Below are 109169 nucleotides of genomic sequence, written 5' to 3'. Positions count from 1 at the left end.
ATCATGAAAAAACATGTATGTGTGTATGTCCAAAATCATGAAAAAACATGTATGTATGTATGTCCAAGATTATAAAATATATATATTAAAAACATGTATATATGTCCAAAGTCATGAAAAACCATGTGTCTGTCCAAAATCATAAAAATCAGGTATGTATGTATGTCCAAAATCATGAGGAAACATGTATGTATGTATGTCCAAGATTATAAAATATATATATTAAAAACATGTATATATGTCCAAAATCATGAAAAACCATGTATGTATGTGTCTATGTCTAAAATTAAAAAAAAAACATGCATGCATGTATGTCTGTCCAAAATCATGAAAAAAATGTATGTATGTCCGAAATCATGAAAAATGTATGTCTGTCCAAAATCCAAAAGAAAGTATGTATGTCCAAGATTATGAAATATATATATTAAAAACATGTATATATGTCCAAAATCATGAAAAACCATGTGTCTGTCCAAAATCATAAAAATCAGGTATGTATGTATGTCCAAAATCATGAAGAAACATGTATGTATGTATGTCCAAGATTATAAAATATATATATTAAAAACATGTATATATGTCCAAAATCATGAAAAACCATGTGTCTGTCCAAAATCATGAAAAACCATGTGTCTGTCCAAAATCATAAAAATCAGGTATGTATGTATGTCCAAAATCATGAAGAAACATGTATGTATGTATGTCCAAGATTATAAAATATATATATTAAAAACATGTATATATGTCCAAAATCATGAAAAACCATGTGTCTGTCCAAAATCATAAAAATCATGTATGTATGTGTGTATGTCTAAAATAAAAAAAAAACATGCATGCATGTATGTCTGTCCAAAATCATGAACAAAATGTATGTATGTCCGAAATCATGAAAAATGTATGTATCTCTGAAATCATAAAAAAAACATGTATTTATATTTGTCCAAAATCATGAAAAAACATGATTGTATGTTTGTCCAAAATCATGAAAAACCATGTATGTGTGTCCAAAATCCCAAAAAAAAGTATGTATGTATTTCTGTCCAAAATCATGAAAAACCATTTATGTATGTATGTATGTCCAAGATCATAAAAAATGTATGTATGTATGTCCAAAATCATGAAAAACCATGTGTCTGTCCAAAATCATAAAAATCATGTATGTATGTATGTCCAAAATCATGAAAAAACATGTATGTATGTATGTCCAAAATCATGAAAAAACATGTATGTATGTATGTATGTCCAAAATCATTAAAAACATGTATTTATGTATGTATGTCCAAAATCATGAAAAAACATGTATGTATGTCCAAAATCGTTAAAAACATGTATATATGTCCAAAATCATGAAAAAACATGTCTGTCCAAAATCATAAAAATCATGTATGTATGTATGTCCAAAATCATGAAAAAACATGTATGTATGTGTCTATGTCTAAAATTAAAAAAAAACATGCATGCATGTATGTCTTTCCAAAATCATGAAAAAAATGTATGTATGTCCGAAATCATGAAAAATGTATGTCTGTCCAAAATCCAAAAGAAAGTATGTATGTCCAAGATCATGAAAAATGTATGTATGTATGTCCAAAATCATTAAAATCATGTATGTGTGTATGTATGTCCAAAATAAAAAAAAACATGCATGTATGTATGTTTGTCCAAAATCATAAAAATCATGTATGTGTGTATGTGTGTCCAAAAAAAAACAAAAACATGCATGTATGTATGTTTGTCCAAAATCATAAAACACATGTATGTATGTATGTCCGAAATCATTAAAAACATGTATTTATGTATGTCCAAAATCATGAAAAACCATGTGTCTGTCCAAAATCATAAAAATCAGGTATGTATGTATGTCCAAAATCATGACAAAAATGTATGTATGTCCGAAATCATGAAAAATGTATGTATCTCCGAAATCGTGTATTTATGTTTGTCCAAAATCATAAAAAAGTATGTATATATGTCCAAAATCATGAAAAACCATGTATGTCTGTCCAAAATCCAAAAAAAAAGTATGTATGTATTTCTGTCCAAAATCATGAAAAACCATTTGTATTTCCAAGATCATAAAACATCATGTATCTATGTATTTATGTCCAAAATCATGAAAAAACATGTATGTGTGTATGTCCAAAATCATGAAAAAACATGTATGCATGTATGTCCAAGATTATAAAATATATATATTAAAAACATGTATATATGTCCAAAGTCATGAAAAACCATGTGTCTGTCCAAAATCATAAAAATCAGGTATGTATGTATGTCCAAAATCATGAAGAAACATGTATGTATGTATGTCCAAGATTATAAAATATATATATTAAAAACATGTATATATGTCCAAAATCATGAAAAACCATGTATGTATGTGTCTATGTCTAAAATTAAAAAAAAACATGCATGCATGTATGTCTGTCCAAAATCATGAAAAAAATGTATGTATGTCCGAAATCATGAAAAATGTATGTCTGTCCAAAATCCAAAAGAAAGTATGTATGTCCAAGATTATGAAATATATATATATTAAAAACATGTATATATGTCCAAAATCATGAAAAACCTTGTGTCTGTCCAAAATCATAAAAATCAGGTATGTATGTATGTCCAAAATCATGAAGAAACATGTATGTATGTATGTCCAAGATTATAAAATATATATATTAAAAACATGTATATATGTCCAAAATCATGAAAAACCATGTGTCTGTCCAAAATCATGAAAAACCATGTGTCTGTCCAAAATCATAAAAAAAAATTATTATAAACTCACCTGCAACAACGGGATCTGTGCGCGGCCATGACCAGGTATAATCCTTAAATGCAGGTGTGACGATAGGCAAGACAGTGTCCTCAACAGGATGTTTCCTTCGAGCTGTGTTTGTTTTGAGTCCACCAGCTTGGCCGGCATTTCCATTCAGCTTTATATTAGGATCTAGTTACTAACAGGCTCTTGTTTTATTTTCATACTGCTTCTTCTGGCTTCATGACTCAATCAAAGACATTTCACGTTTTATATTTAGCATATTCCCAGTGGGTAGTACATTTAAAGTTAAAAAGTTAAAGTTAATTTACACTAATTGAAAAGTCTTCATAATATGATTAAATGTACTTTTACTCAATGCTAAAAACACATTAGCTTAAGCTCAGTTTACCCAAACAAACAAGTGTTTTTTGACTTTGTTAGCTCCTGGAAACAAGGCAGCAAACTAATTAATCAATCAATATCAATCAATATTATTTGGAGATAAGCAAATACTAGCAGCTGTGTAGTTTTATCTTTGAAAGGCTAAAGGAGGTGCTAACTAGACTAGGTGAGAAGATAGCCAGGTTTTAGCTAGGTAAACAATGTAAAACCAATAAGTTGTATCAGGTTTTTCGCCGTGTACTGAATCCTGTCGTGACAAACAGAAGTCCTAGTTGAGAAATGGAGCTAGCTGTTTATGTCGAAGTGATAATGACGTCAAACATGGCGGCCAGAGGTCACCAAGATCCCCTCTTTAAGTATCAGACTCCATAGAAACATTATCATTTGAACCCCACTGTTGTGATCCTCTGCCACGCCCGGACTTTCCAGTGGCCCGGCTGGGGAACGCAGTTTAGACAGTAACCCAAGCCAGAACAAACTGAGGAGCTAAAAATATCAACAGTCAACAGGCTGCTGTGGGGCTGAGACAGGGGATATGGGAGGGTCTTTACATGGGGTTTAGACAGGCTGGCATGGGGGGTAAAGGGATGGACAGCTGGGGGAAGAGACGCTGTAAGAGCTGGAACAGAAGACGGAGTGAAAACACGATTAAAAACACCAGCAACGCAGACATCTTTTAAGGGTAGAATGGTAGAAAAAGTCCTCTGATGAATACAGACCTGTAAGGATATTGAATTCAAGAAGAAAGAGCTAGAAGACCCCCCAACCACCTTGTGTTTCGCTGCTTGTTATCCTCTGCTGTCTTTGACATTTTACCCACCGCCCCTGGAGGTGATGAACTTTGCTCCCGGCTTCAAGCCTCCATCAGCAGGCAGTTCTGGGCCCGGTGCCGGCAGAGGAGCCACCATGGAAAACCTGGAGAAGCAGCTGATCTGCCCGGTCTGCCTGGAGATGTTCTCCAAACCCGTGGTCATCCTGCCCTGCCAGCACAACCTCTGCCGCAAATGTGCCAACGACATCTTCCAGGTGAGATTGTGTCTCACGGGGTTACAGGATTCTTTAGAACAAATTTAAAGCACCCGTCATTATTTCAAATTTTGGTTGTATTTCAATTAGATTTAAATCTTTTGAGAATCAAACACTCGTGTAAAGATGGCAGCTTTCTCCTTTGCTATGTGTGTGGCACGTGTAATGTTATAACTTGTAGTTAGCGTGGCAATCCAAGCTAAATACAAGTTACAGTGGATTCCCACAGGAATCTAAGAGGAAAATGTCTATAGAAACTAGATCCATTTCCAAGCTCTCATTCCAAATGCTCAGTGTGTTCCAACAAACATGGCTAAAAAACACACCATAACAAAGACGATGATGCACAATTGTTTCGTGTCTTTTGGATGTTTTTAAGACGTAAGACATGAACATGTATGACGTGTGTGAAAACAATGAGGTCTATTTATTGTCGCTTTATTTGTCGTCAGCATCACATCCGCACCCACCGAAGAGAAGCAACCAAATATCAAAGGAATTTTGCAAAATCTCACTTTAATCTGGGATTAGACTGCACAATAGCTGTGAACGTGGCTAAACAGAAGAGTATTGCTGTTGGGGCTGTCCCTGACACCTCCTTCACAGCCTATGTGCATCACATAAGTTGTGAAAAGAGACGACATATTATTAATCCAGGTCCGTGAGTGAGTAAAGGGTACTTCCTTTGATCATTTGTTTTTCTTGAATAGACCTAAGTAATACTACTTTTTAATTCCCTCCTCTCTGTACCCAGTCTATTAACCCTCTGTGGCAGTCCCGCGGCCCCTCCAGCATGGCCGCCAGTGGCAGCCGGTTTCGCTGTCCGTCGTGCCGCCATGAGGTGGTGCTGGACCGCCACGGGGTCTACGGTCTGCAGAGGAACCTGCTAGTGGAGAACATCATAGACCTCTACAGACAGCAGTCCTCCGGGTGAGTGTGTGTGCAGGAGGGGGGGAGGTATAGGGTAAATCAATAATAAGAAAAGGCGAAAAACTTGACTTTAATCCCCCTTATTTACCATTTATAAGCTCTATATAAACATTTAATACATGTTTATAACACACTATAATGTGTTTATTAATGTACAGTATTTGTCAACAATTAGCAAAAACCACAAGATGAAAAAATACACTGCGCCTGATGATTGACATTTTAAATGTATTAAATAAATGACAGATTTATTCTTCTTCCCAGCTGTTGTCAGTAATTATATTAAGTCTTTATATAGAATCTGCATGTTGTTGTAATGGCGAGTGACTACCAGTAGAGAGCAGCATTGTATTCCATTACTGCCTCCAGGTTTCTTACTTTCTTTGACAGTAATGCAGAGTTGATCCAGCCGTCCTTCTGCTCTTGTTTTAAGGAGTTTAACATGTTGAGGCTGATAGAAAAATCACAGTAATCATTACTTCATAGTAAGTAGTGACAAACCGATACTTTACATCACGTATACAGTCGTTTTAAATCACAACACGCTGGGGGTCATTTGCCCCTCAGACGATGAATGCCATTTTTCATATTTGCATTTTGATGCATTGGTTGTTGACCACAAGCTACAGACATGATGTGTGTGCATGGACAACACATGAGAAAGGTGAGGAATGTCAAAGAAGCAGAAGAAGAAAAACATGGAATGAATTAATTTATACATATCATTCAAAAGTGTAAAAGGACTTGTTGATAACATGACAGATAACTACTGTCAGCGGCAGAGATGGACACAAATTTAATTGAACATAATTTAACATCTCTATCTCATCTCAGATGTTAAAGCTCACAACCTCTAAATGATAATGTTTGCCTGCATCTCGAGGTGGGAGCTTACCTTCTGTTCACTTTTTGGTGTTTTGCTGAGTTGTGACTGCAGGGAGTTGCGATTTCACAGGCTTTGTGAACCGACCTATTGCATATTTAATAACTTCAACAGTTCATTTAAGCAAGCGTTACATAAAATTGACCTGAATTTGGTCATAGCTTTGTTCATTATTATGCTTTAAAATGCATTTTGTTGTCTGTTGCTACTTACAAATTAGTATAAAAAGTGAAATGTTAGAAGCCTCTTCAGTCCATCTGCCTCTGTTTTATAAGCGTACACGCTTACTACAACTCTACACTGATATTTAAGTCGTCCTCAGTGTAGATTTGGCTCTCCAAAATAGAAGCTAAATGAGTCACCGGTAAAGAAGAGAGATGTTGGCGTTCATTAGAGACAGAAGGACAGGAGTCCCCTCATTATCTGTGTGGGCTAAAATAGATGTGATTGTTTTGTAACTTGTGTTTTCTCATCATTATTTTATGTGTGGAAAAAAAAAATCTCATTACTTAATCATCATTTATGTCAGAGACACCTACATCAGAGTACAAAGGAGCATTTCTTGCATAAATGTTTGCTTCCGTTAAATAAGCTTTGCTTTTTAGGATGCGCCATTGTTCCAGTGCCATCTCTGTCCCATCTGCCTGCAATGTACCACTGTGACTTCCATGTGAGGTCCTTAAAGGCAGCCTTGGGAAGTGGTGTGTGTTTATCTGGCTGTTCATTTCAGCTTGTACGTTAAGTACATGTTTGGCATTGGAAGAGTAATATGCATTGCAGAGTGGCAGTGACAAATCTGGGAGGAAAATGGAGTAAAACCACAAGAAAACACAAATATAAATGAATTGGACGTATTCTACTGTATGGGTCTACTCTTGTGAGTAGTGACACCCTCTTGGATCCCAGGTGGCAAAGAGACAACAGTGATCTCAGCCAAAGCTCTTCGTGTAGTTCTTCCATCAACCGCTGACGTCGAAACACGTCAGCAATAACAGAAATAAACTAATCTGGTTTAACCATGTTGCCAAGTCTTGTGGACACTATGCCACAAATGCATCCTTTAAGGGCATTTTAAGCACATTATAAGTGCATTAAAATGATGGCTAGAAGCAAACAAGACTGTGCTTCTTGCATTCTTTTTGCAAAAGAATAAATAAGCTACATCTAGATTATCTTGTAAGTAAAACTTCTGGGTGAAAAATGCACGAGTTTTTCTTCCTCATGTGAACTTTCCAGGTGCTTCAAGGTACTTCATTCTGGTTCACTTCACTTTTCCACCCTCTCTCCATCTTGCTGTACACGCATATCCGTTTAGTTTTAAAATAAAAGGACTGAAAATCACCTGCATCAGTTAAACTTTGGTCCGAACAAGAGCTTCAAAACAGGATTGTAAGGGAAGAGCTGTAAAATGCCACGTTTGCTGTATGTTGCTTTGTGGGATGAGCCTGAACAAGTTTCAAAAATTAAAGAAGAAAAACGAAGCTGTGCGTGAACCTTTGATGCTCCACTTATACGTTTTGTCTCCTCCAGGCTCGTGAACATGAAGCCAGAGCAGCAGCAGCAGCAGCTGATGTGTGAAGAACACGAAGAGGAGAAGATCAATATCTACTGTCTGTCCTGTGAGACGCCGACCTGCTCCATGTGCAAAGTGTTCGGGAAACACAAAGACTGCGAGGTGGCACCGCTCAGCAGCGTCTATATGACACAGAAGGTAAAGAATCAATGTTATCAACTTCACTTCACACAAAACAAGAACCAAGAGACTCAGCCGCATTATTGCTGCTGTGCGTTGGAAGTGAGCTGGCAGGATTTTGAGCAGCGGAGCTCGTTTAAAGGTCAAAGGACCATCAGAGAGGGTATACGATAGTCTAAACACTAACATTTCCCCAAAAAGTGCATGTGCATGTGGTGGCCTTTATCTATCTTACTATCTATTTTTAAATCTTCCTTTTCTGTTTGTGTCCCGGTGAAACAAGATGCACACTGACCTCCCAACCAGCGCAAATGCATACTATACGAATAAATACTGCGTGTAACCACAGAAATCAGGACACACCTACGCATATCTGGTCAGTGGCGGAAGAAGTATTAAGATCTTTTACTAAAGTAGAAATGAAACAATTTAGAAAAATAATCTGTTACAAGTAAAACGCCTGCAGTCAAAATCAAACTTCAGTAAAAGTATTAGCAAGAAAATGTACTGAAAATAAGTAAAAGTACTCACTATGCAGCACATTATTATTATTATTATTATATATTATACTATATGCTTATTACAGAGTAATTAGTAACAACAGGTCAAATGTAGTTCAGTACAGTTTTCCCTCTGAAATGTAGTGGAGTTGAAGTATAAACTAGCATAAAATTTAAACACAACGGTACAAGTATCTCAGAATTGTACTTAAGTACAGTACTTGAGTAAATACTTAGTTACTTTCCACCACTGCGCCTGGTTATCTGGTCATCCAGTTAAGGTTTTAATGCATAGTCAAATATGTCACATGAATATTAGCTCATTTGTGACACACAAAGTCATGCAAAGACGAAGCGCGGCGGTTTTGTCATGCAGATGGCGGCGGCAGCGTCCGGCATGTTATTGAGCAGTTGGCTTTGTTGACATTTCAGCGCCGGCCTCTCCATCTCTCACTCTCGTCTCTGATTCACTCATCTGAAATTTAGATGAGGTTGAGGAAAGTTGTTGATCCTCCGTCTTCATGCAAAGGTTAATCTGAAAAACAAAAGCCGGAGATTTGATTTGGGCCTACGTACTATAGAGGTGAGAATGTCTGATACACTAATAACTAATAAATGACACTAAAACTGAACAGAAGCTGTGACAAACTATAATAACTGTGCATGATGTCATATGATACTCTAAACAGAAGCATGCTGGTGACTCATGTTGTTGTGCTTTAGGTGGTGACGGGCTTACTAACTAGAAAGTTCTCAGAGTGCATTCTTCCACCAACACTGCACAATCCTCTAAATGTGTCTTTGCAATGACAGAAAATGTTTAAATCCTGTATAATAATCCTATATTTACAGATGAACGTTGATTGGTTAAAAGCTGTCATGGTTTTTAGGGATAAAACCAAAATCTTCTCTGTGATATTTGGACTTTCAGACATACGTCCACTAACTTAAGGCCATTTAAATTCATCATGTTGCTGTAGCGCCATCTATAGGTGAGTCTGATGTGGGCCTTTTACACAATGCATTCAAACGATTTGGTAAATATTACACGCATGTACACGTTACATATTCGTTTTTTAGTTTATGTTGTGCAACAAATCTGTATGATACACTTCTATATTTTTAGTTTATTATTGAGTGTTGCAGAGATACGTTTCATTATTGTTATTTCACTCAGAGGATGAGCCGTATACGTCACAAGTAGACAACAAGACTAAAAAAAAAACTCAATTCACACTTTCACAGAATTTAAAGGAACATTAATGAACTAATTTCCTTAAATTTCAATCGTTTTCAGAGGAACGTCGGCGCCTGAATTAATGTCAGTGGTGTTGTGAATGTTTGCAGACGGAGCTGAGCGACGGCATCGCCATCTTGGTCGCCAGTAACGACCACATCCAGGCAGTCATCTCTCAGATGGAAGAAATCTGCCGCACTACAGAGGTTAGACACACACACACACACACACACACACTGATCTATCATGGAAAAACTGCTCGAGGTGAGATCTGATGTCTGAATCCAGCTGCTTTAATACAAACATTGTCATTCGCATTCTTCTCCTCTGCTTCATTTTGTTGTTTTCATATATCAAGACACCTTGTTGTGTATTATTGTTTATGTATCAGCCAATAAAGAGTCCTTATGTGATATTTCTCTACATAAGAGGTGTACAGTGAGCGCCCTAAAGTGGCTCTACATTGAAATGAGTGAGTGAGCAGGTGTTTTAAATACTCTATTTTAAATACTGTAACTTTGTTGAGATGAAGAATCGTCTTTGTCACCTCAGGAGAACGGTAAGCGACAGAAAGAACAGCTGGCCAACCATTTTGACAGCCTGGTGGCCATCTTGGAGGAGCGGAAGCAGGAGCTGGTGGGGCTCATTACCAAACACCAGGACGATAAACTCAAGCGCGTTCGAGCTCTCATCAGGCGGCACAGCGACGACCTGGAGGCCGCGGTGACGCTGGTGGAGTCGGCCATTCAGTCGATGGAGGAGCCACACATGGCTTTGTTCATACAGGTGGGGGACACTTCAGATCAGGTGCAATTAGAGGATTGGACAGGTGGGTTTTACCTGGACATGGTTGGTATCTTAAATGTTTTTTAGACTCTGTATCTTTAAACATGATTATTTTAAGACCAAGAAAAATACACCGAAATAAGAATTCAGTATTTTCCCCCACATAACTTTATTAGTGTGCAGAAAGCTCTTATGAAACAGCAATTAATATATTAACTTGATGATTATTTTCCCCCTCCAGTACGTTTGATTGTAACTGATCGGGTCATGATGTGCATGACATGTATTTTATGATCATTTCCCAAACTTTTGAATGTTTTTTAGAAACCCAAAGAGGTAAAAATGTGTTTAATTCACAAGATTAGAACCTGAAAATTAAACGCAAATATAAGTGGAAAGTCTGGGGAAAACTACTATCAGGTTTATCTTGGAACACCTGTTAAGGGGTCCCGACCCCCTGTTTGGGAACCACAGCTTTATAAATGTCAGGCTCCCCAATTGTTTTTTAATTAAACAAACTCACACATGCTCAGTAGTCCTTTGGTCGTATCTGCTGCTGCTATTGATGAGCTGCAGGAGGGAAACAGGAGCAGCGATCCTAGCGCGATGCCTCCGGGTCGGGCGCTCTGCTTCCACAAACCCCCCCAGAGGACAGCTTGGGCCTCTGGTCATGCATACTTTAAGACACAGGCAGTATCGTCACGCACAAACGCCAGTGTACTGTATCGATCAACCAATTGATCACATGCACATACATGTACAAACACGTGTTCTGATGGAGAAAACGTGCGCACACACACGTTCCACCGTGTCAACAACTGTAGACTCATTTTAAACTGAAACATCAGCTTGTTTATGTAGCTGGCCAATCAGATTATTAGTTAGTGGAGACTTTTATTAACCACCACTGAAGTTTATTTGGGACTTTTTGTTTCTGTGCTACGAATAGAGGCACATCCGAAATCACGGAGACATGAAAATTACTTTTTACAGCAACTAATACTGCAAATCGTAAGTCCACCTGTGAACTGTGTACAGCGTGTGCAGTGTCTCCTTTTTTAAAGCCACTACACAGGTGTGGTACAGCTGTATACGCGAGATGTTTTCAGTTATTTTGGCTGATTGGACCGGCTCGGGTTGGAGTCGGCAGAGCTACGTCACCAAACTGCACGAGCTAATTAAAAGGGGGAAGTTGTCCTGTTCTAACGAGCGCATATTTATCAGCGTGGCGCGACAAAAAGCATGCGGGACAGGAAACAGCGTGGGCAGGGTTGTAAACAAACTGTGCGAGCTAGCAGGCTAACAGCAGCAGTCCATAAAGTTGTGAATTATGCAGCGTTTCATCGAATACTTTACTGTCATTTATCTCTAGCATTGTCATTGTGTTTATAAAAACATCTTCGCCTACAACTGTTGCTTTTTACCTCCGAGTGACAGAGTGGCGGCGTGAGGTGATGAAGACAAACACCACAGTCACATCACAAGGGTTTGAATTTATCTGAGTTTGGCTCAGAATGATGTCCAAGCATCTTTGAACTCGTTTTATTTCGTCTTTACCCTCTTGAACCTGAAGATGTGAGGCTGATGGCATTGTAGTGATTACTCAATCAACAGAAAATTAACAGACAAAGGTCACCGATTTGTCATTTAAGCCATGTATTAAGCAAAACTTCCAATCATCCACGGGGTCAAGCTTCTCATATGTTAGGATTAGCTGCTTTTCTCTATGTATAAAGTTGTAGAAATCTTTTTTGGGGAGTTTTGACAGTTGGTCGAACAAAACAAGGGATTGAAAAATGTCACGTTGAGCTCTAATTTGTGTTTTCAGGACACGAAAATTACTCAGAAATGCCACAATTAGTGACAGGTAATATACATGTCCCGGGATACATTTAATAAAAACAAGCTTTTGATGTCGAGCGAAACGTGACAGAAGTTAAAAAGTTAGTCAAACTTGAGAGCAGACGGCTGGATGGTCCAACCTCAGTTCAGTCCCGCTCGTCTCTGCAGAGACAAGCAGGTTGTTACTAAATTCAGCATCCTTACTGCTGATGCAACGTGTCTGCGTCACTCCGTCTGCACTGAGGAAAGACAGTGTGTGTGTGTGTGTGTGTGAAAGAGACAAAGTATGAGCCTCAGGTGTCTTGTGTTTTATGTTCAGCCACATCTTCTGCCAAAGCAGGTGTTAAAGAAGATAGAGTCAGTGGAAGAAGGTGGTAAACACCGTGAGGCCATTCTGGCAGCTGGCAGTATTTCTTGAAATCGTGTTTTTTTTTATTTTACACGGTGACGCGTCTGACAAATACTTCAGACAGATGTGGTTGGCACAGAGAACTGAAGCACAATGTGATTAATTTAGTGTCTTTCCTCCTTTCTGTCTGTCGCTCACAGAACGCCAAAGTCATACTGGAAAAGTAAGTCGAGTGTTGTTTGTGGTGAAACTCACGTTTGGCATGAAGTGAATGTGGTCAGATTTAATAATTACTAACTGTGTGGTAATTGTACTTTAGTACAATCCTGAGGTACTTGATTATGTCCATTATTGCTACATTTCAGAGGGAAATATTTTGTACGTTTTACTCTTTTACATTTATTTGACAAGTTATTTTTGCAGATTTTAAAGACCTACGTTAAAAGTAGCTCCACCTAAACATTAAAACATCAGCGATAATAATCCACTGATACAGCTGTCTGAGGCCGTGCAGTATTATGAACACTTTTACTTTTCAAACTTAAAAGAGTAAAGACAGCGATAACTCCGGAAACACTGGATCCAACATTTCCCATGATGCAATATGATTGCATCCTTTGTTAGTCTTCTTTCAAACTCCATCCTCCCGGTTTGTAACGTAGGCTCTCTGTTAGAAACTTTAACATTTTCTCAAAGCTTCTCCAGAGACACACGAGACATCATACAGCTGTTTTCAAAGGACTAGTAAACTTATTTTAATGTGTAAATGCTATGCAGCTCTCCTTTAATGTTGGCCATTAGTCCTTAATATCGTAGACAAAGTTTATTACTATAATATAATGGTGCAATTAAACCAAAAATAATTTAGAATATTTATGGATTTTCCACATTTTGCTTATATATCACAGATCAATTGAGGGCCACAAATGCAAATATTCTAATTAAAATGTTTCATAAAAGACTGGAAACTGCATTTTCACAGATGAAAATGTCATTGTCTATTTAATTTAATTATACTGAAATACAAAGTAATCCAGATATTAAGATATTAACCTGCTTCTTGAACGATGCCCCCAGGACACACCTGGAATAAAAGTGTTTGCCATAACTAATAATGACACCTGTAACATAAAAAGTCCTAAAATGAATTTCTAACCTTGAGCGCGAATCATTAGAGCACTGTTTACGTTGAGGACAGTGTGGTGTGTGGCACCGTGTTGCCTCGCGCTAACAGTCATCACTATACATCATGTAGCAGATGATCAACATGTTGCCAAGAGATTGAAAAACCAAACAAATCTGCTGTGAACGCTGTCGTCACCGAGCGGCCGCATGGGGATGAGATGGATCACTGAGTGTGTGTGTGTGTGTGTGTCTGCTGATGGATCGAGCCAATATTGGCCTTTTATTTAAAATCAACATCAATGGACGTTTGCCTGATTAAATATTTATTGTTGGACGTATCAATACTACACAGGTTGCCGAATAGGAGCCTTTAACCTAAAATGACTCCAGTATGCATGTTGTGCTTTTTAATGTGTCACATTGTCTAAATGTTGTTTAAAAGACAAACAACTGCTTTTAATTTTAGAGCAAACCGTCAGAAGATGTCTAACTCAGTATGCTTAACTAAAGAGTCTGAATGTAGCTGAATGTTTTCATTTATGAATTTGTGAGAATGTAGAATGAAAGTGCACCTTGTTTATATCGGCAATCCTCGTCTTTGCTATGTGAAGAAATGTTCCCACAAACTTCCTGCGAGTTAGCGAAGTTAAACAAACACAACTTCAAAATGTCCAAAGTTGGAATACTGTACAAATGACAGCATTCACTTTTTTTTTGACTGGATGCAAACTTTTATACTGTGACAGGTTCACTTAAATGCTTGAGTCTTATTTTGAAAATCCGTATATGTGTGTGTTGACAGAATGGCAGCGACAGCCAGAGCCTCTAACAAGGAGCGTCTGGAGCTCGGTTACGAGAGCATGAGCCACCTCGTCATCGACACCGACGGCCTCGCGGCCAAGCTGATGAACATCGACTTCTGCTCCGGTAAAGTGTTACCACGTCAACGCGAGGTAGAGGAGGAAGATGAACGCGTCAAACAGTGGGAAATATCACAATCAATAAGATGATGGACTGCTTTTCAGAAATGTTTCATCAGCAGGGGAAAAACTTTGGATGTAATAAGTGATGGACGCAGCTTGAGGACGTCTCTTTGGGTTTTCGTGTCTTGTGATTGTGACATTGTTTGACTTCTTAATTAATCGATTAGTTAAGAAGGTGACGGATGAGATCAGTTGATAATGGGGTTGATTATTATTTGCAGCTCTACTTCCCTCCTCCTGATTAAGTAGAGTAACATACATGTACTGTACTCATACTGACTTTTCCCCCGTGCGTGAATATTTAGTCATTTTTTTCCCACTTTTTGAATTTATTTTGTGTTATATTTCTTCTTCTTTTGATTTTATGATTTCTTTGGGTGGTATATATTAAAACAACGGGGAGACAAATGTCAGATGTAATAGCCTACTCTTCTAGGATTAGAAAAAACATGTTTAAATGAATAGTCTTGGGAGTAAAAACTACACGTGATACATATATATACATATATACATATATATAAATAAGCAATAAACACCCCTCAGCTACACAAAGACCTGCAGGACGATTAGACACAATTTCCTTCTGTCTCCATTCACACAGGTTTAAATAGCTTTGTTTACTGTTTAAACAAAAGGGTGTGTGCTGGTTTTCATGTCATTGTGGGGACTCAAAAAGCAGGTCCCCGCAAGGTAAACAATTACATTTTAGAGTTGAGAGTTTGTTTTTGGTCATGGTTAGGGAAAGTGACCACTGATTCATCATAAAACAAGTGTATGTACTATATGTGTGTCTTTAGGTGTGGGAGATGATGGAGAAGAAGATCCTGAAGAAGGTGGAGAAGAGTCAGAACTTGACTTCTGCTCCAGATATTAAGACCAAAACAGAGGTAGCTGTTGTTTTCAGTGACTCAAGTGCAGATTTGGACCTTTTTAAAAGGTTAAAAAATCGAGTAAAAAAGGATTTGATATTCTCTGAGAGACTAACAGAAGGGGATACATGGTGTTTGTTTTTGTTCCGAATGTCCCTGTTGACCTTTTATTGATTCATTGATCAGGGTTTTGCTTGTCCAAGGCTTTGTGGTGTGTTTGATTTTGGTTTGGAAAGTGTCAGATTCCTCACATTAGTTATTCAGCGTCCAGTGCTCAGTCATCAGCTGGAGAGGAGGTATAGAGCCCGGTGTCCTCTGGTAAAATGAGGGACTAATAACAGAAGATTTTATTGGATAATTTAGTCCTGAATTATAGATCTAAATGATATCTTAAAATATCAAGGTCCACTTACTAGCCTTTCCTGGAGATTTCAAGTGCCTCTCAAGGTCCTCATCGGCAGATGGAGTTGGCTCAGTTGTCATGGCGGCCATTCACATCTCCCACCAAAGGCCTTCTTGGAACAGAGACTGAGATTACAGCAATTTAAAATCACATTTCCTCATTTTCTAATATCAACTTAAAAGCTGATTATATGTCAATGTTGTCTTCACAACTTGTTTCTGCTGCCCCCAAGTGGCCAAAAAAATAAATCAGTTATTGCAGGTTTAAGTGGATCGTGTCACACGACTTAACATACTGTATATAAACAATATATAAAGCGTCACTTTTAATGTGTTTTAAGCGTGAACTTCATAAAATGTTACACATTTTAAGTGTTTCAACGAACATCCTGCAGACGCACAAGTTTGTAAAAATGCAAAAGAAAGCGCTGCGCTAACGGCTCCCAAACTGCAAACTGAAGCAGTGCAAATGTGTCAGAGCCCGTTTATAGATGTTCTTGTCGCTCTGCTGATTAATTGCAATATTTGGAAATGTGCACGGTCTGAAGTCAGCAGCAGCAGCAGCAGCAGCAGCTCACTGTGTATCGTACAGAGGGGATGTGTGAAGTCCTCTCGAACAAGACCACTTACGTAAAGAGAGCTGCAGAGAGGGAAGGATTCCCCCTCATCCACCCAGGAAGGAGACGGCATCAGTGTATTCATGCTGACTCAGTCAAAAGGCGGCAAACAACAACAGCATCCTCCTCCGCGCTGTATTTGTGTGGAGTGGGTACATTAGGCCGAGCAGCTGGAGAGTCACTGGTGATTGTTTAGACGTGGGATGATGACACTGATCTCATGATATTTCATCTTTTGTTCTCTACTCGAGGTCCTTACACTGCGGTCCTGAGGAAATGTAAAAACGGAAGTAGAGGTTTACCATAATCCTCTGGAAGGAATCCACACGGTATTGGAGAGAGAACTCAGCCACAACGGACACGAAACAACAAAGAAAAAAAAAAAAGCACGTAAATGATTTAGATCACACTTATATACATTATCCATCAGTTTCCCACATGTGGGGAAACTGACTTGGACTGATTTTTTTTTTTTTTGCCTCCCACATTGTTGTCTTTTGTTCAGGAAAAAAAAAAAAAAAACAGTGTATTGTGTGTAAATATATCTCTCTATGTATATCTCACAGGAAATGTATGCAGTAGATTTAACACTGTATTCTGTGTTGTGGGAGGGAAAGTAAAAAGATTTCGTTCAGGATTTAAAGCCCTTATATAGCTTTCTGTCACAATACTTTCTGAAGACGTCCGTAAAGACTACAGTTTTTTTTGTATTTTGTCAGTTTTATAATTCCTTTCAGATGTTATGCAAAAAAAAACAAGACAGTGTGGGGATTAAAGTCAATAAGATAGAAATGGTTTCTGTGAGAGTTGAGTCAAACTGTATTTTGTCCTTTTTATTTTTCAAAATTTCAAATTATGGATAACAGAGTTTTTAAGAAAAATGCATGAATGCAGGAGAATGACAATACCAGTGAGCAGGATGTACAACCTAAGGAGTGGGCAGATAAGCTCATTACTGTAGCTAGTACTGCAAATGACTTGCTTTTTTTAGGGGGGGGGGTTTCTCGAGGACTGCTTGATGAATTTTGGGCTGTTGCGTATGTGAGTATGTGTGACTAAAGCCATAAGAACATTTTCTGATCTGCCTCCTCTGTAGTTATGGTGACCTGACGCTACTTGGTTAAAGAGTTGATGTTGTTGTCAACGCATACCATGAAAAGACCAAAACCAACAATGAATAGATCCGTCTTCTCTCTGTGTATCCGAAGCCTGATATATCTCATTCTTCTGTGTGTCATAGAAACCATAAACTATTAAAAAAACACATCAGTGAGCAACGCTGCTGTAAAGAACCTCTAGAGCACCAAGTCTGTATTAATCCACGTCTGAAAATAGTCCCTCACAAATGCACAATTTACTCCCTTTTGAGTAACGTTTGCTTTAAAGATGTTGATCCGGACAGAAATATCTCAACAACTATTAGATGGATTAGATTTGTTATAAACAGAACCAAATACCTGCAAGACTAATGACATTCCCATCAACCTCAGCTGGACGTTGTGTTTAGTGCTAATTACCAAGTGTTAGCATGCTAAACTAAGATGGTAAACATAGTTGGACTAACATTGTTGGTTTGGGTCTTTTTAATGGGATTTGTTGACAATAAGAGAATGTAGAATAATGCCCGGCATGTCCTTTAAGGTTAAGGATTAAAAGAAACCAAGACTGTTTGTAGGAGAACCAACAGAACCATAAGTAGGTTGAAGCTTCTGAACAAACAGCTAATGTTGTCATTTTTATGGGGAGGACAGTTTGAACCATGAGGTATGAAAGGAGGTTTTTATTCCCTCTGATTGCATGTTCTCTTCCTTTTTTTTAACTTTATGTTATTATTATTATTATGAAGCCAGCTGCACAGGTGTTTTGCTTCATGTGACAGTTTCATGTAGTTTGTGGGTTTTGTGATCTGTCAGTATATTCTGTCGATTTGTCCTCTTGTGCACAGACATATCGTCTCTTCCTGAAACTTGTTCATGTTACAGTGGGCTGCTCTTTTGATTGTGGCTGTGGCCGCTGAGTTGCATATAAAGAACTAAATAATAGATCAACTTTATCAAATAAAGCACAAATATATGCTAAATCCACTGTCAAGTGTTTGTTTGACTCAGTTAAAATGTATTAATTTTAAATGTAATTCGTCATTATTATTATTATTATTATAGAGGTCCAACGTGGTTCTCTTCGGTGTTAGAAAGTCTTTTACATCCTGGCATTCTACGTGAATGTCAATCTCTAAATTACACTTTATCTTCATGCAGGAAAAAGGTAATCTCCGCCTCAAGGTGTTGCAGTATTTGACTTTGCGTCAGGTTAAATGTTTTGCACTGAGAATCTTTCTGATTTTCTTTCTGAATTCTGCAGATTAACACACACACACGTCTGTCATTGCTTTGATCTACAAAGTGAAGGCATTTGTAAAGCACAATGAGGGAGATGACACTGAACACACACACAGAAACAAACAGAGGGTGATAAGGCAGAAGAATCGCCAACACACCCACAGTTTGGACTGAGTCATAGAAACAAAGGACACAGAGGCCATTTTGACTTCTGTGTTTGTTTCTTCTTTCTCTCGCAGTTTCAACAACTTGAACACAATTAGTGGTCACTTCCATCATGTCTGAGCCTTCAAACTTAAAGGAACCTTCTAAAATGCTTCTGTTGCAGCGACAGTTTAAAGCGACGACAAATTAATAAATGACGAGTTTATAAATATTATCAGTCTTCTACAGTTCAGCGGCTGGTCTAATTAAGCAGTTTTATTTCATTTCTTTCCTGTATCACATACGAAATACCTTAACAAGCAACATTAAGTGATTATATTTTGGAATATATCAACCCATTCCTCTGCAGAAGATCCCCAAACATCGCTTCCATGCATTGGTCTAAAACTGGCAATAATACCTGAATGTAGGTGTAAGGTTTGTCCTGTGGGTGGCGTTAGAGGGAAGTCCGTGGAGGTCATTAAATAAAAAGTGTTGAGACGTTTAACATGTTGACCAATGTAAATAGTTTGAGCCCAACTGGGAACCATTGCTGTTGAACCAAGTCATCCCAGAAAGACAGAAAATGACTTCAACTTCAAAAAGTGTTCATCTCCCTGGAAACATGAATATGATCTAACTTGTTCTGAGGAGAGTTCATGGAGAGTCCAAAATATATAGTATATCAAAGTTTATTCTTTGCAGAGCATCAATCTGTTCAGTAGATTTCTACGAATTCAGACATTTTGATGTTTATTGGGAATATTTTGACGGCTGGTGGCGCCGAAGAAGGTCGTCGGGTCAAGTAAAAACATTAGGATTCAAAATTTGTTTGTGAGATAGTTTGTCATGAACCAAAGTGTTGATCAAGTGCAAAGTTTGACCTGATGGTGGCGCTAGACAGGAGGTCAGTGGGAAATCTGGCCGGTAGGTGTTGAGATTTTGTTCTGAAAGTGTTCTCAGATTAAAATCCTTCGAGCTGGACAAAAGTCGCCCGTTGTCGTCTTTGTGAAGAATCCCAGTACAAATGGAAAAACATCGGATGACACTTAAACCACATAGCAGTCACAAACAGTTGTATTTTATAATCGATGAATACATTTATAATCAGCACAACAACAGAATGAACAGAATCAAAAGCGATGATTTTTGTTTTTACTTCAAACTTTTTTATTACAAAATATAAATGGCAAAAAAGCTTTTTTTTTTTTCTTCTTTTGCGAAAACAAAGAATGTGATCAGTGTCAGACATTAATGTTCACGGTGAAATTATAAAGCTTTTTTTTTATTTTTTTTCTTTTGTTGTTGTTGTTGTTGTTGTTGTCGATTAGCATGCTACAGTCGATACAGTACAGGTGATAGTGCTCCCGCTCAAACTGAAGGACAGAGAAGAGGATGACGGGAAGGTTTGGATGGAAAACAACTCAACATAAAGTGTGTTTTGTGTTTCGTTCCACCTCAGCTCCTTTGTCAAACAAATCCCATCAATCCCAATACATTAAATTTGATCAATCCGTGGATTTAAAACAACAGAGAATCAGAGGAGCGTTTGATATCAACATCTTTTTTTTTTTTTTTTAAGGTTCATTATGGGCTAATTGTGGCCGAATGCCACCTTAATTTGGACACTTATGTATAAAACCAAGTATTGAACCATTATCGGTGCCATCATGAAGCCTTTACTGAGCAGAGTACCTTAATTACCCCTTTAGCAGTAGTCGTTTATATCAACCGATCACACAAAACAACAAGAAAACAAAATGAACAGCTCACCGTCTTTGTAGTCCGACTTAAATCATTGTAAGATTCATTTGAAGGATCAACCTAAAGGAGGTTATATTATCATTGTGACCATGAACTGGAGGTTAGAGTTGCCCCTTGTTTGTATTTCCCACTACATTACACAGAGAGAACCAGAAAACACTCACAGTGAGTCATTACATCTGAAGGTTGATTCGTTTTAGGATTGCGGATGAAGACGGTTCTAATATCTTAGAAGGTTTCTGCACAGCATCAGTTCAGTTACAAACATCACCATCATGCACCTCCCATTAGACTTCTGTAGCTGCTGGGGCTGACAGCTACCAGCCTATAGAAGGGGGTGAATATCACGTTATCATCATTCCAACAAACATTAAGACTTTGTACATTTGTACATGTTTAGGTCAACCCACTGTGACTTATTTGTTTTTGTCATTTTCACTCCAAGCATTTGATCAGAGAGACAAATGACAAAGAACAGCGCTGCTCAAATCCAGCGAAACCCGACAGTTTCCAAAAGTCCAGTGCTGAGAGGAGTGTGTGTGTGTGTGTGTGTGTGTGTGTGTGTGTGTGTGTGTGTGACGAAGGTGAGGGTGAGAAGTCCGTTTCCATATTTTCCAACAAAGTCTTTAAATAACACTTAAGATTTTACGTTTTGCTCGCGGATGCTGTGACGCGTAAATTGGCACCATCTGTGCGTAAAATGATGATGATGAGGAGAAGAAGAAGAAGAAGAAGGCAGGCGCACAAACAACGACTAATGTCAGAGGTCTGGGATACTCAGACAGCGGCTGGGCTGCTTTAATGAGGCATTTAAAAAAAAAAGAAGAAGAAGAAGAAATGGAGCTTTACTTCCCGACCTCGTCGAGGACTTTGCGGTTGAGCTGAGCCTGCTCCCTCTGGCTCTCCATCTTGGCCATCTGGATCATATTCCTCAGCAGGTGGAAGGTCAGGTCGATGGACAGCGGCGGCTCTTCGCTCCGTTTCAGCAGCTGCGCCGCCGTCCTCACCGCCTCATCCTCGCTCTCCTCCTCTGGTGGGAGCAGGCGCAGAGGGTCCGGGTTCCTCCTTTGGAGAAGCCTCAGGATGTTGTCGCCCAGTAGATCCGAGGCGGTGCTGTCCCCGGCGGCGGCCGCCCTGAGGAGCACTTCGTCCAGTTGCTGCGTCTGGAGGCGGCCGCTGCCATCCAGCCAGCCGGGGAGGATGCGCGGTCTGCCGGCGGCGGGGCGGAGGTGCGATGAGAGGAGGACCGAGGAGAGGAGCAGGAGCAGGGGGACCGGCTTCATGTCCTGCAGCCAGAGGTATTTATTAAGAGGACAGTTCATCACAGAACTCACATTAAAGACTGTCGGCGAAGCCTGGAAGTCCTTCACTAATTCAGGCCATTTCTCACTTTCCCGGAAGAAAAAAAAGAAGCAAATAAGCAAATATTTTGGAGATTAAACTTGAGTGAAAACAATAGAAGAGGAGAAGAAGAGGATATATGAATGATCTGCCCGACGTGTTCTCACTGGCACGAATACGTCCAATTCAACAAAACTTGACCCTGAAACAAAAAGAATAAAGCAAAGCTGCTTACTTACTTTATCGTCTCCAGACGCTGCAGCTGAACTTTGTGGTCGGTGCCGGTGAGAGTTCAGGTCGGAGCCGAGTCTGGAAAGTCCCTGTGAGCGTCTACCGGAGAGGACGGAGGGTTTTATACATCCAGCCTGCTCCTTTGACGTCAATGCAAGCACAGAGACCGGTTTGGAAACTGGACAACTATCGAGACGACAAGGCAATATAGTCCTGAGGGACAGCTGGGGATGCTGTGACCGACAGAAAATAAAGGTTGCATTTGTTTTCAGGTTTATTTCCTATGAGGGTGGGATGTGGGACCTCCCAGGGGTACAAGAGGAGGACACAGGGGGCCTTGAGGGGTGGGGGTCTCTGAGGTTGGGGATTCCTTGAGAAAGTTGGAAGGGTTCTATTATAGACTTATTGGGGCTTCTTGGTGTTGGATACCCTCAGCCAGCTTTTTATTTCTTTCTAAATTTGACTAATAAGGTATTTTTTAATGCACGTGATCAAACTGGACACGAGGGTTTAAGGTTGAATTAAAGTGGAAAATTAAGGATTAACAGGTTCTGTAGATCCTTTAAAGCCAAAGTGATGCAACAAGATGGGAAAACACAATAAATTAAGTGTTAATCTTCTTTTCACATCAATAGGAGTTAGTTGAACACTTTATTTTATTATCAGCTGAACAAAAAGATGAAAAATCTCTTCAAACTTGCAGTGAATGAAGCTGGGAGCTGTCTGTGGTGCTGAACTGGCTGCAACTCTACATCGTTATTAGATTATATATTATATTCTGACCAGACCGGAGTTTCTGAAGTGTTTACAAACAATTACACACCGCGAAATAAATCCACGTTAGACAAATAACCTGCCAGGAAGCCAGACGAGTGACAGACTCTGTCTCTCGGCTCTCTGTTTATTCTCTAATGGGGAAACTTACTGGAGTCTCAGACCTCAACTACTCCAGGAACATCCTCAAGGACTTGTCAAACACGTCCACCCACTAATATAAGTTTATTTAAATGCATTAAAAACCAATTTTCTCAACGAGCGTCTAGTTATGAAGCGTTGGTTCTGACGTGGTCTCAACATTTTCTGCCTTTTTGGTCATTTCACACGAGACTTTTCTGTGTGTTTGTTTCTAGTCTGCAGCTCTCAGTTGGGATAACAACAAAGGGGGGTGTCATGTACTTCTGAGCACCAGTGTGTTTAATTAATTTGATTGACAGTGGCCTTGCAAAATAAGCAAATGACCCCAAACTGTCACCAACTCACTCAATCAAACCACACACACACACACTGATGCTGTCAAAGTCATAATAAATATAAACAAAGGATATATTTTTTCAAAACATTTGACACTATAGAGAAAGTTTCTGGGGTCCTTCAGACCAGACGCAAACTAAAAATACAAATTAATGTCCAATAAAGGCCTCAAAACTGATAAAACAAACAGGAGGTTTATGACTTTAGTTTAAGTCTGTGCATATTTGGATGTACAAATTCTACATCAGCCATCAACAGCCACCAGTAGTCTCTCATAGAAGACATCAGTATCGTTACTGGTGCTCACTGGTGCCATTTAAACCCCACATTCAGTCTCTGTGACGTTAACTGAACGTTTTAAACACGTCAGCTCCATCGCGCTTCATGTGCAGGTTAGAGAGCTAACAAGACCGTGTACCGCATTTTCATTTAATTACCTTGGTTTGAACTTAAAACACAGCGAGCTTTGGTGCTGAATCAAAAATGGATTCCAGCTTTCTGGGGAGAGGCTCACATCCCTCGGGGTGGGGGGGGGGGGGGGGGGGGGGCCCTATTTGGCGGATTTTCAATGGATTCGTCAGACGTTTTTTTCGCTCGCTGCTCCCTGATATAGCCCAAGTGTGCTTGTGTGGGGGGGAAAAAAAAAAATGTGTGCAGTTAACTTGGTTGACAGCCCGGCTCAGCAGCCTCCACATCTCCCTCCAAACAAACCCCACCCAGCCAGAGATAAGTTGGCCACAAAAGTGAGCGAGGTCAAACGCACCATTGACATCGCCTCATGTAAAACTTTATTAGCTTATACGCCAGAGAGGGCCTTTGTTATTACAAACGTACACGTTCAGAGTATAAAGATCTCATTAACATGGAAAAATCAACACGTCAACAGTGATTGTCGATGCTCGAATGGATTGTTGTTTCCAGAAACAAGTGTACAATGAAATGACACTGACTGTTCAACTCTTCGGGAGATTCACTTGATTTCTTGTTGAGAGTTAGATGACAAGATCAACACCGCTCTCGTGTCTGTACAGTGAACATGAAGCTAGACGCAGCAGCCAGTTAGCTTAGCTTAGCTTAGCGTAGCACAAAGACGGGAAACGGGGGGGGGGGGGGGGGGGGCAGCTAGCCTGGCTGTGTCCAAAGGTAACACAATCCACTGACCAGCACCTCTCAAGCTCACTAGTTAACACTTTATATATCTTGTTTGTTTAATCTGTGCAAAAAACAAGGTGTAAAATGACCATTTCTTGGGCAGGCACAGTTGCCAGGCAACCAGCAGAGACGCCCATCAGTGAACAGTCCAGCACATGACCCCTGTTAAAACCACAACTTGTCATGTTTACAACAAACAAGATACATAACGTGTCAACTAGTGAGCTTCAGGAGGCACTGGGAGGTGGATTTTGTTACACCCCCCCCCCCCCCCCCCCCCGTTTCCAGTCTTTGTGCTAAGCTAAGCTAAGCTAATCAGCAGCATGCCGTACAGACGTTCATCATCGTGACATCATCTAACTCTCAGCAGGAGAGCAAATGAAAGTATTTCCAAAAATGTCAAACTACTCTTTCATCATCGGGTTTTGTTGTCAGCATCGAAGAACAAGCGCATCTTTCCAGAGTCATGATTTATTTCAAAAAAAAAGCGGATGCTATACTTCACCCACAGAAGCCTCAACAGACCAGAATGCATTGCATCCTGCACCTGATAAGACTTTACTGATGAGGCATTAAAGATTGTGGCTGTCTTCTCACTAACTTAATGTACATTTATATATAAATCCAAAAACAGGAAACTTGTACACTTGAGGAGGATCTGAGGGGGAAGTTTCCTTCATGATGAGACAAAACATAGAACTATTAACGAATGATTTCAAGTGATTAACAATACATTAAACGGATTACAAAGTTTCATGTGCAGACAGTAGGTGTTAATGTGTGTGTGTGTGTGTGTGTGTGTGTGTGTGTGTGTGTGTGTGCGTATGTGTGGCTGCACTGCGGCACAACTGCCAAATCCCATTTCCATAAATAACAAACTTTCACAGACATTTCTGCAAATGCAAGTTTGACTTTCAAGTGTGAATTTGTCATTCAGAGTAGACGAGCACTTTCTCCCGACCTTTATGAGTGACTCAGTCACAGTTTTACACATTGGAAATATCAGAAGACTAAGTAGCCTAAAGTAAGTTGGACCAGAACGTCCCGTGTCACACAGACACTACAAATGAGTGTCTACTCATCATCGTCATCATCATCGTCAGCATCGTCATCAACAACTCAGGCCGGACTTGTGATCGCCGTTCACATCTTGTTGGCCTTCCAGGTCAAGTAGGAGTTCCAACCGACAGCAACAATCTGGACGACAGCCAACCTGCAAGCAGGACGACGTCACATATTTAACCAATTTAATTGAATCATTAATTTATAATTACGGTTCTGATGATTTCCAGAATCAGAAACAGGTTCATTGCCGAGGAATTTGCCAAATAAACAAAGTAAAAGAAGTCAAGAGTCACGAATGTAAAATAGAAATTTACAATTAAAATACGTAAAATATATTTATTCTAAAATGAAGAGCGGAGATATTAGAAAACTGGCTTTCAGATATAATAATTTGAGCCAATATAGATTCTCCGTCTTTGCACTTCACGCAACCTTCACACGTGTTGACGCAGCTGTTTGCGTGTTCGTAAAGTCAATTCGTACCTGTGGTGCAGAGGAATGAAGTAGAAGTTGGCGATCTGGACTGGAGGCCACAGCTGAAACACACACGGACGACATTCAGGGAACAATTCAGACGATGCAGATCACGTCTGAAAATGTATTTCAACTCAAGTGGTTCATTTTAACACAATAAGACAGATATTTACTTTACAAAGTAAACCATACAGGGCGAACTTACATAGTAATTCGAGATCAGGGCATCCGTGTAGTCCTGCGAACAAAGATTAAAAAATTGAAATTTAATTTTAAAAAAGTTGGCATCATAATGAGCGCTGCATCACTTTTAACCAGGAGCGAAGTGTTTGGTCCAAGTGTTTTAGCAATAAAACGAGTTGCTAAGTCGGAGAGAAGTTAGAGGAAGTCTCCAAAACCTGCTCAGAAAGTCATTAATCAACTCAATAATCCACAACTTCCATTCATCCATCTGTCAACCAGCGGACGTAGTGAGTGAAGTCATTCACTCCCAGCAGAGAAGTGAAAACGTCTTCAGAGGAAACTCTTTTTGAGGAATTATACAAACACATAAATTATAGAGAAGTCGCTGATGGTTGAGATTATTTTTTTTTAACATCTGTAAAGAAACTTTAAGACTTCTGGCCTCCTGCTCGGGTATCTGGTCCAGCCCTCCGACCCCCTCCGACCCCTACCGGCTGTTTCCACTGTTCAGCGATGGAAAATGCTGATGTGAGAAATGGTGATGTGTTGAAACTCCAGTTGGTGGAGAGTTTCAGTCCAAAACAATGCAGGAAGGAAGTCTCAGCGCCAAATAATAATCAGCAGACGGCCAAGAAATGGTTGAATAATTAGTAATGATCGACATCTCTATCGACCCCCTGTAGATGCAGCACATTCTAGTCATGGCACAGCATTAATATATAATATTCAGTATTATAATATATAAATATTCATGCCAAGGAAACAATATTGCATTTAAAAGTGAGCATACATACATAACGTATGCACTTTTGCACTTCTGGTTAGATGAAGTTGCATCTAATCTAATGTGTGTAAACGTGAACAAGGAACAGTTTTCAGATGCAGCTTCTGTCCATTGTTCTGAAACACTAAAACCTTGTCCGTCCTAATAGCCAGTATTTACTAATACTACTACAACAAATGTATGACTTTATGTACACAGCACTCTTCAACAAGTCAACAAAGTTACAAAGCGCTTGACGCGGTTGAACCAGAATCTATTCGGACGTATTAAATACGCTGTGAAAATAATCAGAAATGAACTGAAAATGAGTGTAATCTCGTTAAAGAAACAGTTTTGCTAAATGCTAAAACAAAGGGTGGTGGATGCAGACTTTTAGACTCCACAGTAAATATAAAAAGGTGAAAACACACACACACACACACACACACACACACTCCCTATGTCATCGACTTAAAGGTCACCTCAACATGTCTCGACATATAAAAACATCGAGCCAATATTCCAGTTACAATCTCTTTTCTGGTTGATTTTCTTTTCGGGGTGAAACTGTTTTCTAATTACGGACAAACAAGCTGCTTTTCCACCTGAGGTGAAATTACTGCCGCCGATCGCCGCGTCACACACACACACACACACACACACACACACACACACACGTCAAAATCTGAGGGGGCCTTTTCTCGGCTCCTCCAGGGGTCTCTGAGCTGTTTTCACAGTTAGCATACAAGACAGATAAGACCAGATAATCAATTAATGATCAATTAATCAGAGATTTCAGCAAACTGCTGCCACTTAAACTCAGAGGAAGTTAAATGTTTTTACAGTTTCACCAAAATCTAAAGCTGTGTCCCGATATCCCTAAATGTAGTGCGTTCTAGGGCTAAATAACAATTCATCTAATTGCTGTTTATTTTCTCGATTAGCTGGTTATTAACTATTAAATGTCAAAAAAAAAAAATAGGTAGAGTGCCATCATGATTTCCTATAACTGAAATCAAACTGTGGAACTGGATTCCATCACAATCTGACAAGAAATGTCATTAAATCAAAAACTTAAGAGATTCAGTCACAAAGAAAATCAGAAAATCTTCAGTTTTAACATTACAACAACATGCTAATTGGTAAATGTTAGCATGCTAAACTAAGACACTTTGGTCCATCGGGGGGGGGGGGGCAAAGTCTTTATTGGATGCGTGTCCGGCTTCAACAATCAGAGCGGCTGTTTGGTCAGCGGCTCCATTAATTTTCCTCTCACATTTCCTCAGTGCCAGGCCTCGTTGTAATGAGCACATTTGTCATTTATTTTCTGTCCTTTCTGACATTTACCAGTTTGGCCTTTCAGCTCCACGCGCCTCCTTTTGTAAATAATTGATGGTGACCAGCCGCATGTTGGGTAAGCAAGGCGGTGACGGACGTTTGAGCAGCTGGCACAAGATGACAGTTAGCTCTGACCTGGCATACAAATACACACACACACACACACACACACACACACACACACACACACACACACACACACACATATATGAAGATATGAGTCACTGCAGCTATTTCCACAGCCCCTCCCCCCTCGCCTCTTTCCTCCTTCACAGGAAATAGTTTCTAATAATAATGAGAGGTGAGTGTTGGAGGTCAGATATTGTACTCACAATGAAAACCAAACTTCCTCTCCGTGTACTCTCATTTTCCCGGGCTCTGTTCATACAGAAGAAATACTGTTTCTCAAGTCTCAAGTATAAATATAGAACGGCAGGTCGAGTCAAATCAGAGCCGAGAGGAGTCCAGTACCAAGTTTAAATATCTGACAACAACAGCAGGCAAGTAAAAGTAAAAACTGTGATACCACTCTCTGACAATGTGTGTATTCTGCTTATTTCAGGGTGTAGGGACACTGGAACCTTTCCCAGCATGCACTGGTGGAAGGCAGGAGACGGGTAAACACATAATGTATGTAATTAACAGTGTCCAGTCCATCTATCTGCTGCAGAGACTTTGGAGAGGATGGTAACCACAAGCTTCCTGCTGTGAGGACCACAGAGGGAGCAACGCTGCCGGAGATACGCCGCGACATAACGCGAACTCACCCTCTTCAGCTTGCCGACGTTCTCGTCCACCGTCAGTCCGTTCAGAGCGCCGGAGAGGCAGAGGAACGCTCCCAGGAAACCCGGAGCAAAACACAACTACAGGCGCACAGAAAGAGGAAGAGGAAGTCAACTTCAAGTGGGTTTGGATGCGAAAAAATCGTGGAAAACTAATTAAGATCACATTAGTTTAATCATTTCTACCTGGTGTTAAAGTGTTAATGTATACAGTTCAACAGACTGTGTAGAGAAGGGGGGGGTGGGGGGGGGGGGGTCACAGAAAACGGCCACGCTGTTCAGGCCGCTTTGTTCCAAACTCTTGACAGAATTTGACAGTTTCCTCCCGTCAGCCTGATGTGAGGAAACCGTCTCTCTGTGGTCGGGACTCATTAATTGTGGCCGAGTGGAGGCCAGAAACAGACCCTCGCACACAGTCGTACGGGCGCCTCACTGAGCTCGTTTCCACTTTGCTTCTTGGTTTGTCTTTAACCAACAAGAAGAAGAAGAAGAAGAAGAAGTGTTTCTCTCACCTGGTCAACCAGCATCTTCTTCATGGCAGCACTTTTAGTTCCTCCGACCACCAGCCTGTCCAACACTTTGTACCAGCTGCCGATCACTGGCCCCTTTTGTTGTAAAACAAACAAAAAAGTTATGATTCTTTTCTTATAAATGTGCTTTTTTTTTTAAATGAACTGAGGTGCCAAAAGAATAAAATGATGGAAAACAAAACACTGAAACTTCTTCTGAAAAGTTAAATATACATTTTCTGTTTGCTTCACTCCTTGAACATCAGAATCTATATAAGATGTAAACTACCAAACTTAATATATCATTAATGTGAGGAGGGACGATACATGATGCATGAGTCATGAAACAGCGACAGATAAACGTCTACACGTCTCCCTCTCTATAATTCATAATGACGATGGAGCAGATTGGAGGAACATAAGACGATTATGGAAATATAAATAAGCTTCGAGTACGTCGAGGTGACGTCAGAAAAGAAATGCGCCGCTCGAAAGGTGAATTGTGCAGCTGCCACGGGACTACACACAAGAGGCAGAAAGAAACCGTATGTAACACTTATAGATTTGCAGATGTGGTTTTTGATGCTGTTGAATGCTTAAAGACAATGTTTTAACTTTTGTGAATATTTGTGCGTTAACTTACCACGAAGAAGAAACCGATACTCATCATCTTGGCCGTCCGGCGCACGTCGTGATGAGCCAATCCTCTTCTCTCGATCAGCTGTTGGGAGATGACATCACCAGCACCCACTAGAGACCCTGGAGGACAAACAGGAGACGGACACAGTGTCTCCGACCACTGAGCATGACGATACAGGGGATGTTTATTCCTCTGTGGACGATTTATTTTCACTGCAGCTTCAGGAGAATTACGTGTTCCATATTTACATCTGTGAATCCCACAGTCGATCAAAAAACTATAAAAAAACAACAACAAACTGGAGCTAAAATGGCTCCGAAGGCTCCATCATGTATTACAGTGGATAGCACTAACGCAAGGGAGAAATAACGAGTCCAAAAGGTCCACTCCAGCAGCATACTGGGTAAAAAAAACGTGGCTTCATTTCAGTAATCGTACATTTAAATGATCTCCATTCAGCTCGTTCACATCTAGTGAGGCACTGCTGTGGAGTCACTTTCATAGCTGCAATAACAGACAGCACTGATTCAACGTCGCTGAGCGTGTTAGCAAACATCCATTTTACGAACCCAGCATTCATTTGTCCTCACTCTCCTTTTAGCTGTGGTTTGGATCAACTCCTGAGGGAAATATCTGCCTCTTTAGCTGCTCCACTATGTCTGTGTTGAGCAGGTAGAGTACAGACTGGCTGTTAGAGCTCGAAACTCTAACAACCAAACTGTTAATGTGCTTTAAAACCAAATCTCAAGTCTCGAGTCCACATGCTGCGCTAATAATACCATTTATTTTTTGTCTTAACTCACAAAAAGACACATAAAAGACGCGTTCAGCAGGTGGAAAAAGCTTTTTAAACCCCACTGACATGATGTCACCCACTGCAGCCCACATACCACAGTAAAAACTGGCAGCACAGCATAATAACACAGAACAAGAGGTAACCTTTCCTTAAAATGTCATGGGAGAACTAATAAAGGTAGTTAGGGTGACAAGGTGGACACACACCGACTCTCACACACACACTCGCCGAACAGAAAATGTCAATTGTACACCTTAATAGTAATAAATACAAGCACTTCCTTTGTCACTTTGACTCAGACGCCTTGATGGGCAGTAAAGTAAAGTAAAGAGAGGACCGAGCGGACTTAAAGCTCCAGAGCTTCAGACTGTCGCTCAATACAAACACAGACTCAGAGGTCACAGAGGTCACGGAGGGGTGGACGCAAAGAAATACTCTAACATCAAATTTAACACCTCAAATCGCACATGCATCAAAGAGGAGTAACGGATGTTTGTAACTCACATCTCAGGCAGCGTTTGATTCAGAGTCAGATTTGAATGACTTTAAGTCGCCCAATCAGAGCCTCAAACCTGTCTGATCGTCATAAATGTAGGCAAATATGAATGCACCTATACCACAATAATGAAAACATTAGCTCCACAAGGTTGATTTGATAACTTTACATTCAACGTAAGGTTTGATAACTCACTCATGTGAAGCTTTTATAAAGGAGGCTTTCATCAGAGTTGACTGAATAATAATTGGACAAAGGTAATAAACAAAAATACAATTTGGTTTTGTTGTACTGAACTCATTGAACAATATGACACCCAAAAACGTCTTTACCCCCCAAAAAATACAAAACAAACTCGTCTTTCTCGTCTCTGAATGCTGACTATTAAAGTGAAACTGCATTTAAACCTGCTTTAATTCTGAAATTAATTTAAATATAAGCTGCAGGGACTAATAATTAGTGGAGGAAAATGTACTCAGATCCTTTACTTACTTCCTTAACTAAGTAAAATCTAAAAATACTTCATTAAAAGTCCTGAACTCAAAATGTTACTTCAGTAGAAGTACACAAGTATTATCAGCAAAATGTACTTAAAATATTAAAAGCAAAAGTACTGATTATGCAGAATGGCATCATATCATACGTTTTTTATGTAAAAAGTAACTGTAAGTAAGTAAGTAAGTAAGTGTAAGTAAGTGTCAGATAAATGTAGTGGAGTAAAAAGTACACATTTTTCCTCTGAAATGTAGTGCAGTAAAAATATAAAGTAGCATAAAATGGAAAGACTTGAGTAAAGTACAAGTATGTCAAAATCGTACTTGAGTAAATGTCTTACAGTTTGTACATTCTTCAGAAAAAGGACCTTCTGTCAGTTTTGGCTGCTGCTGTGCGTCAAACATCTGGTGAGCGTCGCCTCCATCTAGTGGTGATTAAACTGAACTACACTGGCAGACTAGATTACTTTAAACATATGAACAATAAACAATTTGCTCAGATATTTGGACACAGGAAGAGTTATATTTTGCAGTGATAGCTTGTTCACATGTGGTCAGATCATAGATACACAACAGCTCCGATATGTTCCCCTCAGTTGTTGAGCTTTAGGCTTCCCCTTGTCACGTTTTAGTAAATTAGAGGCTTAATTGTTTTCTTCATTATAGAAGCATCTTTTCAAATCATTCTGAAGTTACCGTCTTATAATTCCTTATTTTGACTGAGGGACAGTCTAAAGATCCAAAAGGTTTTACATTACTTTATATGGAGGAGCAGAAAAGACAGGAAATCCTATACCGTAATCAGCAATTCATGTTTTATCTTCTTAACAGCCACTTTACATTCACGTTGATTATGTTCATCTGTTGCATGTTTAGTCTTTATCGTCTCAAAAGGAGCAGACAACAAAAAAAAAAAGCGCAGTTCAAAGACCTTTCCTTTTTGTTGATTCTGAAACTGAGGTACCCTGTAAACTGGAGCAAAGGTCATGAAATGTTAAGCCCTTTTGTTTTTCTAATCACTCACACTTACTTTGTCTTAACCAAGAAAAGAACATTTCCGCACCTCTTAATTTCCTAATTAAGATGCCTTAGTTTGGGTGATGACATTTCTCTGCTGTCTTTTCTTCAATGGAGGCCTGCAGTTGTTGGATAAATGCAGTGTGTAAGAAATAATAATAATAATAATAATAATAATCCTACCAGCGGTCACTATCTGCATTGTCCAGGGGTATTTGTTCATCAAGATTTGGTATGATCTCCACAGGCCTGCCATTCTCCCTCCTGGGAAGAAAATCAATCAATCAATCAATCAATCAGTCACAAAGTGATCACAAAAAAGGTGATTTCTCCTCTTTTACCCCGCCCGCCGGCAGGCAATGTGACTCAAATCAAGCGACCCTGCTAATCAGTTCCGTTATATTGTCTATTACTTGTCGATTAGTTTAACTAGTTAGTCTGCTTCTTTTAGGCTAAGTTGGAGGTGGCTAGTAACTTAGGTTATTTTGTTAAAAAACAATGTTTCCTGCACGGAGATCTGTCGTTTTAGCCTTTAGTTAACAAATACCTTTATACAGACCACGTTTTCTGACCAATTAAGCAACACTTGAGTGAATTTTAAACATTTTACAGACAGAACCGACTAGCTAATGCCCTCCACTGGATGAAATGACTATAATGTAAAGTTGAAATTTTAGTCATTCTCTGTGAATTCTGTCAACGCCGAATTGAAGAGTGGCTTCAAATAAGTTAGACACCAATATGAATCAGGTTCTGATAAATATGTAAGAGTTACAAACAATCAAGGAATATTTAAATTGCTAAGCTTTTCAATGCAGTTCGGCGCGACGTTCGGTCTCTTTCTGGCTAGGCTAACGTTACGAGTAAATCTCTGCAGTACATTTACAGTGTTGCGTTATCAGCGTTGAACTACGTCGATTTAAGCAAACATCTGGAAGTCTGTAAAAACTTGTGCATCAAAATAACTTCTAACGTTATAACGTTTCTTTCAGGTACATAACTTCAGATTCAGGTACATGACTGTAAGACAAGTGAGCTGCTTCAAACTCTAACTATCACTGCATGCATCTCAACTTTTATGGTTATTAATACTCACTATAGGACAATCAATTTGAATTACATGTGTACATGCCTGTTAGTGAGCCCGGCTCCACTGAGCGAGCTGCTGGTGATGCCTTCACGTGTCCGCATCAGCTCCGAATTATGCAATTCTGAAAAAAAGGTTTCACATTTCATCCGGGCACATTCGCTTCTTTATAAGTTATAACAGCACTTACCCATGTAAAGGTTTTGGGAGGATCTTGACGCATTTTAGAAATTAAGTTGCTTGTGTTGAAGCCCGATATAAACGTTATTCTGGTGCAATTTCAACATTTATGAAGTCATGGCAAAAGTGATACCCAAAGAACTAAATCATGTCGTATGAGTTTCCCGTTGTAGTAAATGGCAAGAACAAATCAGAGATGTTGCATCAACATCTGCTTGGTCAGGTAATGTCAATAATATATTTTATTTGGTTAAAAACAACAGTGACAAGTGCAGGCTAAACAGAGTATATTAGCATTTTTCTTTTCTACAAAGCAGCAAGAAAGAAAAATATTATTGTTCTCTATTGATACTACTTCGTAATTATTTTACAATAATTGTTCGAAGTCCTTTTTTATCTTAAAATGTGAGAAATGCACACTTACCTTGTCACCTAACTGAACAGCACACAAGGAAAGTATTATTTCCCACAGTCCCGGAAGGCAGCATAAGAACAGCAGCGTGCGTCACTTCCGCTGTAAACGGAGCAGTTTGCTGCCCTCCGGCGGGAGACCCCGGTACAGCATCCAAACTGCATTTAATGTTTTCACTCAACAAAAAGTTATTTTCAGTTAATATTTTTATTCGGTACAAGTGAGGTGAAACTTACAAAAACAAAACGGGAAACCAACAGATTTTTCTCACAAAAGGACATGTTGACTTGCCAAAAAACACACACACACACACACACACACACACACAGGTGTAACAAGTAAAATGAATCATGGCTGCATTCCATTCGGGTATAGTGGTGTTATTAGTTACACCTGTTTTTCCTTCTTAAAATGAATATATTAAGAACATCGTTGAGCAAAACAGTTTCTTGTAAATCACTGAATGTGAGGTAACCAGCTTCCACATAAAAGGGAGTAAACGGTTGCGTCATACAGTACAGATAAAAGTTTATTTTTAAGGTATTGTTGCTGTAATGTGCCGTCAATAACGTGTATTTTGCATACAGTTAGGCTAGACAGCTGGACGTAAACATGGTGGACTAGAACACAGGTGTAACTAATAACATTGATAATAGATCTGTTCCTTTTTAGGTGTGTCAGTGAAGGCAGCATGCACACTAGCAAGGACCTAAAAAGGAACGCTGCCATTATTAATGATAGTTAAACCTGTGTTTGACAAACTGTCCAGTGAATGAGACCTGCTGTTACACTGATATGATCTGGACAGTGAATGTGTCTGTAGACCTTAAGTGCAATAATAACAGTAATATATTGGTTATGTAACTTGGATGTGATGTAAAACAAATACGTTAAGATGTAGAATCCCTGCAAACAATACAAATAAATAAATAAAAACGGCCACAAGCAGCAGCAAACGAGGTTACCACAACAAGCAATCGTCCTCATGTGGGTCAGTTTCTGCGTTGCATCCAGTTCACACATGAACTGCTACTGAGACTTTAAGTACATTTGAATATGCCCATCTTATGCCAACTCAAGTGCTGCAGTTTTGTTGTAAATCGTGACATTTGACCCCTAGAAATAACACCAGCTGTCATTTGGTCTCCTGGTCTTTAAGCTTATTATAATCGCGTCACAAAGCTCAGATGTGAACATAAAACAGCCGTTTGTACAATAAGTTTGACACGCAATGCAACACAACGCACGTGCTAGCTATGCGTCGCCTTAAGCCAAAGCTAAATTAAATATTGTTTCGCAATGTAGTGATGATTCGAAGGTTTTTTAACTCGTGAAAAGAAAATTTAAACTTGAAAGAATGGACAACGTGGCTCTGTGTTGTTGCCGTGGTAACCTACTGGTGTACAAATCTAAGAAAAGTTTAGCAATGAGATAAAAAAACAAAAACAATTTAACATAAAACAAAAATAAACAATATTTGACCGTCAGACTTCTTGTTCAAGTATGAATCCTTGTTGTTCCTTTCAGAGAAAGTTGCCTGAGATAATGTTACAGTACGGACAGCTGCAGCTTCATCAGCAGAGCAAAGCTGCGAAACACTAATAATTCTTACAAAAACAATCACAGTACACTGCTAACTAGACGAGACATATTACCACAAACTCCCCTAAACATCCAATACTTGTGATGGAGACTTGTCCTAAAAGATGAGGCGTTATTTTCTGTTCATGTCTTTGTGCAAAACAAATGATTCGATTATTACTGATCAGACAGGAGGGTCGATCGATTGAACACTATCAAGTGCATCTTTTAATAACTAAGGATTAAAGCCGAGCATAGCTCTAGCCAAATCTTCCCAGCTTAACTCTCCAGCTGGGATGTTTTTCCAACGATGATTTATTATTACAATATCCAGGTTTATGAAGGTTTAAGAGACTTGCTGAGTAAAATCCTGAAAGAGACTCTTCCAGTAAACCGACAACACGCGAACACATCGACAGCCTGCAGCTTCAGCGACAAAAACACATTACTGGCAACATTATTTACATTATAGTCAAGCATTTTTCTCAATAAGTAGCTTAAGCTGGCAGACACACCCTTTTGACATTGCAGTGGAATAAATACGACTGTCCCACATCCTGCAGGACCCCTTTAAACGTTTCTGTAAACTTGAACGGCAAATGGACTAAATCCTGCCTGGCACAAATGGAAATCTCCACTTAACTCTCACTAGGCGTTTTCGGACCGGAGGAACTTTTTTCTAAGAACAGTTGGACGACCCCGCCCCTTTTTTATTGTGTTTGCACTGTAAGGACCGGGAACGCTCTTGGTTCTTAGAACGCCGTTTCGAGGGACTTCTACAGGTCCTACTACTTCGGGGGAGTTCCCCTCAGGGGATCCCCGGAGCCGTTCGGTCCGAAAACGCCTACTGACGTCATCCGTAATCGCACTGACCTAACAGTGAACTCCACTCGACTCATTTGAACAGGAAGCAGTTTATACAGCATCACCTCTCCGGTCAGGAGGACGTCGATGGAGCGGATCAGAGCAGTGAGGAGATGAAGGAGGGTCTTTTCACCGGTTTCATGGCTGTAAGTGCTTTACTGTAACAGCCCTAACCATCCCTGAGAGGTCCTCTCTTCAGAAGTCCATCCCTTCATCGCTCTCACACCAGTCTGACGGAGCATCGGTGCCAAAGTAACGATCTCCAAAATTACCTTTGGGGACGAAAAGAAAAGCAGGTAAAATGAGGGACAGACTAGACCTCCTGTTAAGTCTGCCGCCCTCGCCTGCAGCAGCACAGCTTATACAAGAAAAGAGCAGAGCCAGAACCTGCAGGGCACAAACATAATTCCAGTTTAAACCCACAGTGAGCAGCGCAGCAGCAGTTTTCTTCCCCCGTGTGGTTCAGTGTTGATTTACCACGTATCACCTCTAACTGGTGGATCCATAAATCACATTCTCTCACCGTCTTCCACTGCCTGCTGATAAAACATAGGCTGGCTCTGGCTCTGAGGTGATGGTGATGGTGCCTTTATGTTCAGGACAGACGCCCCCCCACATATAGTTTCATTCTTTTAGGGTAGTTTGTGTCTACATTTGTTTTTATGTGTGTTCTTGTATTCAACTTACGTTTAAAAGATGAATGAAGGCAAACTAACGTGTGTGAAACTGCTTCTAGCATACTGCTAAACCTCCTCACCGATGCCTGGTATGATGTGGAACTGGTCGTTGACCTCCTTGTCCACGGCGGTGGTGATGATGCGGACTTTAGGGAAGGCGTAGGCCACCGAGTGGACGCCCATCTCTGCCATTAGCAGGGACAACAGGAAGATCTTATCCTCTGCTACATCATGGTCCTTCAGAGACAGAGAGAGAGAGACTGAAAAACCTCATGGATTTGAACCCATCACGCAATCTCAGTTAGCTGACATTCGTAGGTCTGTGTTTTTAAAAGAAGACCTACGAGCAGCACTCTGACGGCCATGAGAGCTGCCGCTCCGGTGGACACGGTGCTGTCCATCAGGATGACGTAGTCTTCACTGATGTCTTTGGGCAGACGAAGGTAGTGAAGCTAGAGGAAGGAGACGAAGACAGCACATAAAATTTTAACTGTGCAGATATTCTGATATTCACTACGTGTGTCGATCAGTTACGAGCTAAAGTTACAATGGGATTATCAATTATCCATGATGTAATCGTGACACTAACAGTGAGGCAAACCCGGTACTTTAGAAAGAGAAACAGGGGTCGTGCTGCTGTTGGTGTTGGAGACTCACGTACCTCTGGTTCTCCTGTGTCATGGTTGGTCTGGATGAGGATCTTTCCCAGTCTGATGTCTTTACACACAGCCATCAGAGCCTGCTCCATCGTCTCTCCCGCTCTCAGGATGGAAACACCTGTGATCTACAACAACAACAACAACAACACACAGCAGGAATTTAAACTTTTTGTTGATGTTTACTGCAGCTTTTCTGGATCAGGACAAAGTGATGATCTAACATATCTGCACGATCCAGTCTTTCTAGTTCATGATGTTTAAATGTTGTATAATAACGTATACATGTTGTTGTTTAAACTTATTTTATTTGTCCTCCCTCTGTTTGTCTCTGAGATGTAAAGGAGGCTAAACACGGACTTGAGCTTAGCGACCACAAAGATAATTTAATGTTACCTTAATAACGAGCAGGTGAACTGAAGAATAAAAGCAGACTTACTCTTTTGCCGCTCAGCCTCTTGCCGTCGTAGACGCCACCCTGAGGCGTCTCCACAGATACTGGCTGGAGAGGGACAAAAAGGACAGTTGGAAACCATTTTGTTAACTTGCCACCGAGATACTTAATTCAAAAAATGAATCTGCCACTTTAACAATGATACAGCTGGATGTTTAGAGCAGAACGGTAAATCGTGGAGGGTTACCCGACCTTAAAATGTTAACAGCAGGTCAGTTAATAATCTTCACACTAACAAACTCACCTTGAGAGGCAGGAAGGAGAGGGCATGTTCTATCAGAAGCCTCATTAATCTCTTGGAGTAGAAGATAAACTCGTCTCTGTTAGTCTCCTTGTTCCTACACAAACACACAGAGGTCACACGCCAAGAGGGTGAAAAAGAAAAAAGAAAGTCAGGACACCTCGACTCGATTTTGACTCTTCTTCAACTCCAACTTTGGGCGCGACAATAAATCGCTGGACTGCCCTTCAAGTATGAATGTTCTCCTTTACAGAGAGCCTCTTCTGTTGTGTGTGAAGTGTGTGTACGAGTGTGTATTCTGACCTGATGATGGTGTGCATGCCGCGGACCTGCGGCGTGCTCTCCATCACGCTGAGGGTTTTGGGTAAAGGCTGACCCTGGTGAGCTGAGGCCAGGGCCGATCTGTGAATATCAAACATATACATACGTAAATAAATAAATAAATAAATAAATACAGAGCGACTGACATGCAGAAGGATAAAGTAACATACTGTAGCAGCAGACTAAAGATTGTCTCAATCAAATATTATCCTAAAATATAAACAGTCCATTAGTTATCGTTCCCGTGAAAGGTTTTTCATTTAGAACTAAACTAATATTTCTAATAGTAATAAAACGAGTGTTTGAATATGTTTTTAATTCAAGGGCAGGGAGGCAGGGATACCTGACTGCCTTTCAAGTATATTATAGAGTAATCGAATGCTGATAGTTTAACTTACTACGGCCCACTACATGCAGTATGTTGCTTCTAATACGCATGCTGTCCACTTGTTATAAAAAGCAGATGTTTACAATATGTTGCTGGTTTCACAGAGATAAAAGTTTGACTTCAAGCTAAAATCCATCACCTGCACAGATCTCACTTCAAGCAGCACTGATAAGACTGTCCTAATACCACTACAACTCGTCCTGCGACACTGTTAAACTACAAATTGTTGACAAGAAGCCTCCAACACGAGCAACCCAAGGTGTTGGTGCTTCACCTGCAAGCTTTCTATATTAAATAATTTAATTCAGGTGACGTTTGCCCGTCATTCTTGTTCTGGCCAGACAAACCCTTTGGAATAAAGGCTAACAGTGTGTGCTATCACCTTCAGCCGACAAAATGCAAAACAAGAAATGCATTTCTGTAAAATTAGCACATGTGGGGTATAAACTTTCAAACACATGCTTAATGTTAAAGAGCGATGAAACAATTAGTCTGCTGCATGCTGCGTCCCTACGCTGAAAGACATAAAGCATGCTTCTGCTTAAAAACCCAGAATTGCGAATGAGTTTCACAACTTTCAAATGTCATCATCATCAATTTTAGCCATGTAAAGCATCAAAGAGAACAAACAAGCATGTTGGCTTTTCTATGGTGAAGGCATTCATTCAGGTAAATATGCACAGCCTATTTTAAGCAAGTTAAAAAGGCCAGAGTGCATCAAAACTACAAAACTACGACATTAAAAGAGGGTGCACGAGGTGAGCCTCACATATCCCAGCGGAGCTTCCTCTGAAGAAGGTGACAGATATTCATTTGTTGAGATTAAGTGATAAAAAAGTGGGGGGGAAGAAAGAAAGAAAAAGTACAGGAAGAAAAATATAAAAAAAAGGACAAGAGGAGACAAAAATATAGAAGGAGAAAAGAAGAGAAAGAACAGTATTAGAGCAGTGAAACAGCTCCACTACATCACTGCTGCGCAACACTGAACAAATACTTTGTGGTTCAGGGCTGAAGAGCAGCAAGCTCAATTCAATTTGTCTTAAAGTGGGTTCATTGTAGGTGACTCAATCCATTCACACTCCAAGTAGTTACTTTAGGAGCTGAAAATAGAGATCAGTCCTTTACTGCCCAGGACGGAGGCTTACGAGCAGCTCTCAAAGCACTGAGAGCTGCCGCTATTCCAACCAACCGACTGACCTGAGAATTCATACTTTTAGGTTTAACCCGTTAAGCGTGTCCACTGGGCATGTTTTTCAGAGCACCAGCAGCTTTTTCCAACTGGTCCCATGTTACACATTTCACCCAGAGCCTGTCAGCACATGTGAGCCTTTTATTCAGATGTTTGATGGGCAGAAAGGCGTTCAGCGAATCTGCGAACAGAGTGCCTCAATAGCTGATCTTTGGCCTGCTGCTTCAGGAGGTGGTGTACAACAGTTGTAACTATTTAAATGCAAACGCTATATATGTATAAGAATCTCTTCTTGACTTTAGGCCAAAATAGTGGGTAAAAAGTCCCACTTTACCCAGCTGTAGGTTGGTGTGGTCATGTGAACATGGCCTGTGGACAGTCATCCAATGTTAAAGCAGTATTAACTGATTATTTTGACCATTATTTGTCATTTTATAAAGCTGATTTGGTGAAAGTGACGGCAAACAGATGTGTGATTAGTAACATTTTGGAGTCGCCACTTGACAAATGTAAGTTTAGCTCAAGAGATCTCCACCAGCTCCTGAGGGAAACATCTGTCCTTTGTGTACTTCCAGAGGTTAACCAGGCTGACTGATTGACTGGTTTGTTCATCAGTACAAAAAAACAAAAAAACACCTTTTTTATTTTGTCTTTGTTTTCAAATGAAGTATGGTTGAAAAAAGCAGGAAAGGAACAGGAGGAGGGAGAAGATGTAGTAATAAAATAAAAGCAGCAGTCATACCTCACAGTGATCTCACGCTGGAATGGTTACACAGCATTCAGCCAGGCAAGAGGAGTCGTGCACGCACAAGGAGACAAACACACACACACACACACACACACACACACACACACACACACACACACACACACACACACACACACACACAGTGAGACAAGGAAAAAAAAACAAAAACAAACATGAGAAAACCAATCTGCAACATAAAACAAACATTTAAAGCAAAACAAATGTTTGTTTGTGAAATTGTAGCATTGACGACGTCCCATCCTTCAAGTTGACAGTATTAACATATATCGATCGTAACCATGTTGAAGTAATGATTTCAAGCTCGTTGTAATTAAGAGTCTCCGGTCACGCTAGCAGCTCTGTGAGGCTGACCTGATATATTGATGTTTGAAACTTTCTTATCGATATCGAATATTGATTTCGACAACGTCACCGGCCCTCAGTTCATGAAGCTTTGTCCCACCTCAACACTGACTTGATGCTCCCAAACAGATTCACTCAGTACAGCTACGACGTGCCAACATTTATTCACTATATAAACTCGAAATGTCGAAGCCGTACAGCGTGCAGGAATCTGTTTCTTGGTATGTTTCCAGGAAGTTGCCTTTGTTTGTTTCTATATACAAAATAATGTTCTCTTATCGGAAAATATCGGGATGTGCATGTACTACCTTGTGGCAGTAGTTTAAAACCAAGGACATGAATTCTTCTTCTTCTCTTTGTCTAAACAAACTAGGGTTGATTTTATAGCAAGAAATGCGCGGTTGAAATCTGAATATTTGTCACAGAAACACATGGCAGTTTTGTCAAGGGTGCATATAATTAAGGTAAATAAGCTTTGTAATATAAGAAAAAGCTCTGATAGAAATGTACAGATCATAAATGACCCCACTATGAACATGAATGTGAATAAACTCATCCATGTTACGTACTGCAGGTGTCGTGAGTGTGAAAGATGTTCTATGTGTTCTACTACTACAGATGATAGTTTGGTACAGGTCATAAAGTGTCTGACAGTACAGTGAGGTGAGGAAAGATGGAGGACGCCTCTCCTGGCTTTATGTGGTCATTAATCTCAGGTACCTGGACCTCCGTCTCAAAGGGGGATAATGGGACCAAAAGTTTATTTATTTCATTTATGTCATTTTATCATTTTGAAGGATAACTAAAGCCCACTGTGCTTGATTTCCTCCTGAATTGTGAGCCTAATAAGACAGGAAGTTAAGCAGATAGTGAAAGCCGAATGGTTTAATCCCGTTTTTCACTTGTTCAACCAGCAGAGGGGGGAAGTGTTCAGAGACCCTGATCCTTTGGCACCTGAATTGGCACCAGTAGCCACCTGACTCAATGCCAGTCGAAGGCTGGAATAAAACCATATATTTTCTAATGGAACTTCTGAGGGAGGGCTGCAAACTAGTCATAATGTCATGAGGATGATTGATGTCCAATTGAATAATCATATCCTGGTCTGGTTTCCACTGTGTGACAAATATTGTTGATTTCACCTATATTGCAACTACCATTATAATAAGTTGCACACAGAAAATATACAGTAACTATCAGGAAGCTCCACACATTTCAAAGCTGGGTCTACATAAAAAAGTACTTTGAGCTGCTGTTTTCTGGTGGATGTTAGAGCCCAGACTTATGTGTTAATATTACATATTCCTGTAACAGGTTTACAGAGAACCACAGGCCATATTCGCACCATTTCACACCTCCATGCCTTCACTAAATAACCACTTTAAGTTAGTAAAGGATAACTGCATGGTAGACTGAACGTGGCTGCTCTTAGGCAGCACAACAGACCTTCTAAACTTGTGGAAACTTCAGCTTTTTAGAAGTGAAGTTGTAATGAAAACTGCGAATTTAGCAGCCAAACGTGTAGCAGAAGTTATTATTTTGATCATTATGAAGCCCACTAGCTATGTTATAGAGGTTATAGCTGTGTTTAAAATACTCTTCCCTCATAGCAGCAGCAACTGCAGATAAAAGAAAATAAACAGTGAAGCCCTTTATCAGCACAACATGCAGTTGAGGCAGCACTTTTATCTCTGAAACAAATCCCTAAAAGATTTACAATCTATAAGGTTGGAAATAAGCAAGATAAACCAAATAAAACTCCAACTCCCGCGCAGAAACAGAAACAAGTTGAGGAATCTTACCTTCTCCAGCTGACTGTGAACGTGCTGAACAATCAAATCCAGAGCGACAAAGTTTTCTCCACCTGTAAATAAAATGAGACGCAAAGGACAAGAATTTACAGATAATACTAAATTAAGTTATTCAGTGATCGTCTTGTGTGATTTGATATTTTTCAGAGCCTGTTTCAATGCAGATAACACTACAACGCCTTACTTTGGTGAGTTTAATCAAATGTCTTAGCCTGAACTGCAGTACTAAGATGTGCTGCTGACGAGTGCAAAGAAGCTTAATTACGGCACAATGGTGGATGTAGTTTGGTACAGTAAAATCTTAGCAGCATCAGTATCAAGCAGCATGTTAAGTGTAGACGTATTGAAAAGTTGTACATTTCTATTTCGTAAACCGTAAAACTTCCGCTGACCTCTGGGCACCACGATGTCAGCGGACTGCACCGTGGGCTCGATGTACTGCTCGAACGCTGGCTTTACAAACTTATTGTACTGTTTGATGATGCCGCTGATGTCCCGTCCACGCTGTGAAATGTCCCTCTTCAGCCTCCGTATCAGGCGGATGTCAGAATCTGTGTCCACAAACACCTTCATGTCCAGCAGCTGGCAGACAGAAGGGGAAGAAATGAGTCTAATTAATCTTATTTTCTTTACTGCATTTCTATGTCTTATGATTTCCTGTTCCCCAGAATGCCATTGGGTATTTACAGCATGTAGATATACTGTATTGGCGCAAACACCTTTTTCTGAGATGCTGATAGAGGCATATTTTACTGATAACTTCAGACTGTCAAGTAAAAAAAATAAAAACACGTTGGACAAACAATAGAATAACCCAATGAGATCTGAATATTTGATTTGAAAAAGTTTAATACTGCCGGTTATTTTCTTGTTGTTTAGCCGATAAAATATCCAGATTTACTCATATTTGGTCTGTTAATGATAATTACAATTTCCCACAGTCCAAGTACGTGTCATGTACAAACAGTATAAATGTATTTTAAAACAAAAAGGAAGCAGGAACAAACTGCAGGCTTCATCTTTTAGTATTGTCAAGAAGAAGAAGCATTTTGAGTTGTTTCCGTGATTTGACATTTTTACAGCTGGAATGTGACGTTGGGGTCAGGACACGTTGAGGAGTCAGAGGTCTGTTACCATTGTCACTTCACAGAGTAAGTCAGCCGGTGATCTGTCCAATAAGATCCATTAAACTGAACCTCAACTCAGCAAAACCAGGAAAAATCAATGAGCATCACAACAGAAGAGGAACAACAAAGAGGCAACAGCCTCGCTCACCAAAAGAACTATCGACGACTACAGAAATAAAGTTTGTCAGTGATTTAGATGAGGATGACGGGGGGCGGGGGGTGGGGGGTTGGTGCAGGTATAACTCAGCTGCACAACAAGCCTCTCTGCTGTAAATCTGACGAGCTGACCAACCAGAAGACGGCATGTTGCTGGATAAGCACGGCTGTCAGCCTATAGGAGCAGGTGAATGAAGGAGTGGACTGTTCCCAAAAGGTTAGAGAGCAAAGCTGCAGCTGTAGATCATTTACTAACCTGCTCAAACAGGGAAGCACTCCGCTTCTTTCTGCCACAACGGTGAAACAGGAAAACAACATCTCACAAGTAATCTATGAGTTATCAGCCTCTGAAGGCCCGCCGAGAGTTTGACAAACAGCCTTTAAAGATCCTGAGAACATGACAAAACCAGTCTGAATTTGCCACTTTGGTATTAAGAGTGTTATTATCTTCTCTCAGTATATAACTTCATATCACTTATCCACCATGTGGTCTGCGTGCAGCATCTCAGTTTCTCAAACCAAACCTCTGCAGAAGCATATCAGCATTTACTGCTATAATTGACTTCAATTACAAGAACGAACGCACAAAACGCGATTAATCACCGCCGACGTTGGCTGTTATTAACTGAATCAGAGGGTAATCAACTACACGGCTCAGGGGAGGCTGCGTGCCTTATCACCACGGTCCAGCACACACACACGCACACACACGCACACACACGCACACACACACACACACACACACACCTCGTTACAAAAGGCTGACGAGAACGATGCGTAGCAGCTCTGCTATAAAGATCTTAAATTCATATGGATTTCCTCTGCAGGATGCTTCACATGCACACAAACATGGTGACCAACTGTTCATATTAAATTTAACCAATTGGACTGAATTTGGATTTTTCCGTGAATATTTATTTATTCTTTATTAAAACCAAACCTCATTTAGTTTTCACTTTTATGTTCAAAAATGTAAAAAAAAAAAAAAAAAGAAATATACATAATTATACAGTAGTTCTTCCAAAATGTAATTAACCATAAATCTATAAAACATAATTACCCATTTAATACTCCAAGCATTAAATAGGATTTTGGCTTCATGTCAGCTTATTTAGACATTTCCATAGTTATGGTCAGAGAGGAGAACCGACTGACTGATATTTGATATTTAATAAAAAGTAAAATATGAAATATTTTACCACACAGATAAATGAGCAGTTAGCAGATTTAATGTCCCTCCTCACAATCAGATGCTTTAGTTCACTATTAATCAGCCTGTTGGTCGTCTCTGAGCTGACAGAGCCATTAATCAGGTCTGACACGGAGAACAGAGAATGAACAAAACAAGAAAAAACACATTTTAAAACGCAGGGCCTGATTTTTAGGAGTCTGCTTGCAGTAAAGGACGTGAAGGTATTTAAAAAAACCTAAGTGCTGCATTTACTGCCCACTGTATGTTGTTATTAATGGGGCGCGTGTATGAGTTAAAAACAGTACGACGCGGCAAACGAAGAGTGGAAACTTTAGTAGATTATTCTCACCTTCAGCAGCTCCTTGTTGGCAAAGGCCAGGATGCCCTCAAAGATGACAACGTTGGCCCCGTACACCGTTTTCTGTCAAGAGGAACAAAGTAAAGGCTCACGTGCACGTACATATGTTGACGGCGTTAATGATCGCTGTAATCATTCCTCCAAACGAATAAGGTCTGCAGATACATCACAGACATGTCAGTTAAACATGAAATTCTGCAGACACACAAACGCAACACGCTCTTTAGTTATCTGATAAACCTCATAGTGAACCCGCTTTACCACCGAGGAGAGCAAGCGTGAGAGAGAGAGAGAGATTAATCACCACCTCAATCAAAGACAAAATGGTGCTGAGTATGTCACAATCCTATTACCTTCCTCTGACCAGCTTCATGCTAAAGTCAATGGACTGAACACTTCAGTATTGATTTTGAGCGAGAGAGAGAAGAGACAAAGAGAGAGAGAGAGAGAAACAGAGAGCATCCAGGCGAAGTTGTGCGTGAAAAGCAGAAAGTGACTTCTAAAGAAACAGATGAGCGTTTATCGATTTGTTCATTTCCTTGTTCTTTGCTAAGAGATGATTTAGTGGGTCTTTAACATGTTTAAGAGTTGGTGCAAAAGAGAGAGAGAGAGAGAAGGTGACCTCGGTTCTTACCGGAGAAGACTCAACTGTGCCCTCTCCTTCATCCATATAACTGAACTAAAACACACACAGTTTATGAGTTTATGCAGCCCGGAGCTAGCTGGGCCTTGCAGTCCTCAGCACCCTCGGGGCCTGAGGCTTAATTACATCCACCCCAGTACAAAAGGCCCATAAAATGATTTCAGAGTCGCAAGTCATGCTATGCGATTTCCCGTGCGGTGTTGTGCCTTTCAGCCATGAAATTACATCGCAAAGAAATAGAGAGGAGTTGTCAGAGTGCTACACAGCCAGATTGATTCCTCACAACGCCTTCGGGAGGGGGATTTGTGCTCTTTGCTTTGGGTTAATGTCCTGTACACTAAATCCTTAATAATTAGCAAATTAGCGAGCTCTTAATTGGCATCAGCTCAAACGACTTATACATCCCCGGGGGGGTGTTCAGTGATTTGTAACAGCAACGGTAATTTCATCCTGTAAATTACAAAAAAAAAAAGACGAAAAAAATCCAGTTCACTGGTTTTTATTTTGGTGAAGATAGATTATCCTCTACAAACCGAAGTGAAGTGGGTGATACTGCTGACGGTTATGTCCCAGTCCTTTGACTACGATGACAGCATCGGAAATATTTCAATATTATTACTTTTTATAATATTAAGACGTATAATACTACTCTGCTCTGAAGACGTTCAATTTAATTTAAATTTACCACCAACATACAAGATATTTTTAGTCGTATCGGTTAGAGAGGTGTCCAAATTTAAGTGTGAAAAGTAAAAACAGCAGAACGCACAGGTAGACTACAATCAGAGTCAGGTGTCCCACAAACATTTGCAGTTTGCAGTTTGCAGGGAAAACAAGGGAAACAAACACTATGGACCCTCCTGATATTTATAAGGGTGAGGTGAGTCATACTCTCTCATTCACAACACGTTGCACTATGTCTCCATTTGCCTGCCATTGTTGGTCGAATTGTTTTTATTAGTATTCCTCCTGGTCACAGCTATGACACGGAAAGTCACAATTGTTGATTAACAATGATTCTGGAGAAACAAATCTAAAATGGAGTAACACAGTAAGTTACCACAGAGCTGGTTCAGTTAGGGAGGAGGTCTCTTACCCATTCTTTGCGTCTGCAGTGAGACGTGAAGTCGTACACCGGGACTTTGATGCTTTTTCCTTTCTTCAGCTTCCTGAGGACGGTGACCAGCAGCTCAAAGTCAAAGGCATCAGGGTGGTCAAAGTTATACTCATTTTTGGCAGCGAGCTCCTGCTCTTCTTTATTCAACACCTGACAGACGAAACACACGCTAAGCACACAAGGTTCAGGACTAAAGATATACATCTTTTTATTTAATTTATATTTAGACACTGGCTGCTTGAGATGGGAGCTCACGTCTATGTCGTCAAAAGCTTAGACAATAAATTGGGTGTTTCCAGTCGAGTTGAGAGCGCAGACCATTTACACCGAGCACCTTCCTGTTTTGTGGCAGTTCTGGTATCAGAAAATCCAAAAGTTTATATCTCCTACGACGCTGCCACAGACCTTTTGTGGCGTTTCATCTCCACTCTCCTATCTACTTTTGTCCCGTTGCCTTTCACTCTCATAGTCTAAAGTACACAACATCAGAAATGGACATAATCCAACACTTTAAAGCATCAGAGTGGAGGTTTCACCAGCGTTCAATTGACAAAGACAACAACTGGGTCCAATCCACAGAGACATGCAGACATAATGGGCTCTGTGGGATTCTGTGAGTAAAGCAAACTGAAGAGACAATTGACGCCTCGTCCCAGAGGAGAGCGCGGTATAATGGAAATGAACTATTGTGCTCAATCGGTTATCGGTCCGGAGCTTTTACTTATTATGCAGAAATCAGCACTAATAACCTGGTGTCCACGAGGGCATTGTTTTAAAATCAAAAGCTAATTAATCATCGTGTAAGCACTGGGCTTAAAATGCTGATTCATAAACAAAAGACTGCTTACGACTGTTGTAAGTAGATGCTTATGTGCTGTAACGTACTATTAATCAAAGCTCTTATTCATATTCTAAATTACACTTTATATTAAGTGCTGTTAACTGGATTTTGTACCTTGTAGAAGGAGTCCATGGAGAGCAGAACCACCCAGGGAACGTCCAGCGCTTCAATGATCTTATTGGCTACTGTGGTTTTACCAGAAGCACTTCCTCCACACAGACCTTCAGGAGGAACACAGAGAGAACCACAACACTGTTAGCAATAAAGACAGTATTTGTCATCAGCTTGGGCTCCAGGAATCGATGATGGGCATCTGTGTTTAGACCAAAGGCTTAGTTGATTAATTGAGAAAATAACTGGCAGATTAATCGTGGTTTTCATTGGACCCTTTTAAACTTTGCATCGTCCCTGTTTAACACAGGTTTATTGTTTAAAATGCGGAGTCTCCTAGCCTGAGCGAATATAACGTTATTTTCTACAGAAAACATTATAGAACTGTTTTCAACACTGGTGTGTAAATTCAATGGAGTTCCCCTTTATTGCTGGTAGATATCCCGATACACACATATATGCTACAAGCTAATATAGGGCTGGTATGCCCCTGTTGTCAAGTGTTATTGCATTTCTGTTTACAGGATACAGGGGGTGACACTTTAACTCACAAATGAACTATATTTGATCCACCAGGTATTTAAATTGATCGACTAGATTCTAGCTGATCTTGTTGACATTTTAGTGTTTTATGCCTCGTGTGTTCTAGTGGGTTTGCCCTCCGTCCCCCACACTGCCATGACTCACATAAATTTGGTCAGACAGCGCAGATTACGAGCTGCAGGCTGGTCGTGACAGACCCAGTGTGCAGCTCAGGTACCCACCTGACTGACTGCTCTTATAGAAGGAAGTGCGTCTACACAAGCACCATATACCTGCAGCCGTCAGTCCTGTCATTTCTGATGAAGTACTGCAGGCACTCTGGGGTCACTTCAGTTCTGCCACCTTAATGAACTCCCACATATAAAAAACACACAGGCTGAATGAACTTTCATTTAAATTTCCTCTTGAAAATGGACCATGTGTGGAGTTTTATTGTTTTGTATCACCGTGTTTTGTGTGTATTTTCTTATCGAGTTATGTGTATTTGTACAAAGGACCTTACTTACGCTATAAATGATGCGTTATGTATTGGCTCATGCTATATACAGTACTTGTCCCTATTAAAATGATAATCACTCACAGAAATATATTTTGTCTTTCACATATTATGTAGTATTGTAAATCTCATGCGGACAAAATCACATATCAAATCATACAATCAAATAATCTGAAATCAGTCAAAAATACATCTGACTAGAGCCGCAAACACTGATTATTATTACCTATCAATCTGTTGATTATTTTTATTAATTTATTAATCGTTTGGTCTACAGGATGTCAAAAAATAGTGACATCACAACTCTTAACAACCCAGTTTGTGAAGTTCAAAAGTCCAAAACCTAAAATATTCAGTTTACTTTATTATAAAACAGAGAAACCATAAAGCAGCAATTCCTGGAACCAGAGACTGGCTGGTATTTTTGGTATCAAAAAATGTCAATTAATTAACTTTCTGTTGATTTACTTTCAACAAAAAGTGATTGACAAAAGACAAAAAGGCATTAAGAAGAGATATAAAACGAAACACATAAATGGGAGTAAAACTAAATCAAACTAAAGCCAAAATATAATAATAAGACATTACATTTACAGTGCAGCTACACCTGGTGTAGTTGACAATCTTTATCTATATCCTTGTTTAGCAGTTATTTGTATGTGTCAAATAGTGAGAAGGGCAGTAAGAACTAAATGTAAAAAACAGAAATAGTGGCATCAGTGCCACCGACGAGTCTGGAGCTTCACCTCACTTGACCTCCTGGGTTAAAGACCACAACAGCAATCCTTCAGGACAACAATCCTGGGAACCACATGCTGCCTGGCTGACTAACTGGCAAGGAGGTGAAAAACAGGATGCATTCGCTGTGAGCTGTAGTGTGTGTGTGTGTGTGTGTGTGTGTGGGAACAAAAATAGCCTACGGAGCTACTTCTGTGTGATAAACAACTCTCAGTGAAGTGTTGGAATGGGCTTTTTGCTCAGATAAGACCCCATCAAGGTCAGAACTGCTGACTGGGAGTCTGAAAACACTGCAGTGCTCCTCATTTCTATTTATGATTACAGCTTCGGAGAGATTATAGAAATACTGGTTCTGACTTGCAAATGGATGTATCAAAAAGAAAAAGAAAAAACCCTATTTATTGTGTTCCTGTAGATTCAGCATAGACATTGAGTGAAGCCTGGACGCTGAAACGACCCGTTATAGCAGATAAAACTGGCTTTTCTATTAGCAATAAAACGAGAGAAGAGATAGAAAAACAACCTCTGGTATCGAAGGAGCTTCACAGTGACTTTCTGTCCTCACCTTCCCTCCTCTTTTAGTTCATCCATCCATCTCTTCTCACCATCCCTGCATCTTATATCTCCCCTCAAGCTTCTCTTTTAAGCCTTGCATCCCTCCATGTTTTCTCTCTCCTCTCTGCATCGTCATCCTTTACCGTTCCCTGTAGTTACACAGTCAGGTCCTTTTAACCGGGGCCACATCGACTACAGTACAGCCGAGTGTGAAACTGTAACCAGTCACTGCGGCCCATTGACGATAACAGATTGCCTACTAAAGATAATGTCCACCTCTCCCTCCACGTGTTCCCGCTCATGCCAGTCTGATGTGTTTAACCACGGGACATTGACTCTGCGAATGTCAAACACACACACACATGGAGATGTGTACACACACACACACACACACACTCTCGCTCTCCATCACGGTTCATTTTACTGCTGCTGGAACTCATCCTGAGGCCGATATTTTACTGTGCTGATCTGTAAAAAAAGAAAACAACAAAAAAAAAAACACCCACAGTGAAGCCAGAGCATCATGAACACTGAAGACTGCTGACTGACGGTGTTCAGTGGTGAACTGATCGATTGAACAACTCTTTGCGAATCAATTTATCATTTTAAGTCATTTATCAACAAAAATGACAAACATTTACTGGCTCAAGCTCCTCATATGTGAGATTTTTTGGTTTTTATCTGCTTTATATGGTAAACTGAATATCTCAGTGTACATTTTCAAACTTTCTTAGCCTTAAAAAATTTAATAATTAATTTATTAGTTGCAGCTTTTACAGAGTCAACTATGTGTCCTGCCAGAACAATTAACACCTATGTTGTTTATTTGGGGCCGTGTGTTGCTGCATTACTTCCAATGCAGGTGGAGTAAAGATACGGTCACTTTACATTTCTGCCCTTCAAACATTCGCTCCGTCTCACATTCACTTCAATTGAAGCCTGCATGATGGATAAACTCTGGCATGCGTTTCTTGTTTCTGTGCGATCTCCAGCCGGCAGCTTTGTTCAACTTTCACCGTGTCAGTGTCTTGCTTAAGGACACTTTGACTTGTGGACGGGGGGACCACTGATTTGGGAATCTTAATTCAGCATGTGACAGAGATCGGGGATGCTCACTTGTCAGTTTGAAATCTGTGAATTCACTGTTGATACCGAAGCATGAAGACAGACAGTAGGACAGAAGGAGGTGGCAGTTGCCGGATCTCTCACCAATAACAAAGGCCTCTTTGAAGGTGGTCCCGGTGACGTTGTACCAAGGGGGTCTGCCGGCGGTGTAGATGGTCCGTTTGTTGGTCCTCAGCAGCGGAGGCTCCGTCTTAGACTGGCTCGTGGTCCGTTTTTGCGGTGACAAAGACGGGGTCAAAGGGCACCGGGGGACACGGCTAGAGAGGCCATCTAGGGAATCATCTCCGCTCCCACTGGAGTTAAAGACAGGAAGACAAAAGATACCAAGATCAGCGAGCAGCACGTTGACCCTTTTCTACAGGGTCGGCTCACCGGTCTCCATTTACTGCACTTCCATAATAAGCCATATAAACTAAGTCTGATTAACCGCAGTATGTCCTATAACAAGAACAAATGTGATTGGTCAGGAGGTACATAATAGGCAGGGCTTAATTTGAGGGTCCAGAGCGGCCACTGTAAACCCAAACTGTGAGCATCACACCTGATCAAGTTTAATTGTGGAAGCCAAAACAGTGCCTAAGATATATCACACGATTACTAGCCCTTATTGAAATATACAGCTATGAAAGTCTATAAATAACCAGCCACCATCACCTATCTTAACTCGGACAACACTTTAAATGAAAAACCAAGTTGTTATTTGCAGTCATTCCTGCAAAATGGATCAGATATGGCTCTGATTTAGTCCCTTTAACTTGTTTCCTGCATGTTCATTAGTTTAATTTTCTGTATATGTTAATTGCCATCAGATATGCCTTGTAAGCTCATAGTTGGCCCCATGCTGCTGATCCAATACAGGCAAGTTGTTCCGGAGTATCTGCAGACTTTTGTGGAGCTGCAGATTCTCTTGCTGTACTGCAGAGAGATGAGAGGGAGTCCATGTGCTGGAGTGTCTCTCTCTGAACTTTTCCCTCCACAGCAAGGTCTCTGCTGTAGGTGTGGTTGAGGGGGAGGAAGGGGGAACTTGCCAACCCTCTCCAGGAAATCACACCGCTGCCCTGGACACAGCATGGGGCCACCATTCACATGAGTAAGGCTGTCATCACTTGGCTGGAACTCTCTCACTATCTCACTGTGTCTCGTAGTCTTGTGCGCTGTGAGAATATCAGGTTAAAATGAATGTTTATGTCTGACAGTTTAAATTATTTAGATAGGATTAAAACATTTTAATGAAATACTTTCAAATACTTCTTTCTCCCCTTCAGTGTCTAGTATTGTAGTGTCTACTAAGAGAAATAACTATTTTAATTCAGTGCAACTGTGCAGCTGTAGTAGCTCAGGGGGTAGAGCAGATAGGCCATTATTTGTAGGCTGGTGGTTCGATCCCAGGCATTCCTACCCACATGTCATGGTGTCCGTGAGCTTAAAGTGTCTGCCAAATGAATGTAATGTAAATATAAGCTTGTTTCCAACTGATATCTGATAATTAAAAGGTCATTCACCTTTGTTTAATTAAAAATAAACAGCTGCATTTGAATTTCTAAATATTTAACGTATCCATGTAGCCGATGATTTTCCCTTGTAAAAAGGTGTGCCCTCATTAGTATTTAGAAAATATCAACCTGACCTATTTTAAAAGGGTTTGGGTATGAGAGATAATAACACATATCACAGCTACTCCCACGCAAATCACCACCTGGGTTCCACTCCATGTTTTCCCCATTTCAGCATAATCCTTGCGGGAAATGTATCACTGTAATAATCACAGATAACCTGGGTGGACAGGTGTTCGCACACCCAGCTGCAGGATATCCTGATTCACACAACCAGGTTAGCATGGCTGCCAGACAGACACCTGACCCCCCCACCCCCCCGCCCCCATACATCCTCCTCAGTGCTACGTGTTAGGAATAAATTATGCGAGTGTTAGCCACCAAGTAGCATTAGCTGGTGCTGTGATGAGAAACCAATTTAGTTGTATCGCTTATGATGAACGTTAATAGCCCCTCTTCATTCGTACAAAGCACAGTGAAGGTAATGTTCGTTTACGGTTAGTTTGTGCCGAATTTACCATGTCACATTAAAACGCTGTCACAAGATGTCTAGTCAATTATAAACGTTTGCCAACAAGATAAAGTGCACAATTCGTCAAATTTTCAAAGAAGTCTGGTGTGACGTCCCCCATAAAATAGAACGAACCGTTATAAGCGGCGGTGAAGCCAGAGGAAGGTAGCTAGTGTTAACATAACTTTTGCTAGGTATAACACTGCAAACGAACGTCTGTCAAATACTTTTTAATGTGGCCACAACCACGAGTGTTGTTTGTGTTTTCCTCTTCTCTTTGTCTTTTGGGCATTGCAGCCACGCGAACACACTGCGGTGGGTATGATTGTGGAAGCTAGCCAGCTAGCTGCATTAGCTAGCCAACATGAGCCGTTTTCATCGTGTTGCTCCCCTTCAGTGTTCTGACTCGTGCCACAGACAACTATCCTTTGTGTTTTACCTGTCCGACCGTGACATAGACCTGTCCCCTTCCATTCCTTCATCTGTCTGCTGTTCGTCTGGCTTACTATCGCTGCTTGTTGTTTCCATGTCTGCTCAGCGCGGCGCGGAAACCAAACACTGGGAGCGTCATGACGTCAGGAGACGTAAACTGATGTTGTATTTATGGTAATCGGACAAATGTCCCTTAGTCCTGAAACCTTCACTCGTTCATTCACAATTCGTTTGGGAATAGTGTAAGAGATACGGTATATGTTGTGTTGAATATAAAAGATAAATAAATACAAATGTTTACAAATGTTTACAAATGTAAAAAGTTCAGATCAGTGCTCTGGGCTGCCACACAAAAAGAGAGATGTTTTCTGTCAGAAAATGTGCAATGCCTCATGGTAGGGATGTTTGATTGAGACCTTTTAGTTAACTACCTTTTGCCACAACTACAAGATAATTTGGATCCATTCATTCATTGTATTAAAGTGAATAACAGTGTCAAAATTAAATAACAGACAAAATAAAATAGACCTGAATAGAGGCCATATAATGACAGGTCTTCTCTGTCCCTCCGGAACTTGAACGCAGCATTGGCGCGGTAGTCATGAATGACGATCAGTGCCGCATATTGTATTGTATTTTTGTATCCTGATATATATCATGTTATACATTTAATAAACAACCAACTGTGGACTTTACACGATCAGTGAACAGTTTATTTATTTACATCTTTGGCTGTTTATAGCCATAATTGAAAGTACAGTGAGGCATCATTTTATATCGATGCTGAAGGATTTTACATGTTATCAATATAACTAAATAAAGCTAAATCTTTAAGCCATTATTGCTAGATTGACACCAAGATATGAATCTGTAACTTTTATATTTTATATTAACATTTTATACGCTGTTTTAGATATAATGGGCCTGTTATCTCAAATATGGATCTTTTTGCATGAATCCTGATTTATATTATTGTAGGTTGTTGGCTGCATGAATCTGATTAATTTTTAAACCTTTTGAGATTGTCATACATCCGTTTAGTTTATGCCTTAACCTGACATACATCTATATTAATCTATACACAGTAACACTGAAATAGCCCTAATTCAGTTCAGGATTTTAGTTTCAGGATTCATTTTTAGACTGGCATTATTATATATATATATATATCAAGACATCGAGGAATGTGTAGCTGTTTATTTGAATATCATACATTTTTTCTTTTAAGACTGAATCTGTGATAAGCATTGATGTTCTGCTCTGATATAGCCTGTATATCTTCTCATCATGGCATATATCAGGCTGGTGTAGCCTAAATAAATATACAGTGCGGTTGATGTAAAATCTAAATTAGAGGTAATTAACTGAATATCTGCAATACGTCACATTTTGTGAAATGTAACTGACATGTCTTAAAAATATGTGAGCACAAAATTGCAGGAATACTCTTGTTAAATGTGTTTATTTACAGTATCTACATTTTAACAAATTATAATTTATGTGAGAAAGAAATATTTCAACGCTCAAACACACACAGACCGATGTGTTTCTGTAAATGAATTGATTTTCGTTCATGTTGATGTTTGCTCCATTAGGATGCACCAACCGGAGGTCCTGCTTGTCCCCGGTGATCAGTCAGGCTTTACTGTAGTAGCCTGTGCGTCCTGTCCACTGACAGCAGCTGCAGTGTGGAGCGCGCTGCTGCAGCTCCATGTCCGAGGCTACAACTCCAGCCTAATTAAAACCTCCCTCAGAAAAACCCGCATGTGGTTTCCCCCTCCTGCCTCTCAACACCGCAATGAAGGAATTTATCCGTTTGTTCTGAAGTCTCGCTGCACACAGAAATGAGGTCCGGGCTGACTTTTCCCCGCGTCGAGTGAAGATCAGAGAACCGGACCTGTCGATTCTCACCGGCAACTCCTGCAGCATCCTCCAAAGACCAAAAACAAACCACCTTTACTTCTTTTCTCTCTCTCAGACGGGACACCGACTGACTGCAGGCTGAATAAATGGATAATAACGCTGCAAACTCGGAGAAATCTACACTGATACACGAGAAGAATGCGAAAATGTATTCTCTAAAACTACAAAGGTGGGACCATGTCATGTTTCATGTGCTGCATGGAGAATAATGCTGCATGCGGGAATAAGTTACCTGTACATGTTCAATTTGGCATGCGATAAAAAAAAAACAACATGTAAAGGAAAAAAAGAAAAAATAACAATTGAATCATGTCAAGTTTAAGGAAAGTGATTCTCGGTTATTTGTTGTGGGGAAAATCAACAGCTTAAAAGTGAACATTTTGCAATCAGCACACCCTGATCTCTGCAGGAGAATCTGCGGTTGTAGCGCTTGTGTCAGCGCTGGGAGCAGTTGTTACTGTGGTGCATGTTAAGCAGGCTGCCGCTTCTTGCCGGCTGTTTTATGTGAATGAACAAATTCATTTCCATGCTCGGCTTGTTTCTGGACAGCCTGTGACAAATGGCCCCGGGGCCAGTTCACTGAGCAATGCTAAAAACTCATCATCTGTCATTAGGGAGGCAGGAAGCAGCTCCCTGCACGTCCAGGCTGCGTGCGACGAAAAGAAACTCACCGATTAATAACGCAGTAAATACATGTAGGTGTTTATACCTGCAGGTGGAGCCGAATAATTCCACTGCGGTTTATTATCTTTTATGTACTTAAATGAGAAAATATTGGACAGTCATGAAGAATAAAGGAAACTCGTTGGCCTAGAATAATATAAAATAAGAAGAATCGAGAAGAATCTTTCCTTGTTCTGTAAAAACGATAGAAACCAGCTTCCAAGTCTGATTCAACTTATAGACATAAATCCTAAAAAATGAAGTTTTTTAATAATATATCGGCCAGTAAATGATACGTGTTCATGTTGGAGCTATGATTATAAAAACATATAAAGGGACATGGCCATTAAGTCAGAGTAAAATAAGATAATATTAAATAAAAAAATCGAATAATTAAATATATGACCACGGGCAGGTGTTTTTGTCACCAAAATATCGCAAATGATGGGAATAAATTAGTTGTTTTTTTTCCTGCACAACAGAAGATGCTGCAACAGAAAACCAGCTGCTGCAGAAACACACCACTCTGAACACTGCATATTCTAACACTGCAAATCATATAAAATACACGTAGAAAAAAGATCAAAATATCAAATATAATAATAATTTCTTCACGTTGTGCAGCATCAGTGGATCGTCACAGGCCTCCTGATCGATAACTGTTATCGGCTGCGGACTGTAAGCTAGTTAAAAAACTCTTTCACGCGCCCACATCAGCTGTTTCTCACTTTTCTTTTTTAGAGACACGTCGAGGACACGTGAGCTGACGGAAGTGTTCCGCTCCGTGAGCACGAGAGCGAGAGCGCGTCACGGCGCGTTCTTCAAACGCTCTTTTACACCGTCAGGTTGTTGCTGCGTCCGTCCAGGCCTCCGACACCACCTCCCGCTCTGAGACACGAAGAAGAAAGAGATTACCGTTGTGCTTCAGAGGGAGGCGTGTGCGCGTGTGTGTTTATTCCCGCGTGCGTGAGCGCGTGTGTGTGCGCGAGGGAGGGAGAGAGAGAGAGAGATGTGCATATGGCACCACATTTGAGATTTCATGCACCATTTGCACCTGTGTGTGTGTGTGCGTGTGTGTGTGTGCGTGTGTGTGTGTGTGTGCGTGTGTGTGCGTGTGTGCGTGTGTGTGTGTGTGTGTGTGTGCGTGTGTGTGTGTGTGTGTGTGTGTGCGTGTGTGTGTGTTTACTGTCATCTTCAGCATTTTTTCCCAGCTGGCAGCAAAGTGGTTTCATGAGGAAGTGACATCATTTTTCACATAAAGATATAAACCAAAAACATACAAGATAATCATCAGTATCACTTTCTGATGAGGCCTTATTTATAAAGGGTTTATAACACTGATGTAATGCTTTATTAATGCTTAATTGTGTCCTAAATCCTTTTGGCTTTTGGGCCATTTATAGTCATCAAATAGTCAACAGAAAGTTAACTGGCGATCGGCCACTATTTTGATAAATAATTGAGCTTTTCAGACATTTTTCAGGCGAAACTACTAAACATTCTCTGTTTCCAGCTTCATAACTGCGAGGATTTGTTGTTCAGACAAAACAAGCAGTTATAATATTATTTATTAAGATTTTAAAGACAAATTATGTCATGATTGCTGAAGAAAATTAGATAAGATTATCTGGGGTAGATTAATAAAGGACTTTAAAGAGTGTCTCATTTTCAGGCCACCAACAAAGGTTTGTAAGTCATCCATGATTATAAATGTGAGTAAGTCATTAATCAATCAATCAAATGTAAGTGTTAATACGTTGGTCCAGGTGCTCTTCAGGGGCCCTTCAACGATGAACTAAAGAGCTAAAAAGAGCAATTATTTTTCCTTATCGATTTATCTATTTAACATTTTCTTGATTAAACAATTCATTATTTAGTCTGTAAAATGTCAGCAAATTGTAAAAAAAAAGTTCCCAGAGACCAAAGTGACGTCTTCAAATGTCGTGTTTTGTCCGACTAAAAGTCCAAAACTAAAAATATTCAGTTTACTATAAAAGAAGAGAAAGAAAACCAGAAAATATTCACATTTGAGAAGCTGGAAAATGAGTTTTGGCCATTTTTTGATTTAAAAAATGACTAATAGATTAGATGGGGGTCATGTCCTGGACTGTTCCTGGTCCTGGATGTTACTGACCCCCCCCCCCCCCCCCCCCACCCTGGAAAACCACAAATTGTCATTTCTACAGTTCGTTTTTGTGTACGGATTAAGCAAACAAGACATTTCATGTTAATTAGTGCGCTTTAAAGGTGCTGGTAGAAGGATTTGGTAGATCCATGCTAGCTGTTTGCACCTTTTTCCAGTCTTTATGCTAAGCTAAGCTAACCAGCTGCTGGCTGTAGCTCCATATTAATTGTACAGATATGAGAGTGGTAACGAACTCTCAGCAAGACAGCAAAAATAAGCGTATTTCCCCCCCCCAAAAAAAACAAGACAATATAAAAAGACACAAACTGAACAAATAGGATTTAAGTCGACTTACAGAAATAATGACTCTTAAATCGGCTTATTTTTACTTTCGTCATATCACTGCTGATCGGCTGAGCAATGAGATGCAACAGAAACTGCTTAAATAACAGTAATAATTAGATGATCATCACTTTGACTTTTCTGTTAAAGCCACCTGACCAACACGTATCCCTCCAAAGACTGAACACGGTTCATTTCCCTTTCTCGCTGCAGGCCTTGTCATGTCCGTTACAGACAATATGGTGCTGCTGCTCTCATAAAGCAGACTGCAGCTGTAATCAAACGCTCGACGGTTATTGTTTTCACTATACGGCTTCTTCCTCTGAGGTCTCTTCAGATAATTTCACAGATCGCTGAATGAATATTCCCTCAGGTCCACTGTACACCTGCCCTGTGGGATATCGACAGATGAACTCTAATGTTTAGGTGACCATGTGACCAGTGTTGTCCTTTTGCCAACCAAGAACTTAACGCAGCAGCTAATACGAACTAAACTGTGATGTATATGTTGGTGTCAGCAGGATGATTGCTGCAGAAATGCTCAAACCACCTATTACTTTGTTTGGGCAATAACAATAACTGTGAAGCTCTTTATTACCTTTGGAGAGCTCATCAAAGAGGTTTATTCAGCAGCTCACACAACAAGTGTTGTATTTAAACAAGAGATAATCCACGATGACAGGCACCGAACGTGAAGCAGAGCCTCTGCATGACGTGAGGATCCTTAAACGCACACCTCTGAGAGGATTATCGTACCTACTTTACGGTCAAATAAGAGCATTAGCTTGCTTTGTTGAACGTTTCTGACTCGTAAAACTTCATGAAGCACATTCAACATTCAGGGTTCAGGGTTCCACCTAAGGCTCAACTACGGTGGCCGACAAGGACAAACGACCACAACGGACCAAAAGCTTTCCATTAAAGTCGAGAAGAAACAGCATTTTGAGAGCATCTAATGTCCGTATGGGATTTCCAAGTGAAACAGTTGTTGCTAGCTAGCTAACGAATGAATGTTAGCTCTGTGCTGCTAAAGTCGAAGATTGATTGATTGATGGATGTCGTGATATTATTGGTTGGTTTAAGCTCATGCAAGCACATGCCAGATTTTGTTTTACAGGAAGAAAACGTGATTGATTTTGACATAAGAAGACAAAGAAATCGATCTTTCTGGCACATATTGTTATAGGTAGCTGATAGGTGCACAATATGACCGGGAATCTAAAAAGGTGAAAAGGGGAGTTTTTCATTTCATCTCCGCAGCTTCAGTAACGATGATGACTCGATAACGAGCAAACGTGCTGCAGGCGAGCAAAACAAACGCGCTGCAAATACAGAAACGTGTGCAAAAGTCAAAAAACACACAAATCCCCAAAAACAAATGCGACAGAAAAACGCTGGATACGCGATGGAAGTGCTCCGGCCTCTAGGGGGAGCTCTGAGCGAAACTCATCCCTCACGTCTCCACCTTTATTTACAGTCGATACCTGTGAACTATAAGTGTCATAACATCACATCTGCTTTGATGTTTCATGTTATAATTCATTTTGTTTTCACCATCAGTCCAGCTTTGTTTACAGAGGGACTGTGAACGAGACAACGAGACATTAGCATTTGTCTCCGTCCAACTAATGTATTTAAATGTCTCCCTGTCCTCTCTGTTTGTCATGTAACGTGTGTGTCTTTGTCCCTGTGTGTGTGTGTGTGTGTGTGTTCACTGTTGTTTGTCCTGTGTGTACTCGGTTCAGGACATTTTGTACAGATGTTTTAAAGACTCTTTTATCTGCATGATAACAACACGCTAACATTTGAACATAACGCTGCCTCGAGGCTTCAGAGTGCTCGAGTGTGTGCATGTGTTGGATGTATGTAGGCTACGTGTGTGTGTGTGTGTGTGTGTGTGTGTGTGTTTGGGGGGTGTCCGCTCTTACGTCCCAGTGGTATAATTGAACAGAATCTGTTTTCCACTTGGCTGCTTCTTTCCAGCTTGGACATCCCATAAGACGTGTGTGTGTGTGTGTGTGTGATAAAGGCTAATCATGAAACACTGGCAATCTCCTATGTGAAGTGTGTGACATACAGAGTGTGTGTGTGTGTGTGTGTGTGTGTGGTTATCTGAAGTGAGCCCAAATTACCTTTTTTCCCACCTCATTACCTCCATCATTGCAGCTCCCCCTCACTGCACATGGCAAGAACAGCAACCTGGGTGTGTGTGTGTGTGTGTGTGTGTGTCAGCGTTTTGTTTTGTTGTCACGAGTTAAATCCAGCTCGATGTATGTATTGTCGGAGGTGAAGTATATCTACATGTGGAACAATAAATTGTTTAACAATCACTGGAACGAGGTAGCAACGTTCAAAACATCCATCAACAGTCAGACGTGATGCGGAACAGAAGACTCGATCAGTAACACAGGAAGTGAGACCGGGAAGACCTTAATCTGATCCTGAACGTCATCATTATCATCAGTCGTAATAGTACAAATAATAGATGATAGTCTGTCGGTCCAACACTTTCAGTCCAGACTGAAATATCGATATTTCCTCGACAACTGTCGAGACGGTTTGTCGTGAAATGTCTCACAGATATCTGATCAAAATGATAAAAACAGTGATGTTCCCCTCAGCTTCAGCTGCAATTTGTGTTTAGTGCTAAATAGCCAATGCAAGCATGCTAAACTAAGATGGCGAACACGGCAAACATCACATTTGCTTAACGCCAGCGCGTTAGCATCGTCATTGTGAGCATGCTGACGTTAGATCGATTAAGTTTAGGTCAAAAGGCGTCCAGCTGTCTTAAGTTATTCACATGTTAACACATTCTTTCAGCAGCATTTTTATGACTATATTTTAATGTATATTTAGAGACTACTTGACACTTAAAATATAGCAATTAAATGATGGTGAAACAACTGTTATTTTCTTTTTATGACCTGCACTTGAATCAGAAAATCTCTGCCTACTGGGTAACAACAAACACACTGAAATGAGTCTTCTGGGTGAAACGGGTTCTTACACACCCCTCCTCTCTGTCAGCATGAATCCATTATTTCACCTGGTTCTTTACTGGTTGATCCGCCTCAACGTTCTTCCACTTTAGTGAACATTGACTGTAATCCACTTTGTCGGGACAAGATCTGTTTCCACTTATTGTAACTCTGCCAAACAACATTATGCTCTGCAGCAACATTTACTCAACAATACGCTGTGGATCTGAGTCTGTTGCAAGCACCCCAATGCCAATAAAGACCGCCAGGAGTTGAATCTGGTTTCTGGTTGTACTATATGAATTTAGTTAAAATACTGGTGTCCTAACAGGTTATGAAACCATCGACCAGACTAGTGTATGTGAATCCAAAATCAGAAAGCTTTTTCCTCTGAGTAACAGTGTCCCATTACTCGGGATAATCTGCAGTCTTTGCAGTGAAGAGTTGTCATTGTTGTTACTTACTGAAGAGTGACAAACAGTTTACAGTTATACTTTGGTGGAAACGAGTCCAACTTGCCTCTAAAGGACAACTTACTTCACTATAAAACTCTGCTTTGTGTGGATTTTTTTAAACGTCTTTCAAGGTTTTGTGGAGTGGAGTAGTCCGTGTGCCTTTTAGTCCATTTATGTCTATAGCAGCATTGACTTGTTCCAATCCTACATACAGTAGGGGCTTTAAAAGTTGTATCAATGGAAGGGATGGACCACCTCTGTCTTCATGAACACACACCTTCTGTGTCCCTGCAGCTCCTTCCCAGACTCCAAAGAGCAATACCCCGACTTCCCTTTTAAGAATGGAGGCATGGCCGGTGCCATCGAGCTGAAGCGGCCCGTCGGCGCCCACTGCCACGGGGCCAAAGCCTTGGTGTGCGAGGACAGCGTGGACAAGCTGCTGGCCAAGAAGAAACTCTACATCGCTTCAGTCGTCTGCCTCGTCTTCATGATTGGCGAGGTCATAGGTAAAAGATTAGAAGCTCAAACTTCAGGAGTTACAGAGAAGAAGAGGGTCAGACTTTTGTATTTCTTTCTTACACAACAGCCATTTTCTAAAAATGAGGAATAAAAGAGGGTCAACTCATATTATCGATCGAACACTTTTTATGACAAAATCTATCTTCAGGTAATATTTGATACTTACTTACTTATACTTAAGTATATATATATATATGTGGGATATGATGTGTGCTATGAATGTGTCTTCTTTTGTAATGTAAGCTTATGAATGGTATAGGTATGGTATTAAACAAACTAAAATTGTAGGTACATTGACTTTTGTCGAGTCTGTAGTTTGTAGAAAATGGCCTGTATGGTATAGAAGTTCATTAATGACAAAACTATTGAGCAAACACGCAACAATTTTAAGCGCTTGGTCGCCTGTTAGTCAAAATTTGAACAAAAAAAAGGACCGAATTGTGAAAATAACACGAGAAGAAATTGTGTGACAAGATTTGTAACTCATTTCACGCTGCCATTATAGATACAATTACTGCTTTGATTGATTTGACATTGATATCCTCATAATGGAAATACTGCAATACTTAAGTCTTGAGTTACTGCTCATTTTCAAAAGAACAAAGTTGCAGACTTTTTATGGCTAAGAGTATAAAATGGTGGCTCACATTCATTGGCTGCTTGCCCAGATGTTTAAGATGATATAAAAGATGATATAAAAAAAAAAAAAATCTCGTCTCTCGATGCAAAAAAAGATGACCTAAGTATTAATACATATCATGGTTTGTAGCTGCATTTAATTACAGGTTTTATAAACCTTTAAATGGCTGAGATGGATGTAATTAAAGGTTGAGGGGGTTTTCACAGTCGGTGACACACTCCTTATCAGCAAGTTTTTAAAGTCGGTTTTCTTGTCATAAACCACATTCAAGGCTATTTCTCACACTCTGTTATTTTCTGGTCTCCTCCAGGAGGCTACCTGGCTCACAGCCTGGCCATCATGACCGATGCAGCCCACCTCCTGACAGATTTTGGCAGTATGATGGTGAGCCTGTTCTCCCTGTGGATCTCCTCCAGACCGCCCACCAAAACCATGAACTTTGGTTGGCACAGATCAGGTGAGGACGAGAGATCAGATACGTCTGAGTGGACGGACGGAGTGAGGAAAGAGGAGAGGAAGAAGAATGGATGTCTGGAGGGATGGATGGAACAATTTAGAACATTTATTTATACTAAGTGTGAATTTGTGAGTTAAGCTCACTTTGCAGCATTTTTTCCAATGCATCTTGCTAAATATGTGAAGATGTTTTCTTAAGCTGCAGTGTGTCGAGCTCTCAGGGCCACCGTACAAATGTCTCTTTAGGAACCTTGAAGAGAATTTGACCTGAGCACAGACCATTTCAAGAGACGTGGAGTATTTTTCATGGAGGTTAATGTGACGGCTTCCTGTCGCATCTACAAAGAGAAAGTTGTCGTTCTCCAGGGAAAAAATTCTCACTGACACAACTCTTACTGAACTCCGGAGCTTACAGTGTTTTAGAGCCCCCCTCTAGCAAGATTTGTGAACTTCCTGCATTTCTAAAGTATACGTACAGTGACGAGTCACTCCTAAAAACAAGCTGCATTCAAAGGATGGAGGAGGATTAACACATTATGCTACATGTGTCTAATTTCTGGGTGTCGTAGTGTTTATCATGTAAAAGTGATGAAGATTCCTGCCTCTCTGATCGTCCCTCCACAGAGATCCTCGGGGCGTTCATCTCAGTCATTTCCATCTGGATTGTCACGGGGGCTCTGGTCTATTTAGCCATCGAGAGGATTGTGCGCAACGACTATGAGATTGATGGCCATGTGATGTTGGTCACCTCCGGCTGTGCCGTCATCGTCAACATAATGTGAGTGCTTCTCGGCATAATGGGTGTTAATGTGGTACATTATGTCGCTATGATAAATGGCAAAAATGTTATTTAAAGCTGCACACTTCCTGATAACACTTTAAAACTATGCTCACCTCAGCTTCAACAGGTAAATGTCTTTAAATGAACTCAATAAAATAAAATGCAGGTGGTTCAACAAGTAGCTTAATCAGACATCCAGGCCTCCATCCACCAATCAGAGAGCAGAGGAGCACAGGGTTCGTACAGCTTTTTAAGGGTAAAATTCAAGCACTTTCAAGGTACCTTTCAAGGTAATTCCCAGACTCTCAAAGCCTTAATCGTCACATCTAAATTGTTACTAAAATGCCACAGCAATCAATGTATATTGTCTCCTTGTTTGTATGTTTTGATCATGATTATTTAATGCTCGCTGAAACACCAGATTCTGTTGGAAATATAGCATTTTTCAAGGAGTATATTCGAATTCAAGCATATTTCTAACCATGATTGATGATTTTGTGTCCCTTGTTTTGTGCTCATTGCTTTCTTTGTGCTTGAAACTCAAACCTGCATCTTTATAAATGTCTCTCTTCTCGGGAAATGTAATAAAAGGCTTAACATGAATGCAGCCGTTCCCCGTTTACCGGTAAGATACACAACAACAATTAAAGAACCTCTTCCTTTCTGCAGCATGGCCTACATCCTCCATCATTCGACCACCTTCCACGCCCACGGCAGCGGTTACCACCAGATAGACGAGGACGGCCAGAGTCCCATCGCTCACGGCCACTCCCACTCGCTCCTCAGTGGCCAGGGCAACGCGAGCGTCCGGGCCGCCTTCATCCACGTGGTCGGAGACCTGCTGCAGAGCGTCGGCGTCATGGTGGCGGCGACCATCATCTACTTTCGGGTCAGATATAGATCACATTCATGTTAGGGTGAGACCGAAATATCAGTTTGATGATGTTGGCGCTTTAATAAAAAGTCAAATATGATCCAACCGTCCTACATGATGCAGTCATGAATTATCCGAGTTTATGCTCTAAATTAACTAAACTGTTGTAGGAGCGTTTCTATGAAAATGAATGGGAAGATATGGAATTCCTTTTTTAAATTTTCAGCATCAAAATAGTGATTTGTTTTTCATTTTTATTGAATATTCTCTGTATAATACATCTAAAAGTACAGTCACTTTAATGGGTTTATTTTAAAAGCATCACAGTAATCACAAGTGTCATTTAAAGGTAATATTTCAATATTTTAATGTGTGCAGAAGGCTTGTTTATTAATGGATGAAAGGGTTAAACATGTCCGCCATCATGCAAGATGTTCCCTCTTCTTTTGCCCGGAGCACTTTAATGTCCTCTGACTGCGGAAAACACCATCTGACGTCCCTTTACTTACTCCTGTGAGTCTCCATAACCTCCTTTCTCTCTTTCAGCCTGAGTATAAAGTTGCAGATCCCATCTGTACGTTCCTGTTCTCCGTCTTTGTCCTCTGCACCACCGTCACCATCCTCAGAGACGTCTTCAGGATACTCATGGAAGGTACTTCACTTAAGGAGATCAATATTATTTGAACTGTTTTTATCTCATACTTCAAAATAACCTCATTCTGCACGTGGTCCAAGAGGCACACATGGTAGTACGCAGAGAACACACTGGTGATAACTCAGCTGTTTCAACCTCTAGGTTTATGCAGAACAAAGAGCACAGATGGTCTCATCCTGGGGACGTCACGAGATTTTAAATTTCTCTTTGCACGTCACTGAACTTCCTCAAGATGACCCTCTGAAAAGTAGAGCCAGAGGCGTCTTTAAAACTTTTAGTGAAGACAGAAACAGGCATAATGGTGTCAATGAGCAACATGATGAAGAATTAATTCTATGTCATTTTCATGCACACTGTATTCGTACGTCAGTCGTGGCTTTGTTCACTTTATTGGCAGCAGTAGCGTTTGTACTCCTGCATGACGACGAAAATGTGACAGACTCGTTATATTCATCTGTGGCTTGTTGTTTTTCAGGGTCTCCTAAAGGAATAGAGTTTAACTCGGTGAAGGAGGTGCTGCTGTCCGTGAAGGCCGTGAAGTCTATGCACTGTCTGCACCTCTGGGCTCTGACTCTGGGCCAGGCCCTGGTCTCTGTCCACCTGGCCATAGGTAAGGTAACAGACTGGCGCTGACACTGTTGAGTTGTTCTACCTTGTTATTACCGGTCTGCGTTCAAAATGTTCCTGACCTACAAGGTAACCGAATCAATTATCTACCAAAGAGATTAAATTAGACTGAACAGGTGCGACCCGCCAACTCTGATCACCAAGACGAGCCGTTTCACCACATTCCAGCACGGACATGACAATGATTTATGAATGGGGGAAAAAAGCATTAAAGATTTAAGCTTCAACTAACCTTTATTCTTTAGAAATGTCATGGGTGAAATTACCATGTGACTCTAGAGAGCCAGTGTCACCTTCATCCTGTTTGAGCACATTCATTTCACGCATTCCTGCGTTTCAAATCTCTGATGTCGACAAGTTTTAAATGTGTGTGAAGCCAAGAATACAGAAATTAGAGGGAAGCAGTTTAACAACATCCAGTAAAACACACTCACGGTGTTGTTCTCTACGTTCTTATTTCCCGTCAGAGGAGGGTGCCGACGCTCAGTCGGTGCTGCAGGAGGCCACCGATCTGCTCCACACCAAGTTTGGTTTCTACAGCATCACCATCCAGGTGGAGCTCTACTCTGAAGACATGAGCCACTGCTCCCACTGCCAGGACCCCAGTGACTGATACCGATACTGGACCCGGACGAGGCTGGACCCAATAGGACGTGGAACGGCTCAGGCACATTTTCATTCTCTCCGGGTGAGCTGGACCAGTGAGAGTGTTCGCAACGCAGCTTCCTGTTAAAGGAGGTTAAAGGTTTTTTTTTTGGTAGATTGTCGTGTTCGCCATTAATTAAGTCACAAGGAATCATCCATGTGTTGCGTCGTAGAGCGCAGACCACGGAGCTCCATGCTAACATGGAACAGGCCGACTAAGCCTAGAGGACCTCATCAGAAAAAAGAGGTGTACAGTACTGAAGTCCTCAAGGTTGCATTTACCAAATACTGGGACGACTTCACAAGAAGAACTTCCAGGTCAAGACCAGAACGTTGGTCCTGACCTAAAATAAACAGTTTACAGTAATACTAACTACTGCAGCTCAATAACAAAGTTGTTTTAGAAGAAGCATTTTACTTGTGAATGTGTTCGTCATGTTTGTCCATGGAAGACGTTTGAGGTGAAACGCTGCCACAACGTTTGCATTAATATGACCGTGACCAATAGGAGCAGCGGGGGTGGGGTGGGGTGGGGGGTGGGTCCACCCTTTTCAAGCACAAACGTAGAAATAAGAAATAAGTTCTAAAACATAGTTAATGTTTTTTATTTTCTGTTTAGATTGCTAAACTTTTAAAATGAAATATTAAAACTCAATTGAAGTAACGCAGCAAAGTTTATATTTATGCAACTATTTCAGGAGAAAACTACTTTCAGTTTTTTTCAGTCTGCTTCATGAAAGTAGCTGCTGCTGATTGAAAACACTGCCTGATTTTTAGTATTTCGTGTAAACTGCCAGAACCAGGACCACATGTTGTTCACATTTACTCATTTTCTACAGTAACTCCCCTGATAATGCTACTTATACACAGCAGTAATGCAAATCCTAATATATTAGCATGGAGCATGAGTATGTGCTAAACTGTTAGCATGGAGCACCTGATGTAATGCTCTACCAGGGACACATGGATGACTTTGAAGACTAACTTTACCAAACGGCTCATCTGCTGGACACTCACATCTTCATTTACCTACAAATGACATTTTTAAAGAGTTTTATTTGCAAACATCTTAGTTCGTACCACACTGACATAAGTTGTCTTTTAAAAGGAAGAAAAGCATGAATAATACCTCTCTAAGAATATACATTTTGGACATACTGTTGGTTGTTGCCTCAGGAAGATCACAGACGGAGGACGTGAGGACTTTTAAACCTGCTAATTGGTCAAAAGTACGGGATGATTAACCATTTAATCTACAAAAACTGCAAAAGAAAGATATTTCCAACCTTATGGGCTTGTTGGGTCCCTCACGCTGGTCTTAAGACCCACAGTATCCTGACCTAAACTGTTCTAGTACTCCCTTTAAACATTATACCGTACTGTACCTCATCATAACATGCAGGCTCAAGTGTCTGTCTCATATGGAAATAATTCAGCTAAATGTGACCAATCTCTCTGCTGTACTGTACTTTCATTTCATCACATCATACCAAAGATGAGGAGTCAGCTCCATTTCAGAGGAGATTTGACTAAATTCAACGAAAATATAAAGATTGGTTGAGATGTTTCTTCCCAACAGCCTCAAAACTGGACTCATTAAGGGCTATTTTTTTTATATAGTTCTTTTGACGATTTTGTTGTGTTGCGGGCATCCTCGGGTTCACCCGTCAGAGTCGAGACAGTACGTCCAACTCCGTCTTTAGAAGTGTTTGTCTCACAGAGCGCGCTGTATTGACTGAGCAGAAGGAAAGAGGAGAGAGTGTCAGACTGAAAAAGCATTCAGCTACTTCAACCGTCGACTGTGAGCGGACACTCAGGTCTGAGGGCGAAAATGATTTAGTCCTGCAGTCGGACGATTACTTTCAGCTTCATGCTGTCATCCATCTCATCTCTCTTTCCTCCCGTAGCTGCAGCGTTTCCAATCCATCTCCTATATGTCTCTCTGTTCCCCGGGCTTTCATTTATCTACATGTCCGTCAATCTGTGTCAAGTCCGCGCCCTGGAGTAGGCCGGATTTTCAATATTTGGGGGCCAAAGGGAACAGAATCTTACGGCAGGCTTCATGGGCGCTTGACTTTCAAAATAAAAACCTGAATTACTCAACTCCTTCTCGGGCTTAGACCACCTCCGAATGTGGTCTGCGCGATCGGACCTCATTCTTTCGTGGGTGCATTCACACCTGGAGCCCAGGACGGATGATAACACCAGGTGTAAACAGGGCCTAAGACACTATAACTCATTTCAACACCTGTCATTGCGTACACTATATTTTGCCCCTTTTATCCCTTTCCTACGACTCCAACTCTTCATACTCCTTCATACAAAGTTAAGCAAGCAATGCTGTTCAGCTCCCATCTATACACGAACCCACACAGTCCAGCTTCCAACTTTTCAAGCAATGCAGAACTGAGCAATCGGCCGGAGGGAGGCACTAGAGGAAACTAACGAAATAGAGAAGAGTTCGTCCTCTGGGGAGCTGGAACAGGCTTAGTAAAACAGCAAACTGCCCTTTAGGTTTAATTAATGAAACGTTGGTCTTAGTCTTGGTGCTAGGGGGACGATCGTGGCGTCATTAACATCATTACAACTTCTGGGGACCACAAATATCCACAGCATGTTTCATGGAACTTCAGCCAGTTTTTCATCGATATTAGTTAATACTTTGGACTCGAGTAAAGAGAATATTTCTTATCACTTTGCACCCATAAGAAAAGCCAACGAGCCAGCTGACATGCCTGTAATGTTTCGCAGCTACTATAAAAAGTGTTGATGTTGTTAGTTGCTCTCAAAGAAAGGACAGTTGTACATTGTAAACGCCTAGTTGACATCCATTCGGATCCAAATACTTGCATGGTTGTTAGCTGTTATTCAATATCACATACAGTAAGAAGTTTCTCGTCCAACTGCCAATCAGAATATGTTGATATACCACGCGGATGATTAATCAAAGAAAAGATATCTTCTTTAAAATTCTATATTTTCACCAATTTTTAAGGAGATCCTGTATATTTAAATACTTTCCTTTTGAAATAATGCAAAATGAGAATAATGGACCTAACAGCAGTGAAGACTACGTTAAAACAAAGTGAATGTAATAAAGACCAATGCATTTTACTGTACTAGTTTTATATACATGCATACTGAAGTTCTCCTCTACAGGCTGTGGTGTTAAACTGGAGCCAAAGTCTTTCTTTACAGTTAAATTCATTCCAGAAAAACGCTGTTCCTGTTTGTTCAGTCTAACGTTTGAGAATGCTCTGTATTGTGCCGTTGCTGTCTTTGTGTGACTGTTGTAAATATGTCAAATAGTGTGTATTTTCAGTGTATGACTCTGTGTATACATGTGTAAATACATTTACCTCCCTTGTACAATCTGTCTTTAAAAAGTCCTATTTGTCCAAGTGTTGTGGTGATTGTCGCATAAATCCACATGTCACATCTGTGATGTTTGATATTTCATTTATATGTGTGGCAAGAGGTTTTTGTAAAGTGAAATAAAAGACTGCAGATGACGGAAAGAGGCTGGATTATTTCATGTCCATTGAGACGACGTAGCAGGTTAACTTGGTCACTTTAAAGCAGAAGATTAGCGGTTTTAGACCTGAACCTGAACTTGTATTTTGGTTTTGATAAAAATATCATTCAAAAGCCGCATAGTTACCGTTTATATCACTAATCCAGGCACTAAGCAGGGCATTAGACACTTCACCTCACCACAAGGTCCAAAAGTAGCTGTTCTGCGGCTTTCGATCACATTACATGATCTTCATCAGCAGATGGAATTTGCCCGTTTGTCCTGGACTTGTAAAAGTTTAAATTTGTATTTTTCTTAGCACTTTAAGGAAACAGCAGTTGAACATTTTGGCTACTCGTGGACCTTGTGATACGATTGTTTTGCCAGCTGCTGTTTCCAAAGTCAAGAGTGAACTGTCAGCTTTATTTAATACTTACTCAAATATTTGTTTTTACTTCAAAAACATTTATTACACTTTATTTATTACATTTCAAAAATAGCAACACAACCAAAGAGCAGGCGCTGTACATTTTGATGCTTTAAGATTTACAAGTTAACGATAATGTCGTCAGTAATGACTGACGACATTATCGTAAACTGTCTGAGATCTGTAAATCATTTTCAAAACCCCTAATTTAACTTAGAGGAAAACACGTTTTAGACAACCTCTAAAAAAAGAGACAGCTGTGTCTGTAAATAATAACATTTTCCAATTTGTTTCGCAGACACTGAAAAATAAGGTCATGTCACGACACTGCAGCTGTTATCATTTAAAAAATAATGAATCAAAATCTTTGAATCATCAGAATAACGAAGTTTGACAGGTAAAGAAAAGGACAATGAAAAAAAAAAACCAAAAACTAAAATTTGTCATTTATAAACATTACGTCCAGCAGAGTTACAATAAAAAAATATTCAAGTATTTCCCCTCAGTTATAGCCTGAGTTTAATGGTAAAAGAGAAAAAATGATCAATTACAAAAATACAGCAGCAAGAATGAGCTTAAAGATACACTCCAGTGTTTCCCAGCCAGCTGTTGATGTTTTGAAACATCATCAGTGAGGTGGTGCTATAACAAAACCAGGAAGTGTATCTTAAGCATGTTGTCAAGAGACCAACGCTTAGCACACACTGTAATGATCGCTGAGCTCCGGAGAACTAAACTACAAACTGCAGTGGAATGTGTTGCCGATTACAAAACCAAAATAATGTGCAAGAGAGCCTCAAGGTTTTAGGTTTACCCAGTTTCTCCCTCCGTTCTCAACATCCTCCATTTTGTGACCAGAAAGACTTTCGCTTCGCCAACGAGAAGAATAACGAGTAACGTTCAAGTCTGTTGCACCTGTAACCACAACCCAACAGTGATGTCACGGTGTACGGACACACCCTGAAGTACACTTCTGCATCACCGTAGACAACTGTAACCACTGGAGGTCAGCAAAAACATGATTTTAAGTTGTTCTCAATTTAAAAAGCTGCAGGTATTAATTACTTTTCCTGAGTGTAGGGGATTTAATAACCAGTGAATGCAGCTGATAAGTTACATTTCTGTTATCTTGGACTGCTGTCAACAACGGACTCACTGTCATGTTTGCCATTTGCAATTTGTATGCCAAATAATCATCAGACCATTAGGTGGAAACTGCTGATGTGGTACGTTTTAAGCAAGGCACCAGCTGCTCAAACTTCTGGGAACTATGGGAAAGTAAAGCGGTGTTCAGTTCAGTTTTAGAGTGTGGAGGTGGTGAGGTTACAGGAGGAAACTCTCCATTAAACTGGAACAACATCAGGCAGAACTCCAACTAGAGGAAGAGGTTCAGTTCATGAAAGAGTACCATTGAGCTGCTGCTGCTGCTGCTGATGAAGAAATGCCACAAAACCTGCAAATAATTTAGTTTTTCCTACTTAAATATAAAGCTGAGTTGGTCGATCTTTTGTTTTATATCATTGCTGGCCATTGATGGACACATGAGACAGTAAATGTATACAGTACTGTACTGTATGTGCTAATGAAATGTTGTTTTCTTCATTCTTAAACTGTTTTTTGCAGGTTTGTGTTTCGTGCAGCGTGACAGCGTGATCCACCTTCTGATTCTGTCGAGGAGTTGAACTCTTGCTATAGCTCGTCCGTCACAGTTTGGACGGCCTCCTTCTGGTCCTTTGGCGAGTACAGTGCGTTGAACTGGGCCTGGTTCTCGCTTATCATCTTCTTGGCCCTGCAGGTGATCATACTCCTCAGACAGTTCAGTCTGACCAGACCTGTGTGGCCCGCGGACACCACCCAGGTGTGGCAGCACATGTTGGGGTTGAAACGCACCTGAGGAGAGGAGGAAGATTAAACACTTCTCGTCTGTGCTCACAATATCTGCAGCTCGTCATCAGAGGTCAGTTAAATTTCCAAAACGCAACATAAAATCTGTATTTGTAGCTGCAGACTCCTGTGAGTCAAGTTTCTCACAGTTTGAACACAAACTTAAAACACAAAACAACAAATTACCGGATACAAACCAGCTTTTTGTCATCATCATCATCATCATCATCATCAAGCTGCAGGAAGTTGAGGGAAATCCAGTCGTTAATGTCTCTGATGCACTCAATCAGTTAATTAAAGGAAATTCCAATATCTTTCTACTAATAATACTTTTATTCAAGTAGTTTTTGTCCACTCCTCCCTCCTCTGTGAGTGAGTCAGCTGTAGCTCTCAGTGAGTCAATATCATCCTCTTCCTCTCTCTACCGACGCTCATTTATCCCTCTCTTCATCACCATAAATCCCCCTGGTGTTCCTCTTCTTTTATCTTTCCTGGAGTCGGTCTCTTCCTCTTTCTCATCCATTTATCCCCTTCAGACAAAGAGCCGGTCAAAGACCTCGTGGCGTGTTTTGTTTTTGAGATCATCCCATGAAGTGCCCGTCCATCATCTCATCCCAGAGGGCACCGGGACACCCTCCACTCTGCCCCTCTTAAAATTAAACACATCAAATCCTCAAATGGCTGCTTTCCATCTCCCCCTCCCTCCCTCCTTCCAGCAAGGGTGACATTTTTCTCATTTTACACATCATTACATTCAGCCCGTCTTTATAGCTGCCCATCAGAGGAGGAGAGAGAAGAGGGAGGAGGAAGATGCTCGTCTCCCATCCCTCACCTCTGTTTCCATTCTTTCCATTCTAGTGTTTATCTTTCTCTTCCCTCCTGCTTCCTGTTGAGCTGCAGCCGGAGTCTGATGATACCTGCACTGTGTGTGTGTGTGTGTGTGTGTGTGTGTAGATACCTTGTGTAGTGCAGCCAATGGCATCTCATCCATGTTCATCTTTGCCTTCACCTCCGTGTCTTTCATGCGTTTCCACACAGCTCGTTTCTCGCTTCCTGTAAAGGTCCGCTGGAAGTCGGAGGAAATTATTATTATTTTAAATCTTCTAAATCTAAATTATATTATACAGTCATTTAACAGTGTTAATAAACCAATAATACGGTTTAAATGTTATCTGGGTGTTATTAATTGATACAATCATCACTTTAATTGATACGATCAACTGATGATCGGGATGGATGAGGGTGGCTGTATCTCATTTAATTGGTATGTAATTCTGTCACTTGATATTCACGGTTTTATGTGAGCTTGCATGTTGAGTTTTGGCATTTGTTTTACATGCTTTAAGTGTATTATATTTTACTTATCTTATGTAAAAAGTCTGTGAGTGTTCAATATGTCACATGGCCGCACGAAAAACCAATGATGATGCATTTTTGAAAGCCTACACCAGACTCATTAGTCTATCGATTGTCTGATTAGTGTCACACTGGTGTCTGCAGCCTGTGCTCACTCCCAACACAAAGTTTTAATGTTCTTTCTATGCAGATTTGATCTCTCGGATCTCACCTGGATACAAATTTAAGTTTAACAGAAAAACAAAAATAAAAACAGTAAGAAAATAACTGGAAAATGTTGATTGTTAGCAGCTATTAGTCGCTAGTAGTGGCCTATAAAAGACATGTTATTGGATCCCTATTGGCTATTTTCTAATTGTTCCCTAAGCCTAGGGCAGGGTGTGACATCTTTTTACACTGGAGCTGATGATACCCATGTTTTTGTTTCAATAACAAAACCTTAGCTTATTTTCTTTTATTCTTTCCAATTTAATTTCTTTAATTATAACAAATGAAGCACTTCGTGACCTGGTTTTTGAATCTACCCACCATGTCGTTGTCTGTGTGGTGGAGGCAGTACTTCTTCACAGCCTCTTTGTACGTCTGGAAGCGCAGAGGGGGACTTTTATCCTTCCTACGTCTTCCTCCGTCTCTTCCGTTTTCATTATCGTTGTCATTCCCTGCTTCAGATTCAGCATCCGGCCCTTCTCCGTCTCCTCCTTCCTGCTCTTCTACAGCATCTCCCTCCTCTTCCTCCTCCTCCTCCTCCTGCACTCCTCCCATCTCTTGATTTTCTTCTTTAGTTGCATCATGAGGAACCAGAGATGTTAAGTAGACGGGCTGGAGACACAGGGTGAGGGGACAGTTAGCTTTGTCTTCAGATCCTTTCAGCAAATACAGTGTTTGCTTCTACCATTGAAACTTCTCTGAAGATTCTTTATTCAATCTGTTTTAAATATGTTTTGGCAGTAACATAACATCAAATTATTATCTTACAAAGGTGATTACAGCTAGGTGCAAGAAATGAATAGGAAGAAAAACAACATAAACAAAAAAAGCAGTACAGGAAAGAGAATAAAATGAAGAAAAAGAACAGAAAACTTACAAAACGTCTCTCTAAGGTGCGTTTGACATATTGAGGACAGTAGCTTATCTGAGGTAACAGGGCGAGGATCACTTCACCAATGCTGTCTGATGTCACCACACTGTTCAACCACTCAGTGTAAGATATGGACTGCAGTGAAACAGAAAGAGACCAATCAGCATTTAGATCTTAGCCTTTTCTTCCTAAAGAGTGAAGCTAATCTACCTTGTGCCCCATGGCTGACGGAGGGGATGCCAACACAGGCACACTCACCCACAAAGTGCCTGTCCTGGGAACTGCGAAGACGGTGCGCATGCTATGGTCAAAGAAGTGAACTCCATGAGAACCATTCCTGAATTCAAAAATAAAACCCGACAGAATTAAACATGAAATAATGAAGCATGTTGACCCTCATGTACACTCTTTCATATTTATAGACGTTATGACACAAAAACCCCCCCCAGAGAAGCTGTCTTACGCTGCATAGGCGGTCTCCTGGGCCAACAGGAGGCCAGGTGCATTCAGTGGCCAGTAGATTTCATTGGTCAGATAGCGCTTCAGAACAGTGATGGGCTCATAGAGCCTCCTCAGATCCCACGTCTTCACATAGCGGTCTTCTCCGGCTGTCACCAACAGGTATCTGAGAGGAAAAGAGATTTGACAACTCAACAGATAGAACGCTGTCAGTGGCCATTTTTGATTTAAGACATGTTAATGGTGGACAGCAATCCAGGATTTCTATTAGTGGAAAATGTAAAAATGGCTGAATATTTATAGCCTGACTGATTTTTGAGGCTTATATCAATATTGGTAATTCAACAAATGCACTGCAGGACATTTTCCAGTTGTGAACAAACTTGTCACTACTCTCTGGTGGACAAACTACATTTCAAAACATATCTTTGGCATTTCTGCACTTGAATTCCTTGTCATTTATCGGCTGACATATACACTGATAACAATATATCTGCTAACATCGGCTGATATATTGGCCGAGCTCTACTGAATATGTGAATTTACTTGTGATGCAAAAGCTTGAACACAGAACTGGAACGCGTCACCCCCCCTTACATTGATCAAATCTGACAGCGGTGTCTGCCATAAAACAAATGAAGACGGAGCAATCAATACAACCGGTGACAAAAACGGGTATGAATGTGGACAGCAGACAGAAAAGATGACAAACTGTTCAGGTGAGGGAAAAGAAAAGAAAGTGGAACAGAAAGAAGGGTAGTTTTATCTCTTTCAGCACGACAGTGTAATTAAAAAGCAGTGATCCAGACGAGATATGTGTCCTCTCTGCTGCCAGGAGGGCGACTCTCTCGGGAGGATTAATCTTGTTATTCACGTACGCACCTTTGGTTCAACTTTAGGTTCACAGCTTTTATGTCTGCCTTTACAGAAAAGCAACTCAGAGGCGTGAAGCACAAATGTTAAATAACGGACAGAGGAACATGGCTGTTCATCAAATCAGCATCAGATCTGCACAGAGATGAACGGCGCTGCAGAGAAATTACAACACACCAGACCAAATTCACTGTAGTTCACGTTTAGCGGTAATATCTGCATTACTGGGAGTGCTGGTAAGTGATCTCAAGTGATCCTGCTGGCAGCTCTCAGTCTCCCCTTTGGATGCTAAGCTAATGTTAGCTAACATTATAATGTCACTGAAGTGAAAACAAGCTGCTCAGCTCTGAATGTCTGGAGACGATTAAAACATTATTGAGAGGTATCTGTTAGCATTAGCTGCTGGTCAGTACTCGACTGCTAAAAGGCTGCTACATACAAGGCTGGAAGATTACAAACCCTGTTGAACTAATACGCAAGATTAAGGTCAAACTGATGCTGCAGAGTGTCAGCAGAGTTTGAAAGCTGATGCTGATATCTCATATTTTGACCTGATGGTCAATACGCATTTACAAAATGTTCTCAAAAAATGCTTTTCAGCATTTCTCCGAGAATTGTTATCGAATTGTGTTCATGTCAAGGCAGAAAAGCGTTTGTGAAGACATTTACATCATGAGGCACCAAAAGCCACATGAATCTTGTTTTTAGGTGGGTGGTAAGCACCTTAAAAACTGATGACTAGCCTTATCTCTTTAACATCAGAGGTGGACGACGCTCTGACTGGCCAATATCAGATTTTTAATAAAAAGCCAGTTTTGGCCCGGGATGTGTGCTGACTTACACAGCGTTTCAGTGAATCCTTCTAGCTGATATTAGTGATGTAAATGACTCCATCTTTCTCCTCATCTGCTGCGTAATGGAGCAGAGAAAAAGACGGATGAAACCGTCTGTACGAGGGCATAAGTGAAATGTTGAGCTATGACCTTTTATCACATATCGAATATTGGCCGATCAGTGTTCACCTCAGAGTCAAAGTCATACACAGAATAAAGCATGTACTCACTTCAAGAAAAGTTACGAGCAGTTTCTGTATTAAAGTAGAGTATTTCCTCCTGTAGTTGTGGCTAAGACCTAATTTTTAACGGCCAAATAAAGAAAATTATAACAACAGCCTGTTATTATCTTAAAATCTAGTAACAATTCAAGTATTTTTGTCCAAGCAAGACCCAGAAAATGTGTGCATGGACTTATCTAACTAGTCTGGACTACATTAAAGGTGTCTTTACAGGTCTCTCCAAAAAAGCAATCAGATATCTGCAGCTTGTTCATTAGTTATTTATTCCTTAAAAATTAAAGTGAATAAACACCTAATAAAATAAATAAATAGCACCAAAAAGAGACTGAAAGGTGGGGCACAAATAGAGTAATTTAGGGAAGATCTTACTCGAGGTCACCTGAGCTCAGAGAGGCTGCAGCCTGGAGGTCAGTGGGTGTCGACTCGCAGAGAGATAAGTGTCACTTCATCTGAATGGTGACAGCCTAGAGAAGAGATGGCTGCGGGCCCGGCCTTGTACCCTGCGTTTTGAGTTAGTGCCTGAATACACTGGAGCAAGGGCTTTCCTGCCAAACTTCAGCCCAAATATCTGCTTTTAAGATGTGTTGTGCTGCCTTTGGCCGATAGTACCAGAGCTGGCTTGAACCCACATTTTAATTGGCCGTGAATGAAACTGCCAGACTAAAGTAAAATACTACAAAAAGATAAACAAGCAAACAGAAAATCTTCCTATCCATTATTTCTTTCTTTGCCTGGGTGAGGGTTTCCCTTTGAAACTGCTTTTACGATCAGGGTTACACAAATAAACTTGATTTGCCTGAAACATGGCAACATATCATGCAGTGACAAGCTGAGCAGTTAAAAGATAAATTATTGTATTTGGAGACTGGTTAAAGCTAGTAGTTAAATTAGTCTTTCTTGTGCATGTATACAGGAATCTTACACTATGATAAACACAGAGAGATCAAATTGAATATCTGACAGTTGTCCTTCATCCCACATTCATGACTAATGATGCGACAGTGAAAATGCAGCGTCAGCACACAGGTGAGATGAAGTGTCTACCTGGAGGCAGGACAGAAGGCCAGGGCCCGGACTGCGTGGTCGTGAGCCTGGAGGCATCGATAGGGCAGCAGGCTGAGAGACTCGTCGGACTCTCGCACTCGCAACAGCGCGGACTTCGTGGACAGATCCCACAGTCCTACAACACCTGGGGAGAAAATACTGGCTCAAATTATATTCTTTTAACTTGCAAAAGACGGTGTGCGCGCTCAAATAAAGATGAAACATCGGGAAAGCAACGTAAAGCAACTAGCTCATGAAGACAGAGACCATATTTGTAAGAAAAATAAACACTTTTTCAACAAGAATAAAATGCACACGGGTGAACCTGAGGGGATTCAGACCGTGCATTTGTTTGTTCTTTCAAACGCTGAAGCAATTAATCAAGAACATCTCCAAGAAATCAATTCATACCATCATAGAATCCAATAGCCATTACATTGTGTGGTTTTTCAGGCAGCCAATCCATAGACAGGACTTGACCACTCCTTTCATTGCGAGGAGCTTTGAAGGAGCCCAGCTTCAGTGTCAACACTCCCGCCGCCTGAGGAAAACAACAGCAGGTATTTAATACATATACATTAGGTATTTAATAATTAATGAGAACGTGGGCAGAATTCAGCGAGGTAAAGAGAGAAGGTTTGAGATTAAATGAGAAAGAGCCTACCTGGTATACTGGCAACTGTTGGCTGTTTTTTCCTGCGGAGAAAAACAAACAAACACACCTTGGTTAAGTGTTTATCGGTACGATAATTACAACTAAAAATTGGAATCTATACAACGAGCATAACAATGAGCATTTTCAGAGAACAAAAGCTAGAATCTAGCATTGAATGTAAACATGGGAAACTTGTGTTTTGTACGCAGCGAGCATCACGGGCTCGGCTCCACACGGTGACCACACCCAGCTCTGATGTAGCTCTGCACGACAGCGCAATACATCCAGTAGGGCGTGGCGGAGCATGCAGCAGAACGAGCAGGATTATTAATCTGGGTGTAGTTTCCCTTCCACATGAGTAAAGTCAGAATGTTAACGTGCTAACTTGCAGCATGTTAGCATTAAGCTCAGAGTGTAACTGAAGGGAAGGTCATTTGTTTTAGAGGTACCCTGACGTGAACTGAAGTGTGGAGACTTTGACCTGTTGATGGCACTCGACGTGAACTCACGGGATCACCAACGTTAAGCAAAAGGTTTACAGCAATCTTTCCAATAGTTGTCGGCATCTCCAGAGCCCCTCCCCTGGCGTGGTTCAAAACGACTGGACGTTAAGCACCACTTTAGAAGTAATTCTGCTGTGCCTGCCTTGACGATCACTGTTGTGTTTAATAGATGTAAAATCCAATAATGGAAAAAAATAAAATAAAAAAGGTGTCAGACTGTTCCCCGTCATTAGTTTTCTCTCCTCCTCCAGTTCAGATTACTGAAGAGATCAGATCAATACTGTGTCCTCCTCACTCCTCCAGACCTTCCTTCAACTTACCTCGGCTTCAGAAAAACACACACTCGTACTTTTATAAAAGCCTCTTATGTCCTAAATCAAGTCCAGACCGATGTTCAGACCCTGGCTGAACCTAGCATGGCTTCACAACCTCAAGCTGAGTGATACCTGTATTTACCGCCTTTACCTTTTCATGAAATGACAAAATAAAGAAATTCTGCCAATTCAAACAACACTGTTTTCCATTATTCTCCATGTTTAACATGCAACGACCACGTTTTATGACCCGAAACATGACAAACCTTTCAAGTCTATAGATTTAAACAACAATTCTGTGGTTTAGCAAAGATGTGTCCATTGCTATAGCAGCAGAAGTGAGCCCCCGTTTGAACTGTAATAACGAGAATTTGCTAGTGACAAACAGTCTGGTATAACTGATGATGGTAATTAGCTTCCATCATACGCAGGGTTTGTTTTTTAGAGGCAATAAATTAACATTAATACAGCTAATGTGAATAAAAGTACGACACACACTAAAAGCACTTTAACTTGGCCTTCCTGTGACCTCCTTCCCCGCCCAATCCTAAGTAAGTCCTTGATGATTGACAGAGTAGAGATCCAAGAGGTGTCGGCTACTAGACCTAAAATTCATAGCTTACAACACTAACAACCGGCTCGGTGATGCATCTTCTTTGTCATTTCAATTATAGATCCTTGTCTGACGGAGAACGGTGCTGTAAATTATGTGCGTTCACTATGCCATCTCACATTCTCTCTTTTGTCTGTTTGTTCTCCACCCAGCCACTCCCCCCCCCCTCCACCCCCACCCCCCTCCGCCCTCCATTTCTGCAGCTTTAACAGCCTCCTCTTCTCATTCACTTGCTCATTCATTCTGGTGACTGGACAGCCAAAAGCCATTTATAATTATCTGTCGCAAACAGCACTGGGCTGACACACACACACACACACACACACACACACACACACACACACACACACACACACATACACACACATACACACACATACACACACATACACACACATACATACACATACATACATACACACACACACACACACACACACACACACACACACACTGTTTAACCCTTTCCAAACCAATTTCACCTTTAACCCTTTCAGCCGATACTGAATCTCAGGGGAATTCTTTCCACCCATGGTCATGTAAGATAGCTAATCTGCATTCAATTTGTGCTCATCATGTCAAGTGAGAAGCTATAAAGAAATTCCCTGGTCATTTTTCACTTGATTAAATGTACCGTCACCATCCCCATCCTGCCCCGGCCAGTCGAGCTGATGAAAGGTATTTTTCTGCTAAATAAACTGCAGGCCAGCGGCTGAAAATGTGAGAGTCTGAGCAAACGGAAATGCCCACATCCTTCCCGCAAATCACAAAATCTTCATATGAATATTTTTCAAAATGCTTCAAAGTTAATGTGAGGGTAGAGTCTGTCTGCGGAGGAGTCTGTGGGAACAAGGCTGCTTGGCTGCTACATGCACCTTTTGTTCATGTGTTCTCTCATTCAATGCTGTATTTCTGCTTTAGCATGTCAGCATGTTAACATTTGCTAGCATGTGCTAAGTAGCGCTAAAGCACAGTTAAGATTGATGGGGACGTGGTTCATTTTAAAAAAGGTATTTGGTCATAAAAGTATGAGACAAATTGTAATTTTGACCTGCTGGTGGAGCAACATGAAAAGTCACTAGGATTTATCCTCCGGGAAACAACATAACTTGTAGACGTTAAGATATTTCACGAGATAATTAAAAATGTTTTTGGCACCTCAAGTCTGGTAGCTAGCGTGGCTAAAGAGAAAACAGATGGATGTCCATGCGTTTTAATTTGCAAGACTAAAATAAAACCAATAACACCGAATTCTTGGAAATGTTGCCATTAAATGTTGATATTTTTTGTCCACAAGGGAAAAATTGTGGGCAGGCGGTGATGCCTAAAGCTTGCTTCATACTTTCCGCGTCTGTGTGACGTACATGTCGTCATCTGCCGATGTAATCCAGAGTACTGGGGATGCTGCTGTACTGTATTCCCCCTCCCTGGTCCCACATTATATTTTCTCTTTTTGCCCTTTTCTTCTTGTTCAGCCACAAAAAAAAACCCAAACACACTTCTTCACTCTTCTTCTTCATTTTTATGGTGGCTGATAAACAACGTTATGCTGCATTATCGCCACACACTGGAAAGCAGTGTGGATGGGGGAAATGTCCGCACGTCCGGTACAACTCTGCAGCGGTCTGGACGCGGAGGAAAGGTCAAGGGTTTTCAAAACTATTAGTCCTATGGGACTGCAAGCTAGCCACTGTCGGTGCTCGTCAAGGTGTGTTGCTCTGGACCAAACATGTAGAGACCAATCAACTGGAAAACCTCACTACTCTGAGGCTCTGCCGCAAGCAGAATAAATGTTGAATTTATATACCATAGTGACTATTGGTGTTTTACTTCATCGATTTTTTAATCGCGCCGGCCTTTCAAAAGCAGGCTCTTCGCTATGATTGAGGACACCGATGTCGTGTCAAGTGTAGAGAAAGATTTAGACCTTCATGTTGGGAGAAAAATACAGAAAATGTAATTTGACAGTTGATTGAACAAATGAGACTTTTTTTTGTTGGTGCATTGGTCAAACTTAAACACTCAATCAGATTAGCCTGTACTGCAGACACACACACACACACACACACATACATACACACATGTGCAGACATAACCAGGTTTCTGTGTATGATGGATGTTGCAGATGAGCTGGCCATTAATCTCATTCATACAGTCTTCTATCAGCAGAGCCCCAGAGGCAGCTGACCCAGTCATCTGAATAGACTACACCACAGACTCCAGCGTCTGCAACGTTACATATACTCACACTCTGTGTCTGCATGTGTTTTCAGTTCTTTCAGAGGACTTTGATAGACCCCCAAAGAGACTGAGGGTCTTCATGGATACTGTGCTTTTATTGAATATGAAATCCAGACCAGTTAATGATGTCCATGTCTGATACAATGCTGTTTGACTGATTGCACACTTAGTTCAGATTGTGTTTAAACCGCCTGTAACCTGAAATCATTCTAATGAGACCAGAGCTAAAACAATCACGTGATAAGTCGATCAACAAAGAAATATTTTGATAGTCAATCATTCCTTTAAGTCATTTTGTCTATCTTAAATGCCAAACATGAATTTGTTGCAGCTTCTCTGTTGTGACGATCTGCTTTTTACATCAGTGTAAACTGAATATCTTAAAGTTTTTGGCTGTTGGTCGGACAAAAAAAAGCAATCTGAAGACGTGATCCTGGGCTTTAAGACGCTCTGATGGCCATTTGTCACTACTGTCAGATATTTCATAGGCCAAATGATGAATCAATTAATTGAGACAATGCTTTTTCACAAATATTTTGACAATGTGGTCGTGATAATCTGTGTGATAACACGCTTCTTCTACCTCTAAAATTCCACGAACGAAGAATGTGAAATTGAGTAAGGGAGGTGTGTAACACACTGCAGCAAAGCTAATGTCAGAATTAGCAGTTGGTGGGGTTCAGCGAGATGTGAACAAATCCATAGTCCAGCTGTTCACTGATACAATGCTGCTTTACTGCAGTCGTGTGTCCTTTCAGGCTACAGCAGGATTCAGGTGTCCAACACACCGACATCAGGCTTTAGAAAGGCAACACTGCCCTCTGCTGGACACAGGACACACCTCATTTTCTGGTCAAGTCAGCGTTGTGCATTGGTCAGTAAGATTGTAAGATCATTTTTACAGTAAAGAAAACTGTAATACCACTATATTGTTGTTACAATACTTTTAATTGAATGGTTATAAATATTGAAAACACATCTGAAGATCATAGAAGATCATCATCAAAGATAATATTCACAGACTTACCAGAGTTAGCTAGCTTCTTGTTGGAGAGCAGAGCATCAGGGTGGGGGAGGCTGTAAATGGTGACCACACTGGAGGAGGCGGCAACTGCCAGAAGACCCAGTCTGGGCAGGAAAGGGGCCTTTGGGGGTGGGGGTGGTTTAATATTGCTAAGTATTAGCTATACACATCTCCAGATCAAATATGCTAATACAGGCTTTCAAAAACTCATGTGTGTGGAAGCCCACTTTGAAAACACCTTACCTTTCTGTCACAGCTGGGAGGCTCCCAGCCTCCAGCAGGACACCACTTTAGATGCCAGATGAAGCCTTTGTCCTGGGCCAAGCCGTAGGCCAAGGCAGGCTGGGAGTCCGGTCTGCAGAGACAGAGGGGGAAACTATATTATGAACATTAAAGGTGAGAAAGACAACAATGGTGGGTTGATTGAGGATTTGATTCCTCTGGAAATGTCAAAATAAACTCTGGCAGCGATGTAGCCAGTTTAACACAAATCCATCAGCTGACTGCGCAACAAAATAGTGAAAGGTACAGAAGCCTTGATCCAAAAAATGATCACTATCAGGCCTCAAATAACCTCAGCTGTACCTGTTGTTGTACTCCAGCTGGCCCACATCCCACAGCTGAACAAGACCAGGTCCGGTGTACGTCTTGTTGACATAGTGCTGGTCGTCCATCCCTCGATGGCAGGCCAGAGCTATGTACTGGGATGCCGGCGCACCATCAGGTGTAGGACACCACTCCATGGCCCAGACCGGTCCACCTGCATACAGCAACATGTCCCAGCGTTCCGGGTGAGCAGGCACGGTTTCGAACCTGGTCCGGTGTATAAACAGAACGGGTTTAAAAACAGGAACAAATGAGGATTTTACTTCAAAAATGCCAAATCTGTCTTTTTTGCTCAGTGTAACCTGCTGAGTCGCTGCACAGGCGTCTCCTCCTTACTGAGTCCTTCTCTGGACACTCTGAAAGCAGCCGACCGAAGCTCCTGAGGCAGGTACTTCTCCAAATCGCTAAATAACACATACGATAAAAAAACTTTTTAATATTCACTCGCACAAGAGAAGTTCAATGCAATAAGAAAATTCCCACCACAACAACACGTACAGCAGATACTCGCCTGGCAGGGTTGATGATGCACACATAAAATGTCTACTACTTCAATTACCAAGTGTGTTAATAACACAACTGTGCTTCTAGTTGGCCAAATAGGTTACATCACAACAGTGTACAACACCGTAGTGAGTAAGTGAATACATTTATTTATAAAGCACCCTTCAAGTGCAGAAAGTCAAGTGTTACACAATATAAAATGGTAAAACTTTAACTTTATTTTGATCACTTTACAAGCCCCCTTTATCATTGTATAAAACTGGATTATCCCACTAATTACAAGGTTAACTACCTCTGTGATACAGCGTGCCAGTCAGTGGTGGAGGGGACCCACTCTGGGAACACCCAGCTGCTGTAGTGCTCCTCGCGGCTGGAAAACACACACACACACACACACACACACACACACACACACACACACACACACACACACAATAATACGTCACAAATAATAAAAAAAGATCCTCCGTTGGTAAAACAAGGTGGGCAGACACAACCACAACTACACTGCAGCGGTGAGCGAAGCTACTTACAATTTCTTGGTGATCTCGGTGGACTCCCAAACTGTCTTCATGATGTTGCTGTTGAGCCCGTTGGGGGTTTTGACGATCGGGCCCGTCTGCAGGAGGAAAGGAGATTGGGTGAGTTGGACTGTCCCCATTCTGAGCATTTTGTATTGCTCACTTTTCAATTCTGCAGAGATCTAAATTGTGTCTTTAAGACCACATTAATTATTATTACATTGAATCCATCGACTTGTAAATGAATGAATGCGAGTAAAATGTGATCGCAACCAATAACAAACCAAACCAAAAGCTTAACATCCAGATGAAAAGGGAAAGTCATCTTTCTTTCAATGTCAGGCCACCACATTTCAAAGAGATAAGAAAACTACTAACATTGGTCCTGTTGACGTGGAAAGACGCTGGACGTCTTCCACCTGTCCCCAGGTCTGAGTCCGAGCCCGAGTCCTCTGCTTCTTCTTCTTCTTCTTCATCATCTTCCATCTCCTCAACCTCCACATCCTCAACATCTGGAACGAAGTCCTCATCATCTGCAGGATCACTGTCATACTCGGGACGCTTCCTCTTTTGGCCTTTCCGTCCTGCAGGGACGTAACGAAGAATAACTCATGTCAGAATACGCTGGGATCTTAACTGCTATTAGTGGATCTATTTTTGACTAATCACATTGATTTGCATAATGTTCAAGATTGGCCAAACATAACTAAAGACAATAAAGGGGACGTTACTTTTGTTTAAATAGTACAGAAAGGTCAGTGGTAATGGTTGCCCAATGGCCCAAGCCAGTAGAGAACCACACTAAACTTGAGAACTTACTGTCCTGCTGTGTATATGTGTGACCTCTGCCTGTAGCCTGCCCGGACCCCTGACCCCTGACCCACAACTACCATGACAGGAAATGCTGGGACATGCATGTGCACATTAGCCTCTTATCTTATCGACGGCCACGTTGACATGGGCACGCTGACGTGGGCACAGTGACACCGCAGTCAGGAATGGATGAATGAAAACAACAACATCCACACGATAAAAGATGCCACTCTCACATATCCACGCAGCTCATCTTTTGACTATCTTCAAATGTCTTTGTAGCTTGTGACACATATTATAAAAGTAGACAAGACACTAGGCAGCCAAAGCATTAGAGCGTCAAGAAGAACGTCTGCCGTTATTGGTGCATTGAGAGAAAGAGGCGGTGCTTAGCATCGGTCAGGTGTCGTCATTGTTGTTGGTTACGTGGTGGTGAGTGTACCTTTGCTTCCTTTGAGACTTTTCCGCTCTGTGACTGGGTCTGGTTTTGAGTGGGTGATATCACTGTTGGCCCCCCGCTGGGAACCTGACTCATCACTGGGATGACTGAGCACTTCTTTTGCCAAAATGTGGAGGTACTTCAATGCCCTGGAGAAATGTTTGCAACATTTTTAATATAAGATCACTGAATTGCTTGTATATTGTAGTCCTGAATATGTCTGAAGCCCCATACCTCTACATGTAAATTACACTTTATTTACACCTAGACAGAACAAACTATGCTGTAGCTGAATACAGTGAATATAATGACACACGACATGTAACTTACACTATGGCAGCACCTCTCCTGCGGCGGCCACTTGGTTGGGTCTCCTCCTCTGGTTCAATCGGAGGTCCCCCTTGAGCCTCCTTACATGGTGGTTCTGCTTCCACTTCCTGTGCAGGCTGCTTCCTCACGTACTTTCTCTTTGGCTTTGGCGTCCCATTTTCCTGCTGCTCAGTATCTACAACTCCACCCTCCCCAGGTGGGAGCCCCCGATCAGTGGTGGGAGTTTTTTTGGCAGGAGTTCTTCTGGTGGGAGTTTTTTTGGCGGGAGTCTTTTTTGTCGGGGTCTTCTTGGCTCTAACTGTCTTTTTCGGAGTTTCCTCTAAGATTTTTCCATCAGACTCTTGAGGTGTTTCGTCAGTTGCTTCTTTTCCCCCATCTGCAGTCTGTTGTGTGGCATTTTTAGCTTTCCCTCTCTTTGCCGGAGTCTTTTTAGAAGCAGCTCCCCTTCCTCCGGAGCTCTTTCTGGGTGGTTTTTGCTGCAAACTTTCATCAGTTTCATAATCCAAATATTTTGAATTTTTCTTCCGTTGTCGTCCTTTGGAGCTGGGTGTTAGATCACAATGCTGCTCTGACGGCTCCTCCTCTTGTCCTGCGAGGAGACAGTGCAGTATATATATAACTTAAATCAATTAAATAAATTAAAATCAGAAACATACTGAACAGGGAATAGTTGTTAAATGGGCAAAATGGGACAGTGTTGCTGAAACAACGTCCAATGTAGCATCACAAAGTGTTCAGGCTAGCTTGTCACTAGGTGCACTCCTCCACAAATGACCAGAGTAGTCAACAGTCTGTCACTTCCTATTGCTACAGTATCATGGCATTGATTCAAAAGTACAAATTTCTAATTTAAATGTAATTGCCAGTCAAAAAAAAGAAGCTGGTACTGGAAACCTTGTCCAGAGTCAATGGGATCCATAGGCCCTGGGTTTCTTGTGCTGTGGTTGTCTTGTCAGATGCCTCCTCATGTGTGGAGCCCGGTCCTTGCTGCTGCTCAGACCTGAAACAGAAACACCACACCACAATATCTGTAACATTACTTACTGAAAATATGGGACAAACAAACAAACTGAAGATTCATTTCTAAAAAGGTATACTGTACACATACAGTAAGGTTTCATCATAATACCTCAGTGATTCCTCCTTTGGCCTGGACTGCCACGATTCAACAGCCTGTAAAAACAGTAAGTAATATTACCAGACATTTAACTGTAATTTCCATTGCCTTACACATTGCAAAATAGATATTTGTTTAAAACAATTACTGTGGAAACGTGGAGTCGCAGAGCCACGCGTAATACCGATATCACCTCGATATCCCGGGACCAGAGCCTGACAAACCAAACCTCATTCAGTAATGAGACAGTTTTATGGTCTCTCTTGTACTGGCAAGAGTAAACATGGAAGACATGGACGAAAACTTAAGAATCCTAATAATATTGAACCACTCAACAATTCGGCATATCTTTCAAATATCACACACACACCAAGTATGAAGTTATTTAAGTAACACACTTTTGTTACTCATTTGTTTTCCCAGTGACTCACGTCTTCTCCTAGCTATTAAGCTAACACCACACAGCTAACGCTAACTGGCTAAAGTGGCTGTGGAGTGAAGCGCTTCTTACACCGACCTTAAGTAACTGTAATACTCTTCAAATCGGCCGGTAACCGACAAACATTACCGAGATTACTACTAGCATCGTTAAAAACTCACCCCGCATGAAACACAGGCTTCCTCCTCGGTGGCGAAGGGCGAAACGCCTCGTACCGAACCCGGGAAGCTAGTCTGGCCACTCGGGATCGAGTCCCAAACTCTGCTACCGGGAAGGACACTGTGGACGATCACCGGAGCCGTAAAGACATCACCGACATATATAAATCCAGCCGTTACTCTTTCTTGAACGGTAAAATATAAACACCACCAGCGTTGTTTCCACTGACTCAGGTTGCTGAAACTCACATTCCGCTTACATCAGACCGCCATGTTACCGTACAGGCATGGTGGCCCACACCGCCCCCTATCAGCTGAAAGTGGAACGACAACGATTAACGACTGTGGCAGCCATGAGTTCAACCCTCACAATCTCCCCGAATATCACAAGTCATTCAACAGTAGTTCCAAACCTGGAGGAGATAAATCTGAGGGGTCCCACAGGATAAATTATTCAGACTATTGCCTCATTATTGTTTAATATTTTCCTTGTGCTAATGGATCACATGTAGACCACAGGTGAAGGTAAATCAACCCATCCCTGCACAAAGAGCTGGGTCACTCAGCCCATGAACAGCATCTGCCCATTGGTCTCTCATTGGACAGTGTGTACTTTATTGGTGTCTAACTATATTGCATAATTAGTTTGTAGTTTTCTTTGGCATTCGTTGATTGATTTTTAAATACTAATTAAATTATCTTTCTTAAGCAAACAGACTGGGGAAGTTTAAACCAGGAGTGCAGAATACCACACAGGTGGTATGAAATAATAATTTAAATGCTGTTGAAACAACACTTTTCCTTTATGTAATAATCTCTCGCTTTAGCCTGGTTTTGATGTCTTTTGTCCTTCAGATCATGACAGGTGAGGACCGCTGCTGCAGGAAGGCCGAGGTGCAAAGGTCAAGAGCAGTGACCCCACTGGGTGAACCTGTGGACGGACAGAATGCAGAAAATACAAAACATTAGCCAGGCAGGTGCTTGTATTAAGGACCAGATGCTTTGTGACCTCTTACAGTCCCCACATCGTTGTTACTGAAGACACAGAGCCACAGATGACCATGAATTAAACTTTTAATTATCTGTGGTTATAACACTGCTGGTACTATGAAATAGCAGCACATAACTTTCTAAAAAACAAGTAATAACATATTAAATTTACAGATTTTTAATTATGTCCCACAAAATGGAAAAATTAAGTGCTTTCTTCATGTGTTTACAAACGATACAAGACTACTAACAGAACCTTTATTCAAATCTGGCCTAGATTATATATACTGTTTAATTTCTGTATGGATGGAGATGGTGGGGGCACAATAAGAACAGTTCTTCATTCATTCAGAGCTCCTTCACTGTGCTGTTAATAACACTACTTTTCACTTTACTTCAGGAGGTCAGGACCAACTCAAAGATTTTACATGTTCACTAAAGACCCTAATATACGGGATCTGAGGGGGTTGATGGGTTCAAAACCAACCAGTCAAAGATAATTTAGATTTCTGGCTTTCAAGACTCATGTATTGTAGCTGTTTTGGTTCTGTCACCTACAGTAGGGGACAACTGCTCTGTTGGCAATAAATACAAAAATTATAACAACACAGGCTTTCTGTTTCCACTGAATCTGGATTACAGAACTGTGCTGTACCAGCATTAAGAGGAATAAATGCTACTGTAAGTAAAGTAACAGCAGGAAGACAAAGGTGCAAAAGACTGGATGGTTTATCCTATGAAATATGTTTCAGTTATTGAATTACTGGCCTGACTTCACTCAAATATTAACACTTTCTTTCTCTGATGAAGGGATAAAAAACATTTAGTCCGGGACCAGGGCTGCTTCATGAAACACATGTAAAGTCTCTTAAAGCTGAGCATTGCTGTCCTTAGTGCCATCAAACAGTTCAAAGTGCATGCATGGTGATAAAGATTTGGTCACAAGCGTAAGTGGACGTGGGAGGTATTTCATCGGCGAGGAAACGTCTACATTTACATTTGAGACACTGATCAACCAATTATCAACGGAAAAACAAATAAAAAGAAATAGCTACTCAAAATCAGACTTATTTGTTGAGACATTCCTCTAATCTTTGCTTTGTTGGAAACAACTGATTTAGGTGATGAATAATAATCATAAGAACTATCTTATTATAATTATTATTAAGAAGTACTGGATATTTAGCATGAACAGTAATATATATTGTTATCACCAAAGATGGAGACTCTTGAAAAAAGAGTTTGTAACCTGAAATAAAACAAAAACTAGATTTATGTATACAGAGGTCCAAATGATATAAAATCATGCTTTTTGAAATACTTCCCACGTACTTTTAAACTTAAACAACACGGGCTGTTCTTTCAAAAGGCATCTGATGGAGGGCCATGAAGGGTAAAGCACTTTAAACAGAATCACATACAGTAAATATTTCTGACAGAATATCTTTCACATACTTTGTTAAAGACAGATTAACAGATTAAAGGGTACTCCTCTTTGAAAGTTTCAAATCAAGACAAATGATGAAAATTAATGGTCGCTTTCTTTTAGAGGAAAACCGGCTTAACAGAAGTGCACGACAGAAGGGAAACCAATAACCATATACATTCATAAATGCAAAAAAAAAAGTTTAAAAGAAAAATATACAAAATAGTGTTAAAACATCACAAACAAGTGACTGACAACCATCCATAACCATATACCACTATAGTAGATACAAAATGCAGAGTACATAAACAACATTAGGCTACATGCTATCGGTTAAATATTCTGTGAGACAGAAAAAAAACAGGACTGTCTTTGAAGAAGGAACAGAAAACAAAAAAAAAAAACACCCACCCTCCATGTTAAATGCTTGGTATGTTAGCTGTTAACCTCCTCTTTGACCACCTGTCTGCGTTGTAACATAACCGGTAAGTCACCAATATGTTGACGGTCACATTTATTGGCTGTTGTTTTGTGATCCGCCGATAAGAACCGATCATATTCCTGTGCTTACTGTGTTTCCCTGCTGATACGGCTTTGTTTGGGGAACGTTAGCCCTGCATGGAAGCCTTAAAACCGCTAAAAAATGAAGCGTAAAAGTTGATTCATTTAAAAAAAAAAAAGCAGCTTGACTAAAGGTCTGGCTTTTCCTAGAGCTTTCAAACGTATCTTGTGGTATTCCTCGGTGGATGGAGACTGCTCAGCTGTCATCACACAACCAAGCTGTGTCCGTGACGACTGATCAAACTCCAACTGCTGAGGATGCTGTTAAAAGATGGTACGTGGACCAAAATAAAAAAACAAACAACGTCTTTTTAAGAGACTACAGGAACACATCTCAAAACTGTGTGATGGCACATTCATGTAGATTTTTGTTTCATGTATTCTTGGAAACTGGATGCTGAGAGAATTAAGAGTACAGCATTGTGAGGCCACAACATGAGGAATAATCCAACGTTTCGGGAAATAAACTGATCTGCTTTCTTTCCCGCAATCAGAGAAGATCTATTCCACTCTCATGTCTGTGTGTTAAGTTCGGCGATGGAAAAGACTGGAAGCAGGGGGACAACAGCTAGCCTGGCTCTTTTAAAAGTTTAAAAGTACACCTACCAACACCTCTAAAGCTCCCACACTGCCAGGTTCCATCTCGTTTGTTTAATCCTACACAAACAGAACGTAACTACGACAATTAAGATAAGAGATAAGATAAGATACTCCTTCATTAATCCCTCAGCGGGGAAACTTGCATTGTTATAGCAGCATACAATAGCAGTTACATGCTGTAACTATTTCTTGGCAAAAAGCAGCCGGGTGCAGTGACTTCCTGTCGTGTCATCACACTGGGTGGATGGATGAAGTGTTTTGTCCTTTGACACCAGTGGCATTGATCCTCTCATTTCACTTGTGGAAAGAAAGTGTTAGCGAGTTAGCGTGCTCCCCAAAATGTTGAACTTCTTCTACTCTACTGTGTAATAACAAAAGCTTTTACTTTTTGTTTCCATTGACTTGCTTCACTGCTCTTCGTGTGATTTGCCCGTTTAAACTCTTGTAACTACACTGAACCACCACACAGGTACAAACAGATCCTCTCATGTTACCACAAGCTGCCAGGAGACTTGGCTCAATGACGGCAGCCCGATGCCAGCCACGAACCGAGTGGTGATCAAAGCCAGAGCTGATCCTTTTTTCTATCGAATTTTACCAGAAAAGTGACACTTTCGCCATCATTTAGCCTAGAAAAGGCCAATCAGTTGTAAGTAAAAGTGATGAAGTAGTATGAAGTTATACAGATCATACTTGAGAGGCACAAAATCTTTTCAGAGAGAGAGCGACTAGACAAGTCTAAAACACTATACTGTAGCATCCTCCCTCAAGGTTAAAGTAAGTTTTTCCCTTCGAGGAAAACGTGACAGACGAGAAGGTTTATCAAACGCTTTAAAGGAATAAGACACATTTAAAGTTGGTGAAAAGAATCTGTTACAGTTAACACACAGATAAACGGTACACCTACATTTCTCAAGGCTATACAATGACAACCACTTCAAGACAGAGAAACAGCCTCTAAACCAGAAGTGTATGTAGTCTCATATACGCCGACACTGAGAGGTTCTTTTGAAGTTATCCGTCATCATCTGAAGGCTTTCTCAACTTCCAAAAGGTTTAAAGATACAAGTTGTAGCTCATCAGCTGCCTTCTCTCGTGTTTGTCTTGCGGACGCAAAGAACTCAGGTTTGTTTTCTTCTATGTCACATTTGTCACAACTAATAAAGTAGGGACGGACACTCGATGGTGTCTTCTTCTACCTCTGTTGAAATCAGCTCCGATGCGCGACGAGTGTTAACCAAAGTGCCATTTTTAGTTGCGGATTCAGGGTCTTTTTAAGTGCTCCTCTGTCGCTTTCCAGCATCAGGGTGAGGATCCATGATGGCCGGCCGTTTCAGATTCCACTGGTCAACCTGTCTCTGCCTGTCCTGCTGCTCCACCTCTGATTCGCTGGATGAGCTGCCAGTATTACTGCTGCTACTGCTGCTGCTGCTGCCGCCACCTCCACCGAAAGCAAAACAATCCTTCCGCTTCCCATCAGCCTTCGGCCTCTCCCCCCCTCTCTCCCCCTTCTCTCTCCTTTTCTCCTCCACCATCCCGCTGTTGTCCTCTCCAGGTTTGTCAACATCAGCCATTTCCATCTCGATCGGGGCCTGCTCTGGTCCCGGCACAGCTCCTCTCCGGTCCATATCCACCCACAGAGGTCCGGGAGGAGGCTCTAAAGAGGTGTAGTGGAGCATCGGCTGCTGGAGCTGGGTGTCCACCTGTGGAGGGAGGTTCTGGTGCTCTGGATGGAGGAACTGGGTTTGGTGCTGGAGGTGATGTAGTGGTTGCAGAGGGTGCTGCAGGGGCTGGAGCTGGAGCATATGCTGCTGTTGATGGTTGTGGTGGTGGTGGTGGTGTTGGTGATGGTGATGGTGATGCTGCTGATGATGCTGGAGGTGATTATGGTGGTACTGATCTACAATCTGCTTGTCCACGTTACGGACACACTCCTTGGGCTGGTTTTTGAGGAACTTCTCAAACTTCTTGGAGGCCTTTTTGTTCGTCACAAACCACTCCTGTCGAGAGAGCAGGGAATATAAGACAGGTTCAGGTCAGGAGGGGAACTCTGCAAAGAGCTCGCTGAGCGTCATCTGCACACAGTAACACACAGGCAGAGAAGCCATTCATTAAAGACGCTTGTGGTGACCACGTCATTACCTGTGAATGGACAGAGTTGATGTGGTACTTCACTCCACTTTCAGAGTTAAACTCTTTATTGCAGATCAGACATCTGTATTTTCCAGCCTCAAAGTCGCCCTGAAATGAGATCAAAGGAAACAAAAGATCCATGAAATGATTATCAAGCCCTGAAACACTTGTGTTGTAATACATAGACCGGACTGAAGTATTAATATGATAAATTTCCTTTCTGAATGTATCAGTATTTACTTTATCATGCATGGTGTCCTTTACTCTGCCACTCATTCTTGTACGCTGTATGGACTTGCATATCTTATTTCAGAGGTAAAGAAAAAAGCCGACGTACCCTTGTGCAGAGTCCCAGGTGAGCTTTCAGTCCAGACACACTGGTGTAGGTGCAGCCACAACCCTGAGGGAGACACAATGAAGTTACACTGTGGGTTCTGCACTTCACAAAGAGAATGAATCAGATTTGGGACCACGCCCGACTTATACTTAACTAAATTAATACAATAAGTATAAAATAAGCGCAAAAACAGGTTTGATTTATATTCTATACCGTATTATACATACAGTCCGCTCACCCTATTCCACTGACCAGGCTGCACACACAGCAGTGATCACAACCAGACAATAAAACTGTGCTGATTCTGACTTAAACCATAACCCCAGCTGAAACTGTGAGCGCAGCGTTGTCTCCTACCTGGTTGGGACAGTGGACTTTCCTCTGCAGCTTCACCTCATTCTTCCACTTCCTCAGCACCTCTTGGCTGAAGGCAGGCAGGCCTGGTCGGGCGTATTTCAACTGGGAAGGTCGGCATGAACAAGAGGAGGTCAATTTAAGCACACTTATACCTCAAACCAAACACTCCACACACGTGATGAGGCTAACTGAATCTTCTCTTGCCTTTTTGTCGTCCGGCACCAGGTCTGACTGGAACTTCCTCTTGGGCCAGTCTTTGGGCAGCTCGTTGTTGGCGATCTCAGCCAGGTGGAAGTTAGCCACCTGGGCCGATGCTCGCTGCACCCTGCCGCTGGCCGTCCTCTCTGGGTTGGCCTCCATCTGGGCCTTCAGTGCCTCGTCTTCCTCACTCTTCTGGGGCGTCTGGGCAACAAGATGTTAAAGAGTATGTTACATGCAACAGGGATGCAACATCCTCTGACATGATATAAAACACGTGACTCACAGGAGCGTGCTCTGACTTCAGGTGGTACTCCAGACCAGCCTTGGATTTGTAGGTTTTCCCACAGTGAGAGCAGTTCAGCAGCATCTTCTCCAGCTCAGACTCCTCCTTCCCACACTTCTTCATGTGGTACACGTAGCCCATGATGCTGGTGAAGGCAGCAGTACAGCCCTGAAAAGAAAAAAACACCGGACTTTCATCATATCTTATTTTAATAAATCTCCTTTCTTGAATGGGTATGATTTACCTCTTTAGAGCATTTTAATTTGCCCAGTCTCTTCAGGATTTTACGCAGTTTGTCTTTGATGACACGGTCGTCCAGGTCCTTGGCATCCTCTGCTGAGGGCTGGAAACAACAAAAAGAGGCAGCTGAAATCTGTGTCAAGCTAACCCTCAAACTAAGTCTGTCTTGTCACTACTGTATTTATGAATGAGACAAACGTGTAAGATACACGGTAGAAAGAAACACTTCATCCAGAGGTGGATAACAAATGCATGAAACTGGAAGAATCTGGACCTCCCTCACAATTACACAGCGGAGGCATCATCAGTCATACTTGAAAAATTGAAGAAGGAAGGCACAACAGGGCCGAATGGTCTCACCAGATGACTGTGGTCAGCCATGATGTGATACTTCATCCCTGTTGAGGACTTCAGCTGTTTCCCACAGTGTTGACAGGTGAAGGGTTGCTGCACACAACAGATTCAAGTTACGTCATATGTTGAGCTTGTACGCTTTTTACATGGCTTTTAATTCAGACTTAGCGTTCAAACGGCGAGTGCTCACCAGTCTGCAGTTCTCCATGTGTTTCTTCAGCCCCTCCACAGTCTTCCTGCTCACACTTTTACATTTGGGACAGGTGACTCTGCCTTTGGCCACAATCTGGAGCTGCCAACGCTCCTCTTGACTTCCTGGTGCATGTCAACAAATGAAGTTGTTGTTTTATTTCACACGATTTAAATGTTTCAGAAGGAGGCCCAACTAAAACCAGTGTTTTTTACCTGGTAGGAATAGTTTTAGTTGACAGTTGTGTGGATGGATAACAGAAGGTTTGCTACTCAAATATAAATATAATATAAGCAGCAGTGGTTGGCAGCTGCTCCTCAGGTCCGCCTGTCTCACCTGGAGGGTAGGAAGGAGGCTCCTTCTTGGTCGGGGGGACGGGGGGTTTCTGCTCCTCGCCGGGTTGGACCGTCGAGGCCTCGCCAACACTGGCTGCATCTGAACCTGAAATATTTACATCAGATGACTGCGCTCCAGTTATGTTCCTCCTGTGCAAATTGTTTCAGTTACGTCCTCATCGATTAGTCTGCACCGAACGCTGCCAAAAATATTACAACTGCTGATACTAAATTCAGTGGACATGTTGCCTAAATAAAGGTGCGATCACTGAAATGAAATTAAAAAGCCCTCTACTGACCAAACAATAATACAGCACAGTATGTGTCTTATATTGATGTTGCCAAAAACAATACTCTGATTTATTAATTGAATTACTCTGCGTCATCTACTTCAACTCTTCTTTCTCTTTGTGGCAGGAAAGAATCTGAATCCAGGACAGGTGATCGTTACATATCAGAGCAGACTGTCACTTACAGGAGTCTCTGCCCTCTGGTGGCTGTGGGAAGTTATTAACAGGTGGGCTTCGCTCCATCTCCACTCTCTGGACTTTCTTCATGTTCAACTCTTCAAAGTGACACATGCAGAACAAAGTCAATATCATATTCAAGACGAGTCTATTGACACACACAAAAAAATGCATACAAGAACATCCCTAAACACTCGCATATATTTAAGAATTTAAATAAAACATACATAACACATAATATTTATGTACATACATACATACAGTATCAGAATAGGCCACTTTGTAGGATTTTAAAATAGAGGAGCTGTTGCAGTCAGCCAATCAGGGTCCAGTTTTAAAGGAAGTTTATTTATTTAACACATAATCCCTAACCTGAGTTGTAAAATATTTTCCAACACAAGTGAGCCAAAGGGAAAATGGGATCTTTCAGAGGCTGATGAGCCGCTGACTGACTGAAGTACGCACCAGGTCTCCAGACATGTCCTCTGTCTCTGCTCGCGTTGCTCCAGCCCTGGTCTTGGCTTCGGCCAGTTCCCCACACCTGCTCTGGCCCTGAGGAGGTCCGCTCTCTTCCTGGATCCCTGCCTGCGTTCCAGGCCTGATCCTGGCCTCGGTCTCTGCCGGCCGCCCAGCCCTGCTCGGGACCTCTGTCCCTGCCCGTCATCCAGGCCTGGTCTGGTCCGGTGTGGGCCCTGTCCCTGCCTGGAATCCATGTCTGGTCTTGACTAGAGTGTCCCGCTCGGTCTCTTCCAGAGTTCCAGGCCTGCTCCTGCGGTCGGTCTCTGCCCGGGGCCCAGGCGTCGGGGCCTCTGTCCCTGCTGGAGTTCCAGCTCTGGTCCTGAGACTGGGGATGCTCCCTGCTGACCTCCGGGCCTTGAGGCCACACATCCTTCGCCACCAGTCTTGGAGGCAGCCTTGCAGTGGGCGGAGCCATGGACCCTGGGTCCGCCCCATTGGCCAGGCCACCTGATGACATCACCAAGCAGCTGGTGGTTGGGTAATCTACTGTTCCTATGGGGACACTCTGGAGGTCTTCATACCTGATAAACAACAATTGTACACGTATTATTTCAGAAAGTTATTTACTGGTGTTTATTTATCAGTGAGCTTTGACCGCTCTAAATAACTTTGTGGTCCTTATGGATGTTTATTTATTGTACAACTGATATATATTACAAAAGATCATTGATGTAGCGTTGAAGAGGAGCTGTTTACTGAGAGACATGTTTATTAATAGCATTTGGAAAATCACTTTATCACAATAAAGTCTGCTGCAAATTTGACTGGCTGACTCAAAGCCTGGAGATGAATGGCTGAATGTCTGGTATGATCTTAGTACAAGTGAGGTTTCCAGCTTTATTTTTGATTTCACTGAGCAGTGATCCATCTTGTTCCAAGTGAACTGATTGGTCTCGGTTGATGCTCATATTCAAGTATTTCTCGGAGAGTTATTTACTATTAAGAGATAAAGAAAGCCTTTAAGCCTTTTTTCCTGCACCTCAAAGTAGGAAAGTGTATAACTGGTCACTTCATCAGTGCAGGGGCTTCGTCGTGTAAATCTACGATCTACACATCAACAGGTCGGTGAGTCTCTTACCTTTTTCTACCATATGTTCTCTTCATCTTTAGAGCATCTTCGGCTTGAGACTCGTCATTCTAAAACACAGCGCAGAACAGTGAAGTAGCATTTTCCTGATAACTACTGGATAGTTTCCTTAAACAGCATCAGAAAAACCACAAAAAGTTCTGTATACAAGCTCATTATCACCTTGGGATATCCAACTGGATTTAATTCACAGGTTCTTTCAGGCATTCGCTGAACAACTGTTGGGAGAGGTGAGATTTTAAAAACACACGCAATGAGGGGTGAAAGTACCTGATTTTCACTGCCAAAATTACCACAATGTCAGCAGCAGCCTGCTCATAATGACTTGATTGAACAGTTTTTTTCTTTACCTGGACATGGCACTCCACTTTTAGGTTGTGACTGGACAGACTTTCTCTTTCTTGGCACATACAAAGGTGACATATCCCCTCCAATGTGTGCAGGGTCCATTCTAGGAGTGCAGACACTCTGTAGAAATCACCACTGAGAACACAGAAGAGAGGACATCAGGTCCTATTCTATGATTTTATAAATGCTTTATAATGCTTCCACTTGGTTACGTATACTATTTACATTTCTATGTTTGTGATACGTGACGTGATAAAACACAAGGAGGTGTGTAATGTGCATTTCTCCATGTAAACAAAAATGACTCTGAAATAATGTTTTATTATCACGTTACCACGACTTATTCTTATGTGTATTTTATTCTCAAAGTGCCATGCACAAGATAATGTTATAGTTATCTTACATTTTGTTATATCATAGATGCAGAATATTTATTATTTATTTAGAGATCCTGTACGTACTTGTACTTTACTCGAGTATTTCCATTTTATGCTAATTTCTACTTCTACTCCACTACATATCAGAGGCAAATATTGTACTTTTACTTCTAATACTTACATTTATCTGACAGCTTAAGTTACTTTGCAGATTTGGAGTATTAATACAAAATATGAATCAACTAATAAATGATGATATATTATTATAAGTTAAGCTATCCAGCCGTATATAAAGTAATAAAAAAAAGTAGCTCCAGTGACAAACACATGAATGCATCACTAATTGTAATCCAATTATATAATATATTAGATTCTGAAATGGGACATTCTGCATGATGAATACTTTAACTTCTTTCTACTAATACTTTTGCACTAAAGGAAGAGTGTCAATACTGCACTTTGTTACTACACAGTGTTTAGTTTAGTTCAGTGTGTTTATTTCCATTATTTCCATCATGCTTGACATCTGCACGGTGTTTGTGTGTGTGCGTGTGTCCCGCATGTCACGCTGAAGGCCACTGGCTGCTGCTTTAACGGAACAGATTAAATAACAACAGAAAATGTCCAACAGTTAAAATACAAGTGTTAGTTAGTGTGTCTGGTGTGTGTGTGTGTGTGTGTGGTGTGTGTGTTTGTCTCGGTACAGTAAAAACCCTAAATAACCAGCCATTCCAAGACTGAGGCAAAGAGACTTGAAACCACCATCATCATTGTCTGTGTGGATAAAAAAATAAAAAAAATAACAACATTTTGTTTTTGACGACGACGGGCGAGAAAACGTGAAAACTGAAGCTAAAGCAGAACTCGTGTTTTCCAGCTAACACGCCGTGTTTTTCCCCCCCCCACCGTAACCTGCCCTGTCTACCTTTCATTGTGTCTTAACGGAGGAAGAAATGCGAGAGAGCCTACCGTCCTACAGCTCACTCCCTCTGCAAGGACGGTTAGCCTCCATGTCTTGGAGCCCGGCCTCCTCTGTCGCCTTTCCCCCGGCAGTGGTACCGCCAGGAAGGCTAACATCAAGGGAGGCCTGATCCGGGTGTTAGACAACCCTGAGGGTGAAAACCTTAAGCTGTGACAGCATCTAAATATGAACCAGCACACGCACGTACACCGGCATAATTCCGCACACTGTATTTGTATGTTGCTCGGCGGAACGCCCTCCTGCTGGAGAGAACAAATAAGACCCGCATCTGCTGCCGCCTTCACGTGTCGTCGGAAATACCCAGATCTTTCATCTTATATTGTGGATTTTGAAGAAATCCTACGCAGAGCTCTTGGAAAAGTACACAACTCTGGCTACCACTCTCTAATAAGAACTTCCGGGCCGTTTCTAGGTTTTTGGGGCCCTATGCAAAATATCCTATATAGCCTATATATCATTTTCACTCAACTCAAGAGTGCACTTGGCTACCACTTTTTTTTTGAGATACTTGTACTTAACTTGAGTATTTCTATTTTAAGCTACTTCTACTCCTCTACATATTAGTGGAAAAACATTTACTATGTACTCCACGACATTCATCTGACAGCTATAGTTACCATTGAATGTGCAGATTAAGATATTATAAACAAATCATCATCTTCTGTATAGGATGCATTGTTACAGATTAAACTGCAGAACAGTATATAAACGATGGTGGAAGAAGTATTCAGATACTTTACTTAAGTAAAAGTGAAAATACTCTATTACAAGTAAAAGTCGTGCATTTAAAATGTTTCTTTAGTAAAAGTATTATCAGCAAAATGTACTCAAAGTATCAAAAGTAAACTTGCTACTTGCTGTATACTTGCTGTCTGTGCTGAATGGATAATTGTGACACAAACTGATGGAAAACCTGTGAATAAACGCCTTTGTAAATTGCAAATGCCTCACAGTAACATTACCACAGCAACAATGTGAAATCACCTGTTAGCTCGTCACTCATTGGAGGCAGCAACAGAACAATATCAGAGCCACGACTTAGTTTAGGATTAAGCTATGTGGGTTGCATTTAAATTAATTCAATGAACATGTTGGTTCTAATTTGTTCAAACTTGACATTTTGAAAAAGTGATTGCCGTCATTTTGGTGCTGGAATATTAAATAACTTCAGGTTTGGTCACATCAAAGCTAGATTTTGACACATGGGATGCTTTTCCTAAACATCAGGTAATAAAGCAGGACATCTTAAGATATATGTCCCTTATGCTTTAACTAGCGCTAGTTACTGAGTAAAATAACAAGCAGAGAAGGCTTTAGCTCTGACAAATTGGACCTAACAATGTGGGAATTACAGCATGGAAAGAATGAATTTTCTCTGAGCGCTTCTCAGTTGTGAGTCATCATGAACTGTGAGCGTACAGCATTTAATTCCAACCAGCTCATCGAGTAACAACATACACAGGAGGGAGAAGAGAAAAGAGCTGCTGTGGAGTTTGTTTGGAATAAAAAGACAGTTATTGATCATTCCAGAAACTCAATCCACTGATACCGTGCTGACTGTTACTGAGACGTAGCGTTCAGGGACCAGAGAGCGTGGTAGCTGTGACCACGACTGACATATTATTTTAAGTATATCATTTGATAAATATAATTAAGATTGTTATATGCATTTATTCCACATATTTTTGACTTTCAGCCAACACACAATACTTTAAAAAACAACGGAAAATAAACGGAAACACTAAGTACATGCGTGATGTCCATGTGCTCCGCTCATGCTGCTGCATTTCTACCAGAAAATCTACATTTAACAAAGTCTTATTCTTTTTCTTTTTTTTTCTACCAAAATGTGTGGATGCATCAACCACATTTCAGTCTTCACCTCTCTGTCACAGAAGCTTACGAGCGGACCGTGAAGGTAGCAGCAGTCAGCAGCACTGGGAGGGGGGGGGGCCGGTCCTCCTGCCAGCAGTCTGCCTGTGAGAGGAGGCTGGCTGCAGGCTGGGGGGGGCAGGAGAGGAGCAGGCAGAGTATATTTGGTGACATCAGAGTTTTTGTCAACATTTTCAAAGTTTACAGCTGAATCCATGTGCGGACTGTGTGGAGTCAAGTGCAACACTGCAAATAGTCAAACTTGAACGTGAATTTATTTTTCTGTCCACTTGGGAGCAGAAGAGCTTCACCTCGTAATGTTGTCTTGGCTAACATTTTACTGACACATTCTGATGTATATAAGTCTGGTTTGGTGTCCACTAACTGCAGAGGAAAACATCTGGCTCTCCAGCTGCTGAATGCTTCACCTTCTTCTCCGGCAGAGTCGCTGACTGTGTCTGTTGATCAGATCTCGCTTGCTGAGAATGACGGACACTGAGAGTGAACCAAACGTTAAATACATGAGCCTTAAAACCAAAACGATGGGCTCAAACAGTCTGAAAAGCTCTGTAGAGTTGTGGAGACATCAGCTTTACGCACGGAGCCTATATGTTTGCGGCGTATAGTTTCCTGTGAGAGGCAGTGTTGCAGGTCCTCCTGCTGCGTTCACGTCTTATCTCTTGCTCAACACTTGACACAGTTCGACGTCTCATCTCTGCACTTCCTCTTTAGTGGTCGACGTAGCCGACGTAACACGTTGCCTGCCAAAACGAAAGACAAAGTGCTGAACTGACGGAGCAGTCATACAATACATGCAAAACATTTGAGATAATCCCTGCGAGGCTGTGAACTGCTACTCTAAGGTATTTCAAACTGTGTTTCCTGGACTGAGAACAAGCAGCTGTGCTCCTTTTCATTTTGTTAAACGACCAAATCTTCCTCTCTGTTTCTTTATGCCTCCCTCAGAGACATGGACCAGGAAGCAACAACTGGTAAGAAGACAAGTTTAGTTTATGTTGCTCTGTCAAGACTGCAACATTTCAATAAACCACCTTTAGCTGTTATAATAGAAAAGATTTAAAGCTGCTCTTACCAGTATTGTTATGTTATAACTGGAGTAACAACATATAATGAGAAGGGTTGCTCGTAGTGACAGAGGGAAGTTTACCTGAGTCTACAGGTTAGAAGTGAAAGTAAGGTCAAACATTCAGCAACATGAAGTCGCTTTTAACCAGGAAGTAAGACGCTGCATGTATTGAAGATTTGAACACCTCTACTGACACAAAAACAAACGCTCTAATCACATGAAAACTCCACACATAGTGGTTTTAAGTTGTTTATGAAAGCAGTAAAGTTTGGGGATGTGTAAAATACCTTTTCCATACTTCATGCTGAGTCCAGCTCAAGATCCTTTTATGACAAGATTCTCCTTCATCTGGTTCTGGTGGTGTGGCTACAGCCCGAAAATGACTCAAATATTCTTCTCTGCCTGTAGTGTCGAGGAGAAAGTTCTTCGTCTGCTTGGCAGGAAGAACTAATGGCGCTCATCTGGACTTCATTGCAAAGCTTAAAGATGTTGGACAAACTGAGGTGAACTCTCCTGGAGAAAGTGACTACGTTGTGGTTTTCTGTCCTATCGTTTCACGAGTTGGAACCGACACCAGCGCGGCCCTGGAACACTGTCCATGTAGGAAATGCAATGTTTGGCCAATTTCACACTTTCACAATTTGACTAATCAGTTGAAAGTTCCTTATTTTGGTATGAAAACATTTTAGCTGTTCCCACATTGGCAGTCCTTTGAAACGAATCAGCTGCTGTTGTTGCAAATGCTGGTGCTCTAAAGGTGAATACTGCCTCTAAAAGCAGAATGTGGCTCTAGCTGCTAAGAAATATTCCCCATGAAGTGATGAACTCACAGATGATTAGCACCCAACTCTGCAGTTACCCTCCGCTCGGCAGCTTTTTAGAGCCTTTGAGATCACTGTTTTGTTTTTACAGCCCACAACTTTACTGTTTAGATTTATTCTCACCACACCTCAACTCCCAGATGTCATTTCCAGATGTTTTAAGCAAAAAAGCCAATGTATGCTACCTGCCCAGCACATAAACAGCAGCTATAATGTACTTGTCTCAAAAATATAGAAAAGATATTTAAAAAAAAAAAGCCACATGTCTGACTCATTTGGCTGTTATTTCAGTGCTTGCAGGTGGTAAACTAACTATTCTGGTGGTGTTGCATCAGACCTTCGATCCTGAATATCCTGTAGCTGGAAGCATAAGACAGGACCGGAACATGGTCCTCACTGTGGACTTTCTGTTCCATGAGGGCAAACTCTTGAGGTGTAACCGCAATGACACTGCATGGTTTGAGGTCCTGAAGTCTCTTGGAGTTCCCCCTTCCCAGGTAATGACTAGATTTACTGATCTAATACAGTCAGGTTTACACACAATCAATGCAGAGTGCGCATGATACAGTGTCATTATTACTAATTATTATTACTCATATTGTTTTCCTTCTTTCTTTGTTTCAGGTCTCTAACTTCTTCACTAATTGCTGCAATTGTAAGTGTGACTGTAATCGTGAACGTCTGTCTATAAACTTCACTCTCATGGCTGAAGCTAAAATGAGGCCTCAGCTGTATGATTTAGACAAATCAAGTGGGTATTTTCTGAAGTTACAGTCTTTTTAGGACAAAAACATCTATTTGTATTTTCTTAATGGGCTGCAGTGGAGGGATAGTAACACAGGGAATGACAACAGGAAGTGGTGTAGTTAATCTAATATGAGGGTTATTTGAGTTGTAAACTCATTGCTCTGTTTTTCTTCTGTTTTAGGGCTCAAGAACAATTGGAAGTGGATTAGTTTTGGAAGCTGTGCAGCGTTGCTATGGGTATCCTATGTCGCTTTGTCAAGGATCTATGACGTACATAAAAGAAGTTTATAGAATCATCACAGTAAATGATTCTTGAGGGGACAAAATATGTGGGATCTAATGCATGCTTTCGAGATACAAGTTTTATAGCATGTACACATTTACATGTGTGTGTATTACAGTGGGGTGTGTTATCCAATCTTATCAAGTGCTAAATGAAGACAAAACATCTAAATAAATAATGAGTGCTGCTGCTTTGTATATATTAATGTATCAGAATTATATGTTTGTCCTTCATGAAGAATACATAAAAATCAAAGTGATTATATCATATTTGTGTAGCTTGTCTCTGTAAATTTGTCTTATCGCTGATAAACAAATGACTGATTTGAATGCACAAAGCTTTAACTGTAGAGTCCAGGCTGTTTGCAAGTGTGTGCTGCTGTTTGTACAGTTCATCGTGTCGAGTCCATAAACACAAACAACAGAGATCAGGGAGGCAGTGTGATGATGTCGGGAGTCTATGATGGCGGGCTTTTTGCCCCGCCTTCGACTGTGGCCATTTGGAACAGGTATTAACACTTTAGAGGTGGTTGGATGATGTCATACGACCTAGTTTGTTTGAAGCAACACGACGCATTTGATTTAACTAAGAGTATTGTATTGCCTGCACTTCAGCCATTCTGATCTTCCCTTTCTCTCTCCACTTGATGACAGCTCTGCACTGAGCAGTGGAGGTCTGGAGGAGGTGGATTGGTTAACATGGGAAGGGGGCTGGGGGGGAGGTGGGGTGTTAAGGTCATGCCTCTGGCCTAAAAAGGCGAAGCAGAATACCAGCGGTAGCGAGCCGCTCTAAGAATAACTCAGGGCCTGAGGCTCAGAAACATGGCATGAATGTAAGAGTACCTAATGAGATTCAGAGTTTTATTCGGAATAATCAAAAAAACATGTAGAAGAAGAATAATAAGATTGATTTTGATTTAGATCTTATTGATTTTTAGCAGTGTGAAACCACTGTCCACACTGTAATCACGTGACTCCAGCAGCAACATTGGCTGGTGGGATAAAGTTACCTTGAAGCTCTCTCTTCTCGCTTTGCCTTCCATCGTCCGTCAGTCCCAGTGGTTGATCTAATTCTGTCAGAGCGGGTAGAGGGGAGGGGGGGGGGGGGGCTGCTCTATCTACAACCCCAGCCCCAACCAGGAAAAGGGCAAAGACAGTGACCACCTTAACTTGGTCTCTGTCCGTCTCCCCAGCCTCATCCACTGGGACGGAAGTCAACTCTCTGGACCGCCTCGCAAGCAGTTTCTGACTT

At 41.0% G+C, this 109169-nt stretch overlaps 6 protein-coding genes across 9 annotated transcripts; 2 read left to right on the top strand and 4 right to left on the bottom strand.

The window, feature by feature from the left end:
- The first annotated feature begins 3889 nt into the window (after positions 1 to 3889).
- On the top strand, positions 3890 to 15385 carry trim54 (tripartite motif containing 54). Its single transcript, XM_070925652.1, has 8 exons — positions 3890 to 4183; positions 4938 to 5113; positions 7527 to 7707; positions 9537 to 9632; positions 9979 to 10212; positions 12604 to 12626; positions 14331 to 14455; positions 15309 to 15385. The coding sequence occupies exons 1-8, from the start codon at positions 3992 to 3994 to the stop codon at positions 15383 to 15385; spliced, it is 1104 nt and encodes a 367-aa protein (XP_070781753.1). The 5' UTR covers positions 3890 to 3991.
- A 6106-nt stretch (positions 15386 to 21491) lies between these two features.
- uts1 (urotensin 1) lies at positions 21492 to 21929 on the bottom strand. Its single transcript, XM_070926216.1, has one exon. The coding sequence runs from the start codon at positions 21927 to 21929 to the stop codon at positions 21492 to 21494; it is 438 nt and encodes a 145-aa protein (XP_070782317.1).
- A 3732-nt stretch (positions 21930 to 25661) lies between these two features.
- mpv17 (mitochondrial inner membrane protein MPV17) lies at positions 25662 to 33434 on the bottom strand. The gene is made up of 7 exons (XM_070926251.1): positions 33362 to 33434; positions 30379 to 30494; positions 29739 to 29831; positions 29212 to 29307; positions 26366 to 26398; positions 26170 to 26222; positions 25662 to 25834 (listed from the first exon to the last, which is right to left on the bottom strand). The coding sequence occupies exons 1-7, from the start codon at positions 33432 to 33434 to the stop codon at positions 25765 to 25767; spliced, it is 534 nt and encodes a 177-aa protein (XP_070782352.1). The 3' UTR covers positions 25662 to 25764.
- A 4043-nt stretch (positions 33435 to 37477) lies between these two features.
- LOC139301987 (uridine-cytidine kinase-like 1) lies at positions 37478 to 55760 on the bottom strand. Of its 4 annotated transcripts, none has more exons than XM_070925530.1 (15): positions 55656 to 55760; positions 53237 to 53445; positions 49699 to 49805; positions 48723 to 48893; positions 46975 to 47046; positions 44543 to 44732; positions 44142 to 44203; positions 41971 to 41987; positions 39634 to 39732; positions 39334 to 39427; positions 39075 to 39137; positions 38641 to 38763; positions 38324 to 38431; positions 38060 to 38216; positions 37478 to 37574 (listed from the first exon to the last, which is right to left on the bottom strand). In XM_070925530.1, the coding sequence occupies exons 1-15, from the start codon at positions 55742 to 55744 to the stop codon at positions 37498 to 37500; spliced, it is 1638 nt and encodes a 545-aa protein (XP_070781631.1). In that variant the 5' UTR covers positions 55745 to 55760; the 3' UTR covers positions 37478 to 37497. The 4 variants fall into 4 exon arrangements, with proteins under 4 accessions (XP_070781631.1, XP_070781630.1, XP_070781629.1 ...); XM_070925529.1 differs by lacking the exon at positions 41971 to 41987 and adding an exon at positions 40809 to 40828; XM_070925528.1 differs by lacking the exon at positions 41971 to 41987 and adding an exon at positions 40809 to 40828 and having other exon boundaries at positions 53237 to 53467; positions 55657 to 55744.
- A 1897-nt stretch (positions 55761 to 57657) lies between these two features.
- Positions 57658 to 69302, top strand: slc30a2 (solute carrier family 30 member 2). The gene is made up of 8 exons (XM_070925906.1): positions 57658 to 57740; positions 64432 to 64643; positions 65607 to 65753; positions 66377 to 66530; positions 67203 to 67422; positions 67954 to 68059; positions 68538 to 68672; positions 69157 to 69302. The coding sequence occupies exons 1-8, from the start codon at positions 57658 to 57660 to the stop codon at positions 69300 to 69302; spliced, it is 1203 nt and encodes a 400-aa protein (XP_070782007.1).
- Positions 69303 to 74964: 5662 nt separating this feature from the next.
- gtf3c2 (general transcription factor IIIC, polypeptide 2, beta) lies at positions 74965 to 90526 on the bottom strand. Its single transcript, XM_070926053.1, has 19 exons — positions 90502 to 90526; positions 89608 to 90196; positions 89281 to 89426; positions 88404 to 88609; positions 88038 to 88123; positions 87797 to 87874; positions 87303 to 87404; positions 86980 to 87207; positions 86638 to 86749; positions 86398 to 86515; positions 81709 to 81740; positions 81456 to 81585; positions 81045 to 81189; positions 78057 to 78218; positions 77852 to 77930; positions 77600 to 77728; positions 77044 to 77334; positions 76118 to 76225; positions 74965 to 75165 (listed from the first exon to the last, which is right to left on the bottom strand). The coding sequence occupies exons 1-19, from the start codon at positions 90524 to 90526 to the stop codon at positions 74965 to 74967; spliced, it is 2967 nt and encodes a 988-aa protein (XP_070782154.1).
- Between the last annotated feature and the right edge of the window lie 18643 nt (positions 90527 to 109169).

This window comes from Enoplosus armatus, chromosome 19, assembly GCF_043641665.1.
Source record: "Enoplosus armatus isolate fEnoArm2 chromosome 19, fEnoArm2.hap1, whole genome shotgun sequence".
NCBI lineage: Eukaryota > Metazoa > Chordata > Actinopteri > Centrarchiformes > Enoplosidae > Enoplosus > Enoplosus armatus.
This window is presented reverse-complemented; position numbering and strand designations above follow the sequence as displayed.

Bases quoted from the DNA above. Each gene is read 5' to 3' on its own strand.
- trim54 (XM_070925652.1), top strand. From the start codon at position 3,992: ATGAACTTTGCTCCCGGCTTCAAGCCTCCATCAGCAGGCAGTTCTGGG. The intron at 5,114-7,526 runs GTGAGTGTGTGT...TGTCTCCTCCAG, and splicing joins TACAGACAGCAGTCCTCCGG to GCTCGTGAACATGAAGCCAG. The intron at 9,633-9,978 runs GTTAGACACACA...TTGTCACCTCAG, and splicing joins AAATCTGCCGCACTACAGAG to GAGAACGGTAAGCGACAGAA.
- uts1 (XM_070926216.1), bottom strand. From the start codon at position 21,929: ATGAAGCCGGTCCCCCTGCTCCTGCTCCTCTCCTCGGTCCTCCTCTCA.
- mpv17 (XM_070926251.1), bottom strand. From the start codon at position 33,434: ATGGCAGGCCTGTGGAGATCATACCAAATCTTGATGAACAAATACCCC. The intron at 30,495-33,361 runs GTAGGATTATTA...TTTGTCCTCCAG, and splicing joins AATGCAGATAGTGACCGCTG to GGTCTCTAGTGGGTGCTGGT. The intron at 26,223-26,365 runs GTAAGTTCGCCC...TGTGTGTTTCAG, and splicing joins CCCTGATCTCGAATTACTAT to CTGTGGCCTCCAGTCCAGAT.
- LOC139301987 (XM_070925528.1), bottom strand. From the start codon at position 55,744: ATGGAAACAACAAGCAGCGATAGTAAGCCAGACGAACAGCAGACAGAT. The intron at 44,204-44,542 runs GTCAGCGGAAGT...TTTTATTTACAG, and splicing joins TGACATCGTGGTGCCCAGAG to GTGGAGAAAACTTTGTCGCT. The intron at 40,829-44,141 runs GTAAGATTCCTC...CACCTTCTTCAG, and splicing joins TTCACAGTCAGCTGGAGAAG to AGGAAGCTCCGCTGGGATAT.
- slc30a2 (XM_070925906.1), top strand. From the start codon at position 57,658: ATGGATAATAACGCTGCAAACTCGGAGAAATCTACACTGATACACGAG. The intron at 66,531-67,202 runs GTGAGTGCTTCT...TCCTTTCTGCAG, and splicing joins GCCGTCATCGTCAACATAAT to CATGGCCTACATCCTCCATC. The intron at 68,060-68,537 runs GTACTTCACTTA...GTTGTTTTTCAG, and splicing joins CTTCAGGATACTCATGGAAG to GGTCTCCTAAAGGAATAGAG.
- gtf3c2 (XM_070926053.1), bottom strand. From the start codon at position 90,526: ATGGATCCCATTGACTCTGGACAAG. The intron at 81,741-86,397 runs GTAAGTCTGTGA...TTTTCTCCGCAG, and splicing joins CAAGAAGCTAGCTAACTCTG to GAAAAAACAGCCAACAGTTG. The intron at 77,729-77,851 runs GTGAGTGTGCCT...GTTTCACTGCAG, and splicing joins CCAGGACAGGCACTTTGTGG to TCCATATCTTACACTGAGTG.